This window comes from Helicoverpa zea, chromosome 21, assembly GCF_022581195.2.
Source record: "Helicoverpa zea isolate HzStark_Cry1AcR chromosome 21, ilHelZeax1.1, whole genome shotgun sequence".
In the NCBI taxonomy this organism is placed as follows: domain Eukaryota; kingdom Metazoa; phylum Arthropoda; class Insecta; order Lepidoptera; family Noctuidae; genus Helicoverpa; species Helicoverpa zea.
In genome coordinates, this window is record NC_061472.1 from 7772645 (window position 1) to 7916823 (window position 144179).

Genomic DNA, 144179 nt, shown 5'->3' on the forward strand with positions numbered 1-144179 from the left:
ATTTTGATTTTGATTTTTGGTTTCGTGGCCGGCTACGTGACACCAGTCAGCGAAACATGACGCCGACACATCGTGTGAATTAGTTTTAATTTTAAGAATATTTTTTATATATTTATAGTATGTTTAAGTTTTTATAGATGTATAGTATTGTATATACAGGAATGAATTTTATCCAGTGCACAAACTTTGTCAACTTATAGTTAAATAAGTTTTATAGATACGTATATTTTTATTATGTCGTGTTTTAGTACAAAAAAGAAAAGTTATTGATATCGAAAGATGTTTATTTTGTTACCGATTGTACGGCCACAGTCGTCATAGTAAGCAGGCCGGCAACGCGAAACCGGTTTACTGACGCGAGCGCTGCTCCAAGCGCGTAAGAATAGTTGGTATCCATATTTTGCTGATTTTAGGGAGGACAAAAGAATAAAAAAAAATGTTTACTAATGATGCAGATATGTTCTTTTAATGATTCTGGACCACCAGTTTTTTTTTGCGCACTGCTTAAAATTCATTCCTGTATTAATATGGAAAATTTTATGTATTAGTTTATAAGTATTGATATGTATGATGTATGTGTATTTGTATTTTTATGGGCCCTAGTTGCTTGAAATAAAGGAATAAAAAAAAATCTGTCTGTGTGTCATTTTTCACGCCAAAACTACAGTACCAATTTCAAATAACTTTGGTACTCAAAGAACCTGAGAAAAGACAGGCTATATCTAGGTGCCACGGGACACGGTTGGAACCGCTATTTTGAAATAAGATTTATTAACTGACTTCCCAAAAAGGGGGAAATTCTCATTTAACTATAGGAATAGGATCCTCGTCCGCATTTTTCTACCCCAACCCATCTAGTACAGGAACTATCCATGGTTATTTCAAAAGCTTTTGTTCCTTTTTCTTTTAAAGTCGGCACGTGTACACTGGGCTTCTATCGCACCAGCAACTGTGTGGTCACGTTCCGGCTTAAATCGAGTTATATTCCTTTCTGTGGGTCTTGATGAGTTAATTCTATCTCTATAGAACAGTTTAATGTAGTTTAGTTTCCTTATGGTTCGGTTATTCGACAACCTATTGTTGCTTGTTTTGGTACGACTGTAATTCAAATTTATTTAAAAAATGGCAAGTAACATTTTAAATAAATTAATAGTCAAAAAAGAAAATTATTTCAGTTCATAAAAATCAAAGTGCGGGGACACAGGTGTGAGCATATTTCATGCTCACTTTTTGCTCAAATATGAGTACCTACCTTATTCAGTTCAGTTCGTTCGACAGTGATACTAACAAATCAGCCAGTTATGAATCTATCCTTTCTTTTGATGCCAACATTATTATGAAATATACGAAACAGTCCTTTGAATAGGAAACTATAAAACCCTTATTGTAATTTGTCAGTCCCTTGTCGCCTCAACGAAATAAATAGTCGTTGGTATACAAGTTGTTTCATAAATCACTTGGGATACCCTACAGGTTGACTTTTGATGCCTGATTTTATATTTATTTGGGTTTCTAAGGTGGTAAATATGACAAATGTATTATCATAAACGTAATAAATCAAGGTGAGAAGAATTTGTAGGTACCTAAAATAAATCATGACATTCTTTTCATGTGAAAGGTGAAAGAGTTATGAAAGGGGAGTAGCTACTATAGTAAGTATATTGCTTTGCAAAGGTGACAGGTGTCACTATGAATAAAGCCTATGGATATTTTATTATGAAAAAACAATATGAGTATGATAACGTCTATTATGTTAGTAAAAACAATAAAATCATCTGTATTGTAATATGCATGCAAATAATAATATAGAGATGTGAAAAATAAAACTAAATTAATACGAATACCAGAGAGGCAGGCATAAAATAGAATTCATGATATTTCCAGCTTTTTTATCAAAAATTGATTTGTCAATTTCTAGGTAGTTACCGAATAATAGATACCGGTTTTAATAGAACTTTAGTTATGCTGATTATAATTATTTTATAACTATGTACGAGTACCTACTACAACGAGTATTACTACATGATTCAAAAGTAACTCCAAATGATTGATACAACCGACCCGTAGTGTCAATTAAACCGAGCTTCTCTTGAGAATGCCCAGTAAAGGGGACGCAAGGGGGTGGGGGAAACACGTGTCACGTATCGGTTGGTATTGCATATTGCATATTAGTCGACCAAGTATTCCCATTTGAGTATTGATGCACGTGCTTGTTGATTGGTACCTGATTTCTATTGGTACCGATTTTGTTGAATAGTTTTGGTGTCAAATCTGAAATTGTTTATTATTTATTTGATATAATTTTTTGCACAAACGCGAGCTTAATATGGAGTTGAGTTCTCTTACAGCAAACCTCAAAATGACAGAACAGTTATAAGTATTTGCGATTTAAAGCCTGGGCGTAAAATACCTCAAATCGCCAACTCACATTGAACAAGACTGTTTAGCGCTTGTTGAGAGAAATGAAAGGCTCAACTGAATACTGTAACAAATATTGTATATTAATAAAAGGCACTGTGCGTATGTCGAGCGGTAAGGCGCATGCCGCTGCGCTGCCTGTGGCCGAATGTTCTCGGCGCCGCCGTCCGTCGCTCGCGCTGGCCGCCGTGGTCCCCCCGCGCCCCGCTGTACTCGATGCGTTCCGTTGCACTGCGTTTGGGCGCGTTCATCCTCCGGGCCGTTGAATGTATTCAACCTTGGTGCACCGGTAAGGGGCACAATTTATTAATTGCCCTTTTGATTGTGCCGGTGGAAGTGTAGATATCCGCCACCCTGGAGATCCCGTCGCCTCCGGGGTAAAGTTTGGTGACGCGACCCATGCGCCAGTGGAGAGGCATTAAGTTGTCTTCCTTCAGGATGACGAGGTCCCCGACATCGATGGTTGAGGTGCCCCTTCTCCACTTCGCCCGGTTCTGAAGCTCCGCCATGTACTCCATCCGCCACCTCTCCCAAAAGGCCTGTCTCAGCTGCTCGAGGGCTTTGTATCTGTTGGTTTTACAGTTCTGGGCGGGCGCTGAAGGCACTGACATCAGCGGCCGTCCGATTAGAAAGTGCCCGGGGGTTAAAGGAGTGGTATCCATGGGATCTGATGACAGAGGGGAAAGGGGTCTGGAGTTAAGAATTGCCTCTATTTGGGTGAAGAGCGTCCCTAATTCTTCAAATGTGAGTGAGGCATTGCCTACAACACGTTTAAGATGAAATTTTGCGGATTTTACACCGGCCTCCCAAATCCCACCAAAATGTGGAGAGTATGCGGGTATAAATTTGAATTTAATTGCCTCGTTGGCTGCATAGTCTGATACCGCCTGAACGCTGGACTGTATAACCCTACCCAACTCATTGTCAGCGCCAACGAAGTTCTTTCCGTTGTCACAATGTATAGAATAAGGCTTGCCACGACGCGACACAAATCTACGCAGACATGATATGAAGGCTTCGGTTGTTAAATCACTCACAGCTTCTAAATGTATGGCTTTAGTTACTAAACATACAAATACACATAAATAAGCCTTACTGATACGGTTACCTCTACCCTTTTTGGAGGAAATCATAAAAGGTCCAGCAAAGTCAATTCCACAAGAATTAAATGGAAAGTCTGGGTTGACTCTAACACTTGGTAAGTCACCCATTAAAGGTTGTGCAGTTTGACCTTTCATTCTAGTGCAAACTACACACTGCCTAACTATAGTGCGGGCTAAGACCCTACCACCTAGTGGCCAAAATCTCTCACGTACTGATGCCAGGAGCAACTGTGGACCTGCATGCATAAGATGTAAATGCTCATATCTCATCAAAAGTTTAGTAAAGTGGTGTTTAGAGTCCAGTAAAATAGGGTGTTTTTTGTCATACTGACAATCAGACTGTCTTAGTCTGCCACCTACTCTAATTAAACCATTAGTATCTAAAATAGGATTTAAGGGTAACAACTTACTTTTGTGATGCAGTTTTATTCCCTCTTTAATGTGCTTTATGTCCTTTGCAAACGATTCTGATTGGCTAACCTTAAGTAATAGTGTTAAAGAGTTCTCCAGTTCATTAGCTTGTAAAGGTCCATTTAATTTTGACACTTTTTTACAATTATTAATAAAGCGTAAAACATATGCGTAAATTCTTTTAAGTCTACTGTAACTAGAATACCTTTCAAATTGTACTAAATTATTTTTAGTTATTTCTACATCTGAGACTAATACTTTGACCTCTGGTAAGTTTTGAATTATAGTGTTAGGTTGAATAGGCCAATAACCTTCTTCCTGCTTTAGGAATGAAGGACCTTCCCACCACAAAGATGATGACTGTAAATGCTGTGGGTCAATGCCCCTTGAAGCTAAATCTGCAGGGTTAAAGTTGGTTGGAACATGCTTCCATATAAACGCTTTGGTCATATCATTAATTCTATTGACTCTATTACGTACAAACGTTTGTAAGACTTTATTTTTAGTTTTAAGCCAACCAAGTACAACTGTGGAATCAGTCCACATATATTGTTTTGTAATATTACATGGTACATTTTGTAATACTTTCTCACTAAGTTGAGCACCTAAGAGAGCTGCACATAACTCTAACCGTGGGATAGTGAGTTCTTTAATTGGAGCAACTCTAGTTTTTGCACACAATAATTTAACTGTAATATTATGTTTACTATCTTGGGAACGTAAATAAACACATGCTCCATATGCTTGCTGACTTGCATCTACAAAGCAATGTAACTCCGCTGACTGGGTTTCCAGGTTTCCACCCAATACATACCGGGGTATTGTAATATTAGAAAAATGATGTAAATTTTGTATGAAATTAAACCAATTTTTTGCATAAGGCTCAGGTACGGGATCATCCCAATCTAATTTTGCAATCCACAATTGCTGGAGTAAAATTTTAGCTTTAATTACACAACAACTAACTAACCCCAGGGGATCAAAAACTTTACATGTGGTGGAAATAATCACACGTTTGGTAACCTTTGAAGCCAACTCAATATCATTAGGAAAATGCAGCTCATCAGCCATTGGTGACCATTTCAGACCTAAGACATTAGCGTTGTCATGAAAGTCAAGACAATTAGATGATGATTCTGATTTGTCACTAAGTATATGAGAGTTAGTTCTAAATTTTCGTAGAGGGAAACATGCTGAATTTAATATTTCAGTAACATTTGAATAAATATATTTTAATTCCTCTTCTGTAGAGGCCCCTGTATTTAAATCATCGATGTAGAAATCATTTTTAATGACATTTGCAATAATTTTATCCTGACATTTATCAGCCAGCTCAACTAAACACCTTGTAGCTAAGAAGGGGGCTGAAGCCATCCCATATGTTAAAGTGTTGAGCTGTAAAATTTTTAAAGGTTGATTGGTTTGGTCCCTCCACAAAATTAGCTGAAGGTGCCGCTGTGATTTATTCAAAATCACTTGACGGAACATTTTTTCGACATCTCCAGTTAAAACAAATTTATGTACCCTAAAACGAATAAGAATAGATATTAAGTCGTTCTGTACTGTTGGGCCAATAGCCTGTATATCGTTCAGAGATTTCCCTGAACTTGTTTTAACCGAAGCATCAAAGACTACTCTCAGTTTGGTGGTATCATGTTGTTCCCGAATTACACAATGATGCGGTAAGTAACAACCGAACTTAGGCCTTTCTATTTCGCTTAAATGCCCTACTGTATTCTTGTATAAATTCACTATATTGTTTCTTAAGCTTCTCATTTTTATTTAATTTCTTTTCTAGGTTCAAGAAACGTTTAACTGCTGTAGGAAATGAATTTCCAAGTGCCTGCTCCGGGGCTTCCGTAAGTGGCATCATTACAGAAAATCTGCCATCTGTTAAACGACAAGTGTTTTTATTAAAATGAGATTCACAATACTGTTCATCAACTGAATAATTATTATTAGAGTCTGTAGGCAATTCTTCTACCTCCCAGAACCCTTTAACTAAATTATGAAGGTCTTGAAGCGACCCTAATTTATTATTTTTAACTAAATTACAATGTACATTTTGGTTAAAATAAGTTGTACCTATGGGGCCAGCAACTAACCAACCTAGGCTACTCTCCTGCAATACAGGTTTGTTTAATCCTAACACTATTCTATTATTATTTACAATATCAAAAAAGTGGTCCGCACCAATTAATATATCAACTTCAGCTGGCACATAAAACAAAGGGTCTGCCAGTACTACCCCAATGGGCAACCCCAAGTGTTCAGCATCCACCTGAACACCAGGTAAGTTCCCTGTAATTTTAGGAATTACCAGACAATTAACACTTTTATTAAATGAACTAACCCTAGACTTAATTTTTATATTACAATATTCTTTAATTTTACAAGCTGCATTGTTTATCCCATTAACATTAAAAGAATTAATTTGTGTAGCTTGTAACCCTAACCTTTCCTTCAGGTTATTTGTTATAAATGATGACTGGCTACCAGTATCCAACAACACACGCACAAGCTGAGTATTATTGTTGTGTATATTAACTACTTCAACTTGTGCAGTACATAACAAAACATGGCCTGGTGAATGAGCTGACAAACTAACAGGAATAGTTGGTGGCTGAGTGGATTCTGTACTTTCTGTGGCTATGTTAGTAATTGTACTGTTGCTATGTAACAATGAATTATGTTTTTCATTACAAGACCGGCAAAAACTATTCAATTTACATTCTGAATTGTTGTGATCACTACGAAGACAGTTGATACACAGGTTATGCTTAGCCACTTCTAACAGCCTATCCTTTAAGCTCAAAGCCTTGAATTTATTACATTTATGTACATAATGCGCTTTATTACAGATAACACATGTTTTTGTTTTTGAATCAGGCAATGTAGTTGTTAATGATTTAATAGACTTATTATCCTTACTATGAGTAGAGTTTTTATTTTCATAATACCTACTACCATTAGCAGTCTCCAAGACATTTGCTCTATTATCTAAAAACTTTATAAATTCTTCAAGAGAAGGTAGGTGACTTAAATGACCTTTGTGTTCTTCCCATTTACTTTTAGTTCTAGGGTCTAACTTGGCTGACACCAAGAATATAACTAAAGGATCCCAACCAGTTGTAGATATGTCTAATATATTTAAAGAATGTAAATTTTTTTGAATTTGATCCATCACATATCTTAGCGCTTTAAAAGATTCCTTTTGGATTGGATTGATATTAGTTAATGCCTGTAAGTGATTATTTATAAGAATATTTTTGTTATTAAACCTATCACATAAAGACTTCCATGCAACTTGATAGTTTGCAGCGGTAAAGTCTATGGACCTAACTATATTACAAGCGCTACCGACTAATGAATTTCTTAAATAATGAAATTTATTTATTAATGGTATGGACTCATTATTATTTATTAAAGAATCAAATGTGTCTCTGTACTCTAACCACTTAGAATAGTTGCCATCAAATGTAGGCAAATTAATAGTTGGTAATTTGACAGAATTGTTCATTTTACTACAACTTGAATGAAATGACTCAGACTTATTTTCTTTACTACTTTCTGACTTTAAACTTATCAATTCTTGTGTAAAAGAAATCATGGAATAAAATTCACTTTCTGTAGAGTCTCGCTCTAACATTTGTTGATCTAAATTTTGATCAATTTCTTCTATTTGAGATTGAACACTATCAAATTTAGACAATAACTCTTGTAGCTGTGTGAGTCGCAAAGATAGCTCTCTCACTTCTAAAGGACTAAGGCTAGAGGCTTTACTACCAATTTGGTATTTATCAATAAACTGTTTGAATATAGTAAGTCTACTACGTATTCCACCACGTCTACGGACCAACAATTTCAAGTCTGTACTCTCCCCATAGGGAGAGGCAACCGTATCTTGCGCCATGATGAAATAAAAACACTAGTAAACTACGCACAAACAATGAGTTGAGTAACCCCGTAAAAATAGCCACTTAGTGAAATAAAATGTGCAATCCCACCGGTAACCAATCCAGCAGTCAGGCGGCACAAACCATGCAGCCGCCGCGAAGCCGTTGCCCGCTGCCGCTGAGCTCGCTAACACAGCACGTCGCAGCAACAGCAGCGCGCACCGGACGCAGCGAAGCACTGAAGCACGTGGTCACTTAGGTAGCACGTGGGTCGCACGCCAGGAACGCTGGAATGTTCGGCATAATGCTTTGAATTGCATGCAAAATACGGAATGTATTATTATTCCGAAGCATATAAGCTAACCTTTGTGGTCAGTAAATAGTTTTAGGTTATTAGAAACCAATGGTATGTTCTCGAACTTCCGAGAATTTCATGCGGCGAACATATAAATTTTAGCTTAAGCCGAGCATGGGAGGTACCTAAAATAAAGAGACACCCGCGGCGGCATAAACGCTAACGCCGAAAGAAACCCATGCACGTGCTAAGAAAATTGCATCTGGCCAATTACCGCAAATTGACACAACTGAATAATGAAAATGGAAATTACGTTTGGCCAAGCATTGCCGCAAATTGACACAAACGGAAAATGAAAAATGAAAATTACGTTTGGCCAAGCATTACCGCAAATTGACACAAACGGGAAAAAGAGAAATGAAAATTACGTTTGGCCAAGCATTACCGCAAATTGACACAAACAGAAAATAAGAAAAAACTTGACTCAAGGTTTAAAAGCTAAGACACCAAATAGAGACAAGGAAAATATTGGAATGGAAATATTGTAAGGAACGGGCTTACTTCCCATTTTCAACACGGCCACGTGCCCGCCGCTGCCATTGCGCCGACGCCGCCATTGAGCCGCCGTGCCGCCGATTCCTCGCTCGCAGTGTTATGAGGTGACGAACTCAGCCTTCTGCGTCTTGAATTTTCATTTTCTCATAGCCACGGTCGCCAGATGTTGAGAGAAATGAAAGGCTCAACTGAATACTGTAACAAATATTGTATATTAATAAAAGGCACTGTGCGTATGTCGAGCGGTAAGGCGCATGCCGCTGCGCTGCCTGTGGCCGAATGTTCTCGGCGCCGCCGTCCGTCGCTCGCGCTGGCCGCCGTGGTCCCCCCGCGCCCCGCTGTACTCGATGCGTTCCGTTGCACTGCGTTTGGGCGCGTTCAGCGCTCATTCCTTCTGCCATGTAGAAAATTACAGTACCTTATCGTGGGACGATAAAAGTAAATAATACCAGGCAGGAAGCTAAAACCTTAATTTGACGAAACAAAAGCTCGTAACTCAGAAATCAGAACAAGTCTGACATAAATAAAAAAAGAATAACCGCTGTAACCTTTTCATAACTTTGGTTAATGACCAATAACAGTAACGACAAACTATTTGAGGTCAATAAAAGTGTTAATGAGGTAATAAGTGAGTAATAAGTGTGCCCTGCGGAACCCACGTGGGCTCATAAAGGATAATGAAATTCTTTATTGACAACAATATACTGAGGTTAAGTGTATGATGAATGTGGTTCTGGCTTAGGTTGGGTCTTAGTACGTTTTTTTTTGTGTGTTGATTGGCAAAAAATGTGGTCAGTAGGTATGTTAAAAAATAATGATTTTCTAAAATATCCGAATCTAATATTTTGGTCTTTATTGAATGGATTTTGAAAATTATGTATTCATATTATTATTTCTCTATGAAAAAGAATATAGGCTCCAACTAAACCAATACCAACGATAGTAAGTATCAATTTGCTTATTGATAGGTATTGATTTCTACTCAGCAAATTAAAAAAAAATACCTATGCAACCTTTTTATTCACTTACTCAAATGAGGTCGTTGAAATTACACAGGAAACTATTTGATCGAGACAGTCTAAACACTGTAGTTAATTGGATAAAATACTTCTGGATAGTAAAGGTAGATACACACTAGCACTTTATGATTTCGTTAGCTACCTACCAACAGCATGTTCACACTGGCGGATTGCCTAAATGCACGCACGATACTTGGTGCCGAAGCTGTGTCATGCAGAATAACTGAGCAGAAAATCCGACAGTGTGAAAAGGCTGTAAAGGTGCTTAGCGACTAAAACAATTTTGTTATTCAAATATCACGCCCACTAATTAGAGTGAAGATAGTATATATAGTGGTTATTAAAAAACTTCCCAGCTCTACTTTGATGGAATCTGAGCCTGACTCTTTTGACAGTTAACAATACACCTAATTCGTTCCGAGGCTAGTTTTTTCAACTTTAATAAAAACGTAGCACTTTTAATCCATAGTGCGTACTTTCATAAGGAAATGAAGAAGTATTTTCAATTAACACTTTCATTTGTATTCCAATGAAGTTTTCATTGGAAGAGGAATGCGAACTAATTTCATAGGGTTGTATTTTATGTTTTTTAATCCATCGAGTTGTCAAGCTTTCAGATATTCATGCAGTTGGCTGAATTTTTTTATAATCATATCATCCTCCGAGCCTTTTCCCAATCATGTTGGGGTCGGCTTCCAGTCTAACCGGATTCAGCTGAGTACCAGTGCTTTACAAGAAGCGACTGCCTATCTGACCTCCTCAACCCAGTTACCCGGGCAACCCGATACCCCTTGGTTAGACTGGTGTCAGACTTACTGGCTTCTGACTACCCGTAACGACTGCCAAGGATGTTCAATGACAGCCGGGACCTACAGTTTAACGTGCCATCCGAAACACAGTCAATGGTGTCTAAGACATACTTAGAAAGTACATACAAACTTAGAAAAGTTGCATTGGTACTTGCCTGACCTGGGATCGAAACCGCGCCCTCATACTTGAGAGGTTGGTCCTTTACCCACTAGGCCACCACGACTTTACGATTTTTTTTATAATCATATAACAAGCTCAAATGTGTCGGGGTCGACTTCCAATGGGTACCTATAATTTTTTTTAATATAGTTCCGTTATTATTATCTTTAAGTCGCTGTCAGCGACATTCAACGTTGGTGTCAAATTATAAAAAGCTACCAATCAGTCAAAGCTTTTCCAATTAGGTATAAAAAAACTCTATCGCAATATGACTGTTGATTTTTAACTAGATATACAGTGACGGTATAACAAAGAATCACTTTTACTTTCGCATAAATAAATAGTAGAAAAATCCATTCATCTTAATACGAAACAAAGAAGTGTTCATAAGATGGATAAATCTATCTTTCAAAATATCGAACTTATAGCTTCCCCAGACTGTTGACTAAACTGTCGGCTGATAGGTGTCCCGACAGTTGTCTGACAGATTATTTCAAAGAATCTTGAATCCAATCAAAGTTTTTAGTCGGTTTGATACGGGCTGGATAGATCCCATAATTGTAATGTGCGCACGATACCATTCATCTTCATACTGATTTATGAGCCCGATCGAACAATTGGCCGATTAAAAGTTTGCAGTGTACTTATAATGTAGGCACTTATTCTTATTTTTGAAGTCGAAAGCATAAAAACCAACGTTTAGAACCCATTAGCATTTCAAAATATCAAGAAAAAAACACGCGAGTCACATTAGCGTCGTGTCAGGGTGTCACGTTGTTTGATTGATCTCGTTTCTACGGGCTTTGAGATTTTATAAAACGTAAATGTGTTTTTAGTGCAAGCAAGTGTATGTGTATTAGGTTGAGTGTCATACCAGACACATTCTCCCTAAAGAGTGCATGAAAATAAAATATTTACAAAGATAATTTGATATCTGTGATTTAATGCAATACTTGCTGTAAAGCAGCACAATTTCGATAACAATTTTATTTTATTTAAGAAATTTTATTGGGTATATATATTCAAACATTATCATAATACATACTATATAAAAACTTTTGATAACAATTTGGATTGATATCAATAAACTGACATGATGACATTTCCATGAGAAAATAAAATAAAGTAATCACCAAATTATCCACCTACATTCATAAAACGAATTGACTATACTTAAACTCTGTAAGACACCATTTCTTCCTCCATTTAGTACATTAGGGGAGTGAAAAACAATTTTTCTTTCTCAACGAAACTTTATTGTTAGTGGTAGTCAGTAAGTAGGCTCAATTGCCGGAGTTTAGCCGTGAAATATCGAGAAACCATCAATTTGCATAGCTATTTGCCTCAATGGGATAAACTTGGGTGTTTGAGGCCTGCCAACTAATTTGGAAACAAAAGGCTGCCTTGCCATTTACATTTGACGATCCCATTTGTATCGTTTCGTGTCGAAGGTTTCTGTCTGGTTTATAAAAATGTTTCAGTTGTACTTATTATTTCCATGTTTTTTTTTTCCGTGTTACTATAATGTCGGGACATAATGTCGGGACACATAATGTCGGGACACCTTTTCCACACACGGTCGGTTAGCCCCATGGTAAGTTATTTATTAACTTGTGTTATGGGTGCTAACACAACTGATAAACTACATATACAACATGTAACTTAATTAACGCACATCCTGAAATTAGTTTGTTCAAAATCGTTTACTGAATCGATTTATATCATTTTTAATACAGGTAATTTTTTATTCCAAAAATAATTAAAACTACGGAAATTATTGTCATATTAACCCTGTTCAGTCAAAACAAATTCAAATAGACCGTAACTCAAAGTAATAAGACTTCGTGTATTGTCGGCTTTTTCCGTAGTTTCGTTATGTTGTGACGAGTCGAGCGGCGCGCGGCGCGATATTTGCGTGCGTAGTAGTATGACCAAAAAGTTCTCCAAGAATTGGTATAACTAGTTTAGTAAATAACAATGCATATACATGTTAAATTAAAAATTCAGTGTATGTATTACGATTATAACATAATATTCTAATTAGGGTGTTTGAGGGTGTGCGTTAATTACGTTACATGTTGTATACATATTTATAAATACATATCATAACACCCAGACCAGGCCAATAAGCATGCTCATCACACAAATGTCGACCGAACCGGGAATCGAACCCGGGACTTCAGGTTCGGCGGTCCGGCATGATGACCATTGCGCCATCGAGGTCGTCGAACTATATGTATATACTTATGATATGGCGCCAAATAGAAGAGTATGGAACGAGAAAACATTGTAATAAGGGCAGGAGGTTAATGATGATGATTTATACTTTACCATCATTAAAAATAAACACTGAAATAATCAATGCAAATGGCCTATCCAAGATCAATGTTTTTATTGTAAGCCTAATATTTATTTAAATAAAACGAACCTCTGTTGTCTATCTGTTTAAGCAATCTTCATTACACACATAAAATACAATCTATGAGAATGAGACCAATGATATAAGCGTATGTCATACAGTTAAATAGTACACATCTCAAAAGCTCTTACAAAATCATGCTTAAAACTTGCAACGTAACAAAATACTCAATTTTAGTTATGCAAAATACTAACCTTGTTCATAATAAAAACAACATTGCAGTGTTTGCAGTACAAAATAAATTAATAAATTCCGAAATACTTGTTTCAGTATACTCTGATAGCTTTCCTCTAAAGAGCTGAAATTCTACGCTGAAAAATTTTAAACATTCATTAATTAGGCACAAAGTTTTCTTTATAAGACAGTGAAAGCGTAATTCCAAAATGAATTTTCAACTTTTTCTTCGTTTCGCAGACTAGGTTTTACTCCTTAGGAATATTTATATTGTTCCATAGGTTCTGAAACGGAAAAGAATTTCATTTAAAAATTTCCGACAAAATTATTGTTTAATCAGAGCTTGCTGTTTGTGATTGACATCTAATGGCCTAACTTTAGCTTTCAGTTACAGAATGCCTGCAATTGGCTTGTTAAGGTTATTGTCTCACCTTCACCGATCGTAATAATAATAAGCTGTTAGTTCAATACCATATGACAGCTTCATGTTATATTTTATTTCGATTTTTACACTTTCAGCGCTCTTTTAGGTTGACGGATTAAGCTACCTTCTGCCAACGGTATCGGTTCTACAGCTCTCATCGGATAACTTTGTCATTTTGAAATCAGCCGTTTGACCATTGTGGCCTATAACTGAAATATGCTACTATTAACTGCCACTATGAACAGCTATAAACTGTCGGAATAAACAAATAAAAGCAAACATGCAATCCGATATCCTCCAATCAGAAAAGCCTTTATTTTAAATCGATCCAGGAATTGGGAAAGTATCAACATAATCACTCGCTCGATTAACACCATTCATTCGATAACTTAACATTAATGGAAGATGAAACGAGATTTTAATTGGATAGGGTACAATGTGTGTTCGATTATTCGATGTTTCGATTAGTGGTCGGAATCATTATCGGTTTGCACGAATTTTATGTCGGTCCAGTTTAAAGTGAAATGCTTTGGAAATGTCGTTTATTATATGAAAGGTAGAATGGTAATAGGTGTGTCCATCTAAGTGTAACAGTTGTTAATTTTCTGGATTAACTGAATATAAATTCATTGTTTTTTAAGACATTATGCATCAGGCTATTTATACTCTTTTCTATGAATATCATCATCATCATCATCATGTCAGCCATAGGACGTCCGCTGCTGAACAAAGGCCTTCCCCTTAGATCTCTACAGATACCTGTTGGAGGCCACCTGCATCCAGCCTCTTCCGGCGACCTTAATAAGGTCGTCTGTCCACCTTGTTGGTGGACGTCTTACGCTGCGCTTGCTAGTCCGTATGAATATGCGTTAAAATAAATTAAAAGAGATTTGCGATACCGAAAATGTGTTTGATATAAGATTTACCTAAGTAAGAAAAGTTTACTTAGTTAAAAGAGACTTTGAAATAAGTTACATACTTATATTCGTTAACATTACAATTGTTTAAAGTTTAAACATCTAACGCAACTAATGACATCATTAAAAGAAACAAAAGAAACAAAGACAAATAGAAGTCTCATAAAAGTTGTTTGAGTAAAACGTTTGACTGTAGTCTCATGTGACTTAACCCGTAACCGCTGCGTTACAAATGCATGAGCACAAACAAAAACTCCCGGGGGCAAAACTTGCCACAAAATATTCTTCGAAAAACACAATCGCATGTTCAACTTGTTAAACCAACAAAGCCAAAATGAAACTCAAGACTAAACGTTAATAAAGACGGTATCTAACTTTTAATCTCGTCTACCGTTGCAAACATTGTATTATACGAACCGCAAGTTTTCTTCTTCATATAAAAATGCATTGCATATTCCAGGCTTTTATGTAAAACAGTTTCTGAACTAAGCCTTTTTACCGTCGGAGGAAAAAATGTTTCACGATTCTCGTTTTTACTTTATAGTGGGATTTGTTCGTTTCCTTGATTTCGTCTGTTCAGTGCAATAGTCGTTTTGGCGTAGAATTCTTGGCGAGCGTGGTTGGAGCCGGGTATAATGGTGCCCCGGTTGAATTTCAAGCAGTTCTAGCACTGCGAGTTTCTTGGCTGTGTTCTTAATGTTTTAAATTTATTTTTTGTGTTCTAATTTGGATGTGTGCTGTGGATAGATAATAAGACGGCTTTGTTTCTGTGTTTTTGCAACACAAAATTAAGTTAGGTATGAAGTTAGAAAATTAAGATAATTTCACAAATAGTTCATAGGCGCGGTTTAGTAGGTAACGCGATGTTTTTTGCTAAACAACAAAATAAATAAACCAACGATCCACGTATGCCCATTTATCTGATAAAATTAAAATAATCCTAGTGAAATAATGAATCCACTATCTAATCGTTAGTTGCAACCAATTCTTCAACCTAACACCACAATTTTGTGTTCCAAAAATTCTAGTTTCAAAAACGCTTCACGTAACACAACATACAAAGTGTATTTACCAATAAATTTCAAAAGGACAGACAGACAACAAGCTGCACTAGTCACCGGCACCCGTCGTCGCTTGAGTTACATCGCAACGTGCGGAACAACCAGATATCATCTTTTACTGCACCAATAAATGCTACTGTATTTATGTCACTTGAGATAAAACTGATGGTCAGTTTTGAAGGTGTGTGGGTTTTGGATTTCATACAGTCGCTGGATTTTTATTTTAAGAGACTTTTGAATGCGATTCACGTTATTTTCATTATGACAGGGTTTCATAAACTTTGGTATGTTTGTTATGTTTAATAGTTTCATATTCTGAGTAAAATTTTGGAGACAAATTATAGGTAGGTAGGTAGGCTAGGACCATTTTTATTAAAAGCAAAGGAAGACGAAGAAAAGATAGGTACCTCAATTAAATTGCGCTTGAAAACTTATACAAAAATCACGTAAAAGCCATGAAAACACAGCTTAACAGCAACAACACCTTAACTAAAGCAATTAAACGTGAGACGAATCTAAACTACCGATTAACATTTCAAAACATTACCTCAGTTTTAATTGCTACCGGTGCAATTTTACACTAAGTGGAGCGAAACACTGGGTATTCCCAAACAGTGGTTCAGGACACTGGGGGATACAGTTTAGCGCGAATTTTGCACTGTAGTGCTATAGTGCAGTGCTAATGATGTTTGTTCTCCGCTAATTAGTCCGGGACCGAACTGACCCGAACGAGTAGCCGACAATCACGTGTTCGGCACAAACTAATTTTGAACTTGTACGGTTTTAGAACTGAGATTGTGTAATGTACGCACAGCTGGTTTAGATGTTTTATCTCGTGAAAGTAAGTGAGGAATACTTGTGCTTGTTAGATATACGACGCCAGCTGCAGGTCAACTTATTCGAATCTGTCAAATTTTACCAATCGAACTTGAGCCTTTCACTATGGTAATGAGATGTGTACATACACATAGTCTTCGAATGCTTAAGCTTAGAAGCGGTTTATAGTGGTTGATTCATCATTCATCGAATTATAGGTACCACCAAGACAATGTGCGTCTGACATAGTTCTGATAGTAATTTTATGACTCAGAAAGTTAATGAAGACTGAAAACTTTATAATAAGGCCAGTAAGAAAAACGACTGATAATTGAACTGCCTGATTGATTACTAATTATATTTAAATAGTCACTTTGCAATTCTGTTTAAACGCTAATGAACCTCAAAAGTCATAATTAAAGTGACTAATACAATACTACATTCATAACAAAGCAGTCGTATGAATATTCAAAGGGCTTATTGCATGTCAATATGCAGTTGAGTGCAGCATTAATGACGTTAGTCGCCATGAATATATTACATTGCTAGCATAGAGGATACACTAACAATCCTGCAAGATAGGCGAAAGATACTTGAATATTCTTTAAAGGTTTACTGTCACTGTTATAGCCTTTTTATCGTCCCACTGTTGGGCACAGGCCTCCTCTCACGCGGAGAAGGATTGAGCATTAATCACCACGCTTGCTCAATGCGGGTTGGTGATTTCAGACTTAATAGTCCAGGTTTCCTCAAGATGTTTTCCTTCACCTTTTTATCAGCCATTGGTGTCCAAGATATACATAGAATAGAAAGTACATACAAACTTAGAAAAGTTGCATTGTTACCTGCCTGACCTGGAGTCGAACCCACACCCTCATACTCGAGACGTTGGTTTGCAATGTGGGGGTACCGAGTACTAATTCACGAATCCTGGCATGGTCGCCATGCAATGTGGGGAGTTATTGGTGATAAATGATAGAGACGTGTTGCTATGTCTAAGGCGTATATTGTACTGTCTTCATTAACCTAAGCTTAATACTAAGTACATGTATATAGATAGATCGGGAGTAAGGTCGGCTACACACTACACCTCCCCCGATAGTAAAAGAAAAAAAATGCATTTATGTTTTTTTTTTGAAAATATAAAAATTATACTCTAATCAAAATTGAGAAAAAAAATAATTGAACAAATTTTTAAAATATACTTACATATTTATTACAGCTAATCCTCATTTAATTTAAAAGAAATACACTTTTGACAATATTATGTGACTATATATTACTGAATTACATTTGTCAAATTTCAAGTAAATAATTATTAAAAAATATATATTAAAATAATAAAACTTCAGAATTCTTAAAAGTACATTATTATTATTACCTATATTAGTCATTTTATAACAAAAGAAATCTTTGTTCCTATACTATCATCATATATTTTCCGTACTGCAATTTATTTTTTTACAAATACATGGTTTTAATGTCTTTTCATTACAATAATTATCTTTATTCTCTTCTTAAAAAAAATATTACGTTATCTACTTTCAGTACTCTTTCATGTCATTCTTATCCATATCTTTATATTCTCTTTAATATAATAAGTACACACATTTATATTTGGACCTCAGCAGGTCTTCTCATTATTCATCTTTACTTTATAGAAGTACATTACACATTTTTATAATAAGTCGACTTTATTTTTCATATAAGGATCAGTGTTTAAAACTTTTTAGTTTCCAACAATTTTCACGGAGGGAAGCTCGTCCGACACCATGATCAAATGGAAGGATATGTCCTTATAGTACCTCTTAATTTTGTGTACCACATTTTCATAAACATTAACTTTCTAAACACAACATAATTATAACACGTACAAAATGAATAACTTGGTTTACAAGCCGGGCGCTCTCGGGTGATCAGTCCGATGACGTCAGCGCAGAGTCTTGCCTACCAAACGATTCCCAACTACTTTATGCAACCCATTAACATACCAAGCAATTTATAAACTTGTCTTCAAAACAATCCTATACCAATATTCAAAAATCTTTCGATAACACTCTTTTATATATATATTTTTTAACAGGCAAAGTACCTCCTTGCACTCTAAGGTGACAAGAGATTTTTCATACTTCCGGATAAGGCAATCAAACTAAATATTAACATCACACTTTTTCTAGACAATTTAAAAGATAATCATAGGTAAACAAAGATCTCAAATATATCCGAATACAAATAAATGGTCTTGCTTAAAACCTAATACATGTTTATATTAATATTAAAGAATGTTATTATCTATTCGGCAGAGCCATATCCGTTAGTTACACAGAAAGACACAGGATACCCAATGTAAAATATGCTTGTTGCCACACGTGAGCTACATGACATCATCATCAAAACTGCAGCGCGTGCATTATATGACACGGCGCACCTGAGAATGTTCTGGATACCATAATTATACTTATCAATTATTTTATTTTATTTATTCCTTTATTTCAGGCAACTAGGGCCCATAAAAATACAAATACACATATATCGCACATTACAATACTTATAAACTAATACATAAAAATTCACCATATCAATATATATATACAATACTATATCTATAAAAACTTAAACATACTATAAATACATAACAAATATTCTTAAAACTAATGCACACGATGTGTCGGCGTCGTGTTACGCTGACTGGTGTCACGTAGCCGGCCACGAAACCGGCGGTACAGAACACCCTTCGGCCAAAAATCTTCCTTGAGGACCTTCTCGAGACCTTGTGTCGGAACACGCACCACGAACGAGTTAAAATTTGTGTTGTGACGCGGTTCCAACCTCACGACCCTCAAGGTCCAGCTGGTCTTCACGCGCAGATATTCCACGACCTCCTCAACCTTCGTGGAATGGTGCAGCCTGGACACGTACAGCTGCGTCGTCGGAATAGCTGGACGCAGCAGCATATTGGGCCCCGCCAGCGCAGTACCGCACTGGTTCCGACAAGGAGGTTTCTTTTTCTTCCTCTTCTCGACCTTGACGAAACCATCCTTGTCGCACGTGTCGACCTTGGGACCCTGCCTTCTCAAAACCTGGTTTGGTTTCGATCGGCTCTTCTTACCCCCTTTTGTGGTATCCGCTATTTTAACCTGCGAGTTTTGTGACTCAACAGGCTTCTTAGCGGCTACAATTGCTGCGTAGGCTCGTTTGGGGGTTGACGAACCTACACGAGTCATCGTCTCTACCGATGTCGAGGCAGGGACGGCGGCGGCACACGTTGCAACGCATGCATTCTCGGCAGTAGGTGACGCATTCGAGCCCGCCGACTCGAAACTGCAGATGGAGGCATTTTGCGCCCCGCGACGCGTGTTCACATTTCTGTCGCCGTCGGTAGGTGACCTACTTGCAGAAATTGCATTGCGCAATGCTACTAATTCTGCCCGTAGATCACTGATGGTGTTGTTGGACACCTCCAGCTGATGCTGCATCTCGGCCTGGCTTTGCTTCAGGAGTGTAATGTCCTTCAGCAGCCTGGTGACATCTACGTGGTCGAACGTGACGGGAGGAAGCTTGTGCAGGTCCTTCGCCACGAAATCGGGCACGTCGTCCGGGTCGGTCTCCTTCAACAGCGTGACGATGTCTTGGAGACTCTTCTCTGTGCCATCCCTTCGACGAGACGGCATCTGGCTAACTTTGCCAAGCGTCGTGAAAAGCAGCAATTTAGCACTGCTAATTTCATCTTCCTTGAACGAGGTTTTGCAGATCTGCAAGATGCTAACCTCGTCCATGTAGTCGATGGCATGTTTAATAAATGCCAACACTTCGTTGGCTATGAGCGTTTGTGCACTCATAGCGAAAACCGGGCAGCGGCTATAGCCGCGCAATTCGCGAATTTAAAATTCATACAGTGCAGCGCAAACGCGTCCGTACTCGACCGCGTATGGCACTGGACTGGTATGTTATAAAATTCCTTTCCAATATGCTTTATTAACTATAACAAAATTATTTTATTTTATCCCTTTAAAAATAAAAACCCTTAAACGTACCTAATTATATTAAAAAAAATACCAAAAATGTCCGCGGCATTATAATAGGCTTTAAACCTTTGAAACACTCACATTATTCACTGACACTATTTTATCACTCACACTCACACCGTCTTCAAATCCTTCTCATCATTTGGGAGTCTGCCTGGTCATGTGAAAGATCACATAACGTATCTTCTGCTTGGTGACGAAGGTATTTCGGACCTTCTTCACAATATTCCTTCTGGTGGTTCATCAGCCTCAGTACACAAACCCTGGGGGTTTGAATGTGGATGGATTAAGAGCAGATCCATCCCGGATACTAGTTTTGCGTACTGCGTAGAAACTGCTCCCCGTCAGCGTTGACTTTGCGATTATTTCGCCTCACATTTTTTTTTTTGTTTTCACAAATCACAAAATTATTATCATGTTCCCAATGCGCAGCACTGCCACAAGGCAGCACTGGCAGGGTCGCCATGCAATGTGGGGGTACCGAGTACTAATTCACGAATCCTGGCATGGTCGCCATGCAATGTGGGGAGTTATTGGTGATAAATGATAGAGACGTGTTGCTATGTCTAAGGCGTATATTGTACTGTCTTCATTAACCTAAGCTTAATACTAAGTACATGTATATAGATAGATCGGGAGTAAGGTCGGCTACACACTACAGGTTCTTTACCCACTAGGCCACCACGACATTTAAAGGAAAATTGAATAAAATTGTAAATAATGTCTAGCATCTTAAAGTTGATTTTCCATTTTCAACACCTTCAAGCACAAATGACATTAGAAAAAAATCCTGAATTATTCTAAATGAGTACGTCTGAAGATTCCATAAAACGTCTTCAATCCCTCTTTTCTAGTATTACTCACATTAAATGAATTCTCTCTCCATCCCGGCTCGGCTCGAATAATCCTTCTTAACAAAATATCTTTATAAAATGTGGAAATGAGAGAATTACGCAGGATTCGCGGAACAAGAAAGTTGGCTTAGCTAAAAAACGTGTACCTACTTTAATTTTTATTTTATTTATTTATTATATATTTTATTTATTTATTATATATCACAAATGTAGCCTTATCTTATGTGCTAAGCCCCACAAAACCGTTGTATTGGTTTGACTGTGGGGTCAGTGAGTATCCTTAATAACAATTTTTACTTATAACTAAATACTATATAGATAATTTAACTTGCAATTACATATACATATAAATCTTAAATAATTTCTAAATAATATAATTTTAATTTACGCTTGAATCTTGTAGTATTAGTTTCACTCCTTATGTCTGCCGGCAGACTATTTAATAGATAAGGTATTCTCTTTTTTAATGTTCTGTCACCAAAGTAGTTGGTGACTCTGGGTACATTAAATCTACCAGCAGCCATAGATCGTGTATTATGGTTGTTCTTTACATAAGTTAAGTTATGCTCTTGGATACAGTGGTGGTTAACTAATAAAAGATATCTATGTTTAAGAGTAATCGGTAAGATTTTGCATATTTTAAATAATTTTCTATAGTCTCCTTTACAGCTGCTTTTAGTTTTTTTAGTAACAAGTAGTTTTAAAAATCTAATTTGAAGGGCTTCCAGTTTATCTAAGTTAGTTTTGAATGTTAAACCATAGCTGTCAAGAGCATAGCTCATAATGGAATCGACTAATGACATATAAATACATCTTAAAACATTAATAGGCACTTTAAAGCTTAGGTGGTACATTTTACTCAATAATATTCTTAGCTTATTAGAAATGTAGTCTACATGTTGTGACCAGGAAAATTTATCATCTATTCTCACGCCCAGGTAAGTAACACAATTAACTCTTTCAATAGGTTTACATTTACAGTCCAGTAAGTTATTATGGTGACATGTATAATCATGGGTAAATAAGGGTGGAGTCACACTATTAGATTGCAAATATGGTGAATGAATTAACATTAGTTTAGTTTTACTGGCATTTAATATAATGCCATTGTCATGCGACCATTTAACAACAGCGTCTATATCTTGTTGAACTAACTCACAGATATCGTCTATGTTAGCTCCAGAGCGAAGTATGCACAGGTCATCTGCGAACATATATGCAGAACAATGCTGCAGCACTCGGCATAGGCTGTTCACGTGCATAAGGTAACAAATCGGTCCACATCCAGAGCCCTGAGCCACCCCGCTCCGCACCTCGACTCTGTCGCTAAGAGTATCCTCCACCTTCACACGGTAGGAGCGCGCGGTGAGGTAATCACGAAACCATGGATTAAGTGGTTCTCTCACCCCACACTCCTCCATTGCATTTAGGATGGTATCAAACTGCAAAGTGTCGAATGCTTTTTTGTAGTCAAAAAATATTGTAATAACAATTTTTTTGTTTTCTAAGTAACTGTTTATTTCGTCAGTGAATTTTGCAAGCAATGTATTTGTACTTTTCCCTTTTAAAAAACCGTGTTGACACTCGTTAATAATATTATTTGTTTGTAGGTAGTTACTTAATTGATTAACTATGCACTTTTCAATGATTTTATCTATGCTAGATAAAATGGAAATAGGTCTATAGTTTGAGACATTTTTGCGATCACCCTTTTTATGAATTGGGCGGACTATTGCCTCTTTAAGCTTATTAGGAAATTTGTATTTTTTTACAGTTAGGTTTATAAGTTTGGCTAAAACGGGGCTTACTTTATCAATAATTATTTTAAGGTCGGACATTCGTACAAGGTCGCTTCCCGGTGACTTATTTACATTCATGTTGTTATAATTATGTTTTTGACGTATTTCGGGCTCACTGGTTGCCATCTCATGGACATGTCCGAGGTTTTTACATAAGTCTGCCTATCCAACCAAATGTCATGACACTTATGTTTTATTTCTTCTATTTCTCTATCGAAGGTAGACGCAAAATTATTACTTATGTCAATAATACTGTCTTGTCCGTTCATGTTTGATATAATCAAATCATCAACAGATTGCTTATTGTTTCCTAACATCGTATTTATCCTTTCCCATATTTTTTTAATGTTTTTATTACACTCTAATATACAATTTTTATCATATATATTTTTACTTTTTATAATAGCTTTTTGGCATTTGTTCCTAAATGTATAATTAAGTCTCTTTAACATATTCTTTGGTTCATTTGTCCATAACTCAAATAACCTATCTTTTTCTTTTATCATAAACTTTAATTTGTTGTCAATCCATTTTTTGTTATTCCTGTAACTGTTTGAAACACGTTTATTTACATAGCAGTCTTTATAAATATCCACGAATATTTGTTTAAATGCTTTATACAATGCAATAGGACATTCTAATGCCATAAGGCGGTCAAAATCAGTGCTTAACAATTTTTCTCGAACTTTGTTATTGTCGAGAACGCGCTTAGAGGTCACGCGTCGTGGCAGTGACGATTGAGCATCGCCCGTCGGCGATGCGCGTCTCCACTGCACATTAGCAGAAACGAAATAATGATCTGCTATTTTTTGTTTTATTACAGCTGAATGCATGACGGCGTTATTTGCTCGAATATAAATATGATCAAGACAAGACTGAACTGGTTTTCCTGAAACAATTTCCTTTCTAGTAATATCATTTATGCACTTTATGAATCCGTGTTCAGATAAGAGATTTTCGTAAGATATTACTAATTTATCATGGCAGTTTAACAAATTTATGTTTATGTCCCCGCAGAAAATTACTTTAGAATCTTTAGGTATCTTTTCAATAAGGCTTCGAAATTCATCTATAAATTGGTTTAATTTAGTCTGTTTATTAATTCGGGGTGGTCTGTATATTGCTAATAAATATATTGTTTCATTATTGTACTGGAGTGTAATGGAGACGCACTCCGCCGAACGCATGCCTGTGGACTGTGACAAGTCACACATACGCGCACTCAAACATTCTCGCGTGTACACCAATACACCTCCACCTCTTCGACCCGGTCGCGTAAACGTGTTTACATTATAGCCTTTTATTGAAAACTAGCTGTTGCCCGCAACTTCGTCTGCGTGGGCAATATAGAATAGTCAAAATACTACTTATCCCGTAGGTGCATTCTTTCACGTGACAGTATAATTAGGATAAGCACTTAGCAGTCGCATAGATTCATTGATCAAGGTTGTGTTGTGGATGTGACCATTTATCTAAACAAAAGAAGTAAAGTTTGTGACGTTGTGAATATCTCTGGATCCAGTCAGCCAATTTGGAAAATTATAACGTATGGTGCGTAAGTAATTTTCACAGGAAACAGTTATAATCTATGTCTATATGCTTTGAGTGTGACAAAGCTGTCATTTGTACATTTTCTGCAGCTGCTGCGACTAATCAGAAGCCAGAAAGTCTGTCAGTCTTACCATGGATATCGTCTTGTGTAGTTGACTGGATTGAAGGTAGCTAGATAGGTAGTCGCTCCAAGCAAAATATTGGTACTCAAACAGATTCGGTGACTGGAAGCCCAACACCAACATAGTTGGGGAATAGCTGGATGGATGATAAAATGAGTCATCATCATCAGCAGGCGCATAGGGTAGGATAGTTTCACTACTGGGAAGAAACACTTGTATGACGGGGATTTTCTGTGCACTTACTCACTATGGTAAGGCTGACCCCACATTAGGCGTGCGCGATCCTCGGGCGTGTGAGTAGCGCGGGCGTCGCGAGCGCGCTGCGTGAACGTCGCGTTTTGCTGCCCTGCGGCATGTGCACGCGAGCACGCGGCGCTCGAGTTGCGTTCTTACCCCTTCGCCCGCTATCCCCGCCGCCCGCTAAACGCCTTAGCAGTTAAACGTCAAGGAGAGCGGCGCGTGCGCGACGCGAGCGCGCTGTAGGTAAATGCCGCAGGGCAGCAAAACGCGACGCACGCGCGGCGCCCGCGCTACTCACACGCCCGAGTTCGTACTTGAAACCTGCAGTTTTGCCAAGGTTTTCAAAATGTACACTTGCAATTTGTCATTTCTTGGTGGAGCCAGCAAATCGAAAGAAACATACGGCCTCTGCCTCGAATTTTGCGGGCAGCGGGGCGGCGGCGGCGGCGGCGCGGGAGCGGCAGGATCTTACGCGTATAATCAAATGGACCGGCCCTCGAATACAGCGGCGCGGGAGCGGCGCGGCGGCGGGCAATGAGCGGTGCGCTCCATTCAAGCGGCGACCGCCGCGTCGGGCGTCTGCATTGTAGGCATAGTGTTATACATTTTTTTTGTGACTTATCAAAATGTCTTAGGACGTGCAAGAGCTAATTATTTCGGCCATCTTTGATAGGACACCCATATGGAACAGCAAACACAATAGAACACAACACTACACTGCTATAGTGCCGCGCGATCTGCCCGCTAGTTTCGAGAACAGGTATGCGTTGCCCGCCCCGCTCCCGCGCCGCCGCCGCTGCCGCCCCGCTGCCCGCAAAATTCGAGGCAGAGGCCTAAGTGTTGTATACTGTGCGTCACTACCGCACACACCGGGAAAATTTCGCTCTTGCGGATGACGTTTATATACCATATTTTGTGTCACACAGGACGACAGTATCCACCGAAACACTTTCAAAGATCTGATGAACGAACAAATCAGACCTGACTTGGTCACCTGGGACCAATCAGAGCTCTATGAAGCGCTCATATGCTTTGGCTCCTACTGTTATTGCGGTTTCTGAAAATTTATTCACCTCATTCAACGATGAATGTAATTCTGATGGTACTATTAAGAACACTTGCTTAGCGCAGAAGCTGACGTTGGCAGGTCGACTCTTTTGACTTCTCGAATAGGATACCATTAGTTTTTGTGCAATGCACACCTGTAATGCATGCTGGATTTGCAACAGAAAACAATTCTGTCTTTGTGATTGAATGACATCAAACGTAGTTTTATATAAAAGGTGTTTTTTTAGACTTGGCTCGGGTCCTACTGAGACTGTTCGTAATCGTGACCAGTGTATTTGCGATCAGAAGTTGAAAGTAAGCATGTCTCTGGTATGCGATGCGTAATTTGTACGTTTTCAGACGCATAAAGCATTTTACGTGAGTATGGTATTAAATCGAGAAAGCTCCCATTTCTTATCTGCACTTTGTATCTGGGCTTGTTCTTAAAGCTACAGAATCCTACATTACCTACCTACCTCACGCTTAGCAGGGCTTGCGAGAGACAGATCCTCATTTCTTCTAGGATTAAGTTTACATATTTTGCATCAGAAAAAATACTTAAGGTCTACTTAATACTACTCACTCAAAGTAATTTGTTTTAAGGCCACCACATTAGTGGAAGATAAGCTAAACTATGTTTATGAAAAAATCCTGATATGAACTCCATCTGTAACTTCAAATGATAATTAATTGTTATACTAAAGTCATCATTTTTGACATAATGTTCAAAAAATTATTTAGATGGCACCGTTTTAAATTTGGCTGAGAACTATTAATTTTCCTTTCATCAAGGTAATAATTGTAATTGGATTTTGATGTGGCACGGCAAACTGACAAACACTATTGAAATGTCTATCGAAAAATTACACTACGTGTTAAAATATGGTGAATTACGGAAAATAAACAACTCCATCTGTTGAAATAATAATCCTCTATAAAGAATGTATGGTAATTTATTGTCATTTACCACCTCGCTCCTTTGTCAAATTTTATGTATTTTATTTAACACAGATTACCACAGATGGAGCTACTTTAACCTTGGCTAAACAAAATTTTAATTTTTTTTTTCTTCCAAAGTTACTTATGAAGGTGTGATTTTCTGTGTAAAGATTAATAGGCCGATCAACTAATATAAGTACAACATTCAAATGTACAGTTTTGACAAACAGATTGCGTGTCGTAATATTTTACATCTTGAATTCACAAAATTAATCATATCTTTTGATAGAGTGAATCGATTTCGATGAAACAAAAACTAAGTAATACCCCAAGTTACGTAGAATTTTTGTATATAAGCATTGTCTGCATTGAATTCGTAGATTTTACGTGAATCCCGAACGAACAAACAGATAAACAGATAAACAGACAAACAGACAAACAGACAAACAGACAAAAATGACAAAAATGATGGAAATGGGTTCTGTTAGTTATCCTTTAACATGCTGGCTATTTTTTTTGTCAATTTCTTCAATGTACAAAAATTACTTTTCTACAGATTTATTATATGTATAGATAATGACACTAAGTCGTGACTAATATTAGGTTCAGTTAGAACTATAACATCTAGTTTATCTAAACAGTAATTTATAGTTAAAAGCAGTTCACTGAAGTTTTTTTTTAGGGAACGAATGTTAACATGTAAAATACATAGTCCTTTACTGTGTACAATTGAACATATCCAATTACTTAGGTCACTAGTACAGGTGTAGTTTACAATATCATCCAATATCATTAACATGGTTATTATACTTCTTTTGGGTTTGTGACCTTGTAATAAATACTCTCTTTAAAGATAAAGTTTTGTTACAAGAAATTGTTTAGTGTCATGTAAACCATTTTATTTGATATTATATATTTTAAGAAAGAACTGTAGCGCTAAAACCCCGATTCATCGAAATTTTGTATCTTTTTTACCCTCGTCTATCGCGATGGCTGCAAAAGCATGCACACTCCTAATTTGAAGATCTTTGACTGTCCTTACAGGACGTTGGAAACCCAAATATCTAAAGGAGTATTGTTTTACCTAGCAACTAGGTTGCGCATTCAGACAGACAGTAGCTTCGTGTAAAATACCAGTATTCAGTTGCAATGGCTTGGCTTGACCAATCCATGATTCATTGTGTGAGTGTTCGAAATAATTAGAACTAACTTTAGTCAACTGTCAAGAGTCATCTTTGGACCTCAACCATATCAAAAACAATTTTAATAGGTACTTCACTTTTCATTTTGAGCAAAGTCATCTTTTTATTTAGATATCGATAGTAATAAAACCAGCTAAAAAGACAAACGCCTCGTCTGTAAAAACTTGCCTAGCCTTTTCTCAGAAGCAAAAGCCTTTTTTATCTGAACAGTTCAGAACAAAACGGTTATGGCCAGCAAACGGACACCTGTGACTCCTAAAAAGTACCGTCTACGATGTAATTTGGGATTAAACCGGGATTTTCCACGTGTAAGTCGAAATGTCCGGGAAATTGAGGCCTTACGTGCTCTAACTGTATTTGTTTGTTAAGGATCTACATATAATATGTACACCTTAATCTATTTAGACCAGTTTTCACTTACCAACATCTGATTATGGAACTATTTTCCTCAATGACACGTTTATAATAAACTAGCTTTTGCCCGCGATTTCACCCGCGGCCCGTAGCCGGATGGTGACAAAACTATCCTAAAATCTTCTCCCGGGTCTAAGTTATCTCCCCTCTAATTTTCAGCCAAATCGGTCAAGCCGTTTTCATGTTATGTCGTGACAACGGAAAGCGGGTTTCATTTATATATATATAGATTAAGACCTACAATTCTTTAACATGGTTGAACAAAACACAAGATTCCAGAAAATTCCAGGTAAATAGTGAAAAAAGTTATAGTTTAATCAACCTTTTACGAAAACGTCTTGTCGGTGATATTACACAATTATTATAGGTATTTGACTGTCTGTTTGTTTGAACGCGCTAATCTAAGCAAATATGACTAGTCGTATTTTAAAAGAAACCCTCGAAATGTTATAGGCTACTTTTTATTGGACAGTGCAAATAATTCCACGAATTCATGTTACATACTTTTTCAAATAGAAATATCATGTTATCTGAAACAAACAAATCTCTATTTTCTCTCAAAGCAATTAACTAACAAAAACAAACGCTAGCTAAAAAAGTTTTGAATAAAAAACATCTGAAAATAAAAACCTCTACATGTTTTGCTACTACGCATTTCTTATAAAATATATTATGATTAATAGGTACTTCGAAATTCTTCTTTAAGTACTCATTGTGTGTATAAGAACTTCATTTAAAACTAGCTGTTACCCACGGTTTCACCCGGGCCAATTCTACTACACATAGTACTTTCCTACCTATGGGTGACAAAGGCAATATTTTATCCAGGTGCGGGAAATAGTTCCCTCGGGACGCAGGTGAAACCGCAGGCGTTACCTAGTCCTGTATAATATGAGATACTACCTACTTGAATTATATGACAAACACGTGGTCTTAGCATAAGGTATGTATGCCAAGGTCAAGAGAAGGTTCCTTCTCTTCAATTATGTGTGAAATGCTCCACATAGTTAGACAGCTTGGTTTATTGACCTATTTTGGTATTGAACGCAAGAATTTATTAACGTGGATAACCCATTTTGGATCATACTCTGTTATGTATATTTACATTAATTTTATAAAGCGCACTAAGTACCGCTGACAGTCGGGTTCCACAATGTAACGCAAAGGGTTACCGAATGTTTTGTGCAGTTGAAAGCTGTTTTCAAGGGAAAACACCGTTGTTTGTTTGACAGCGACTGTCAAATACACCAAAAAACGGCCGGATTATACCTTTCAAAATACGGAGACATAGACGAAGAATTATAAGACGTTCCCATCCACGGACCGACCGCGTGAAGCATTGCTTGCGTTGTGCTGTTGTTGTTTAAATCTATCGACTACTAGGGTTGTAACATAGCCACGAGCACCTTAATACCCTCTATTATAATATTAAATCTCCACTCTAATTGGAACTCCCCAGTGTCCTGGCCAAGTAAACTATGTCGCTACAAGGTGCGATGTTCATGCATTATGTATGCTAAGGTCAAGTACCTGCCGAATAATTGATGAAGCATTTACGGTTTAGCGCGAAATGTTGCCAGTATTCTCATGAATTTAATTCTAGTATTCTATCTGTGGATAATCTTGGATAGACCTGCTTTGTAAGTGTGAAGGTTTATTATTATAAGCTGTTTTCTGCGGTTAGACCCTTGTCAAGTGGCAACTCCTTTGTATTCCTAGATTAAAAGTAGTTTGTAGCGTTCCTCGATAAATGGGTTATGTAAGACTGAATTTATGAATTTATGACAGTGGACCAGTTCTTGAGTTTAGCATGTTAAAAGGTGCCTTAAAAAAAACATACTCTTCATCTTGAAATTACTTGGAAGAATTTATGTTAATTTTGTAGATTTGAGAATGCCTCAAACAAACACATGTAAACAAAAACTTTATTCACACTACAAAATTTGAATCTCAAAAGAAATTAAACCATTCTCCATCAACTAAACTAAATGAACATTAACCCTAAGATAACTAAAACAAGTTACCCTTATCCTATATTAAAAACCGTAGCTAAGTTCCTCGCAAGTTTATACCCAACTAAGACTGGTGTATAAACATGTCTTATCAACGAGAGTTAACAAGGAAACCGGACTACCTACTGTACTATATAACTATATACACTATAGTATATCTATATACTTGTTTGTATACTTAATGTATGTGAGTAACGAGGCAAAGCATGATGCTTCGTGTAGAACGGTTACAGGAAAATTAGTGTTATATTTTTCGTGGAAGGAAATAATTTTTATTTTTAAGATTTTTATATTGTGTCTATATTAGTGTGCTAAAGGAAAGACCTGTTTCTTTTTATTTTTGACAGGACTTAGCTAGTAGTAACGTGGGTTAGACACTAACTCTATCCCAATATCCACGTAGTAGATAAAGAAAGAATATTCTGAGGTCGTATTTTTTATATCGATGTGTAAAATCCGTAAGAGTTGAAGTACGTACTATCAGTTTTATGGTATTCAAAATATTTATGACGGTATTAATTAATCATCATCATCTTTCGAGCCTTTTCCCCACTATGTTGGGGTCGGCTTCCAGTCTAACGGGAAGTAGCTGAGTACCAGTGTTTTACAAAGAGCGACTGACCTATCTGACCTCTTATGACGGTTTTTAATGTTTTTGGTTAAGTAGATACAACTGAAATAGGTATTTATTTAAGGTGTTTAACGTATAACATCTACATTGGACATTGAGGTCAACTTCCCAAACAAACTAGATAAGTTTGTCGATGCTCCTAACTTTGTCCTTTGTAGTGAATACACACGGACATACTACGAAAACTCGATATGTTTTCATTGTTGATAATAACTTTTTTACCGGTTTTACCCGGGACCCAGGGAACTTCTTTCAGTATCCGGACAAAATACTGGTACTCGGGGATAGTCTAGCTTCCCAATAGTGAAATTTTCAACTCAATACAGTAAAACCGGAGCTTTCAGGGTATACAAAACGAACAAACAAACAAAAAGTCTGGTGTATTATATTAGTATACAAGGTTAATTGTATACTTATTTTAATATTGACCGTTTTCTCATCGGCCCCTTTAGTGATTAAAACGGCACCGCGCACTGCTCCGGTTGGCGGTGAAACGGATCTCACGCCGCATTCGCTTCTCTAAATCCGATAATGCCTAACATACGCCTAAACCCGTTAAATCCGTCAAAGCCAGCTTTACCCCCACCCTTAGGGGCGGTGCGGTGCCATGTGATAATCACCTTTTTTTTTTTTTTTTTTTTTTTTATCGACGTAAAATCATCAAATGACCCCTCCCGCTGTGGGTTAGCAGCGGTGAGGGAGTGTCAGACTCTTACTGACTAAAATCGTCGTGTTCCGTCATAGGCCTTTTATGTACCAGGGCCGCGGTATCTCTTTCGAACAACCCGCAGCCCCGGCAGGCCTTGGCCCTGCTGGGCCCCGCTGGGGTTGCTGACGTCTCTTTGAGGAGCGCGTGGAACAACGCGCGCCGTCGACACGGGTCTGTCGTCTAGGAAGACAGAGGGACGATGAGCCACCCGAACTCACCGCCCACAGACCCACGCCTACGGTGGCCGGGAGTCATCTCGCGACACCCGGCGCCCATGGTGTCTACCTGGTCCAGCGCGGCGGCCGGGATGAGAGGTGCGGACTCTCTGGCGTTCCGCCTCCTCCTTCTCGAGCATGACCGCTTCGCAGAAGGAGGCGACGGCATCCCATTCCCTCTCGCCCCGGACCATGGCCTGAACCAGGGCCGGACGCGAGAGGTCGCCGCCGCCCAAAGCCTCGACGAGGACCCGGCGGTGCCCCTCCCATGCGGGGCACACCTGGACTGTGTGGTCCACCGTGTCCTCGGGGCTGTCCGCACAATGGTGACACCCGGGCGCCTCCTCACGACCGATGCGGTGCAGGTACCTCCCGAAACAACCGTGTCCGGTGAGGACCTGCGTCATGCGGTACGTGAGGGCGCCGTGACTCCTCCCGAGCCACTCCTCAAAGAGGGGACTTACCGCCACGATGGTGGCGTGCCCTATGTGATAATCACCTTAATCGTTATTTCGAAACAAGAATTATTTTCGCATAATAGAACAAATAAATTCAACTATTACAAATTATGTTCTACAACAAAAACTTTCACAAATAAAACACTCATTATAAGTTTTCACATTTTCATTTTCACTCATTGCGTTAACGAAATAAAGAGCGAAACTTTAAGAGCAACTTATTTTGTTAATTGTATCAGTTATCAAAAGTTTTGTATGAACAATCAAATAATCGTAACATGATGCAATCTTCTATCATTTTTGTAGAATAAACAAAAGAAATATAAGTAACTGGTAACCAAATTCCATTTTCAAAATCCATCAATCGGATTTCGAACACAGATATAATTTATACTAGAACCGAGATTTACACTTACCCGACCAGAATAATTGGAAGTCGGAATAATTCGATAATAGAAGCGGTAACTGTTCGGAGCCAGGTTCCGTGGACCAATTAACAGTGTCTATTCCAGCCGGACGTAGGTACGTGGTCGCTCAAACCTCCTTTGAATGGCTGCGGTTGATTAGTTGCGGGGTCAGGTACACTGAGCAAACATTTAGACTAGGCTCTAAAGGAGTAAGGCTAAAGGAGTTTTTTAAGCTTTGTAAGAATCTGTTGGAAGTAGGGGGCATAATTGGAAAAAAGTAATGGTCATACTTATTTATATTAAGTACCACTATCTATTTGTTTACACTTAAACATTTATCTATTGGTGACCTTTAAAACTCAGTGTGGTTGGAGGAGTTTAAAAGGGTTTCCTATTTTTTTTCTGATTAACTGTCGAAGCCTTTAAATACTAAAATGGGTGAGGAAAACCAGTTATTTCCTGTGAATACAAAAACCAAAAAAAGTCATTTTCTGAACTCACATTCGTAAACCAATAGTAACCACCACATAGTATGAAAGGCAGAAAATGCTCTCTGCTCTCAGGTACTCGACTAGCTATCTAATGAGCTTAACTTCACACGATCTGGACCTTGTTCCTATACAGTATTAACACCTGATAGCTTTGTGACCATCGCTGAAAGATCTCGGTTTGTAGATGTGAAGGTTTTTTGTTACTAAGAGAAGACTGGAAGTGAATTCACAGCCTCATCATTCGTTTTGGTATGATTGTACAGCGTTTTTTAATTTAACACAAAGTAAAAAGTTCCCGGCTGTCTGAGGTTAAAAAGTCAAATGTTCCTGTCAAGGCACCAATCATGTGTTTCCTCATGACTGTTCTGAGTATAATATTTATTTTTAATGGATCAACTTCTTGTTACGAACAGGTAATGCCTTTGGGCAGCGCAAGTAGTAGCTGAGGTAAGACATATGTTTACCCACCCGTAACGTTTAACTGCGTGAATGCCGCTGATTATAAAACAATAGAAAATCAATTGTGTACCCTATATCAGAACTCCGGCATACAAAGGGTTAAACAACAGTCATTGACACCTTCAAACAAAAGATCCCTCAAACACGAACCAAAAAATTACGGACTATTTTCAAAAGCACGTCCGCTCGTCCGGTGAGGTTATGCGGTATCGCAACGGCATGCGCTCCGCACATCGGCCGTAACGACTGGACCGGCACGTGTGTATGTCGTACGTGAGCCGGACGGCATTATGCTTAAAAACTTTTTGTATTTTTACTCCTTTATTTCTGGTTGATGTTGTTCTGTTGTTTTTTTGACGGATTTTTTTTTTGGCTGGAAAATTTGAATGGTGGTCGGATTATGGTCACGGTTTTTGTATTTTTGGTAATTTTTAAGCTTTTGACGTCGGGTGCAAGAAGATTTTGAAATCGGTTTAAAATATTTCAATTAAGAATGTATGTGACAGTATACATGTGCCCCAGTTTTAGATGAATCAAATATTATTTTATACTCTTCGAATAAGTGCTATTTGAAGCTTAATTCTACAGAATAGATAACGCCAAAAATCCAATAAACATCTTAGCCCGCATCTACGGTTATCAGCCAACGTTCAATATTTCAGCGTTCACAATCTTTCCAATAATTTACCTTGAAAGAATTGCCTTAATCAAGCACTTCTTTGAATGCGCCTTTAATCTAAAACCACCATTTAAATTGCCGAGCGCACGTTAATTTGCTAACCTTTGACTAAAATGCGACACATGGTTAATCCGCTTCTGATTTTTATAATAGTTTCCTTAGTGAAGCTTTGCAAGCAAATAGTGGTTTTATTTAATTTAATTTGTGTATCTCATAGAATACTTAAATACCCAGAAGTCTCAGGAAATAAAACATGTAAATAAAATACACCCAACAATGATCCCTGTTAATATTATAAATGCGAAAGTAACTCTGTCTTTCTGTCTGTTACGCTTTCACGTTTAACCACTGAATTGGTATTAATAAAATTTGTTCAAGACATAGCGATATAACCGAACGAGACGCGGGCGGAAGCTGGCATGAAATAATACTTCTATACTCATATTATAAAGCTGAAGAGTTTGTTTGTTTGTTTGAACGCGCTAATCTCAGGAACTACTGGTCCGATTTGAAAATTTCTTTCAGTGTTATATAGCCCATTTATCGAGGAAGGCTATAGGCTACTTTTTATCCCGGTACGCGAAGTAGTTCCCACGGGATGCGGGTGAAACCGCTGGCAGAAGCTAGTCGAAGATATTTTTAGACTTGGTCAAATTACATAATGAACTAAGATGCATCAACTTTATCACCCCTTATCCCATTATTATGTCCTTATCCCAATTTCATTTGGGCTTGGCACAGAATGTTTTCCTTCTACTATTTGAGTATGCAAATATTGTTAAAAAAATCTTCGCTTAATAGTTAGTTAGTCTGTAAGTAAACATCCGAGAAGTCCGTATATCACGCTACAAACGAGCTAGATACGGCGTAAGCTTAGCGCATCGATTTGCCGCTCGATTGAACCTAGTTTCAGCACTGAAATAACTATTTTCAGGCACGACAGCAAACATCTCGGAATAAACTTCTGTGTAAAACTTACTCGATGTTGAAGTGTTAACAACTCGATTTGAAGGAGTTCATTAATATAGGAATGATACTAAAGCTGTAAGGCTAAAGCCGTATTAGCCAAATTTTGTCAATAATACATAGTTTTTGGATCGTCGGATTCTAAAAAAAGTTCTTCGTTGTTCGTCTTTTGGTCAGTTCGCTGTCAAAACTATTTTTCTCGGGAACGAGTGCAGGTATAAACTTGAAATTAATACGAACTGAAATTGAAGTCTGCGGAACCTAGGACCAGCAAAATAAATTATTAAGTACGTATGTCTAGTTGTATTGTTGAATATCTAAGCCATGTTACTGTCGAGGCTCATCAAAATCTATTGAGTATTTTTTTTTGAGTCACTATATGTAGGTATTCAAAGATATTGCTGAGTTGTGGAAGTCAGATAGGCAGTCGCTCCATCCTCCGCAATCATCTGCAGGCTACACTGGAAGCTGACTCCGACATAAATCGTTGGCGAAAAGCTAACAAGATGATACGTAGATTCGTTTGTATTTTCTACAGCTGGTCAGTTTACATAATAAAATTGATACATAAAATACAAAAGTTAAACGAAAATATCTTGGAAGTCGGTGGCGCTAGGACAACTAAAACATTCGATTGGAAAAGTTGCTGCCACCGATTCGAACTATCCTTTTATTTGGAAACAGCCTTGCAAGACCGTCTGACTTGGAAACTAGGCTAGAGTTACACTTTGTTTATTCTTAAAATAAATTCTCATAAAACAACATCGTTACTTCATATACCTATAAAAATATACTTATGTCAATTAACTTACTGCGGAATTTATGACGTATCGATCCTTTTTTTTTGCAATGAGAGATTGAAAGAATAATAATAATCTATATGAAACTAAGGTCAAAAGTCATCTCTAACTAGCAAATAAATGGATGTAAATCCAATAAATATATGGCACAGAAATCTACCGATAGATGATAACTTATAAAAACCAGATTAATAAATATACCTAGACGGTTCTTGTCATTTAAATCTTACCCACCTCCATAGGTTAGGAACATGAATTATTGCCCAGCCCCTTTCAATTCCATCCCTTACCCGATTCATTCTGTACGGGATTAAGTTAGTTACCTGTCGAATGGGACCGTAAACGTGTTAGTTTTAAACCTTAATTGGTTCCCACTAACACCGAGCTTAGGATTACGCTGATATTAATGCGGTAGGAAATTATTTTGGAGGTTCATGAAACACATAGATTCGTGTCACCATACCTAGCGGGTAGTCCGAAGCTGGACATTACATCACTTTCACACGTCATTTTAAGAACGCCGGGGTTGGCATTCCCTAACTGACTGATCCCTGAGAAGAAACGCCGAAACAAACTCAAGAGTCTCTTTTAAATGAACGTAACGAAGGTACGATAGATAAACTCTTTTTCGTATGACTTCAGAATACATATGTAGGTATCGCGTGAATAAGCTATGATTGAGTTCATTATAAGGTATTGTATTTAAAAGTTCGGTGTTCACAATATATTTTTGACCTTGGTAGACCTTTTCATTTTAAAATGCAAGGGGCATAAAATTAAGTTGCAAGCCAATCGTGCTTATAATTAAGTTTCGGCGGCGGCATTCGTGACGAGAAAAATGATAAGTAACTAGAATTTTTTTTACAAGTTTTCAAAAGCTCATTTAAAGTATTTATGGAATAAATTGAGTTGGATTATTTGTAAGAATAATTAATTTTCGAAAAATGCATTTTTAATAGATGCCAGAAAATCTTAGAACATGTCCTATCAAGGGGTATCATCCGATAAGACTAGAAGCCAACACTAACTTAGTTGAGAAAAAGCTAGGAAAATGATGATTGATGCATGATGAAACAGATTAAACAGAGAGAAATAGTTCATTTTAGACTTCGTTTTCGAGCACAGGCACGCAATTAAACACACTTTCTTTCTTTCAAGTTGATTTTTTGCGATTAATTTATGAAGCAATGATAATTTATACAGTTACCACAAAAATATTTCATCACATATTTTCATCCGCGTTATATTTCATAAGGACTACACTAAACCGCGACCTTTTGCTTAAAGTACTATACAAATATTGCTTTTGAGAGAGTACTGTGTGATATTAAATCTGTCTGGGCTGTAGTCCACCTACGCTAGTAGTTAAGCTTTGTGTTTGCATTTGCTGTTGGGTATATAAGGCCTGTTTTATACAGAAAACGAAAAGCTAGGCAGGTTATGAAAAATAAATATGACTGTAACATAAGGATGGTCTTAAACCTTTAAAATCAGATGGTTTGTCTATGTCTAAGTTGGAAAAAAGATTAGTACCTATTAGATTTACCTACTTGTCTGCGTCAGGACCGCCGTCACAACTCATCGATCCTCTTGAAATACATATAGAGAGTTGCTACCTAATTGCTACCAGCTACCATTAGTTGCTACCAATTGCTACCCTCGTGGTTTTGAACATATTCAGCATCCAAAGGTGACAGCCATTCTGATATCACTATGGCTGTCACTTTTCCCAGTGTGTAAAGTATCGTGTTTTTTTTTCACCCAGAGTTGCTACCTAATTGCTACCCTGCAGAATTAAATTTTGGACCACATCGATTAAGTGGATAAAAAGATATTAAAAAAATGAGTTTTTGCGCCTACTTTCAGATAATTTGTTTTTAATTAAACGGGTAAAATTACTTTCAATTAATTGTTAATGTAAACAAACGCCCAGTATTCTCTCTTCTTTCTATAAAATAATTTTACATACTTACGTATTTACGTATAGGAGAGCCATAATTATTTGTTTGTTACACCTCAATACAGTGCACGACTGTTTACATAAATATTTCATTCGCCCCTCTTTCTGTACGTTTCAAAATATAAAAGCAAAAGGCTTATTTCAGAAATAGTTCGAGTAGCGTGGGTCGGTAAGCTGCCAGGAATAAGCTGTAGCCGTATAAATAAAATAGGCATGAATAGGTGTTTGTTATTTACAATATTGTCTGAGAGATTGCTTACTCTCTTTAAAGACTAGATGTGTCGAAAGTATCATTTTTTACAGTTTCATTCTATAAGAAGAACGCCAGATTTTAGTGTAAATAATGAATATTAGAGTAGGTACTTACTTAGAATATGTTGAATATGTTGAGAGATCGCGTTATTAGTTAATTAAAAATGTAGAATTTGAACCATAGGCACTTAAATCAACGTTTTAGGTAGGTTTTGTTTGGTATGATGAATAGCTATTTATCATCTGACACTTCAGAAAAAAAAAACTTTAAGAGGCGTTTAAAGCTTAATTTAATTGTCAATTAAAATCTTAATGTTAGTATTAAACCATCAAATTAGGGTTCAGTTAATGAAAATGAAGAAAATTACGCAATATTACTTGATGCCCCCCATAATCCGAGGGTTCCGTACAAACATTTAAATTTTAATCATGTGTGTTTAGGCTGTCGTTTCTTATTCAGTAGAAAATATACCAGACTTTGTTTGCTGTAATAATAACAATCTGTTAATTAATTGAACGATAAGCTTTATTAAATATGCTTCAGTTTTATGATGCTTAACCTTATTTTGGTGTTTTTAAACCAGCTGATTCATATAAGTGCCATGTTGCAAACGTCGATTGATAGGCTATAATATTTGATTGGGTTCATAAATGAAATTGAGATAAATAGCTGAACCCACATTACAATAATCAGATATCCGGCCGTAATAAGTGATTTGATGCATGATAACTTAAAATTAACAGTCAACTAATCATCGGGCCAACTATCATCCGATAGTTTAGTCAGTTCGTTTTTCCGTCAATTCAGGGGTCACGCAGATTTACAAAGCCATATCTAAAGAGAATAACTTAAAGCCCATTTAAATAACAATGTTTATGCCGGGTGGGAGCGAATCGGCGATAAATGTGCAATTTGACATTAGTCTAGTTTTTACTAATTCAAGTAGGTGTGTATGAGGATACATAATACCTATATTTACGTTCCTTCGTATCAGTTTTTTCAGATCATGAAATACGGAGCAAGGCCTATTGCAATAAACCAAGCACATTTTCCGATGCGGACAGTCGCAATAAAAACGGGACCTAAGATCCGCACATAGTGATCACATACGTTCTGAGCCATAAAAGTACGGATATCCAATAATCCCAAACAGCATTTTTTGCAAACACACCCTATTATATTAAATTATATTCATACATGGTTAAGAATTCTACATATATTAGTTTCATTATCGTTGGATCAGCATCGACTGAACTCATTTCCTTATATGATGTGAAATGGAATTTCTAAGTCTGCTGCCACGCAAAAAATTGTGAACCTATTCGGATGAACCATGGCATGGAGTTAGGTATCACTCTGAAGACAGAGATGAGCTGGTTTTTATCTGGATGCACAAAGTTAGTTTCCTTAGGCCTCGCATAAAACTACGAGGAACAGCTGGTTCGTTACACAAACGATGCAACAAAACTGAATTCCTCCCACATCTTGCAAAACAGCAAAACTTCAAAAAAGCAAAACTCAGCAAAGGAAACATTTAGAACCGCACTCCGTAATTAGCTGGCGGTTTTATCCTAAAATAACGCATGACTTGGTCTATATCAGCAATAAGCCGGGATTAGCCACTCGAACTAGTTCGTATCTTAACGCGAACCACTTGGCTGGCAGCCAGGTTCCGACTTTTGAGGCTCTGCATCGAAAGATATGAAGCTTGCACTGGAAGGTCAATTTTGTTAAATTAATGGACCGCTAGATGCGAGGTTTTAGGTTCTGTTTTCTTTGTAATCTGGAGTTTTTGTAACTGTACATGGATTATATTTGGGTCATTCATTGAAAAACTACTCGTTGTTGGTATTATATTTTTTTTCTAGGTAAAGATTTGTAACAATAATTTTTAATTCAACAACAACTCTGTTTGTTTACTAAATAGTTTGACAAGTACCTAGAATCCGAATGAACAACAGAAACAAATAAACTATTTTCACCTGTACAGGCACAAACAACAGGAATTACTGCTCCATTTTGTAAGAGGATTGATGACTGAGCTACAAACACGAGGATCCATAAGCTTTATGCTGGACAATGACGTTATCACACTAAACAAGCTCAAAGCACGAGCTCATTCAAACTACTTACTTCAATGCACCCTCAGTCACAAAGCAAATAAGGTTGAAAATCGCTTGCGCAGCGCACTCACCGTCAAACATTTTGGCTCGCTCGTTAAACCACGTGAATAGCTAGTACGTGTCAATAGTAGTACATTGCAAACGCCGGCTTTTCGGTCACAAAATTTGCGGTTAAACAGAGCCTTAATTAAAGCCGCATAGCACTATATTTACGTACTTGGAAGCTAGGAAATGAATTAAGGTGTGAGTTGAATACTTACTTTATGAGCTTCGTTACGAAAAATATGAGGCCATGGGACGCTTGCTGATGTGAGCACACACACATGGAAGCTGCTAATAGCACATGCATGCACTACTAACACAGCGATAGTATGAATGCGTCTGGCCGTGTACTGTCACGGCTTTAAACTGAATTTATTTTTAGTTGACACAATAGACGTTCTCGATTTAATGGTTTTTTTTTTTAGTTTTGGGTGTAGAGTTTTGGACTTGAGCATACTGGTACACAAAGGGCTCAAAAAGGAACATGGTGGTAGAAAGCCCGTTTATAGAGAAATGCAAATATCCGGATGCACAGATTAGTTCCAAGTCAAATCGCTGACGGAAGCTACGTAATTACATTTATTTGCATGACCATCGTCACGTTAGATTACAATTTTTTATCTAAGATAATAATTATCGCATCTCAATGCAAATCATTTCCTAAAATAATACCTATCGTTTTTATCTGATCAAGTCTGTTGATTAAACGCAAATGACTTTTTGAACATTTCAAATGTGTGTTGAAAGTGTGTCAGACCTATGTCCTGTTAGTCAAAATGTTTAGATTATTAGTTTTATCATTTTCCTTAATAGTGTTCAGTGCTAAGACTTCGTTTGGATATGATCTGAATATTCTGCATTATAATGATTTTCATGCGAGGTATGTATTTCTATTTTGTGTTACTAACTGTTATTCGCATTTCCACTCGCGTCTGAGGAATCTACCTATACCGCACCGGGATTTAAAGTAGATGTCTCTTCTCGGATTCTACACGGTAGTAGTTCAGGCGTGAAAAACTTTTTTACAAAAAAATTAAACCGACTTCCCAAAACACTAAAAAGCAAAAAAAAAACTATTTTTAGGTGCATCGGCCTAGAAGTCGGTGTCTAATGGATGTTACTAAGTTAATTTTGCCACCGACTTCTAGGTCGATGCACCTAAAAATAGTTTTTTTTTTTGCTTTTTAGTGTTTTGGGAAGTCGGTTTAATTTTTTTGTAAAAAAGTTTTTTATTTAAAGCTTTTCAGTGATACGAATAGTTGTCACTATCCATACAAGTGAGAAGTTCTCATCAATACAAAGAATATAAGTCCAAATACGAGGTATTTTACATATTCAGTTGTCGAGTTCCCTCGACTTACTTTCTCTGGTCTCCATCATCAGGTCAGCTCCAAACCTTCACTGTTGCAAAGGTCTTGTCAATACAAATAATTTAAGCCCAAACACGAGGTAGTTTACATATTCAGTTGTCGAGTTCCCTCGACCCTCTCTGGTTTCCATCATCAGATCAGCTCCAAATCTTCACAGTTGAATAGTGCTTTTAGGCGTACACCTGAGTGTCAAGTTTTTACCCTATGTATGCCTACAACTTTCGAAGGTTGCCCTCGATTTCTCAGGGTTTCCATCATCAGATCCTGACCTGATGACTATGGGACCAACTGGCAGCTATTCCGAGTCGAACAAAAAAAGAATCACGTAAATTGGTCTATAAACCTCGGAGTAATCGATGTACATACATAGAAAAAAAAAAAAAAAAAAACATACCGGCCGAATTGATAACCTCCTCCTTTTTGGGAAGTCGGTTAAAAACCAGAAAGTCATAGTTACCTTCATATCTATAACATTATTACCTAAATACTATGTAATAGTGCAGTGTCTAGAACGAAACATATAGACGCTAAAATTAATCGAAAAGACTAATGACGTACTTAATTACGATAAAGAAAATATTTCTTACACTCATTCCAAGGATTTCTTGTACAATGCTATGTAAAATGTAAACTAATGTAAAATGCTTATACACAAAAGTGATTATACTTCATTTTATACTAATGATGTTTAATCATCAAGAAGACGACAATTTTTTTGTATTCAATACATTCGAAGCTTTTCAGGACTAAATTGGTAAATAAGAGTTTTCGTGTTATTAATAACTGAAGGGTTTTCAGTACTCCAACGACAAACGTTTGAACCAAAGATTTGACAGCAGAATTCGACAAATCCGACGGTGCGTTCGACAGCTGAGTAGTTAGGAACTTGGATTAATTGCGAATTTCCAACTTTGAATACGACTTCGATTCTTTGACAAGTCACATCCGTAGTGACAGTTTCTTGAATGGTTATAGTGGTGACGGAAATTAATGCCCATTTTCACCAAGAAATACCTAAATTAAGGGATCCCCTAAGAGCATTTACGGAACACTTAATAAGAATTTCGTTTTCACCAAAGTTTAGGTATCCCTTATCCATAGTTATTTATGTCAAAATTGGGAGAGCCCTTATTCTAAGTGGCACTTAGATAAAGAGATTGTTGGTGAAAATGGGCATCAGTGTTTAAGTAATCAATGTTGTGGAACAAACATTTAAATATTTTAAATAGAAACATAGTAACATCTTGGCTTAAACGATTAACGGAATAAATCATTAAGCAATAGAAAATGTATTATTAAATTGTCTGGCATTGATTGTTTGTCACTACGGAATGTGTGACGAACACTAGACGGATGTAGAAGTAAGTACAAACAAAGGAAAGTGATATGGGTTGGGGATTTTTAAAGGAACATATAAGAAAAATAATCAGCATTACGGCCTGATCATGATGGAGGTATCGTTAAGAAAAACACATACAGACTCACTTAGAAAAACAATATAACATAACAACAGTTAAATCCTATTTATACACCATTCACAATCTTGTGTCGACTTCCAAAACACTTAGGGTCAATTCCCACTGAAAGAGCAGCGGCCGGCAGCGGCCGGCAGCGGCCGTAATTGCAAGGGATTGAGCGCGAGCGCGGCGGGCCGCGCGGCGCCGCACCGCGCCGCGCTCTTACATTTTCCGTGCTCTTACGGCCGCTGCCGGCCGCTGCTCTTTCAGTGGGAATTGACCCTTATTGATGCTATTTACGATGTTTTCCAGATTCGTCGAGACCAGTCCATCAGGAACTACCTGCAATCCTGCAAACAATCCATGTATCGGTGGCTTCGCTCGTCTCGCGACGATGGTTCGCGAGCGTTTGAGAGAAGAACCTGATTCCCTGCTCCTCAACGCCGGTGACAGCTTCCAAGGAACCATTTGGTACAATATTTTTCGATGGGAAGTCACCAAAGACTTTATGAATATGCTGCCACATGATGCTCACGTAAGTACAAAATAATTGGTTTCATGTTTTTAACTACCAAATAGCTGAGACTGCATTTAGTGGAGTCGGTTAAAAAGACAGTTATTTAGGTTGCACATTACCACATTGCAGTAGAGTGTAGATTACTAGACAATTCCAATTACACTAAATATGCTTGTGTCAAATTATGTGGGAATCAAATTCACAACCTATTGATTGCCAAGCCGACACCTTAGTAATCAGTTTGCTTTGATTATGGTCTTATCTCTTGCAAGTGTTAGGACCATAATATAGTCTAGGATGATAAGATTATTAAAATGTGTCCGTGACCACCAGTGAATATCGGTGTATCGGTCAATGTGGATAAGTGGAAAAAGCCTCGGTTATGTAAAGTTTATCCAATTATCCGTTAAAAATCAAAGTTACTTCGTTCATTATTCAGTTCATGTTTATCATTACAGGTACTTGGGAACCATGAATTTGATAATGGAATTGAAGGAGTGGTGCCATACTTGCAAAAATTAGAATCACCAGTAGTTACTGCAAATATTGTTGATGATGATGAACCTACCATACAAGGTTTATATGAAAAGAGCATCGTTGTAGAAAGGAAAGGCAGGAAAATTGGAATAATTGGTGTACTTATTGCTACAACTAACGTAAGTAACAAATAGATATCATTAAATCCAAAGAACGAAATTGACGACAACTTACATATACTTAATACATGTCGGACTTGGGAACTAGCATTTGAAAACACATTAATGGAAAGACTAGAGACCAAATTATAGCCATTGAATTTTATAATCTCGACATTATTTGAAATTTTCAGATCTTAGCCTCAACGGGTAATCTGAGATTTACAGATGAAATAGAAGCTGTAAGACAAGAAGCTGAAAAACTGAATGAACAAGGCGTCGATATCATAGTAGTGTTGTCACATTGCGGTGTGGACGTAGATAAGTAAATACTTTTTAAAATATTTATAGCTTATTTATCATTCGCATTTATACAAGCTGTTGATTTGCATCTGTGCCATATTCAAGGAGGTAATTATGCTAATGATTCTCGACCCAAATCAATAAAAAAATTGGTACGTAATTTTTTTTCTTTAATTTTTTTCGGAATTCCCTCAATGTCATCTAGCCTTATTTAAACTTGGCGCGTATGTTACGGGCGTTAAAACCGTGCTGCACCCTCACACAAACGCAAACACAAAACATACGCAACGATCACTCATAAACATTCATAAAATTGGATTACTTCGGAAATACCACAACATTACAATGACAAAAAAAGCAGTGCATATTAGTTATTTCCCATCTACTGTAATTCCAATCGATTATTTACGTACTGTATGTCCTCCTCCTGAACTATGGCACAAATGCAAATCAACACCTTGTACATGTGTTGATTATTATTAAAACCTAACTCTTAGGTAGAAGTTTTACTCCAACTTATTTTGAGATAAACTTTGCTCTGTAAATTTTTCTTCACCCTTTTTTTCCCTCATTAGCCCTTTTTGTTGTACCACATATATGTTTTTAGAGAAATTGCGCGCCATGCTGGACCTCATGTCGACATCATCGTTGGTGGACACAGTCATACATTGTTGTATAATGGGGATGCTCCTGAGGCCAGTGGCTTTACCCCGTTGGGACCTTACCCAGTGGTAGTAGAACAAGAAACCAGAAAGGTAAGCTAGAGCTATTAACAATAGAACTTCAAACTTTACCTAAATAAGCACCTGTCCAATATTTTGCGAACCTCGTAAGAACTCATTCGAATTTATTATCATCATCATCATTTTCCTGTAGATAATCCAATATTATTTAGATTTGCTTTTATGTTTTTTGAATGTATAAAAAATAAACAAAGATATTTTTTTAAGGTTCTAATAGTGCAAGCAGCAGCCCATACACAGTATTTGGGTGAGATCAAGCTCACGTTTGATGACGACGGCCATCTTGTCAGTTGGGCTGGTAACCCTCACTACATTGGAAATGATATTGTACAAGGTAAGAGCAATGAGGTACAAAATAATGAAAATTATATAGCTGAGAGTTTATCGTTTGTCAGAAAGCGACATTGCCGAAGCAGCAATGTCGCTTTCCAGTCTTTGACATCAATCTAATGATTATTTTTATTTTCAGCGCCTGATGTTTTGGAAAAGATAAACTACTATTTACCACTGATCGAAGAGAGGGAGTCTGAAGAAATTGGAACATCAATGGTGGATCTGTCAGCAGATTGCTCGTGCTCCGAATGTAACCTTGGCAATTTTATATGTGATGCTTTTATGCACGCTGTGAGTAATTATTTTTAGTGTTTTTTGAGGTTATTTTTAATTAAATAGAGCACAGCTATGCAATTATAGGAAGTCATTTGGGCAAGGTGATTAACCTTTAGCAAAAAAAGCTCAATTCCTAACAGTAGGTACAGAGGGGTGAGTGAGTAGATGATTAGTGATGCCTTATCAGCTGTAAAAGATTTGATCCAACTATTAGGCTTTATACATAATTATGTATATCATGGATGGTACTGACTTAACTATTGCTTCTATTTTGTTTCAGGCTTTATCAAGAGCTCAAGGGAACAACTGGAACTACGCGCATTTTTGCTTTAACAACCGAGGTGTTATCAGAGCACCTATTGACAAAGGAGGTAAGAGGGAAGATCAGAACCATTCGATAGACCTCTTAGCATCTGTATATCTGTGTTAGTTTGAGTAGATGTGAATTTCTTAGATAATGATTTACGAACTACAATGACATCCAAATAAATATGGAGCTTATTGGCTGTAAACAGAGGTTGAGTGATATAAAGATGAAGCAAAAGACCTTGAAGGAGAAGTACATAATCTACGTCTAAAAGTAATTGGAGGAATTAATAAGAAACCTTTTTTTTTCAGTAATTACGTTTGGATCAGTGATATTGTCTACACCTTTTGAAAACAACGTTGAAGTTTTTGACCTAAAAGGAGAACATATTATGGAAATGTTGGAGTATTCTGTAAATGGCCAACCTACTCCTGGCAGACATATGTTACAAGTAGCAGGTAATATTAAAAATATTCTTAAGTTTACTATTAATTAGCACGAGAATCCCAAAATTAATATTTTTTTCGAAAAACCTGTGATTTTATTTGAACTTATTTGCCTATTCCAACGAGTATTTTTACATTATTATGCTTAGATTCATAAAATAATTGCATACGTCGATCATTCGCAGGCTTGCGTGCAGTATTTGACGGCTCTCAACCAGTAAACTCAAGGGTACTGAACGTGACAGTCAGATGTATCGAATGTGACGTGCCTAGGTACGAACCTCTGGAGCTTGACAAATACTACAAGGTCGTCTCCCAGAACTTCCTCGGAGAAGGCGGTGATGGATTCACTGTAAGTGACATGTTTTGCCCTTTATATTTTCACCTCTCAGAATCAGCATCTGAATAGCTTCACTGATTTGGATCCAGTAATCTAACATCCAAATGTTATTTATCTTTAACGATTATTAAATATCAACTAAAAATCTGAAATGTGGTCCAAATTTTTGCGTGCTCGAAAATTAATGAGGTTGAAATATCATTATTAGCATACATCATTTTGATTTCTCTCAAGTAGGTATTATCATGTTGCTCGGTTCATTTCATTATCAGGCTGCATCATATTGGCTTCCCTCAAGTAATATCTTGCAGCTAGGTTCTTTTCACATGTAAAGCTAAAATCACGTACGTAACGTTAAACTGTAGGTCCCGGCTGTCATTGAACATCCTTGGCAGTCGTTACGGGTAGTCAGAAGCCAGTAAGTCTGACACCAGTCTAACCAAGGGGAATCGGGTTGCCCGAGTAACTGGGTTGAGGAGGTCAGATAGGCAGTCGCTTCTTGTAAAGCACTGGTACTCAGCTGAATCCGGTTAGACTGGAAGCCGACCCCAACATGATTGGGAAAAGGCTCGGAGGATGAGGATGAGGATGAAAGCTAAAATCAAAAAATATTTTTAAACGTTTCAGATGATCGCTGAAAACCGAAAGAACATAGAAGTACTCGGAATCGATTATGACATTCTACTGGACTACATACGTCTGCACTCCCCGGTGTTTGCTGAAAACGATGGGCGTATGACGGTGCATAATCCTTGCTTGCCATGAGCCGAAGAAGACCAGGAAATCTTCAAACGTCAGTCAAGAATCTTTAACTTCATGCTATCACTGCCAAAACATAGAACATTATGCATTTTTTAAGTATTGCGCTGCTGAAAAATACCATGAATTATTAATACCTGCAACATTAAATTATTATCTTGTAATTACTATATTTTTATTTTTATTTCCTCAACTCGATTTTGACATTCATAATTATCTTGCTCGAATAATTTCTTAGCGATGACTAACCTTAGTTCGACCAATTTCGATTCTAACGTAGATAAGTCTTCTATTACATCCCTATTGACACCATTTTCAATTAGAACATTCCGCTATCTTAATTCCTTATGCATATTAAAATGTACTTTAGCTGGTTTATCAACCTTTATCTTATCATTCCAAACTATACGTACAAGTAGATCCGTTCGATTAGTTCCAATATTTTATATCATTTTGCCTAATGTGTACAAGTGCCTACTGATGTTTTAGCTAAAATGCATAGATTATTATCGTTATTTTCATATGCTCTAGCTTTAAGTGTTCTAAGTGCATCAGGATATGAGCTGAATATTCTGCATTATAATGACTTCCATGCGAGGTGAGTACTTTGACACTTTTGCTTTCGTGCATTTTCGAAACGCCGCCGCATTCAATTTCAGAAATATATTATCTATATGCGTTTTTTAAGCTAGATAAAACTCCACCAAAGACAAACTAAAGGACATTAAAAAAAAAACAATATATAATCGTTCTTCAAATATAACAATACTAGCTTCCGCCAGCGGCTTCGCCCGCGTGGTGTGTTGATAAAAAGTAGCCTATGTGTTCATCCAGGGTATCACCTATCTACATACCAAATTTCAATCAAATCGGTCCAGCCGTTTTTGCGTGATCGAATAACAAACATACATCCATACATTCTCACAAACTTTCACATCTATACATATAATAAATCTGTAAAAAAACTGTGTCTGTACATTGAATATATTAAAAAAATAATAATTGGGTGGGGTTTAGAAACAGTAATGGAGCACAAATCCAAAAAAAAAAATCTGTCTGTATGTCTGTTTGTTTGTACACGCTAATCTTCCGAACTACTGAACGGATTTCAATGATTTTTTCTTTGTTGTATTAGTATTAAGCCTGGTCAACATATAGGCTATAATTTATCTTCGAAACTTGAAGACCTGATGCAGAACTCCAACAGACCAATAAAACTATAAGAGATACAAATATGGTGCCGTGGCAAAAATTGTTTCATTTGATGAGCATTTTCAGCTGAGACAATAAATTTTAAGATCTGGAACACCTGATGTGGAACCCCAAGAGCCCAGCTTCTCTGTACCATATACAGGTATGACGTTTTAGCAAAAGTTGTTCAATTTGATAACACTTTGCACTTTCTATTGACTTATACAAATTGAAGATCTAAAACATCTGATGTGGAACTCCAGGGCCCAGCCAGACTATAGCATATAGAGGCATGACGTTTTAGCAAAAGTTGTTCAATCTGATAAGCACTCTCTGTTGACTTATAAAAATTGAAGATGTAAAACACCTGATGTGGAACTCCAGGAGCCCTGCTAGACTATATGAAGCATATGAAGATATGACGTTTTAGCAAAAGTGGTTCAATCTGTTAAGCACTCTCTATTGACGCATTTTTCTTTTCTCTCTCACACAAACAAATAATCACGAAGATACAACAACGCTTGATTTTCGGGTTAAGTCACTGCTTAGTACAAATTTTACATACCTAGACGTGGCGTCACGAGCCCCCACTCTCTAACTTTGTTGCATTATATCTCATTATTATTTTGTATGTCTCTTCCAGACCTCGGGACTACAGAGTTCCGAATTTTTGGGAGGCAAACGTGGGGCCGAAGCCAACACGCTGAAGTCCTTTTGAGACAACTTTAATGAAATGGTGACACAAAACCGACGATTATCCCTTTATACACTATAGAAATGAATCCAAGGACAATCCCCTGTGGACGTCGTTAAAAAAAAGACAATCCCCGGTTCTGTGCTAAACTATTGCTAACTATGGAGGAAAACTACTTGGGCTATTGTGATGGGATGTTAGTGGATGACAATGTATTAGGTACATGTAAAAACGGCAGGTGGAGACTCGCCACCTCAGTTACTGGGCCCCCGGGAACCAGTCACTGAATAGCAACAAGAGGGCAACAGGGACATGAGCGGCTGAAGGGTGAGAATACCTCGGCGGACTTTAAACGCAGATTAGGCGCTCCCTGTGCTTACCATGAGGCACCTATCCTCCGAGCAGGGCTACTAGTCCTGCTTTAGCGACTCCACTCTGGACGGCCAAGCCAAGCCAGAGGCGTGAGACCTACCCCCGTCATGGTTCACTCCGACCGGCCGGAGATGGGGGACAGTATACACTCCCTGGAGAACTCAGTATATATAGCCCCGCGGGGTCGCTACTCCCCGTCATCAGCCTCAGATGTCCTGCGGTGCCTATATCTCATTATTATTGTCGTTATTATCTCAAAAGCCTTTGTCCCAATTATGTTAGGGTCGACTTCCAGTCACGATGCAACTGAGTACCAGTGTTTTACAAGGAGCGACTGCCTATCTGACCTCCACAACCCGGTTACCCGCTCAACCCAACACCCCTTGGTAAGACTTACTGGCTTCTGACTACCCATAACGACTGCCAAGAATGGAATGTTCAATGACAGTCGGAACCTACAGTTTAACATCCCCTCCAAATAACGGTCGTTGGTATCCAAAATATACGTAGAAAGTACATACGAACTTAGAAAAGTTGCATTGGCAGGCACTTGCCAGACCTGGAATTAAAGACGCACGCTCATACTTAAGAGATTGGTTCTCTACCCACTAAACCACCACGAATTCCACTAAGTCACCACGACTTTGTCATCTATTTAATGTTTTTTTACGTAATATTTTTGCCACACACAACTTAAATGCGGACTAATTAGAATCACTACTTTTATCCCTATGTTCACGTCTATTGCGACTATTCAGATCTTTGATTTTGCTGACCCCGTAGTCGCTGGCATAAGGGACAGGATCCGCGTACGAAGTCGCGGGCAGAAGCTTGTTTATAATATAAGTAGGATTTGTCTGCAATCAATGGTATCCTTTTATTGACACCATATATCTATACTGAGATTAGGGTAACCTACAACTAAGCATAAGCATTTTGGTTCAGTCACATTGATGAAAATTGGTCTCTCTGTAAGAGAGTGTAGAATTTGTGATTGGACTGATCCAATTTCTGTTAGTATGTACTCTAGGATTGAACAAAAATGTAGTCCAGTGACGCCTCTAACATTTAATCACTTTGCATTAAATTTAAATCCAAGCTTTGCCTACAAGGCACGTTAAGACGGGCCCCCGTCATTGAAATAATTATCTCTTTGATGAACAATTATTATCTACAGTTTTTACGTAGGATTGCGATATCTAATGAATGTGTATCTTAGGCAATAACTGATATTGTTTATTAGTGGTTTCCTAATTCTTTGTGCGATATTGCGTTAGATTATGTAGTGATAAAAGTGATATCACCCAGTGTGCACGTTTTCGTTTGTGACAATTTTTATCAACAAACAGCGTTGTACAAATACCTATATTTTTTGATTTACAAAAGTAAAGAATTTTAATCACCTGAAACGGGGTAAACGTCAATGAATATAAAATAAAATTGTTACAATTGATAAGAAATATACGTAGATGAAAGTATTTAAGAGTTACAATAAAATTTTACACATAAAAAATATATTTGAAGGTGGAATAAAAATGAGGCTTACTCTTAAAACACCTACTATTGATATAACTTACGATGTTTTTCAGATTCGTAGAGACTAGCCCAATAGGAACAGTTTGTAACCCATCAGTCGCTCCATGTATTGGTGGCTTCGCTCGCCTCGCGACTCTGGTCCGCGAGCGCTTGAAAGATGAACCTGAGTCCTTGCTCCTCAATGCAGGTGACAGCTTCCAAGGGACCATTTGGTACAATATTCTGAGATGGAACGTTACTCAAGATTTTATGAATTTGCTGCCTCATGATGCTCATGTTAGTAAATATTTCTTTACTAATTTTGACCTTTTTTTCTTTTATTGTTTTTTTTTTTGCCTCCAATAAAACATTTATTCATAAACAAATGTACACATATTTACAGAATACTTAAGATAAACATATTATATACTATCTAAAAGTAATGTACCCAAAAAGCTGGCAAAGACTTTTATTGTTGAATAATCCTCTTAATGTTGTACTTTCCAGGTATTAGGAAATCATGAGTTTGACAACGGCATCGAGGGTGTTGTTCCTTACTTAGAATATTTAGACTCAACAGTAGTCACAGCTAACATCATTGATGACTTAGAACCGACTATGCAAGGGAAGTACGAAAAAAGTACAATTGTAGTAAAAAATGGCAGAAGAATTGGTATCATTGGTGTTATTATTGCTACCACTGATGTAAGTATAAAGTTATTTTTTTTAAATACTTCGTTATCATATTCCCTGAAAAAAAGAAACTTCTGAATGATTTCTTGTTGATATCCGGGACTCGTTTCCACCCTTAATTGAAAATGTTACTGCAAGTGCACTAGAGAGTAACAAAAAATAATGAAAACAAAATTTTCAGATCTTAGCTTCAACGGGTAATCTCAAATTCACAGATGAAGTTGAGACTGTAAAGGAAGAAGCTGAGAAACTGAATGCACAAGGTGTTGATATAATTGTAGTTTTGTCTCACTGTGGTCTTGACATTGACAGGTAAACCAATATCTACAACTACTAACCTAATGAAGATAAAAACTCTGTATCAAATGATTGAAATTCTAATGATATTAAAATCTTCATCATTGTCAACAGAGAAATTGCACTTCACGCAGGTCCCCATATTGACATCATTGTTGGAGGCCATAGTCATACTTTGCTATTCAATGGAGATGTTCCTGAGAACAGTGGTTTTATTCCATTAGGACCTTACCCGGTGGTAGTAGAACAAGCAACTAGAAAAGTAAGACATTAAAAAAATATCAATTAAAATGATGATAATAATTTTAGAAAAGATAATAATGATAATCTTTTGTAGGTTTTAATAGTACAAGCAGCAGCGCATACACAATATTTGGGTGAAATAAAGTTGACATTCGATGATAGTGGCCATCTCTTGAGTTGGGCTGGTAATCCTCATTACATTGGAAATGAAATCGAGCAAGGTAAGCATTATAATAATATACACGAACTAAGTAATGTGGGAAATATTTAATGTAGCTGGTGAAAAAATAAATAGACAATAGACAGGAAGATTTTATTACCACGGTGTGCGCAAAGAAAATACCTTCAAAATAAATGTCTTGATCCAATTTTATTAAATTTATTTAGATAGCGGTACATAATTTGATAGAGTATCAATTAACCATAATATTATGAAAAACTTAGAAACACATAATTTATTCATCTTCTTGTTTCAGCACCAGATGTTTTAGAAAAAGTTAATCAATACCTACCTCTGGTTGATGAGTTGGCTTCCCAGGAGATCGGAGAATCCATGGTGCAACTATCAGCCAACTGCGCCTGCTCCGAGTGCAATCTCGGTAGCTTAATCTGTGATGCTTTTATGCATGCCGTAAGTTTTCTTGTATCTTATATCTAGTAAAATCCGGTTTCAGGGTAAAGTTTTAAATCATTTTTATCGATGTTTTTATGTCTGGCTGTATTATTTAGATTACTTTTTTGATCAAAGAGACTTTTGTCTACTTTTGGTTCAAAGGTTAAAAATACGAAGGCAAAACGTTTGTAGAGAAATAATAAATCATTTTTACCGTTTCAGGCGCTACAAAGAGCTGGAAGTGACAGGTGGAACTACGCACACTTTTGTGTCATCAATCAGGGTGGAATTAGAACGGATATAGATAGAGGAGGTAAGGTTAAATCGAGAAAAGATTCGCTCAAATTCTTAAGAAGTTACAGACGTTGTAGATTAATCATAGAAGCTTTACCAAGTGGCCCTGCTGTTGTAATCATCGAGATCCCCAGAAAACGGTGTCACTGTCTTTTGGTCGTAATTATCACAAGCAAAACTCTATCACACGACGATGTAAGATTACAACTTGATGATACGTTTATTTCTAGTCTTGTTTCGAACCATTTTCAGAAAGATGATGAATAGAAACCCACTGGCAGGGCTAGAAAAAATGCACGCTTTAATTTTATCCATATTCTGCACTTCTAATAGCTTCATAGCCACAGTTTAGTGTAATTATTATTGACGGCACTCGTGATGTCGCTGCCATTAGTGTAACTGCTTGTGTAATTGTTCAGCGGCGATGTTTATTTCAATTTTGATCACCGATCCGATAAATTGGTGGCACCGTAGTTATTTGATGGCGGTGTCCGAACCAATTTGTATACAATAATTGGATTAGTACCGTTTTGTATGTTGTTTCATGCCGTAATTTTAATTTTAATCTAAACATTGTATTGTTATTGTATGCAAAAATGTTTGATATTCATTTGTTTTGATATGATGCCTGCATGCCAATGGCTGACAGAAATAATATGTCTAGTGTAAATTATGTTGTCAAATTAAGTTTTGATATGTTACAGAAAAAATAAGAGGTATTCTTTCAAATAAAACTAGCGACAGACTAGCGAAATAACTTCTTTCAGAACTATTCTTACAAAAAAATACCATTAAAAGTATCCTTTGCATCATCAAAATAATAAATTAGTTCCAGACGTTGATTCGTTTCCAAAGTTTTCTAGAATAAAATATTTTAAAATTCATATTTCAGTGGTTACTTACGAGTCGGTGATACAGTCCACTCCCTTTGAGAACAACGTTGAAGTTTTCGATTTAAAAGGCGAACATATTATGGAAATGTTGGAGTTTTCTGTGGCCAACGACCCTTATTTGGGCGCGAGGATGTTACAAGTGTCAGGTAATTAATTTTAAATATAAGTATCTTAAATATGTAAAAGTATATATGATTCACATGCTTCGGTTTTACATGCCTAGGTAATCATGCAGCGTGAAAAATGGTAGCAGTAATTTTGCATATTTTTTTATTAAACTTGACCGTGTAATAGTTTATAGAATAATAATCAAGACAGCTTAGTAGAGCACGGGTGAAACCGTAAGAAGTAGCTAGTGATATTATCATTATTAGAATATTTCTGAAAATAGCTCCTTCGCAGTCTATTAAGTGAAATGACGCTTTATTTAAAATAGAAAGAACAGAAAACTAGTTTGAAACTTTGGGCGTTTTTACATTAAATTGGAATGAAAGTTCTGCCACTGTAATGCATCTTTAGAATGTTCTCATTTTCTTTTGTGGTGAAGGTAATTCTGGTGTTACTGCAAGTTTCTAACAAATGAAGCTACTCAATATTACTGTTATTTTAATATTTGAAAATAATAAGAGTTTATTTCTAAAAAATATTTTTCAGAAGAGATGGGTTAGCAATCATCTTTCGATAAGTAAACGTTTTGAAATATCTGAAATTTTCAAGATTTATCTGTTTAATTAAAATAGAAAAATACATTATAAGCGTCAGTACTTTAATAGAAAAAAAAGATATAAACGTTAGTACAATAACAGCTTCTATAAAGTTTTCAAATATTTGGACACTTATTAATCAGCCGTTTTAAATCGTGGACCAATATTATTCCGAAAACGAAAAACTTTATCGAACCGAAAGTTTAATTTACTCTTTTAAGGATTGTAAACAATTACTGTTGTACGAAACAATTTAAATAGGTCTGAAACGTTCTCTGTAATTCGTACGCAAATAAACTTTGAAAACTGGGCGAATATTTGTTCATATTAATCATTTATGAATTCAAGTAAATATTAATTATTTTGCTGAAGCGTATTCCAAATTTTAATATGTTTTCAAGAATGGCTGAGTCATAGAAAATATATGTTCAGTAAATTATTGAGGTAAATTGACCTCAAATTGCCCAATCAGTATTGAGAGGATTCGCAGTAATTAATTCAAGACTTGGCCCAATATTGAATTTATATTAGGCTTTTAGGACCATTTTATCTTAACAATCAGATATTTGATTTATTGAGCAAGCAAAAAGTTTGATTTGAATGTATGAGCTGAGATTTTAAAGTATTTTTCATTAACGGACTTGCAAACAAATCAATAGCATTTTAACAATATTTGGTGCAACAAAAGTCTATATTTTTTTAACCGATTTCAAAAGAGGAAATATTCTCATTTATTTTCTATTAAAAATAAGTTCTTTAAAACCATTGGGCACAATATATAGTACAATATTGTATTTAAATAACCACAGGATTGCAAGCAACATTTGACGGCTTGCGGCCAGTAAACTCGAGGGTGCTCAACGCTACCGTCAGGTGTATACAGTGCGATGTGCCCAGATATGAACCGCTACAGCTCGACAAATACTACAAGGTCGTCTCGCAGTCTTTCATTGGGAACGGCGGCGATGGTTTCAGTGTGAGTGCTCAGATTTATTAAGTAAAAAGGAGTTTTAATTCGAAAGGAAGAGTCCTATAGTTCTAATATCTCGGATTGTTGTTATGCTTGAAGTAACACCAGTAAAAAATGATCACCCTGTATGTAATGGCCTTTGCCCATCAGTGGAACAGTATCGGCTAACAAAAAAACAAGTGCTTTATATCTTTCTCTTTTGAGAAGCCCATTTGAAATATAAATAGTCTAGATTTTAAAAAGGCAGATATTATGTTTAAACAAACTAACAATTAAACTAAAACAAAATTACAGCCATATATTATTCATTTTATAATCTATAAGAAAGTATATTGCAGCATTTATTCAAAAGAAAACTTCATTATTGTGATCGCGTGTTCCTAACAAAAACTGATCTTTAGCGATTTTTCAATTCTTTTTCAATTAATGTTAAGATTTTTAAGGCTATCGTAATTCATCGCAGAGGAAAAATACCCCATTGTTTTACCAACCAATAAAAAAAGTTATCAAATATAGTACCTTCACTATACAAGATTTTCAGTCTAATATCAATAGGCTACAACTCTCACCTACAAGTTAGTATTAGCATAATATTGCCTACATAATGTATATCGAAGTTTAATCTGCCGGGAAATTGGAATATTTTCATAAGAGCTTGTTTTATGAAGAAAATGTGGTAGGCACTTTAAACGGGTAGGCCAAGTTTTTTTCTTTATACCTTCATAATTCAAGAACAACATTAATTTAAAGAACACTATCTTTGGATAAAATAAAATTGCCGAGTACAGTGCCTATTTTTGTGAGAGAAAGCAAAAGTATTTTTTTACTAAAATATTATTAAACAAAAACATCTATTATTATTTTTCATCGACATGATGCGTGATACATAAAACCGACTTAGAAGGTTGCTAACCCATCGACTCTTTGTATGAAGTTAAAAAAAAAACTTTGACATTAGAAGACGTTATGGTCTGTTCGAAAATTGAATAATGCCTTTCACTATTTTTAACCACGGAGAATGGAAAGACAGTCATTTTGTTCTCTATTGATAACCCTTTGTATTCATTATATTGAGGGCAGACACAATTGATTTTCTATCGTTTTATAATTAGCGGCATACAAACAGTCAAACTATCTTACAGGAATGAGGGCAGTTTTTGATGGAGCCCGTCCAGTAGGGAATCGAGTGCTCAATGTAACCATTCGATGCATAGAATGCGATGTACCAAAATATGAGCCTTTGTTACTCGAAAAATATTACAAAGTTGTATCAACCGACTTCATAGGCAATGGCGGGGGCAATTACAATGTGAGTCCAAAAAAATGACCAAAAATATATTTTAATCTCAATATAATTTTTGCGTTTTAAAATTGCCTACGTGAAAATTTTAACAATTACAATGATACAATTTTGATGTGTCACATACAGAATATATTTGAATAAAGATATAATATGTTTTGAAGTTGTTTTTGATGACTGCAAAGATTAATCTCACTTGTAATGCGTTTGATGTGATGTGATTTTTTAAACATATCTGCCTTTTTTAATGCGCACAGTTTATTTTAAAGCTACTTATTTTATGGTACAGTAAATAATACTTCTATATTTTTGTTTTGCAGATGATAAGTGAAAATCGTAAGAATGTAGAAGTTCTGGGAGTCGACTACGATGTTCTAATGGACTACATACGTCATCAATCGCCAGTTTTTGCCGAAACAGATGGCCGAATGACGATTAGCAATCCTTGTACTGAGAACTAATTGAAAAATAGGTGGTCATTTTTTATGACACAATGTACTTACGTTTTTATGATTACTGATTTGACTTGACTTATTTTACTGATTTCATTTACTGAAATATTTCTAGAATACCTTATACGTGAGTACTTGAAATATTAGGTATTCAAATGAGAAAACAAACTTATCATAATAAATTCAACTAGATTAAGTTCCAAAGATATAACTTTTATCTCAATCTAAAAAAGAATCAAAGAAATGTTGCAAGCATTAAAAATATTCGCCTTCACAAGATTTATATACTGCAAAAGCGAATTGTCGAGAATATAAAAAGTTTCACAAATTAATTGCCATAATAAATTATTCAGAGAAATGATCACTAGCACGAATTGGTCCTGAAAAAATCTAGTTAGTCACGGACCCAGAATCGTTATTCATCTTATTGAAAAACTTATTTTAATGGAGTATGAATGATTCTTATATTCTCGGGTATCTGTAAAATGAATGGATTTATTGAGGAAGCTTTTCAGTACATAATGTAGAAAGGATTTTTACATGATATTGGAGATTTTAGGATCCTTTAATGTGCTTCTCGAGAAATGACACGTCGACTTTTGTTCATCTTCACCATAACATATTACTATTTATAGTTTTTGAAATCAGTTTTAGGCACTCACTTAATAAATAAATACTCAATTGAAAAGTAACTGAAATTCAAATATACATCCATCAAATGTAAACAGAAAACTTATCAAGTTGGGATGCAGCTTTTGCATTCATTTTAAAAGTCGTCGCAGTTTTAATGAAAAATATTTGAGGAGGCAAGTTTCGCCGACTGAAAGACAATTAAAAACAGTTTTCTTTTCAACACTGGTGCCGGGAAGTATTTTTCTTCGGCCAGTTTCTTCGAATTAAACTGGAATTTATAAGTAAAAGCGACCTCTGTCGGAGTAAATATTGTACTTTTATTAATGGGAGAGAAACTTTGTTTTTAACTTCTTGCTTTTGCTTCTTTTTCTGAAGCGAGGTAAAGTAAATTTTCTATAATTTTTATTATTGCTGAATAAGAATGTTTTAACCTATTATTGAACTACCTTTCGGATTTGCCAGCATTCATCAGTGGACGACAATAGGCTGATGTGATGATGATGATTATGATTTTTATGATTATGAAAGAAGTTTATTGGCTAACCTCAAACCTATGGGAAGAACAATCAATATAAGGTGGAAAAAGCAGAAAAAAACTGGAACGTCGGAATTCACAAATATTTTGTGAACAATCTCATCGAAATCTTCATAGACATGTAAACTAAAGTAGCTAACCATTAAACTGTAGCAAGTAAAAAGGCTTTGCACTAGTTACCGGAAGCAATGGCCCGTGAAATTGCAACAAGCTGCACTTTGAAAACTCTGTGTGTGTACTCAGCTTTATACGTTGTTCTTCGTCTGAATGGTAAATAGAAGGTACCTATCCTTTATTTTTGTTGAAGCTGTAGTGTATCTGAGATTTTTATCCGATAATTGAATGGGTTTAAAATCAACTGCCAATTTCAGAAAGCGTAATTAAAATTATGTCAATGAAGCCGGCAGTTCGAGCAATACTTACGAGAGTAAAAACCTTATTATTTATTATTCGAATGTTTATTTTTTTACATTGGAAAATACAGTGCATCAAAAGTTGGCTAAAAATTGTATTGGTATTATGGCGAAACATCTAAAACTTATTCATTCAGTTATATAGGGTGTGTCGTACCTAATCACATTTATTATTAATATAACTGCGATCAAATCCGTAAAAGTACCTAGTATTAAAAGTGAGTATTGGTCTAGTGATGTCTAGGTCTAGTTATGATTATAATGAATAATCGCGCAGTGACTGTTTGCTGTAGTTGCTTGCTAAGTTGTTATACAAGAAATTAAGAATATTACATCGCGTTTATGAATTCTTACGATAAAATGGAACAGTAAAAAACCAATGAACTTTCCTTCATACTTTTCAGTAGTTTTCAGGCTTAGGACTGTCTTTAATTGATTTTACGCTATAAATTAATAATTTGTAAATATAAATTTCGGGCGTAAGTGTTTTTATGAAATAAACTAGGTATGTTATGAACAGCAATTATAGGCGTATTTAAAAGTTCATTGATTGTATGCACAAAAATCAACTATTTAGCGCGAGCGACCGATAGCAAACGTAAAGCATGCGACGACTGGCCGCCTCGCCCACCGCCGCGCCGTGTCTGCTACTCTGCTAGTCTATGCTATTGTGCTATTGCTGCGATTGCGATTCATGCATGATTTGAGTTGTGACGCGCGACTGACAGAGACAGCACGCGTGTGATATTTTATTAGCAAGTTAGCAACTTAGCAAGTAGCAACAACTGTGAGCCACGATAGCATTTGCTATATGCTATGTAAAAAAAGCACGGTGCTCTATTTTGCTATATGATATATTATCCACCACTAATTGAGATGTTAGTTTTTGAGTTTGATTCGCCAGCATATTGTTGCGATGCGACGTTGCCGCTCTTATTACACAGATCAGTGAATTATTCAATGTACTTATTAAAATGTTGTTCTAATTCTCGCACATTTTTATTCTATTGACTTTGTTCGAAAAATTTATTGTTTTATTTTAGCGTATTTTATTTTTTTCTTTGTGTTAATCGTCATATATTAACCAGTATATTGTCGTATTTTATTTAATTTGATCAGGTATGACACACTTTACTTGTATAAAAAGTAACGCTGCAATCGTATCAACATATACACAATTTTAAGTGGAAACAACATATTTTATTCCTCTGCAAGTAACTTAGATTTACGTATTACTACAAAATTCAGCATACATTTGGTTTGAGTAGAAAATCGGTTCTTTCCGAAGCGATCAACGAGGGATCCTGCAGAGCGGTATGTTTTCAATTCAGTAGCAACATTATGCTTTAACGGCTATACAAAGATGTATTGCTGATACTCGTCGGAAACTGGATACGTGATCTACTACATAGCACTTAAATGTAAAATTATTTACTTAACTGTTCATAGACTTAAATAATGTCTAGAAACGACAGCTTTATTATAAGTTAACTATTATACAATGAATCTGGAATTGGTGACAATGTTGATTTGTATATCTAACTTACGCCATTACTAAATACTTAATTTCAGGCCTACTTTCGCCTGAAACTAGGAATAATGGTGTAGGCTTACACAGACCTTCTGCTTATTCGTGGACGCTTACTAGGGCATGCAATTTCGGTAAAACAAAAATTACCGGTAAAAATTCGGTAATAAAAATATTTTTACCGGTAAACCGGTAAAACGGTAATTTTTGTAATTTTTTTAAAATGTGATATTATAACAATAAGATTGGGTAGTCTTAAAGCAAAAACTAAATAAATATGCAAAGTATAAGGTGGTAAACGTTTTTTGTGTCGTGGGCCGTAACAAAAAACATGTCAGTAAAATCCGTACGCGATGTCGCCGACAAAATGCAAGAAAAACGGCTGCGATGGTACGGACATGTAAAAGGGAGTGACACCTGAGGACATCGGCAGTGTGAATGTGATACTCACATACTCACTACAGGCCGAAACCGTGGTGGTTGAGTGTCGTAATGAATGACATGAAAATCTGCGAACTCGAAGAGAAAGATGTCTATTCAGGAGGATAGAGCGAAGTGGAAGAAGGAAGATACGGAAAGCCAACCCCGTCACAAGACGGGATAAACGCTAAGAATTACCGTAAAAAATATATTTTTCATTGAAGGGAAAGCCCTTTTTTATGGTAAATCATCAAATGACAGACTCTTTCTGTCTAAAACCCATGTTTTTTAGTAGGTGTTTTATGGACCAGGGTAGCGGTAACTCTTTCGAACAATCCCGCGGCCCCGGCAGGCCTTGGCCCTGCTGGGCCCCACTGGGTTTGCTGACATCTCCCTGAGGAGCCTGTGGAACAACGCGCGCTGCTGACACGGGTCTGTTGTCTATGCAGACGGTGGAACGATGAGCCACCCGAACTCACCGCCCACAGACCGACGCCTACGATGGCCGGGAGTCGTCTCTCGACCCTTGGCGCCCGTGGTGTCTTCCTGGTCCACTACTCCGCCGTCTCCTTCTCGAGCATGACTGCTTCGCAGAAGGGGCGACGGCTTCCCATTCCCTCTAGCTCCGGACCATAGCTTGAACCAGGGAAGGACGCGAATGGTCGCCGCTGCCTATTGCCTCGACGACAACACCGCGGTACCCTTCCCAGGCAGTGCACACCTGGACTGTGTGCTCCACCGTGTCCTCAGAGCTGTCCGCATGGTGGTGAAGTAAAAGCCCTTGCTCAGTAAGGTCATAGAGTAGGTAAAATAAGCAATAAGCATTTGTACCTTGTATGAGCTGACAGCTATGAGGAAAAACAGAATAACCGAATGAATACAATTTGTTTAGATTTTATAAATTAAGATGAGAAAGAAGATTTGTATCTAACCTAGAGATAGTTAAGGACACACACGTTTACTTTTCTAAAAAACAGCAACTTTAACACTCTTACAATACGTAATGTATGCAACATTACATTATATTCAGGCTACATAACAAAGATTTGACGTTAAATGAACAATTGCTATATTTTATCAGAAAAACGTAAAAACCGGTAAATTACCGGTTTCATATTATTTTTACCGGTAATTTAAAATTCGCAAAAATGGGCGATTTACCGGTAAAAACGAAACCGGTTAACCGGTATTGCATGCCCTAACGCTTACCCCCACCTGTTAGACCTTACCCCTTCATTAACCCCATAATAAATTAGCTTTTTATAGTACAAAATTCACCAAATTCCAAACAATGATAATAATATTACCAACACTTCTACAGTACACTTTTCACACAGACTTCCTGCCTCACCGTCAAAACTTGTGCCGTATCTAGCTCCAATCCATCACTGATAGTTGGTTATCCGTCGGAAAGTTCTATCCACATTCCTCGTAGAAGTACTCTTAGCATATTCAACCGCGGTTAAAATTTCCCTGTTATCTGTTTCGCGTACTTTGGTAGAAAGTTTAACAGCGAGGAAACCTCTGTCAATGTTTTCATTGCGATATCAAACGTAGGGAGGTGAAAAAGTTGGATTGAAACTGTCTGTCGGGGAGATAAGTGACCGTCGTTCATATTGGACTTCTTAAAGGATTGATATATCGATTATTGGTTTGATTTGAATTTAATCGAGTTATAGGGCTTACGATTTTTGCTGCTTCAGTTGTAGTCGTAATATTTTGGATGCTATGTAGGATTTTTTTGGTATAATTTAGTACAGATCGCGCTTAATATCTTTGCGTCTGTGAAGTTAGCCATTTACCTAAAGCCTCTCGCTTTTGTTAGTGTTATGTTCATAAATAGCTTAATATTGTATTTTTCATTGTTCATACAATAGAACTAGTATTGTATAACAAGCAAAGAGTTATACTCACGTGTTTTATGAAAATATCGTAAGGCCGGTTAGGCGGTTTCTCGCATGGTTACCTATTATGTTTTGATACTTTTTTTAGTCAAATGTAATGTAATGTTTTGTTATTCGTGTGATAATATAAGATAACAAAGTACATTTTTGTCTTTGTTAGCCGATGTTTCAGGCTTTAACAAATATTTCTGACACCAGAAACCTTTCAGCAGTTTGTTGATAAATGAAAGTAAGTAGGTACTTCATTTTCACGCCATGAGACATTTTCATTTAAAAAAGCAGAATCTAGAAAAAAAGAAAAACAAAAGGATAATTCAGAAATTGGAAATACAACTTACTATAAGAACGTAGAACCCAAATAGAACTGAGCCTTAAATGAACAATAATAAGGATTTGTGGCCTATATACAGGATGGGGTCGTAAACTCGTCTGACAAATACGACTGGGCCTTCATAGCGTTGATAACGAGATATCTTAACACCCCCTTTATTAGAAGCGATAAAATCTCGGCCTTTACTTCATACACGATCATTATCGTCCTTGGAAGATAAGAATTCTATAGACTTAGTTAAGATTTCAGTTATATTTTATAGCTCGCAGCGGACTTCTACATCTGAAATATGCCAAATATGCTCCTAAAAAAATAACATCACTTTATGAAAGACACTTATTGCCAACATAGGTAAAGGTAGAATTCTGTGCATTGCGACTATACTATATATGACAATAGTCAACCTATGAAAATGTATGGCACCGCTGCTGCCGAGGCCCGTGTCAGACGCGCGCGGCCGACGACAGTCGCGATGCACGGAATTCTACCTTTATGAAACAATTGAACAACTGCCCGTACCGGTACAAAAGATAGCCTATGCTTTTGGGAAGAGCGTAGCTTTCCAACAGTGAAATAATTTTTCAAATAGGTTCCGGAGTTTCAGAGCCTTTTTTTTTTTTTTTTTTATCGACGTAAAATCATCAAATGACCCCTCCCGCTGTGGGTTAGCAGCGGTGAGGGAGTGTCAGACTCTTACTGACTAAAATCGTCGTGTTCCGTCATAGGCCTTTTATGTACCAGGGCCGCGGTATCTCTTTCGAACAACCCGCAGCCCCGGCAGGCCTTGGCCCTGCTGGGCCCCGCTGGGGTTGCTGACGTCTCTTTGAGGAGCGCGTGGAACAACGCGCGCCGTCGACACGGGTCTGTCGTCTAGGAAGACAGAGGGACGATGAGCCACCCGAACTCACCGCCCACAGACCCACGCCTACGGTGGCCGGGAGTCATCTCGCGACACCCGGCGCCCATGGTGTCTACCTGGTCCAGCGCGGCGGCCGGGATGAGAGGTGCGAACTCTCTGGCGTTCCGCCTCCTCCTTCTCGAGCATGACCGCTTCGCAGAAGGAGGCGACGGCATCCCATTCCCTCTCGCCCCGGACCATGGCCTGAACCAGGGCCGGACGCGAGAGGTCGCCGCCGCCCAAAGCCTCGACGAGGACCCGGCGGTGCCCTTCCCATGCGGGGCACACCTGGACTGTGTGGTCCACCGTGTCCTCGGGGCTGTCCGCACAATGGTGACACCCGGGCGCCTCCTCACGACCGATGCGGTGCAGGTACCTCCCGAAACAACCGTGTCCGGTGAGGACCTGCGTCATGCGGTACGTGAGGGCGCCGTGACTCCTCCCGAGCCACTCCTCAAAGAGGGGACTTACCGCCACGATGGTGGCGTGCCCTGCACTGGGTTGCGATAGTCGCTCCCTCCAGGCCACCATGAGATCGCGCCGGAGCTCCGCCCGCTGCGCGACAACTTGCCGCGGCAACGGGGTTTCTCCCCGGCGCTGAGCCTCCTCGCGCCAGTCGTACAGGCGAGTTTCAGAGCCTTTATTAGTATTGTCACAAACAAACAAAAATATTGTTTCCTGTTTATTAATTAGTGTAGATGTATAAAGTATTTAGTTCGATGGCATATAATATAGACTCGAATGTTTTCTGATAGGTTTCATAATAATCTAATATCATGTACTAATTAAATCAGTTTAGGCAGTACTTGTAATAAGTATACAATATAGCGTCTGTTTACATAGGACCTTCTTGAGGCTGTTTCTCTTGTTTATTACAGAAAATATTTAATACAACAAAATATAATAATAAGATTATTCTGTTCGTTACACGAGTTCATTATGAGAATGTAGTACAATTAGTAATGAGTAGACATACTTATAAGAGAAATTCTGGACGAGATATTGACAGCTTATATTGTGTAATAGCGAATATTATATTAGCCAGTAAGTCTGACACCAGTCTAACCAAAGGGTATTGGGTTGCCCGGGTGGGTTGAGGCGGTCAGATAGGCAGTCGCTCCTTGTAAAACACTGGTGCTTAGCTGCATGCGGTTAGACTGGAAGCCGACCCCAACATAGTTTGGAAAAGATTTGGAAGATGATGATGTACGAGCCAACTGATTAAAAATAGTGCCCTCTCCCTCTAGCTCAATAAATTAATTATGAATGGATCAAATAATTTGTTTTGGTTACATTTATTAAACACCTAGTTTGTAAACAAAAGTAAGTATACGCAAATAAATAGGAATATTTGTTTTCTAATTTACCTGTAGGAAAGATTCCAAAATACTCGGAAACATACCACAGGTTTGGGTTGGGCAACACAATATTAAGTACTGTTTGGGTATTTTGCGGTTGTTTGATTGCTTCCCACAAAGTTTTATTAGTGAAATTGTTGTTATTTCTATTCACATTTGTGGTATATATTTGATGGTTAAATAATATACTGATGTTATTACCCAACTTGAAGGATTGTTTTAAAATAGTTGTTCAACCCACGTCTAATTAAAACTTCTGCGAATACCAAAATAAAATATAAGTAGTCTTCGAGCTTCTAAACAATAGTTTTTTCGTAAATAAGAACACAGAAAAACATGATCAAAATGTTCTTACTCATAATCTGCTAACTACAGTCGAAAATATAACATCAATTAAGTTGAAGTAAGTCATGAAATTATTATTCAGGTCTAGTAATTTTATTGGCAATGCAAACAAAAAATGTAATAAAGGCTATGAAACGTAATAAAATGCAGAATCGCTAAAGTCAATTTTAGTGTGTGTGCTTTATTTCATATTATTTTAGGCAATAATAGCAGCCACTGAATAAGTATTGAAATAAATCTAAAATAACGTTATTGAAAAAACAGTAATCGGCATTTAAGTGCTCAAATATAACTCCTAAAAGAAATAGTGAAGTTTTTCTTATACTGTATTCAGTTCGCAAATTGATTGTAAAGAACTGAAAAGACTCAGAAAGGATCCCTTTGAAAATTTATAGTAAAAGCCGTGAGTCTGAAGATATTGAATTGCAACGGCATTTTACTTGACACTGATAAAGCTTTTGCAATACGAAGTTTGTGAAATTACGGCAAAAGAATACAATTTATTAAGTGTTTCTACCTTTTCGTGATTTTACCTGCAGTCGCGCTCCTTAGTACATGGTTAGATACTCACTTACATAAGATGTTGGGGATGAATTCATCCGTATGCATTTTCATAACTTGGCCTGTTATGGCCCAAGGAAAACTATTGAGAGTCAAGTTATCCCGTAAGGTAAATTACCCGTACTTTGACCTGTCACCATATCAAATAGTGCAGTCATTGAAGCATTATTGCTACGATTTTTTTTACTGTGAACCGATTTGCATGAAATTTTGGAATTAGGTTCATCTTACCCTTAACTTCAAAAGTGAATATGATTTGAACTCCGCCACCCCCCCCCTGGGGGTGGTTGACACCCCTTCTTTGGGGTGAATATTTTTTTTGCAAAATAACCTCGGATATCGATAGAAGACCTAATTTTAAGCTAAAGTTGTCTTTAAAGTTTAAAAAAAAATTCAATACTTTTCAAGTTATTGACAATTGAAAATTCGCAATTTTTTCACGTTTTTCATCGGTTTTTTGCAAATATCTCCAAAAATATAGGTTTTATCGAAAATTTATAAAGAACAAAATTGTAGCAGGTAAAACAACGAACAATTTGTTTTTTTACAAAAGGTCCTAAGTGCAATATTAAGCTAGATATTAAAGATCAAAGCCGTTTTTTATTTTGTCTGAAATTTAATCGTTGTGGTCAATGCCATGTAGCGGCGAGTAGATGCATTTTATGCATTCGAATACAAATGGGTTTTGTAGTGCTTGAAATAAGCTTTAAGATGAGTACTATTAAAAGTCTTTTGCACGTAAAATAAGTGAGCTGTATTGCAAATAAGGGGAGCATCTTATATTTTTTCTTTTAAATCAATGGGTTTCATAAGTGCCATTTCCACCAAAATTAAAATTAATCGTATTCCGCCTAGGATTAACTTTATTATGAAGAGTTTGATAGATAGTATCAGTTTGGCTGCTTCAGGACAGATATTTTTCAAAAAAGTCACGATTAACGAAAAGAACAAAATTTCAAATTAAAGAAAAACCCACTTGTTTTTCATAATATCTCAAAAATTGCGACAGATACGTATAAAAGTGTACTGATAAAAAAATTAGGTATTTTTCTGACAAACAATTTGGTTTATTTGTTTTTTCTGTCGAACAAAAATTGACGGAGATATGATTGTTTAAAGAGCGCGTGGCAGCGCAATCACAGCCTCTCTTAAGCACTTTAACCCTTCACCGTTTTAGAAAAAAGTTCTTTACTATATATTGCAATGATGGATGTTGTAGCTCTCTTAATTACTTTTACAGTGGTTTTTTATAAATTGTGATAGCATGAAAATTGAAGGAGTTACGGTCCAAAAACTTGTCATATTTTTTTCTACTTGGTAACTGAAAACTTCGGAGTGTCAATATTTGGAGCAATGTGAAAGTAGGCAGTATAATAAAGAGTCACAACTATTGTAATGTGTATATATGTCACCGGAAAATAATAAAACTGGTAAATTGATCAACTTACTAAAATAATAGATGGCATAAACTACGTCGATTAAATTTCAGACAAAATAAAAAACGGCTTTGATCTTTAATATCTAGCTTAGTATTGCACTTAGGACCTTTTATAAAAAAACAAATTGTTCGTTGTTTTACCTGCTACAATTTTGTTCTTTATAAATTTTCGATAAAACCTATACTTTTGGAGATATTTGCAAAAAACCGATGAAAAACGTGAAAAATTGGGAATTTTCAATTGCCAATAACTTGAAAAGTATTGGATTTTTTTTTAAACTTTAAAGACAACTTTAGCTTAAAATTAGGTCTTCTATCGATATCCGAGATTATTTTGCAAAAAAAATATTCACCCCAAAGAAGAGGTGTCAACCGCCCCCAGGGGGGGTGGCGGAGTTCAAATCATATTCACTTTTGAAGTCAAGGGTAAGATGAACCTAATACCAAAATTTCATGCAAATCGGTTCACAGTAAAAAAATTCGGAGGTTAGACCGTATTTTTCGCTTCAATGACTGCACTAAAAGTAAATAAACACACTAAAGCTTTTTCAACGTACTTTGGTGTCGCTAAAATACTTCTTGAATTTACGAGCAATTATGATATAGTTGCTTACCCTTGAAAAATAATAAAAAAGGACGAAGCCACTAGTTGGCAATAAGTTTTGATTTATCCCTTCATTACTAGCAAGAAACGACAGTATTTTGCCGTTATAAAAATATTTTTCTACCAACTAAACTTAATGAACACAAAATATAATTATGTTTCATAGATTAGTTTGGTCTCAGATATTAACCATTAGTTCTCAAGGGAAATCTGCGACAGAAAACTTTGAAGCTTCGACTTTTACGTTTCAGATAAAGTGTGGACAAATAATAAAATATTAATTTTGTTTGTAAACCGGGAAAACATGGAGAGCTCGAAGGCAATTAGTATTCAAAGTTATGGTCGTATCAAATAATGAATTTTGAGATTTTTCTAGAATAAAAATATAGTGGTGTTGTTAAAATAATGTCATTTACTGGCATATTGGGGAAATGTTGCTTTCAATAATAGAAAGCACTAGAGTCGGTACAAATTACAACAGCTTTTTAAAATAAGCACGAGGCCTTAGTCGGTACTGCAGTTCAAGAGATGAAGAAATACGTACATACATACATTTTCCCAGACGATTATTTTTTGCCACTAATTTTCATTATCAATAAAATATGTCGATTAGTTGCTAAAATACAAAGCTTTCAATCACCTAGTAATGATATGGTTCTTCTGCTAAAAGCCACCAAGCTGGCATATAAGCTAGCTATTAAGAAAGAAAGAAAGTCAAACAATATAATGATTGATACTGAATAGGTAATAGTATTATGATTCTCATAGTTATTCGTAATAGTGGTTCGTTAGTGGTAATATTGGAATATTAAAGATTATTTTGTGATGTGATTTTCTGCTGATAAAGGCTATTTGCTGAATAGAAAAGCCACTAAGACTTTCTTTATCGCATCATGACCATTTGTCTTGATGGCGTATTTACCAAACCAAGCAAAGGTCACATTATTTTCATTACACCATCATCATAGGTACATATTATGTTTGTCCAAGGACATGCCCGCGTCCTTCCCTCGAAGGGGTGAAGAGTGGAAGGGGTTGCGTCGCAGCACGGTTCGGGGAGATAGTCGTCGTGGGGGTGTACTTCTCCCCGAGCCGAACTCTCGCCGAGTTCCACAACTCCCTCCTGGAGTTGTCCGTCGTCGTCGGAAGTTATTCCCTCCCGTGATAGTGTTAGGGGACTTCAACGCCAAGAACTTGGCCTGGGGTTCCCGACGCACAGATGCACGGGGTAGGATGGTGGAGGACTGGGCGCTGGAAGCAGGCCTGGTCGTCCTCAATCGGGGTTCTGTCCCCACGTGTGTACGGATGCGGGGCGAGTCAGTAGTGGACATCTCGTTCGCCAGCCCCGCTCTGCTGCCGCGTGTCTTTGACTGGCGCGTGGAGGAGAGGGTGGAGACCTACTCCGATCACCGGTACATCCGGTTTGACGTCTCCGCCCAGAACCCTAGCGCGCCGGTCCTGCAGACCCCGAGTGGTCCACGTTGGGCGCTGAGGCATCTTGACCGGGAGCTTCTCCTGGAAGCCTCAGTCGTGCAGGCCTGGGTGTCATCACCGGACAGGCCCGCCGACATCAACAACGAGGCGGAGTGGTTCCGGGAGACCATGTCCGATATTTGTGACGTGGCCATGCCCCGAGCCCCGCCAGGACGCGCCCGACGCCAGGTGTACTGGTGGTCTTGCGAGATCGTCGCCCTTCGAGAGGCGTGCGTCGCTGCGAGGCACCTGTACACCAGACACCGCAGGCTGCGCATCCGCCCTCCGGATGCAGAAGCCAGGGAAGCAGAGCTGTACGAGGGATACAGAGCTGCGAAGACCGCCCTCCAATTGGCCATCACCCAGGCCAAGGAGGTGGCCAATGCAGAGTTGCTGGGGTCTCTGGACAGGGACCCGTGGGGGCGCCCGTACAAAATGGTGCGGGGCAAGCTCCGCCCATGGGCCCCCCCGCTGACCCAGAGCCTTCGGCCTCAGCTGGTGGAGGAGGTGGTGAGCGCTCTGTTCCCTTCGCGCGGGGAACACTCTCCCCCGCCCATGTCTCTGCAACCCGCGGTGTCAAGTACGGACCACGCTTCCGACGACGACGATGTCCCCGAGGTGACTGGGGTGGACCTGAGAGTGGCGGTGGCTAGGCTGAAAGCCAAAAACACCGCCCAGGGCCTGATGGCCTGCCTGGCAAGGCCTGGGTCCTGGCCCTTGAGGCTCTCGGGCCTCGACTTAGGGGGCTTCTCAGTGCATGTTTGGAGAGGGGCCAGTTCCCACTTCGTTGGAAGACAGGGAAACTGGTCCTCATACGGAAGCCGGGGCGCCCTGCGGACTCTCCGTCCGCATACCGGCCTATCGTGTTGCTCGACGAGGTGGGCAAGCTCTTTGAGCGAGTTGTCGCACACCGCCTCGTCGCGCACCTTGGGGGGATAGGGCCGGACCTTGCGGACCACCAGTTCGGTTTCCGCAAGGGGCGCTCAACGGTGGACGCCATCATGCGCGTGAGAGCTCTCACGACGGGGGATGCTGTGTCCCGGGGGGGGGGGTCGTCTTGGCGGTGTCTCTTGACATCGCCAACGCCTTCAACACCCTTCCCTGGAGTTGCATTAGGGAGGCACTCCGGTATCACCGGGTGCCGACCTACCTTCGTCGCGTGGTCGAGGCCTATCTGTCGGATAGGTCCATCATTTACCCTGGTCACAACGGGGAATGGAACCGGCGAGAAATGTCGTGCGGTGTTCCGCAGGGGTCGGTACTGGGGCCGCTCTTGTGGAACATCGGCTACGACTGGGTGCTGCGCGCCGACCTCCCTAGCGGCGTCAGCGTGGTCTGCTACGCTGACGACACGCTGGTTCTGGCACAAGGGAGGTCGCACCAGGAGGCGGCCGACATAATGACGCGCGGGGTTGCGACAGTCATCGAGAGGATCCAGCTGCTGGGCCTGGAGGTGGCCTTGCACAAATCCGAGGCCATGTGCTTTCATGGGCTTCGGAACGCGCCACCTTCAGGCTCCCAAGTCACGGTGGGGGGGGTTACCATCGGCGTCGAGAGGGCGATGAAATACCTGGGACTCGTCCTCGACGGCCGGTGGAACTTCGTCGAGCATTTCCGACGTTTGGGCCCCAAACTGGAGAAGGCAGGTGCTGCATTCAAGCGGCTCCTGCCCAACCTGGGAGGCCCGAACGCCCCCTGCCGTAAACTCTACGCAGGGGTCATGCGGTCCATGGCCCTTTACGGGGCCCCGGTATGGGCACGTTCGGTACGGCCGCGGGCTACACACTACCTGAACGTGCCCCAAAGGGTGATAGCCATTAGGCTAATCCGGGGGTACCGCACGATCTCCCGCGAAGCAGCTGGCCTACTTGCTGGACTGCCACCGTGGGATCTGGAGGCGAGGGTCTTCTTGCGCCTGTACGACTGGCGCGAGGAGGCTCAGCGCCGGGGAGAAACCCCGTTGTCGCGGCAAGTTGTCGCGCAGCGGGCAGAGCTCCGGCGCGATCTCATGGTGGCCTGGAGGGAGCGACTGTCGCAACCCAGTGCAGGGCACGCTACCATCGTGGCGGTAAGTCCCCTCTTTGAGGAGTGGCTCGGGAGGAGTCACGGCGCCCTCACGTACCGCATGACGCAGGTTCTCACCGGACACGGTTGTTTCGGGAGGTACCTGCACCGCATCGGTCGTGAGGAGGCACCCGGGTGTCACCATTGTGCGGACAGCCCCGAGGACACGGTGGACCACACAGTCCAGGTGTGCCCCGCATGGGAAGGGCACCGCCGGGTCCTCGTCGAGGCTTTGGGCGGCGGCGACCTCTCGCGTCCGGCCCTGGTTCAGGCCATGGTCCGGGGCGAGAGGGAATGGGATGCCGTCGCCTCCTTCTGCGAAGCGGTCATGCTCGAGAAGGAGGAGGCGGAACGCCAGAGAGTTCGCACCTCTCATCCCGGCCGCCGCGCTGGACCAGGTAGACACCATGGGCGCCGGGTGTCGCGAGATGACTCCCGGCCACCGTAGGCGTGGGTCTGTGGGCGGTGAGTTCGGGTGGCTCATCGTCCCTCTGTCTGCTTAGACGACAGACCCGTGTCGATGGCGCGCGTTGTTCCACGCGCTCCTCAAAGAGATGTCAGCAACCCCAGCGGGGCCCAGCAGGGCCAAGGCCTGCCGGGGCTGCGGGTTGTTCGAAAGAGATACCGCGGCCCTGGTACATAAAAGGCCTATGACGGAACACGACGGTTTTTAGTCAGTAAGAGTCTGACACTCCCTCACCGCTGCTAACCCACAGCGGGAGGGGTCATTTGATGATTTTTGACGTCGGAAAAAAAAAAAAAAAAAAAAGGACATGCCCGCGCATACCTACGTAATAATTAACAAATTATAAAAATATTTTTTAAATAGCATAAAAATGATCAAAATAAATATCATCTTTGCTGTCAACGTGGACCGTACCCAGAAGGCATAAACATTAAAAAGAAAGTTGTTGTAGAATAGACGAGTATTTAAAACCTAAGTTGTTGTAGTATAAAATCAGCCTTGCATCTTTTTTAATACCTTCTCCAATATATTTAAAACCTAAATAAAACTTGATTAAAACCAGTTTAATAACAATGTTGTTTACTGAAACACATTCCACAGTTCCAGAACTATAATAAAGCCATCTTAGATAAGATGCTCACGGACTTCATTAAAGCTTAGTGCATACTATACTTAATACTCGGACTTAACTAAAGACTCTTTGATGGTCCAAGGAGTATTCATTAAGTGTGTCCTCGTCATTATTACAGTATGTACATTGTGTGAGAATGTCATATGTTCTTGTTTTTAATACCACTTAGTATGGATATACGTATAAGGATGTAGTAGATGGCATTTTCAAAATGAAGTCGACATGTAGTTTAACCTCCCACTCATAGACATTTAATGATTACTTAAGTCACTCCTTAGTGACGGAATGTCATACAAATCCTTCACTAAGGAATGGCAGTAACCATAAAAGCTTGTGGCACATTATAGCAGCGCCGCAACAGCACGGCTCCACACCAGCATTTAAGTTGTCATTGAATTTAGAGCATTAAATCGTGTATATCCAAACTAATATTATAAATGCGAAAGTAACTCTGTCTGTCTGTCTGTCTGTCTTTCTGTCTTTCTGTCTGTCTGTCTGTCTTTTCTTCACGCCTAAACTACTGAACCGATTTGTGTGAAATTTGGTACAGACATAGTTTGAAACTTGAGAAAGGACATAGGATAGTTTTTATTACAAAAAAAAATAAAAATAAAATTATTCCGGACATATAGCGCCATCTATTGGTCAAATCAAAAATCTGCTGGTAGTCACTATTCCACGCGAACGAAGTTGCGGGCAAAAGCTAGTTATAATATATTTCGTAATGTCAATATGAAAAAGCCAACGGCGAGCAGTCAGCGTGCTTGTCGCTTCCACACAACTCGACTCGCCGCCCGCGTGCTGACCTCATGCGTACAGCGCGCCAACGGCGTGCTAATTGCGCGCCGACTCCGAGCCGGCAGCGAAACAACGTCATTACGTCGTGTTCAATCATAACATCAATCATAATCGTCTTAAAATAATATTGAGTTTGCTGTGAAAGCAAGCTTACACCTCGCGGCCGGCGCGCGGCCGGCGCGCCGACCGCCGTAGTCTTAATTCGAGGCGACGCCGTGCTGCAGCCGTGCTGTTGCGGTGCTGCTATAATGTGCTACAAGCTTTAAATGTCTCTGAGTTGGGACGTAACTTTTTAACTTGGTAGCCAATAGTACATATTAGTTCATTAGAAATAGAGTGTGTTATGTGCCATTTTATGACCGAGTATTTGACCTGTGTGTATCTTTAGAGACATATACTTATTTGCACGTGTTTATTTCACGTTTGGCTCAACACATTATTATGCGGTTTTCAGTACCTATTCCTAATATTTGTCAGACTTAGGAGAAGGTTTAAGGTATTATTATACAGTTTTATTGTTTTGGTAATAAAAATAATATTTTTGGATTCCCACTTCATTCCTGAAGAATTTGTTTTATCAGCTTCATATCCACATATCCTAGATTGCTTTGCGGAGGAAGTTACCTCACGAGTGTGCCTGCAATTTTACGATGCACATAAGGGGTTAAAATATCCATTTACACCCACTTTAGAGCTCACGTTTACAACCAAAATATATATTTTACAGTGCAATCGTAAATAAAGGCTGTTAAACAAAAAGCGATTGTCGCCTTTACGAGTCCTTTTGTATAAAAATACATCGTAATTACATAATAAAAAAAAAGAGTTTTTTTTTGGCAGCATATACCTTAGTGAGAGACCACGTTTCGGTGCCGTAAGTCATCACTGGTAACACACATTGGTTGAAGACTTTCGTCTTGAGGCACTGAGGTATGTCGGACGAAAAGACATTGCGTAGTTTCCCGAACGCTGCCCAGCCGAGTTGGATCGGAAGACGCTGGATGCAGGTCGCTTCCAACAGGTATCTGTGGAGATCAAAGGGGGAGGCCTATGTTCAGCAGTGGACGTCCTATGGCTGAGATGATGATGATGATGATGATATACCTTAGTTATCTGGTATTGAAATAATTTTCAGAAGTGATAAAATTGTGAGATCATTCTTTAAAGAGAATCGAATGTATGTAAAATTGAGAAGTATGCTACGGAGTTAGCTACAGCTATTAAACAAATTTTGCGGACAGAGAAGAAAATATGATGAACTGCATATGATACTTTTTTAACCTTATGGAAGTCCAAAGATTATTTATTTATTTATTTATTTACACAACCTTACATCTACCCTATTAGGTCAATATAATTTAAAATAGATGTAAAATAAGTTCAAAAATATTTTTTTCAACTCCTGTCAATCAAAAATCAACGATTCTGAACAGCAAGACATAGTTATTCCGCACAAAACCACATCCATAAATCATAATAATAAACCCTTAAGTTCCCACACACTGCAAACTTTTAGTCGGCCGACATTATTTTTTTTTTTTGAGAAAACCTTGGTTTCAATCTTTTCAGACAGGTTGATACCGACCTATTGTGATACCTGATTTTGGATATATTCGTACTACCATTCATCTGCATACTGATTTATGAGCCCAAACAAATAATCGGCCGACTAAAAGTTTGCAGTGTGCTAACTCTTACCCTTCATAACTTCATACAAATAAGGTTTATCATCATTCAAGTCGCGAACAACTGAATAAGTGATAACTAAAATAAAACATCTGAACCCATCGAGTGGCCGGCTTTCGGCATTCGGCTTTCGGCTCTCGGCCTGAATTATTGAACGCCAGTTGGACTATGAATTATGCATCTAGTCTAGTTCTGGGAACACTAACTGAATGTAATCATGCTTCATTGCATTTTGATGGCGAATGGGTTGGTCATTTTAATAGCGTACTATACTTTTGGTGTCGTTCTCATATTTTTCTGGTTTTGTATAAATGTTTTTGGACGTAAATTGCATTTTTTGACAGTTATAAAATTTGAAAATGGGTTGTTGATGTAGATTTATTGCTGAAAAATAATGATTTTGTTAAAAATATGTGTAAATTGTGTATTAAAAATTTGGTTTGTTTGTTCTGTACTTTAAATAAATTGTGATGTCAACGAATAATATTGTTTTTTATTAACTATGATAACATGTCATGGATTTTGACAGGCTTTGTTTTATAGTGAAACGGTAAAGGTATGTAGTAAAATGAGTAGTCAATTTGTTTGATTTTTTTCATTGTAAGCATAATCTGAAAGTATGCGGTGATCGTGGTCATTTGTTTTTTAACGTAACGAAATGAGGATTACTTTATATCCCACCTATAGGTAACAAACCAGACATTTTTATAATTTTTATACTTAATCCCTTTAAACCTATAAAACTGAATAATTCATATACTTATCCATATAATGTCCACAGCTGGAATCGGCTCTGAGTCACGCTTGCATTGATTGAAACAAATAATTGGTGGCGAGTGGAAGCTCTTAATCTATCAGACTATGCGATCCACACGTAGCTCGGAGAATGTTTAACCTTGCGAGAACTATCGTATGGCGGGCTTGTAGCAATTGGCAATTAAGTATTATTTATCACACTATTATCACTTCATATTCTAAACTTGAAAGTTGAGTTCTGTGAATGTGTTTTGCTCTTTGACGCAAAAACTGCTTAACACGAATACTACGAAATAATTATTTACATCAGAATGGTCTAAAGGTTTTTTTGTAAGGTTTTTTTGTAAAGTAGGTGCTGTAGATACCCTTAGGCCGGGGGTAAAACCGCAGGGAATTATAAACATTAAAGTTTGTTTCGTGTCGTAGACACTGACACTATACCTACAGTTTTCAATAGATAGAGAAGCAACTTTCATCAGAATGCAACAGCTTGCCCTTGGTATGTACAACCGTGGTGAACTGTGCTAGCTATATAAATTCATCAATGAATTTTGTCATTCACATCAAATTGAAAGATTAGTTTATCAACAGCCTATCTATGTCCCTAAATTATTTTGTCAAAAAACTGCGACCAATTTGTCATTCAATGGAGATTTATTTCTAGTTTCGGCAGATTTTATTATTTGTAACGGGTTTTATAGAGCACCAGCTTGTAAAACAATGAATATCGAATGCTATGCATGTCATTTAGAGCCAGATTAAATGGAGACTAAAAAGTCGTTTGTTGCAAATCCCGTCACGTGCAATGTTGTAATGGGATTTTGTTAGTTTAAGTTTTATTTTAACTAACGTGGTTTTCTGACTATTAGTACTAGTGATATTAAAATTAGTTCTTGCCTTAATAAAGCTAAAGATGGTTTAACATCTTTTGAAATAATGTGGATTATTATTTTAATAAATTCTATAAAAATATAGCCATATTACCAATTTTCGTACATTTTGATAATATTTTCGGGCTTCAAAAGTTACAGTTCCATAACAGCTCGTCGTATTTTAACTTTTTGAATAGAAGTGCACTAGAAGTCTAATTATACTTAAATAAAGTAATTACTGTAGTAAGCAACAAATATTAAAATACAACAAAAGAACAATCATCTACTTTAACCATCGATTCAAAATGCTTTTCAATATATAGATGAAATGATGAATGTACACAAAATGTCTTTCAACGGTTTGAAGGATTGAGAACGATATTAATATAATTCTTCTTCAGTTTTTGCCTTCATAAGAACAATACGACTCTTCAGATTTCCATCTTAATTTCGCAACGAATGTTTAATATCCCCGAAATGAAGTTTTCTATTCATTTCGACGTAATATCTCTTACTGTTTATGTCTACTCAGATAAAAATGAAGGCTTTATTATAGAAAAGTAATATTAATGACAGACTTTACTTCGAAGATTATAGAATAAGGATTTCGAATATTTGGGATTAGTCCTTTATCAAGACCCTGGAATTATTTGGTTCATTAACAATATAGGTATCAATTTTTGTGATGAGTAACTGAATAGAATACCTACCTACTTACGTGGTAATCATATAACACTTTTAGCTCGGCAAGATACCTATGAAATGCTAATAGATAAAGATAAAAAGTCATTTATTCAAAGTAGCTTTTAAATGTGTGAAAGGTAGTATGGTTTAGAATGACTGAACCTTTTTACCAATTTCAAGAGGCTTTTTATAAACTTGACAAGCAGGGAAAAATAAATGACCGCAACAGGAGGCTAGAGACGAATCTCCATTTAACTTAATCAACACACCATCGCATCAAAATACACAAAGTAACTTTTTCAACATTCACAAATTATGTGTTACGTAGTTATAAAGCAACATTACATACAAAATCGCCGGCTGTGACTAAAAGCCACGTGCATTGGTCGCTGCAATAAATCTAGTGCACACGCGTTTTGCCGCGTACCCGCATGGTAACCCGACAGAATGTGATATACGAAGCTTTCTAGTAAATGCTACGTTTTATTGGAATTTGCCAGAGTCTAGACTTCTTGAATCTGTGTTTGTAGGCTTATGTTGTAGTCGTCGCTTTATTCAAGGACGTTTTTTGACTGTACCATTCTTGGCATGGTTTGCAAGACACGTGAAATTGTGGCTATTGTAAGTTTTTTGAATTTATTTTGTCCATCTCGGGGTCTGTGTGTACTTAGAAATTAAACACATGCTCCTGTATTCTTTGGTAGAGATGTAAAGTTAGTGTACTTAATACAAAAGGATTAAAGTGCCTCATGCATAATCACAAACATTTATGAATGAATTTCTGAATTACCTTACCTGGTCAATATTTCTTCATAGTACATTTTACTGACGTGTATTAAAGTTCAAAGGTACCTATCTATACGGATTAAATTAGAAAGTATACTTAATCAAATTAAGGCCATTTTGCACTCAAATCAAATTTTACTTCCTAAACTATGTTCGAAACTATTTTGAAATTAGATTTAAGCCTATTAGCATAGCTTAAAGTTTTGGGTCTAAAATATTCTAGATATTCCAGATTATACAGATTAGTGGGCCATAAAATGTAACTAAATTGAGTTTAAATAAACGTAATTTGTTTTTAAGATTGATTACAAATTGTTTTAGCCACTAAGATTTAGCTTAGGTTCAGCGAAATGTTGATTTAATATGAAAATGTAGATTTATTTATATATATGTAGGTAAGTATGTTTCTGCCCAACCTTACTGGTAAGATAGGCGTGGTAAAATAACATCCACTGAAATCACGTCATTTTTGAGATAGTCTTTGCTTACACAGTATTTGCTTATGCTGAAAAAAATTGCCTTCAGACATTCAAAAGAATGATAGGTCCGAGTAAAATATATACTCGACTTTTTAACGGGACTTTACAAAATAATAATTAATAAATAATTTGGCCAGTAACCAAACTCTCAAAAATACTTAGAGCCCCGAAAACATTTTCACTATCAACCTGTGCCAGCAATAATTTAACTTCATGAAAATTGCCTGTCTCCAAAATCGATGATACTTTATTCCAAAAATTGTGCGGCAGACAGATACTTATTCAAATTTCCCCAATATAATGCATGTTGTGGCAACTTCTCGTGGAAACTGGCCGCTTATGTTGGCTCGAGTCCAGAAGGACACATAGTACAGGCTAGATTAATTGTTACTTCTTTTGCCAAATGCACTCTAAGCCTTAGATTTACGGTCGACATTTACTAGGGTTTTTGCAAATATTGTGTACATCATTTGTTTTTGGATAGGGTTGTCTCGTATGAAGTGTTTGCGTTTTGAAAACATTATATAGAAATAAGAAAGAGTAAAAGTGTTTTGTTTTCGCCCTTGTTCTACGAGAGATTTTTTTAGTCCATATTACATTCTTAAACAGTAAAAGAAGGCAATAATAATATACATTTTATTATTCTTACATAAGTGGTACATTTCCCGTGTATTCAGGCTCCACCGGAGTCGGAATTGCCGCTATAATTTTTCTTAAGTGCTGTCACAGTATGTTGGGCTGGTCGGTGAGAAATACTTTTTAATTTGTTAAATGAGCGAAAAATGGCCAATAAAAGGAATTGCAATGACTTCTAGCAACGAGGCTTTGAGAATAAAAAGTTTTGTGGCTCGTAGTGTACAAAAACTACCCGAAAGATAGGTATATAGTTGTTAACATGTATATGTAGATAGCTCATAAAGATCTTACTTAAAATAACCCGAGGGAAACTAATTCAAGATTGCTTACATTTACAATCTTACATAATTATTTATTTTTAAATATATTGGAAAAAGTATTTACGCCAATAACTTCTCATTGTAATAAACATCTCTCGAAAGTATTTCAGTGCATAGTAACAACTAAGATTTTTCTCAGTTAAAAATGCAAAATAATATTCTAACACGTTTGGAAAAAATATATACACAAAAACTACATCTGTAACTCCTTTTCTTAAAGGAAAACAGAACAAATTATACTTGGTCAACAAATAATTGTTTTGCAAGTGCAGCTGAACCCTAGTGGACAGGTGTGCGATTTATTCAAAAACTTTCCCTGTTCAACAATATTGGATTAGTTGTACAAAGTATTTTCAGTACAAGCCATTTAAATTGCAAGTAGCCAGATGCTGGAAATATGGAAAACACTTCGGTGTTTTATCCTGTGTCCATTATTTTATTACAATGGTTTTTTTAACGTCCAATTTTTTGTTTAGAAAAATAAAATTTCGCAGCTATCAAAAATAGTAAAACATTTTTTTTTCCAATAGTGGAATTCGGTTTAGTTAAAAGCTACCTACTTCGTGTGAATTTTAAAGTAGGTACGTTTAGAATATTTTGAATACTTCTGATAAACGACGAACACATATTTTTTCCTTTTTTTTTGTAGAAAAAGTAACTTCCAAGTCACAAAAATGATTCTGTAAAGTCTATATGAATATTTTCATTATACATAAGTATCACACCTTTAAAGCCATGGTTTAAAAATATTTCGGCAAACTCTATACTAGAGTTGTTTTAGTTTTTAGAAGGCTTTTACGGGCGTTCATTTTGTTTGCAAAATTATGGATACTTTTAGTCGTACAGTACTGTTTAAGTACCTGGAGTACTTAGTGTAAAAGCCGTGAGCACTCGTAATGTACGCGTTATTATTTAGATAATATGAAGTCCAAGGATTTACAGTATAAATTGTGACACTGTACGTAGTTACCGCGGGTTTGTCTGCACTCTATTTTGTGCCTATCAGCATGGTACTATTATGCAAGTCAAGAGTCCAGTTCTATATTTAAAAAATATAAATACAAAATTAAGTAACAAAATATTTAATAAACTTCGTTTTGAAATTCATAAAAATTGGAATGCTACAGTGACCACTCTAGGAAAAAGTCGCATGTCAAGTGCGAGTCGGATTTGAGTTTCGCGTTCTGTAGTTTATTTTCACACCCTTCTGAGTATCAATTTGTTGCTACGGCTAATTCAAAGCGATTATCTATTGCATTTTATAAGGTCTGAGATTCAATCTATACTCGGTACTAACTTTAAACACATCTATAGATGAAATCTATTGTTGCGCTTTATAGATAAACGACTAAAATTATCTTAATGATACTTTCCAGCCAGGCAGATGAAACCTTGAAGATGTTTATAGCCTTTTTTATAATCGACTACATCTAAATTAAAAAACTCAGCAAAAATATGAGGTTTTCCTTATTTGTCTTCTGACCAAGGATCCCTAAAACGTAAAATAAATTCTGTTCCCAACACAAAGTGTCACAAACTATGAAATATTAACTCTGCAGTCAACAGAATGCAGAGTGTCTAAGTAATTGAATAAAAATCTTGGTGACTAAATTATGACGGTACAAAGTTGTATAGTTAAGTGGTCACGGAATGTAACACGAATGGAGTATTTGTTGTTAATATTTAGTTATTCTTTTACATGGATTATCATTGTTAAAACAATATTCACGTGAACTCGTTTCATTAAATCTTAGTTTTATCACGTTACATGTCACCACCAATGAAGGCTTAGTACATCTGAATGACCATTAACTTAGACCAGGTTGACGAGTCCTGGCTTACCTCGAGGCGACTGACATTTCACAGAACGTAATATACGACTTTTGGAGTGTTTTACTGGCAAAGTACTAATTATAATTTTATCTAAGTATCACTATTTCTATCGAATTTGACAGAAACAAAAAAAACTAATATATTTTGTCTAGTTACTTAATGTAAATCACAAAATTTAACACCTAAACATTATTGGAACACTGTTCCTCCATTTTTTCAATACTCAGTGTATCTGGACAATGTCTAGGGACATGGCATGCAATTTGTATGTACGTGCATTGTTTACAACTGATGAAATGACTGCTTCACTTCAGAGCTGGCTGGGAGGACCAAAATGAAATACGAGTACATGTGAGAGATGAGATTTTAGAAAATTTTGAGAGATTGCCTTCCTTAAAAGGCGATATAATAATAATTTATCCAAGTATTTTAAGATATCTATGATACTTCTGACAATAAAAGAAAATAATTATTTGCTTGCTACCAATTATTATGAAAACTGGATATCAAAGTCTACCTACGCTCTGGCCTGTCGGCTGCAAGCTCTCCTCGGATAATTTCCCGTCGACTTTTACAACTTGTGTGGGACGAAACACAGCTGCACTGGCAAGTTCACCCAGACCAGATATTTCAATACATCCCTCGAACATATCCCCCGTTTTATTGCTCTTAACAAACTATATTTTCCTTTTACTGAAATTAGATCCTTCGCAAGTTGCTTCCGTAGTTTCTTACTTTACGAGATATTTTAGGAGTCAAACAAGTTTCCCCCTGTACAAAGTTCAGTCTAGTAATATTACCCAACGGGTTCAAACTCACGACCTCATTTCCCTTCTAGTTTAATGTGTATGAGCTGAGCTAGACTTCGCTGTTGTGTAAACAATGTTCCCGACTATAAAATTAAGGTGTTCCTAGGTTTGTTTTTGGAGCAATTAACTATGATTGTTCGTAATGTAGTGCTTGCGTTAGTGGAAGAACTAACGAGGCGCAGAATTAAGTGCAGACGGATTTGACTGTATTTGACTGGTGTAGAGACTTTATTTTAAAATTTATGTCGTCATTTTAAAGAAATAATCACAATTTTTTTTTGTACATGTGTAGAAAATATTAACAACTTTTAAAAATATAGTTCCACATCTACCGAGTCCAAAGCTGTTTCTATATTTGCGCTCCGCCAAAACAAACAAAAGCCAAATCTGTGTCATTACATTGCTTGTTATCCTCATTTTTTCTGGCCTTTCGCCTAATTACTCTGCAGTAAACCAGCAATGGACTTCAAAATGATTTTTGTCCCCATTCCGTTCGACTAGTGATCCCGAGACGGCCGTTAAGGCTCGATTGTCATCGTAACATGGTTTCATACTATCTATCAATTTGACGTATAAAATTTACGAGTGTGGGACGTATTGGGGTCGCTATTAAAGTACCAACCATTGCTGTTAATCTCCTAGGAATAGTTAAAGGTGATGTGGCAACATATTTAACGATTTCGGTTTAAGGGATTATTTTGGATAGCTATGATCTTAGTCTATTCTTGGCTTTATAGTTTATTGTCCCCTTTTACCGCAAACGTCCTTTTGTCTGTGTTCTAAGATTACCTACCGCAGACTTTAGACTTTTAGTCGGCTTCGTTTATAGTCTGAGTGGTTTCTGAATCAATATGACGATATATTGCATGAACTTTTAACTCTTTATTGATTGAAAACGTGCATAATTATGTAATAAATTATACCCACGTGTGCCGAGCATAACATGAGCATATCGATGAAACTCTCACCTAAGTTAAAGGTTTTCTCTATGGACCACATTCGAAAACCAAATTATAAATTCTCTCAGAACTTTCGGCGTACTCAGATACAATCAAGATTTACACACATAAAACAAAACTGATTACACAAGCTGTCTTATAAATTTTCCCGAATTTAGAGTCGAAACGAAGGTGGCAGATAAGCTGAAGGAATAGGAAGCGTACATTAGCTTAAGATTCGAAACACCCAAGACGACAACATTTCACGCTAACAAAGTCTGAGAGTTAAAATATTTCCGACTTGTTTAACTGGAATGATAGTCTAAACGGCCCCGAATAAAAGTCGCCACAAAATTGTCGTTTTAAGCTGTTTTTTGCACTTTAAGAGTACCCGCCGAGTGCAATGCAGTTTTTAAGAAAATCGTGTATTCGTTCAAAGTTTCTAAATACCTGATCGTTGATATGTCCTTAATTAATACCTATTATTAATTTCCGCACTGATTTGTGAACCTATCGATCTGCCAGCCTAAATTAAAATCTTAAATCAAATCAAATACAGTCAAAAAAGTGTGCTCTTACTTTTTGATTTGCTCTTTGCTAAAAAGTAATATATCATCGTTTATTGTCTAGTTGAACGGTTTAAGCTTTGAAATACTATTATTTTTCGGAATAATGCTTGCATGTTTAATTTCATCATATTGCAAGAATTTAATTAAATTGCTTTATGGTCACAATCTAAATTGGCGACAATATTAAAAAATGACTGACAGATGATTTATGCTTGAATATAAATTAAAGAAAGGTTTATTTCATAAAAATAGAAAATAAATACATTTCAGTCAGTCATAGCCCCAGGCGTAATTTTACATCATAGAAAAAGAAAATGAGCAATAAGAAAAAAATAAAAAAATTGTACATTACTTACATTATTTGGTCGAGACCCTAGTGAACACCCTTCAATTTCCTATATTTTTGTATCCTGACACAGCGCATTTCGCACAGTTCTAGGTTATTACACAGGTTGGAAAAAAAGAGAGTGAGAGATACAAAGAATAGTTTCGAAGAAGCATCTCGTCTAAATAACGTAGGTAGACAAAGTGCATACTCCCAACGCTTGGGGTTTAATTCACCTCTGACTCTCACCTGTGGGACCATTATTTTTCATTTAAAATGTGAGTCGGACATCTTATTTTTATGGCTTCCTACTGTGGCTTGTACTTGGACTTACATTTCTAATGGTACATTTATGATGCAATAAATTTATAGACTGTAGTACTTGATATTTGAAACATGAGGGACAAACTTTAAGTGGTATTCTGGCTATCTAGTTGTATTAGGAAAAGGTAAGAAAAAGAGAATCAGAAATGTTATATTTTTATATGTATTCAATAGAGAGCATTTGCACTGATTATTTCTGAAGGAAAGCAACAACAGCCCAGAATCATTATCAAAGTTGCCACGTAGGTAACTCATCATCTCAATTTTCTCAACCGAGTTACCTATGTATAATTTCTGGCTTATGACTGTCAAATACGTTCAAATGACAAAAAGGCCAATTTTACGTACCTTCCAAACCACATAAAACTTGTCATGACGAAATAGTCATCCATCCACGGACCGACGGTGCTGCTTAATTGCTCCTTAATTATAATGCTTTTAGTCTTATGTATTTGTATATTTTCTCAATGTCCCCAAACAGTCTAACACACCAATTTAAAAGGCTCTGAAATAAACATATCCTCGTTGCAGTATGAACAGTTACAAATCCGATTCAGTCAGCGTACATTTTTTAAATTCTGAGCTTAGCCCGGCCACGGCTTACCGCTAGATGAATTCTGACGTTTGACGTCTGTCGGTGTGGATCGTGTGTCATACCTTTTTGTAAATAATAAACTGCAAACAACGTAATCAGCTTAAATACTAACTTTATTGCGTACACAGTGCAAAGCTAAGTGACATACATTGAAGTCGGCAGTAAGTTTAGTGCATAAGGGCTTCATTTCAACAAAAACTGTACAGCCAGTGACTAGACGTATTTAATTTCTACCCTCTATCTAAAAAGTGTTGTTGACATCGGGGATATTCTCGTCACTCCAAACTTCACTTTGACAGGAGGAAGATATTTTCGTTATCGCTATCGATCGATATCGGGCCAGTGGCGCCATCTAGCGATCCTGCACTGAACTTTTACTCTTCGCCTACTGCTATGCCGGGTGTCCAGTGCGCAGCTTGCAAGCTCTTCGCATCGGCGATAGAGGGCGCCAAGTGTGGTAGCAGTAAGTGTCGGCGACTATACCATCGAGGATGCGTTGGCCTTAAATCGGATGCAGCTGTCCCAGCATCCTGGCGCTGCCCCGAATGTAAGAAGAACGTGGTCAGGGATAACAGAGCAGATACACCGGTCAGGGGTTCGGCTGGCTTGGCAGGGGGGCCTGCAAGCCAGACTTGCTCAGTGGCTCGTATCACTGGTGAGTTGGATCCCAGCTGCTCCAGCCTAGCTCCAGTGGTCTGCGAACAACAACACACTAGCCCGTCGTCTGCTTCTTCGCCGCTACATAGGGGCGCCTCCATAGCTGACTCCGCGGCACGGGAAATTTCTCCCATCGCAGGCTCTGACTTGGGTCTGCTCATGGATGAGTTGAGGGCGATGCGTGCGGAGATACAAGAGTTCCGCAAGGAGATGGAGCTGGAGATGGCGCAGCTTGTATCAGCAATGAGTAACTGCAATGGGCGCATCGATGGCCTCGAAGCCAGAATAAGCGCAATGGAACAACGGGCTGCTACGGGTCGTTCGTCGGCGGATGAGGTTGTGGAGGAGTTGAGGCGCGAGCTAAATGATAGGGATCAGGACCTATTGGCAAATGATGTGGAGATAACCAACATTCCGGAGGCTGCTTCTGATCACCCTATCCACATTGCAAAAGCTGTAGGCCTTAAGTTAGGGGTGCAACTAGAGGAGCGCGACATCATCAGCGCGGAGCGGGTCGGCGGCAAGCAGCTTAACGCCACTAGCTCCGCTGGTCCGGCGGTAACGCGGCCGCGCGCCGTGGTGGTGCGCCTGGCGCGCCGCGAGCTGCGCGACGCGCTGCTGGCGAGCGCGCGCGTGCGGCGCGGGGCGACCACCGCCGACCTCGACATGCCCGGCCCGCCACAGCGCTTCTTCATCAACGAGCGCCTCACCAAGACAAATCGCCGGTTGTTTCGGATGGCCCGGGATGCTGCTCGCCTCCACAATTGGAGATTTGTGTGGACTAAGCGCGGGCGCATACTTGTCAGGCGGAGTCCGGATGACTCCACTCATAGAATCCGCACTGATGAAGACATTGCACGGATCGTTGGTTCTGTCAATAATGAAACAAGTTGATCACTCTTCTTATTTTGTATTATTGTTTGTTTATTGTAGGAGCCCTAACGGGACTTCATAAATAAAACGTTATGCGGACTGTATTACATAGGCTTTTAATGCCGTTAAAATTACAATATCAACAAGAATACAGGTGTGCCCGTGGTCAAGCGCGTCGCGGAGAGAAGTGAAGGGAGCGCGGCCGCGGGCTCGCCAGCCGGGGCAGCCCCCGCCCCGGCCTCCGCAGCACTCCCTTCGGTCGCCATCGCGGTTGCTCGCTGAGGTGCGCCGACATACTCCCCGGGTTGAAGGATGCTCTTCAAAAGTCTTCGATAGGGAGCGGGCAGATGCAGTTGAAGGCACGACGAATGGTGCCCCTCCTCGTCTTCAGCTCAGCCACCCGCGTGACTCCGTCGACGCCGGGATAGGTCTTAGTGACCCGACCCAGGGACCAGAGCAGCGGTGGCGTCGTCTTGTCCTTGATCAGGACTAAGGACCCTGGTGTCACTTCGCCTCTGGAATTTAACCACTTTGACTTGGCCTGCAGCAGAGAAGTGTACTCATTATGGAAGCGTCCCCAGAAGTGCTGTCTGATGTACTGGATCCTCTTCCAGCGATCCAGGCTCGTGATGTTGGCATCAGTCACCTGAGAGCATGGTACAGATAAGAGCGGTCGTCCAATTAGGAAATGAGATGGTGTGAGTGCTGAATAATCGTTAGGGTCCGAAGAAAGAGGTGTAAGAGGGCGTGAATTCAACACTGCCTCTATGTGAGTGAGACAAGTCGACAGTTCCTCAAAAGTGAAGTGTGTAAGACTAAGCAATCTTTTCAGGTGGTGCTTACAAGATTTAACAGCAGCTTCAGCAAGTGAATTAAAATGAGGGCTGTATGCAGGCGTGAAAATAAATTCGATTCCCTCCTGCGCCATTTCCGATGCAACATTTGATGCGTTAAGAAATTTGGTCATTTCATTAGACGCGCCTACGAAGTTAGTCCCGTTATCGGACGTGATGCTTCGGGGCTTGCCTCGACGCGCCACGAAACGATTTAGAGCGGCCATGTAAGCCTCCGTGGTGAGGTCTGTGACGAGCTCCAAATGTACTGCTTTTACTGCCGAACAAACAAAGATGCACATGTAGGCCTTTGTTAGTTTGCAACCACGTCCTTTGCGGTCGGCTATCAATACAGGCCCGGCATAGTCAACATAAGAATTTAAAAAAGGAAACTCAAAATTAGTTCTAGATGATGGTAGTTGACCCATCACAGGCTGCACATTTTGAGCTTTATGCCTGTAACATTTAAGACATTTACTCACAATAAATCTAGACAAGCTTCTACCACCTAGCGGCCAATAAGATTGTCGAATGTGCGACAGTAACAGCTGTGGACCAGCATGAGCAAGCTTTAAATGTTGCATTTGAAAAATAAGTTTGGTAAGAATGTGCTTACTGCATAAAAGAATGGGGTGCCTCACGTTGAAGTCATAGGGGGAGTTATCAAGCCTCCCGCCTACGCGAATAAGTCCGTGATTATCAATGAAAGGCGTCAAAGGAAGTAATCTACTTTTGCGTGGCAATTTTTGTTTGATTTTTAAAAGTTTATATTCTTCAGGGAACATTTGTTGCTGTGAGAATTTAATAATTGCATTTAATGAATTTTCTAGTTCTAACAATGAAAGATTGCCACACAACTTATTGTTTTTGTGTTTTAAATTGTAAATAAACCTTTGTATATATGTAAATATTCTTTGAATTTTAGTTAGGCTAGAATACTTTAATAGCAAGTTATGAATGAAAGATGAATGAGAGGTTACGTCTGTGTGATGAACATTATGTGAATGATCGTTACTATTAATATTAAAATGAGTCACTACTTCCGGCAAATCATGCTTCTCAGTGTTTGGCATTGTGGGCCATTCACTTTCATTATGTAATAAAAAAGAAGGTCCGGACCACCACAGAGGTGTTTCCTTAATAATATCGGCCCGGAGACCACGAGAAACAAGATCAGCCGGGTTGTCCTTCGACGGTACGTAGCTCCAGGTATGACCACATGTGCTCTCTTGTATCTCATTTACTCTATTTCTAACAAAAGGTTTTAACTGGTTAGAAGGAGTAGAGAGCCAACCCAAAACTATAGTGGAGTCACACCAGAATCTACACTTGGAAATGGGGATGGTGAGAGATTCCTGAACCCTAGTACACAGCCTTGCACCCAACAACGCTCCACAAAGTTCAAGCCTCGGGATGGTAGTAGGTTTAATGGGCGCAACACGGTTTCTGGAAACTAGAAGTTGTACACCTGTGGCTCCAACACTATTACATGACCGAATGTACACACAAGCGCCGTATGCCTTTTCGGATGCGTCGGTAAAAACATGTACTTCGTGTGCAATGGAGTCTTCATGCAAAACGCAACGAGGAATCTTTAAATAATTTAACGCCGTTATTGTGCTCTCAAACAAAGACCAAGCGTCCCTTACCTCGAGCGATACTGCATCATCCCAGTCGTATTTATTCAGCCAAAGACGCTGCATTAGTATTTTCGCCTCGACAACGCACGGACCTACGAGGCCCAGTGGGTCGAAAATCTGACTGATAACAGAGAGGATGTGACGTTTAGTGACTTTATTAGCAGACGTTATATTTATTGTGTAAGTGAGTGAATCAGAGTCACAAACCCAATTAAGCCCTAGGGTTTTAGATTGAGCTGGGTTGAGACCATGCTCAGAAAATTGAAGAGTGTTATTATCATTGTTATTTACTACTTCTGAATTAATTTGTTTTAAAATTTCTACGTTATTTGAACGCCATTTGCGTAAGTTAAATGTAGCCGATGAAAGAACTGATCTTACTGCTTTTGTTATATCTACAGTGTCAGATATGGTGCTCCCGCCACTTAAATAATCGTCGACGTAGAAGTCGCGCTGTATGGCTCTCTTTACCCGATTATCCTCAGTGTTATCGGCCAAACTTACCAAACATTTGGTGGCTAAATAAGGAGCAGACGCAGTACCGTAGGTCACTGTATTTAATGTGTAAGATCTGAGAGGTTCTGATGGATCAAAACGAAAAACAATTTTTTGAAGAGAGCGCTGGTCTGGACTGAGCTGGATACCTCTATACATCTTCTCTACGTCACCTGAGACCACGTACTTGTGCTGACGAAAACGTGTTAAAATGGAAAACAGATCGTCTTGCACTACCGGACCGACCATCTGAATGTCGTTAAGCGACACTCCCGTACTTGTAGGGGCTGATGCGTCGAAGACTACGCGTAGTTTAGTAGTGGTGCTAGAATCCCTAATGACTCCATGATGTGGAATGAAATATTTTGTCTTGGAATTTTCAGGTGAAGGAGTACAGCCCGTGTCTAATGTCATATGACCTAAGCGCTCGTACTCACGCAAGAAATCATTATATTTACTGTGAAAGGAAGGATCATGCTTAAATCGCCGCTCAAGGGAAAGGAAACGATTCCTAGCATTAACATAAGAATGTCCTAGCGAGCTTGGATCTTCCTTAAAAGGCATTTTAACAACAAACGCGCCATCACTATTACGGACGGTAGTTTCTGCAAAATGTTGTTCACACATTCTCTCTTCAAGAGAGAGCGAATGCTTAGATGAGACTTGGTCAAGCTCCCAAAATTGAGTTAAGTCGGGAGTGACGCTGGAATGATGGCAAAAGTGAGTAGACGCAGAGGAAAGAAAACTAGATTGATGCGAAATACTACCAGATACAAGCCATCCAAATTTAGTTTCGCACAATTTAGGTAGATTTTTTCCTAAGTCTATCGTGTTTGACCCTATGACATTCCAAAATACTTCAGCCCCTACTAGAATGTCGACAGCCGACGGAACGTTAAAGTTCGGGTCTGCCAATGTAAGGCCTGAAGGTATGGATAAATGTTTAACATTTACAAACGAAGATGGTAGGACCTTTGTGATCTCAGGTAGAACGTGGCAATCGATGTCTACAGTAAAGGCACAGCATAAAGACTCTATAGAAAGGTGACAAGACTGTGTACTGGTGGAAACATGATTGTTAATACCCGTTACCTTGGTGCTCATACCGCGTTGTGACAAACCCAGTTGCTCCGCTAAACTCTGCGTGATAAAGTTGGCCGTACTGCCGTTGTCCAGCAGTAGGCGCGCAGTAAACTTCTTACCCGTCGCACTGGTCACTTTCGCCAAAGCTGTGGACAGGAAAACATGCGAAGAAGTAGCAAGCTGCATAGAATTAGCTGAAAGCGCAACATCTGAAGTAGTTGGCGATACAGAAAGAAGTGCAGAAGGCAGAGGATTAGAAAGTGGTTTGGGTTCACTAGCTTCTAAATGCAAAAGCGTATTGTGCTTAAGTTTGCAGTATCTGCAATTTGAAAACTTACAGTTATTAGCAGAATGCCCAATACGTAAGCAATTGAGACAAACAGTTAAGTCTTTTGCCTTTTGTATGCGATTTTCTATAGATAAGCTTCTAAAAGATTCACATTTATATAAAGTATGTACTTGGGAGCAAAGTGGACATTTATTATTGTTTTTATGAGAATTATTATTTGATTTATTTGAGTGTTTTTGTTTAGATGAATTTGTTTATCTTTTATTTATTTTCAAGCATATAATTTACATTTTTAAATATTAAATATAAAAATAAAAAACATTTAAAAATATAAAAAATAGGTTGCCACCGATATCGGGCACAGGGTCCAAGGTACCGGTGGTTAGGGTCCCAGAGACAGAAACCTCCTCACAATACGTGCCGTATCAAGGAGTACTGCCTTCTGAATCAGTCCCTTGATCCAGCCGCCCAACGAGAGCCTCCTGAGGTGTTCGTCGAGGCTCTTGGCTATTAAACCATTGGCCGTAACGACAATCGGCACAACAACAGCCGTGTCGACACTCCACATGGCGACAACCTCGTGCGCTAAGTCGAGATACTTTATTTGTTTCTCTTTCTCAGCTTTCACAAGGTTCTCATCATGCGGAACGGCGACATCGACTATCATCGCGCGGCGCGCTGATCGATCTATCACCACAATATCAGGCTTATTGGCTACAATAGTCCTGTCAGTGATGATAGATCGATCCCAGTACAACGTGATATGGTCCTTTTCGAGAACTGGGTCGGGCGCATACTTGTAGTACGGTACCTCAAGGTCTACAAGGTTATATTGCAGAGCAAGCTGCTGGTGGATAATCTTGGCCACTTGGTTATGTCTGTGCAAATATTCACCATTAGCCAAACGAGAACAACCAGATATAATATGTCTGATAGACTCACCCGGATGGTGACATGCCCGACATATGTCAACCGTCCCGTCTTTCACGATATATCTCCGGTAGTTATTCGTAAGGATAACTTCGTCCATAATTGCACATACAAACCCTTCGGTTTCTCCAAACAAGTCACCGAAGCGTAGCCAAGATACGGACGCATTGAAGTCTACATCGGGGCCATGAAGAGCCCCGAAGAAGCGTCCGTGTAGCTGTTTGCTCTGCCATACCTCCTTGCGATCATGGGTAGTTAGTACCACAGGTCTGCGCCAGTTCTCATTTGCCAACGATAGCGGGGTGAGTCCTTTGTCCACTGCTACCATATCACGATGCATACCCACGTCGCTTTTGAGAAGATATTCTCTGAGACTGCACACCTCACGGTTGTGGAGCGTCTTTGCATTTAAAAAGCCTCGGCCTCCACATTTCCGTGGGATGTACAGTCTCATCACCGACGATCGTGGGTGATGCATTCGTTCTGCGGTCAGCAGTGTGCGGACTCTCCTATCCAAGGCATCCAATTCAGTTTGAGTCCATTTGAGTATGCCGAAGGAGTACATCAGGACTGGCATGACCCAACCATTATAGGCGCGAACCTTGTTGCCGCCTGATAAGGAACTTTTTAGGACCTTATTCAGGCGGCCAAAGAAACGCTCCCGTAATGACTGTTTCATGACAGCCACATTGATGCCTAACCCCTCCGCCATACCCAAGTATTTATATGTATCGTTTGCGGAGAGTGATCTCAGGTTTATGGAATCTGAGAGTTGTACTCCCTCAGATTCCACAATTCCCCCTCGCTTTACATGCATGACTGCACATTTGTCCACACCGAACTCCATCCTGATGCAACTACTGAAATTTTCAGTGATCTTCAGTAGCTTCATCAGCTGCAGTTCTGTAGTGGCAAACAGTTTCAGATCATCCATATAAAGCAAATGGGATATAACCTGACCCCCTCTCCGCAAAGGATAGCCCAGCCCCGAACCCTCTAGCAATGTGCTCAAAGGGTTCAAGGCCAGGCAAAACCAAAGTGGACTCAAACTGTCACCCTGGAATATTCCCCGCTCGATCTTAATAGGATCGCCGGTCCCTTCAATTTGTCTACATCCTGGATAGTGAAGAACCGTTCTCCATTGCTCCATACATGACGCAAGAAAGGCGCGTAGAGTTGTATTTATTTTATACAACTCCAGTACCCTCCTAAGCCATGCATGGGGGACCGAGTCGTAGGCCTTCTTATAGTCTATCCAACATGTCGACAAATTCTTTCGGGATCGTCGAACCTGTTGGCTGATGACCATATCAGTGAGGAGCAGCTCCTTAGTAGCACGGGACCCCTTCTTACATCCATTTTGAGAAACTGACATAATTGAATATTTTTCAATATGTTGGTTTATTTTTAATCTCAAAATAGATGTAAGAAGTTTATAGACCGTCGGTAAACAAGTGATCGGTCTATAATTTTTGGGTTCCGCGGTACTGCCTGATTTATGGAGCAGATGGGTAACTCCTGTTGTTAGAAACTGTGGGAGCGACCCGGCTTCTAAGGATGACTGAAACTGTGATGCTAAACAGGGGTGTGAACTTTGCAGCCACTTTAACCAGAAATTGTGCAGTCCATCCGGTCCTGGTGATTTCCAGTTTTGCATCGGACGAACTGCACAGGCTACGTCGGAGGAGGTAATATTGACCTCCTCCATTTCTGGTATTTGTTCACACTTCCGTTCAACATCACGTGTCCAGTCACCCTCCTCGTGAAATACGGGCGTCGACCAGAGGTTGCGCCAAAACGTGTTTGTGGCACCATCATCCGGCCGGCTCCCGTCCATCACGTATTGCTCAGGTCGCTCCCAAGTTCTATATACCCATCTTTGATCACTCTGGAACATACGATTCTGGGTGTAACGTTAGATGAATTATTATTATGTTTATTTAAATTAGTGTTACTATTCAAGGCCACAATATTACTATCCTGAAAGTTACATTCCACAGATTCCAACCAGTCTGCTTTCCTGTTTAGAAAAGAACAAAATTGAGTAGTTGTTGGATAACCTACTATGTTGTTATTCCTGTATTCCTCCCATTCACGACTTGTGATTAAATCTAGCTTTTTGACCATGACAAAAATGATGATGTCATCCCAATGCTGAGTAGGCCTTTTTAAATTTGCTAGTGCCCGAATATTTTTATTAATGACGTCAACAAGATTTCTAATGGAAACACTAGACTCCTTATTTATTGACTTAACATCAAAGAATAAAGCTTGCAAATGATTGGCCACAAGCAGGTACTCATTGTTATACCGCTCACACAACAAGTCCCAAGCAATCTTATAATGATCACTACTAAATTCTATATTTTTAATTAAAGAGGCTGCAGTACCTTGTAAAGAAGCACGCAAGTAATGGAACTTATTTATGTTGCTTATGCTAGCGTTATTGTGAATCAATGACGTAAACGTGTCCCGGAACTCGAGCCAGCATTGGTAGTTCCCGTCAAAGTGAGGCAAATCAATTTTTGGCAAACGAACGAAGCTATTAGAAACATGTGCACCTGAGTCAGCATCTTTGAAGCCCGCCTCAGAACCAGCACCGTTGACCGAAGAACCGAGCAGGCTGCGCGTGAGTGCCACCAGATTGAAGAACTGGCGGTCAAACTCCTCACGCTCCACGAACGCTGTCTCAGCATCATCGGCAAGCATTTCGATTTCTGTCTGCAATTCATCAAATTGGCTATGTAAGGAATCGAACTTATTAAAACGTTCCTGCAGGTCTAATCGTTGCATCTCAGATATATGTGCACTACTTTTAACTAAATTTAGATAGTTGCTGTAAATCGTAAGCTTTGATTTTAATGAACTACGTTTTCTAAGTAAAGTCTTTAAAGCGTCTGCCATTTTGAAGTGCAATTAACAAAGCAAAAAACCACGTGTTTAACTGCAGTAAGGCGATAGATACCACTAATGAGCTTCTTATAGAAAAAACAGCTGCGCGCAAACAAAAGGGACCGGTTCTAATTACTGAGATCGGTCAAGGTTACGTTAACACCTGTGTGGCGTGAGTGGCGTGCGCGCACAAGTGTTACTACAAATTATGCAATTATGAAGAAGCGTCGAAATAAACACTGCGTTAAAGCACTATTGACAATAAATCACTTGTGAAGGGGGAAATGTACTTGCTCAACGAAATAAATGGGAAAAAACGACTCATATCAGTAACTTTTTGTCTCATATCAGTGGAAGGGAAAATATGCGTCTAAACTATACATATCGGGGGTTTTACACGTTGGCTGGCGCGCATGTTAAGTCGCAATTGACACTTATTTATATATCAATTTACATCCTACACATTATTACTACATACACGAACTATATACAAAACATTTACATTTTTCCACGCTTCCCATATAAATTACCATACCTTACTCAATGTATTTGTCCACACTCATTACATACAACATCACTTTATATAAACAATATTTACATTATAAAACAACAATACAATACTACAACTCACTACATACAACTTTACACAAATAATATTTACATTATATACAACATTTTTCAAATTTTATTTACATTTACAACTACAATACTACAACATTGTTACTATTTGATTACAAATGATTACAAATAAACGTATTAGGTTTGGTCTATTGAATGCAGGCTCCCTGGGGACTAACCAGGACGAGTTTTTGGTCGCAATGGGCAATCATTCAGTGGACATAATGGCTGTCAACGAAACCTGGTTGCGCAAAGGTGAAGATGACCGGGCGCCTAGTGTACCTGGTTATAAACTCAAGCACATCCCGCGACCATTGTCTATACGCGGGGGACGCGGCGGAGGGGTCGCCTTTTATATCAGAAATGGAATACCTGCACGTGTCAGAGCACACCCTGAACACCCTAATGTCGAACAGCTATGGTTAACTCTCACCGTAAATAAAAACAAACTTCTCATTGGCACGGCATATCGCCCACCATGGTTGGAGCTGGAGACTTTTCTCGACGGACTGACATCAAGCATTGGTAGTCTGGCCCCTTTCGATAATCTAATACTATTAGGAGACTTCAATGTCAATATGTTGGACGTTAGTAACTCGAAATCCAGACAACTTGCAGATTTTCTCAGTTATCTCAACTTGACTCAAGTGGTCACAACTCCCACGCACTTAATAGGCAATAGTAGCTCGCTCATTGACGTAATCTGCACTGATGCTCCAATCCGCAATGTTGAGGTGAATCATATAAGTGAGCTTAGCCATCATGCATTTATCACTTGCGAGTCGGTCTTCAAGAAACCTAAATGCCGACCTAGATCAGTGGTTTATCGCCCTCTCAAGGACATTCTGCAGGATTACTTCGACAGCGATTTAAAAAGTATACCTTGGTCTACAGTGAGTGACATGAAAGATGTTGATTCAATGGTGCAAACTTTCAACTCATTTGTTATTCAATTGTTCGACCTCCATGCTCCCACTATATGTAGAACTTTTAGATCCCGTCCCACTCCATGGATCACTGATAACATCAGATTAATATCGAAGCTGAGAGATGAGGCCAGGGACAAATTTCGTAATTCAAAGCTACCTGAACATAGGACTAATTACCTGGACCTTAAGCATCTAGCCATCACGGCACTGGCTAACGAGAAGACCGCTTATTTCGCTAGTAGCATTAATAATAATATCAGGGACCCTAAATTGTTATGGCGCAATTTAAAAGCAGATGTGTTGCCTGACCACAAACATAGACTTCTACCGGAATACTTTGATAACCCGGACGAAATCAATGCGGCGTTTCTAGATGTTCCCGGTGATTGTAGTCTTAATGATTCGCAGTCATATTTCTTTGAGTCGCATAGGTTCAGCGATGCTACTTTCACCTTGACAGCAACCACTTCCGAAGCAATCCTCAAGATAATTAGAAGCCTAGGGTCTAACGCACAGGGAGTTGATGGCATCAGTCTCGACATGATAAACCTCACATTACCAACTACCTTGCAAGCCATCACAGATATCATAAATTGTTCAATCATTACACACACATTCCCTGAACTCTGGCGATGCGCTATTGTGCGACCGATCCCTAAAATTAACAACCCAAATAACACAAAGGACCTAAGGCCAATCAGTATACTGCCCTGCCTTTCTAAGATACTGGAACGCGTAGTGCACTCGCAGGTCATTGAGTACCTTGAAGCTAATAAAATTCTTCCGGACCTACAATCGGGCTTTAGGCAGGGCAGAGGTACTGCAACGGCTCTGGCCGACGTAGTGGGGAATATTCTTGAGGCACGTGACAGGGGGGAGGGTACAATTTTGGCTCTGTTAGATTTTTCCCGCGCTTTTGATGCAATTAACACCGCTCTACTTCTGTCAAAGTTAGCTTTCTATGGTTTCGATAAGAATACGGTGGAGTGGTTTAAAAGCTATCTTTCGGGCCGATTTCAATTTGTAGAGATGCAAAGAGAGGATGGGTCCAGAGTATCATCCTCCCCCCTAAGCGTGTCCAGGGGCGTTCCCCAGGGATCGATTTTGGGGCCCTTGCTTTACATCTTATACAGTGCGGATATTGTAAAGTCTTTCACCCATTGCAAATATCACATGTACGCTGACGATATACAGCTGTACTTGTCGTTCAAGGTCGATGAAACATCGGAGGCGGTGCAGAAAATCAATGAGGATTTGCATAGGGTGGTTGTATGGTCGGAGATGAACTCACTGGTCCTTAACCCGCTCAAATCTAAATTTATGATTCTGGGTTCCAGAAACCAAGTTCTAGCTATTCAGTCAGCTAACCCTGAGATAGTGATCATGGGAGAGAGAATCGAGAGGGTTGAGCAAGCATGCAATCTGGGCCTGACTATGGACCCGGAGCTACGCTTCGAGTCACACATAACAAGAATCCTAGGAAGTTGTTTTTATAGGCTAAAGGTATTATATGGTATACGGAAATATTTGAGCATTCCTTTGCGCAAACAACTTGTTGACAGCCTCGTCCTATCGAAGTTAAACTATTGTGATATAGTGTATGGTCCATGTCTTCTCTCTAGAACCGAGCGCGTTATCCAACGTATTCAAAATGCCTGTGTTCGTTATTGTATAAATATTCCACGTAGAAGTCATGTTACCCCATACATTAATGAACTAAAACTATTAAAGATGGCTGCCAGGAGAAAACTTCATTTGGCCAATCTGTTGTTTGGTACTGTTAGGGCTCAAACACCAGAATATCTTTTCAAAAAGCTGACCTGGAAACAAAGCCAGATAAAGCATGGTCTTCGCTCCATAGTGTGTCCGCTGACCGTTCCCACGCATCGCACTACGGCTTTCAGAGGATGCTTCAAGTTTGCAGCCACGCGCTGCTGGAATGATCTCCCTCCCCCATTTCGATGCCTGAAAACAAAACATTCTTTTAAAACAAAGCTCAAAAATCTGTTATTACAAGAACAAATTAGTTTTAATCCATAATATTATTCCATACCTCAGGTTTCATGGCACACATGCTTTGGTTTGGGGATCACTTCCTGCGGTGTGGGCTGCTTTTGAATCATTCTCTTCGGTATGGAGGAGCATCTGCTCTGGTCAAACTTTTTTCCTCATCTCTCTGTCATTTCCTCTATTTTTGTCTGCAATTTTAATTCAAAGTTTATTTCAATTCTTTAATTTTGTAATCACAATTTATATTCAATTCAATGGTAAGTATGTCAATTTCTAGATTAGTATTTGTGTCAGTCCTATTTTATAACTTTATATGTACAAATATTCATTTATAATTCAAGGAAGTGGCGTGCCTAGGCATAAAAAAGAAAAATATACAATAATTGTCACTTACCTACGCCATCCTGGTAGCAGGATTACGATCGACCTGCATACTCGTTCACACTTAATACGTTATTTTATTTTATTTTTCTTTCATAACACCATTTCAGACACTCATTTCCACAATTTGAACACAATGATGCCTTGCATAATAATTGTTGATAAGCACTCGTCGCCATTACGTAATTCGTAAATAGTTTGCATTGTGTGTGTATGGTCATTGGTGAACGGCTTTGACCATAGCTAATTATAGAATTTTGTGAAGCACGTCAAGTGTCACTTCCATTCACATTTGTTCAGAATGTTGTTATGTTAGTTAGTTTTTTCTATTTATATTTAGTATGTTTTTATAGCAGTATATTATATTTTATAAATATATATTACACACTTAGTATGTATATACTTAGTTAAGGTTACACACCGATTGACGTCACATGTTAGTGTTGGCCATCGCTGAAAACCAGCGCCGCAACTCTGTCTCGCATAGGGTCGCTGCATATGCTGAGCGAGGGCCATTTCGCGTGATCGTGACGCATATTTTCCTTTTCCCATTCTCTTTTTTTTTTTCTTTTTCATTCCTGTTTTGTTTTATTTTTGTGAGCTTTTATATGTATTCGTTTTTGTGTGTGCGTCACGAACGCGAATAAACGTTTTGATTTGATTTGATTTGATTTGATTTGAAATAATGTGAGCTAAAAAAGGTTAAAGGATTTTGAGGCAAGTGCTGTAAAATGGTTTACTGGAATATCATATTATTTTAAATGTAGTCAAAGTGTTGGCGATTTTCGTAGTTTATTTGGATTCCTGTTTTAGTGAATATTATAAGTTTAATAATGATGAGTTTTTCAGGAAGCACATAGAAATGTGTTGTGTTTGTAAGTTGTATTTTAGTTAGTTGGCATACATTCTGGGGAAACGGGAGATAAAGCCAACTGTGGTATATAGTACTTGTGGTTTCGCCAAAATACCTCTTAAATATTACTGCTAGTTTGAAAATCAATACTAATAAATATTCCGTCAATACGAATCCGCATCGAGAACTACGGTAAAGTTTAAGCAACAATATTATTCCTTAAGTTGGACTAAGTAAAGCGTTACTTAGAGCCAAGTTATTAAAGAGGGAGGCAGTCAAAGCGAAACTGATCGCTATAATAACGTGTCAGTACTAAAGATAGATAGGACTTATTAAGTAGAGAGGTCTTTATTTTTATCTATATCTATACATATAATAAATCTGTAAAAAAACTGTGTCTGTACATTGAATATATTAAAGAAATAATAATTGGGTGGGGTTTAGAAACAGTAATGGAGCACAAATCCAAAAAAAAAATTCTGTCTGTATGTCTGTATGTCTGTTTGCTTGTACACGCTAATCTTACGAACTACTGAATGGATTTCAATGATTTTTTCTTTGTTGTGTCAGTATTAAGCCTGGTCAATATATAGGCTATAATTTATCTTCGAAACTTGAAGACCTGATGCAGAACACCAACAGACCAACAAAACTATAAGAGATACAAAAATGGTGTCATGGCAAAAATTGTTTCATGTGATGAGCATTTTCAGCTGAGATAATAAATTTGAAGATCTGGAACACCTGATGTGGAACCCCAAGAGCCCAGCTTCTCTGTACCATATACAGGCATGCCGTTTTAGCAAAAGTTGTTCAATTTGATAAGCACTTTCTATTGACTTATACAAATTGAAGATCTAAAACACCTCATGTGGAACTCCAGGGGCCCAGCTAGACTATAGCATATAGAGGTATGACGTTTTAGCAAAAGTTGTTCAATCTGATAAGCACTCTCTGTTGACTTATAAAAATTGAAGATGTAAAACACCTGATGTGGAAACCCAGGAGCCCAGCTAGACTATAGCTTATAAAGATATGACGTTCTAGCAAAAGTGGTTCAATCTGATAAGCACTCTCTATTTTGACGTATAAACATCGAAGATCTGGAACACCTGATGTGGAACTTCAAGAGCAATACTACACTGGAAATGTATAGAAATGAATGTTATGAAATAGGTATGGTGAATCAAAAAAAGTAATTAGTCCGTCTTTTAGATAACCCTAAAATAATGGACACGTATTTTTTCTTTTCTCCTTCTCACAAACAAATAATAACGAAGATATAACACGCTTGAATTTTGTGTTAAGTCACTGCTTAGTACAAATTTTACATACCTAGACGTGGCGTCACGAGCCCCCACTCTCCGAATTTTTTGCGTTATATATATCTCATTATTATTTTGTATGTCTCTTCCAGACCTCGGGACTACAGAGTTCCGAATTTTTGGGAGGCAAACGTGAGGCCAAAGCCAACACGGTGAAGCCCTTTTGAGACAACTTTAATGAAATGGTGACACAAAACCGACAATTATCCCTTTATACACTATAGAAATGAACCCAAGGACAATCCCCGGTGAACGTCGTTAAAAAAAAGACAATCTGTGCTATACCATTGCAAACTGTGGATGAATACTACTTGGGCTATTGTGATGGGATGCTAATGGACTAGGAATGGGGAAACTACGGGAACTATAGCTCCTGCCGATGACAATTTATTAGATACATGTAAAAATGGCAGGTGGAGACTCGCCAGCTCACTTACTGGGCCCCCGGGAATCTGTCACTGAATAGCAACAAAAGGGCAACAGGGACATGAGCGGCTGAAGTGTGAGGATACCTCGGCGGATTTTAAACGCAGATTACGCGCTCCCTGTGGGTCACTTACCACGAGGCACCTATCCTCCGAGCAGGGCTACTAACCCTGCTCAAGCGACTCCACTCTGGATGGTCAAGCCAAGCCAGAGGCGTGAGACCTACCCCCGTCATGGTTCACTCCGACCGGCCGGAGATGGGGGACAGTATACTCTCCCTGGAGAACTCAGTATATATGCCCCGCGGGGTCGCTACTCCCCGTCATCAGCCTCAGATATCCTGCGATGCTTATATCTCATTATTATTGTCGTTATTATCTCAAGAGCCTTTGTCCCAATTATGTTAGGGTCGACTTCCAGTCACGATGCAACTGAGTACCAGTGTTTTAAAAGGAGCGACTGCCTATTTGACCTCCACAACCCGGTTAACCGCTCAACCCCCAACACCCCTCGGTAAAACTGGTCGGACTTACTGGGTTCTGACTATCCATAACGACTGCCAAGAATGTTCAATGACAGCCGGAACCTACAGTTTAACATCCCCTCCAAATAACGGTCATTGGTATCCAAAATATACGTAGAAAGTACATACGAACTTAGAAAAGTTGCATTGGCAGGTACTTGCCAGACCTGGAATTAAAGACGCACGCTCATACTTGAGAGATTGGTTCTCTACCCACTAAACCACCACGACTTCCACTAAGTCATCACGACTTTGTCATCTCAGTAACATTTAATGTTTTTTTACGTAATAATACGTGTAATATTTTTGCCACACACAACTTAAATGCGGACTAATTAGAATCACTACTTTTATCCCTATGGGCACGTCTATTGCGGTTCAGTTCTCAGCGTTTTGTTTAGTCTGCTGTGCTTTTGCCGTTAAAGTACAAAAATTAAATATATGGAACATTTCTAATGGCTATGCGTATTCCGTTGTTTTCAAGTCAACGGGCCCTTAAAATTCAATATCAGACGATTCAGATCTTTGATTTTGCTGACCCCGTAGTCGCTGGCATAAGGGACAGGAACCGCGTACGAAGTCGCGGGCAGAAGCTAGTATTTAATAAGTATATACTGGCTGTTCTCCGCGGTTCCACCCGTATCTTTTAGCATCATCTGCTCTTTCCTAGCCTTTTACCAACTATATTTTAGTTGGCTTCCAGTATAACCGGATGCAGGACCTACCAGAGTTGTACGTGGAGTGACTGCCTGTTTGACTTCCTCAACCCAGTTACCCGGACAACCTGACTCCCTGTGGACATACTGCCGACGATAGTAGCGACTGCCAAAAATGTTTAAATGACAACCAGTTTATCGATGTTGTTTATTAGCACAGGATAATAATCATCCTACCTATGTAGTAAACCGAGTCAATTTAACTTAAATTGCTCCTGTGAAAGACAGACGGAGTAACTTTGACATTTATAACATTAAGTTCAGATTAAGAATATTTAATATTTGAAAATAACTTTCTATCTACCAAATTGAATATGCGTGCGGGACTAACCAAAATTCGACATGATAAAAATTTATGGATTTCTGTCTGTTATCATTAATTTTGTTGATGCTGACGAATTAGCCGTGATAGATTGTAATTTGAATAATGGTTTAATGCTATGCATACTAATCTAAAATTAGGAGTGACCTAGACTACTGAAAAAGAATAAATAATAGTTTTAAAAAACTAAAAACGCGCTTTTTATAGAAAACCGAACTAAAAAATAGAAAATAAATTTCAATGAATATAAATTAATAAAAGTGTGAATAAAAAAAAATATTTTATGTAAAAAAAGCGTGGGGTGCTTTTTAAGACATTATCGAAATGATAATCACTCTACTCATATCTGTCAATAAAATATTTATAACTATTGACACCATGCACCCCACGCTTTTTTTACAAAAAATATTTTTTTTATTCACACTATGATTAATTTATATTCATTGAAATTTATTTTCTATTTTTTAGTTCGGTTTTCTATAAAAAGCGTGTTTTTTAGTTTTTTTAAACTATTATTTATTTTCTACTTTTTAGTTTGGATTATTTATAATAGCTTGTTTTTTTTTAATTTTAAACTATTGCACGACTCATGATGCGAAGCATCAGAGTGCTTAACGATCGTTAAAGGAATCAAGATATTTTGCATACTATTGTCGAGATAATTTAACGGAGATTAATTCTATACTTGCTAAAAATTAATTTAGTGCAATAGAAACGGAAAAAAAATATCAAAATAGGTCAAAAAAAAATCCTCTCCGTCATGTATGAAACTCCGGAAACACTGTAACTTATGAAAAAAACAATTATTTGAGTAAGATTTTTTTTTAATTCTAATCGACAATTGTAGATCATCGAATGCGAATGGATAATTAATTAAGTGTCGTTTAATTATAATTAATAAAAAACGACAACGATATATGTGTCATTTCATGACAAAAGGTACCTTATGGACTTTGGCGCTTAAGTCATTTGGAGATACAAATTCTACAATCTTGCTTAGACTAAAAAAACATAATGTCATAAGTTCCAACACCCATAAGGTACCTTTTACCGCGAACTGACACATATATCCATGTAAAATTAACATGGATGGTGATATAACTATATCTATAAATATTATGGAAAATTATATAAATAACAAAAATCATATTTTGCAAATTGAAAAATGGAATAATTTTATCAATTAGTGTATTGTCATCGGTCCTCAATAAATCTACAAAGTTTGAACAAAATCTGGCCGTTTAAAGTGGGTCAAAATCGCGCCCAAAGAAGTCGGTTACAAACAAACATAGAAACATACAAACATGATGTCCTCCTAGCCGATTATCGGCTACGGCGGCTGTTCTCATGTAAGGAGATTATCCAACTGCGCAGGACATATTATAGTGCACAAGCATTTGCGCAGACACAGGTGCACTCCCTATTCCTTCACTCTCATAGCCCGATGGGACGGCAATCCGACACGACCGGAAAGAGATCAGGCGCAGGACCGACATTTTCGTGCTCTCCGATGCACGGGTGAATCAATCACCAACTTCCAGGCTTCGGGCTGCTTTGTGAAAGTCTTCTAAAACCCACAAAGCGATTTCGGCCCGACTCGGGAATCGAACCCGAGACCTCGTGCTCAGCAGCCACACTTGCGACAACTAGACCAACGAGGCAGTTTTTACAGGTGAAGCTAATAATATAAGTTAACAGTAAAAGTTTTAGTGTAAAATGTTTATTTTTTTCTTTTTAGGGCATTTAAATAAAAGCTTGTTTTTAAAAAGGTTTTTTTTCTTTAATTTTATTTTTAACTTTTTAGTACCTCTATTTTTAATTCGAGATTTACTACGACGTAGTTCGCAGCGCGTAGCAGCGTTATTCCGTTATGAAGTCCGTAGTTCGTTCACATGATATGTAATAGCTAATGCGCCATCTTGGATGTTCGCCATGTTGGATTTTGATTACGTGACTATCATAAATAGCCCGTCCGCCATCTTGGACGTCCGCCATATTGGATTTCAGTCACCTGACAATTTTTTTCGTATTCCTGGCAGCAAACCCTTTAATGCGATACCCATATGATGGGGGTTCATTTTGAATAGTTAATCCGTCATCTTGCATGACCGCCATGTTGGATTTTGGTTACGTGACTATTATTTTCGTATTCTAGACAGCAAACCGTTTCATTTGATACCCATATCAAGGGGGTGCATTTTGAATAGCCCGTCCGCCATCTTGGAGTCCGCCATATTGGAATTAAGTCACGTGACTATTTTTTTCGTATTCCTGGCAGCAAACCCTTTCATTTGATACCCATATCATGGGGGTGGATTCCAAACAGCCAGTCCGCCATCTTGTGGAGGCCGCCATATTGAATTTGCGATGCCGTTTTTTAGCTAGTCATGCATTGTCACCGGTTCTTGAGACGTATGTAAAGTTTCAAATTGATCAGACGTTTAGAAACCGGTGAAAATCAAGCTCAAAGATTCCGTTACATACATACAGCCCAAGCTTATAAAAGCGTGTTAAAAATAATGTATTTAAAAGAATGGGAGGCTGTGACCCTACAAAAACAGCAGTTAAGTAGGGACTTTATTTGTCCACAGAGAACATTTCAATAGTAATCTTATCTTCTAACCTGTATGAAGTCTTAACAAGGTAAGAGTAATTTTGAAACAATGTCAAACTATAAAGTAAGTAAACTTCGCCTACAAACACATAGCCATGTATATTTAATGAAATCACTGGCCAGAATATAATCCGTGGATAGATAGTAAAACGCAGACACTTCTAAGCGACCCTACCCATTAAAACGTAAACCTTTAGCATCTACAGGTAACATTATTAGTCCCTTACGCGGAGTAAGGAAAGATGAGCGGAGATGCCGTAATGCAGGTAGGTCATGCGCCTTCTTCTAGGTCAAGTACTCACGGTGGGCATGACCGAAACGGTTGACTAAGACGATCCAGTTACGAGTGAACTAACCAAGAATTCAGGTTCTTTGACACATCGGTGAATGATTTTTGGTACACCAAAAAATGGGCTGGTCCAAAGAAGGTATGTAAGGGCGTAAAAAGTAACGTTTGTAACCCGCATTTGGGCGCGCTACTTTCTTTGATGATTTTTGAATAATAGCATCTCCGCTAGTCATTTTGTTCGTTCTCCATGGTCCCTTTACTTACTGTGAAATCTATTAGAATTTGTGTTTGTTTAACGAAGATATTTTAAGCCGACCTATTTCTGAGATGTTTAAATATGACGGCATCACTGAATAAGTTGGTTTAGTTTTGATTTGTGGGATATTCATTTTAAGTCAAAGGATTTCTTGAACTAAATTTGGAATAGATTTATGTGACTGCTGAAATTGTATAATCAATATCAGAAATTCTGTTTGGGCAAAACTTCTGTAGTGTTATCTAAAACTAGCTTTCCGCCCGCGGCTTCGCCCGCGTGGAATTCGGTTCACCCCTCCCGCTGTGGGTTAGCAGCGGTGAGGGAGTGTCAGACTCTTACTGACTAAAATCGTCGTGTTCCGTCCTAGGCCTTTTATATACCAGGGCCGCGGTACCTCTTTCGAACAACCCGCAGCCGCGGCTGGCCCTGGCGCTACTGGGCCCCACTGATTTCAATACAGACTAATTCGCGGCGAACCTTAACACCACGATACAGAAAAGCACAACGCCATCTATCGAGCTATCGGGAAGCTCGCGATTGAACAATGAGCTACAGGTTAAAGCGCGAGATATCATTGCACTTCTTACGTATCTTAAAAAAAACAACGTCACCACGTTTTAAAAAGCTATCATTCCACTTCTTATGTATTTTAAAAACACATCGTTACCACGTTTTAAAAACACCCAGCGCCATCTATCGCATACCTCAAGAACGAAATAACTTAACTAATACTTATACCAATTAGTAATTCGTTGAATTATAGTTAATTCAGGATAAGTAGATGTAAAAAAAACAGTTAAGACGATAAAACAAATCGTACGTCATCCCTCGGGAATTCCTCATTTTCGAGGATTCATTATCGTATCATTTAGCTTCTAAATTTATATGTTCATATTCGTTTGCAATATATAAGTAGATGTAAAAAAAACAGTTTAGACGATTAAACAAATTGTACATCATCCCTCGGGAATTCCTCATTTTCGGGGATTCATTATCGTATCATTTAGCTTCTAAAGGACATTGTTCCGGCTCCATACATGTTCTGCCTAAGAACCGTTTGAATGGAAAGTGACTTCTATAAACTCTTAAAATTATATGGAATCCTATGAAATAAGTTTTCACGAACGGACACTTCAGGAAACTAAAATAATTACGAAAAAAGTTAATATTTTGAGGTTATAAATAAAAAATAACCAAGCTTGCGTGAAATATCAGAGTAGTGTTATCAAACTACACTATACAAAATATCAACAATACTATGTACAGCTCTATATGTTCTCTTCTAGATCTAGGAAAAGACTACTCTACTAGATACTAGGAAAAGAGATAGTAAATAGTCAAGTTTAAGATAATTCTTTGACAATGATCATTTTATAAAGTTGCATTTTCTGTCTGTCCCTATGAATGCTTTAGATCTTTAAAACTACGCGATGGATTTGGGTGCGATTTTTTTTTAATAGATAGAGTAGGTCAAGAGGAAGGTTAACACCAAGGTTTTATATTGCCACCGTGCGAAGACGGGGCGTGTGACTAGTTTTCATAAATGCTTAGAATTTTTATGAAAAACAACTACCTAAACGCTTTTGCTTTCAACGTTACGTTTCTTAATATATAGTGAATCCACTTTGGATTTGTGATAAAACGTATCCAAAATGGAAGAGTTCCATTCACCACAATTCATAAAATATCGATATTATTACGATAGAGAATTATTTATTTAAATGATTGATACTACTTTTATATTAGACAGTTACCTAGCTATCTACATGCTATAAGGCGGGAATCGAACCCGCGGTCTATTACCAAGAAGGTACAGACCATACTAAAAATGTCATTACCACACAAAATAATTTAACAGTTAAAGTAAGGTTTACCAATAACAATGAAAGAGGTTTTCGAGGATGTGCAATAAAAACAATATTTATATTCAATTAAAGGTTTTTAATCATCAATATTTCTCAATAATATATTATCTAAGAACTGAGCAGGGGGTTTAATTGAGTTTTGGTATCTCGCCCAGCTTAAATACCAGATAATAGTCATTATGTGGGCACAACAGCCCACTGTTCTACGCCCAAAGATACAATTGCAACAGTATGCCTGATGGTAGGAGCTTCTTACAAAGTACACAATTGCGTCCAACAGTGCATTGCATCTTATTATGCTCGACTGCTTGAGACCAACACGTCGTACATATAAGGTCATGAGCTTCAACCTGTAGTAATAAATACAAAAAACATTAGTAAATATCAAGTAACTTGCAATTGTGGCAATTGATTTGAAAACCGAGAAATTGTGTGCTTATGAAAACATAAGTAGGTAGTAACATTCTTATCAAAATTAGAAAAACACTTTCGTAGACCACTTACCATACGGGGAACGGTCCATTGTTGTATGCAACGAAGTATATCTTCGTTTTCTAATACCAAAGAACCTCCAGCAGATCCACAATTTATACAATATACTATATTCTGCATCCATTGTTGTAATTATAATATAACTAAATTCGATCACAGACAGAGCAATATCCGAAAATGCTAGTAAAATCCAGTTCTTCACACAAAGCCGAGTCTACCAAGTACGCAATCTAATCGGAGTCCGTAATCAAGCCAAAGTTGTTAGAATAAAACCATGAAACGCATAGAAAATCACAAAAGAAACGATAGTCGCAAAGCTATCAAACTGACTTCTAGCAAACTGACTGAAGTACACCAGTGTTGCCAATTACGATTACGATTTTCGGAAAGGAGGTTCTCAATTCGATCCGTATTTACCGAAATCCCGAAAACTTCCGAAACTGGCAGCACTGGCCGACGGAAACATTTTATAAGGCATCAATAATTGTGACCCTACTTTTTATTTGGAATTTTTTTATTTGAAGTGTCCGTGGAATACTAAAATATGTTTCAAACAATATAAAAATAAATAAAAATTATAGTATAATTTATATTCACATCGGTTCTTAGGCCAAAATTGAACAATGTCCTTTACATGTTTATATTCGTTTGCAATATATTACCTTGTTTTAAACGACACACAGCGCCATCTACAATCCATCCATCAAGCAAACAATATTTTTGTTTTCCCTCGGGAATATCTATTTTTTTCGGGATAAAAAGTACCCTATTATTTAATCCGGACTTCTAACTTTACGTCTGCAAAATTTCAAAGCAATCGGTTCAGTAGTTACGGCGTGAAAGCGGAACAAACAAACAAACAAACAAACAAACTCACTTTCCGATTTATAATATTAGTAAGGATGTACTAAATGACTGGGGATCTTCAGGATATTTCAATTAAAACATTAAATAGAACTTTAACTTTCCGTTTATCGACTGATGGCAGAGAAGTGACAACTTCAGTATAAAAAAACTATTCTATTTACATCTAATATTTTTAAATAATTGTCCGGCCAATAACACAATACAATGAATAAAAACTTACGACTAAAGAGTTCTAACTAAGTACTCTACAGTACCTACACTTATAGTTTGCTTTCCTTCCTATTTAGTTCTCAGAATTGATTTAATTGACTTGTCAGCATAAATCAAAGTAACAATATCTCAATAATTACTAAGAACAATCAGTAAAGCAAATACACAATCAACAATGTTCCAAGCACAGCCACAAGGTAACGCGAGTCTACCGCAACTTATTAATTACTTTAGATACACAATATAGGAGGTATGGGAAGAGCTAAGCTGGAAACTTTGATTATAACCTTGGACTTGCCTCCGAAGTGTTCTAGATATGTACGTGTGATAGCGATGTTCTTAGATAGTTTGAGTATTGTGTACCTTCGAAGTAGTTTGTAGTGATTATGACAAAAAAGGTGCCGTTTATAAGTCTTACTTATGTGATATGAGGAAACTAATTGACACATTTACATCAAAATATAGAAGAGTTATGCATTACATAATATGATTGTCTTACGAAATATTGAATTCAAACGAAACTAGGGACATGAAATAAAAATATATTTCAGACAAAAAAACCCAAACCACTACACTAAACTATTCACAAACTGAAAGGTTTTGCCGAAACCCCTAATACCGGACGCCGATAAATCTATCAACACCATATCTCGAATGACGTGGCTAAGACAACTTTGAGGCTGGAAACTTAATAAATTATTGCAATTTTGAGTTACGCACTGCCACTAGATCCTAAGGTATAAGTTATAGCCGGTCGGGCCGGGGTTAAAAGACAAGATAATAACGGCTATTCCCCAGATAGGGTTGTCTAGGTTTAACGCAAAGGTTTGGCAGGTTTCTGCTTCACTGAAAGGGATAATGATTATAAGTGAAGAGGATTTTCTTTTTGGTCTTTTATCTGGATTATTTGATCTTGATATAGAGATCAGTGAATTCTTGAGGTAGAAATTGTAGGTGTTTAATTTCTGACGTGATGTTTATTACGATTGAAATTTTGAGATCAGGCCTAATTGACCTTTTCAATAGCCCTCTGTCAATTATAAGTTCGATTTGTCGTAATTTGATTAGTCGAATCTAAATTCAACCAGTGCCATCCTTAATCAGGTTCTAGAACACAGACCTTTGTCTGCAGACTAAATCGAAATTAGCATCTAACAAGAACAGAAACTGCATGTACATAATTTGAATTTCAATTAGATGGACACTAATTTCTTAATCTCAGACATTCGCTCCGACACACCCCTAGTATGCGTTGTACCTCTTTAGCATATAAATAATGCCCCAAAAAGGGTCAGAACCTGTGAATTGTTGACGCCCGGGTATATTATTGAACGCCTTTTCACCACTAAACTGCTACGTTTTATTTTATTCATGTTTATTAGGGTTCTCGGTCACGGGGGATTATTTGCTTTAACTTATAAGCTGTTGGGAATTCGTTCGGATTGGACTTGCAAATGATTGTGCGTTAAATCGTGTGTTGGTCCTGTGTAAGCAATGAGTGTTTTGGTGACCTGTTTTGACCTTTATTCGGGGTTGTTTTGAATAAATCTAAGTTTTGCTTGTTTGTTGTGAAATTGGATATCTAGTATGAAATATTTGCTGTGGTAAGGTTTGTACTTATTAAATGGGTTACTGTTTTTGAGAGCTTAGGGAAACATTGGAACAATGTAACTCCTGCAATCTTTATACCAAGACTTATAGTAAAAGATATAGTGAAAAATTGTAGTTCACGTAATTATAGTATGCAAAAACAAAATTGCAAAACCATCGCAGAATATTCTTCGAAACACTTCATTTTCAAAGAAGCGAGCGTTTGTTTTCCGGCACAAAATAATCTTCCTCGCTAGGCGGTATTGTAACTCATACGAGTACATTATAACCGCAATATCCTATGTTTACTTTGCCAACAGTAAACTCTATGGATGTAAGGTGAAAAAATTGTTCCGCAGTATAAGAATGAAGAGAATATCGGAGAAATTTGAATGTGTAACAAGGTGTATGTAAAGCAAATGTTTTGTAATATTTGTTTGAAAAGGGTGTTGATATTGCCTACATATGTATGTGATACAAGATTATTTTGGTGAAGGTTACGAAGGTAGGATAAAAGAAGGGAATTTCTGGGACACATATTGGGTGACAAGTTCGAGCATTCTGTTCTTAGTAAAGTTATTATAATCTTTTAATGGTTTCATTAACAATCTACAGAGTACGTTGCAAAAAGTGTTCCCTGTGAGATGACGTCAGATAGGAAAGTATGAAAGGAAAAGACGTGCTGCGCTGACCCATTATCATAAATTGGGTAGGAGCGAGAATGATGATGATGATGACTTGTGAAACTCTTGTGCGTGTCAATTGACATCGTCATATTTCTTGATGTTTATTTATCAAAGTGAATCATCGTTAGTCTTAGACCCTCTTACATTAAACCTTTAACGCTATACACAAATCCATCTTGATTTAGACAAATCGATGATCGATGAACATGTTAAGGACAAATCCAAGATTGAACCGCTTTAGATCTTAATCTGATAATTCGATTCGAATGCATTGCAGTTCATATGATCTGTGTAGGTACTTAGAATAGTTTAAATGGTTACATTACATAGCCAACAGTGCATAAGTAATGATAACATTGCCTACAAGCTCCATTAAGTGATTAGTAGCTAATTGTGTTAAACGTATTTAGGCAGTTGCTAGTTTGTGTATTAGAAGTACTAATTCTAGAGAATTTGCAGTGCAAATATGCAGTATGTGGGAGTTAACTTGGAACGCACTTTGTTGAATGGGTTGTACGTTGTACTATAGTTCGGCCATTCAGAGAATGCGTTCCTGACACGTCGCGATTGAACTGACGACGTAATAACATTCATTGATTATTGATATAATAATGTTGTTTTAATGCTCCTCAATTGTTAAAACGGTAAACAACCAGCAAAAATATTTTTATCGTAACTGCAACGCCATTGCAAAGTTACGTCGTCAGTTCAATCGCGACGTGTCAGGAACGCATTCTCTGAATGGCCGAACTATATGTAGTTACTTAGCTGTATTTATTACTGTTAAATGATCATGCTTTATCAACACACAGTGCCACTGGTTTGCGGAATCATAGCAAGTTTTCAGCTTTCTTTGATTCTTCCATTATACATACCTATTTACATTCTGTACAAGATCTGTGCCATAGGCTGAGGGAAAGTTCATAACTGACGGAATATGCGTCAAGCATATCTTAATGTATGATCGACACACTAACGCATCATCGCTTAGCAATTTTGTCAGATAAAAATCTTCATATATATTCTATAAAGTATGTAGATTTTGTTAAAAAGGTTACAATATTTTGCGCCGTCACAAAGTTTTGAGCAATTAGAAATTCCAATTGGAAAGGTAATGAGTAACCATTGGTATGCCAGTCCATGAACAAATCCATGGCAATTATGGCCACCGCTGGACACTAAAACTCTCGTTCACGCGAAACTTAAAGCTATTTGCCAAACGACCGCCATCCAGCCAAAAATTGGACCAATTATAGTCACACGCGCAAAGAATTTTGAGTGCTGGAAGTGACGTGGCATATTCTTTGCTTAGAGTGCAACGGAGGTTTAAAATGGTGCAATTAGGCACGTATATTTGGAGCGTGCTTGTGTAACTATGGGTGTGTGCTCTTGAATATAGTTTTTATTGTTTATTTTTGTACGTTTATACTCGTACTTAATTAAATTATTAAATGTGTGTAAAAGTATAAAAAATAGGACCTGATACTTTTTCTTGCTGCACTAACCCCAAATAAAAATAGGATAAGGGCAGAGAGATGATGACTTTTCCTTCAGGGTCTCAGACTTTACTAGTATTTAAGTTTACTTTCATTGTATTTGATTGACATTATGATCCCACCCAAAACAAAAATGTGAAAGGCTGCCAAGTTCGATAATATGGGAATGCTTCGCCTATAAAAGAAGTGAGATCTGAATAAGTACCAAGTTCCATACACATACCTCAGTTAAAAATAGTTACTTTTTAATGATTTTACTTGGCAAGTTTTCACACACCTTGTTATAAACCTACTAAACGCAATCAAGTATAAAATATTCTATTAAAACTTGCCAAGTAACATCATTAAAAAGTAACTATTTTTAACTGAGGTATGTGTATGGAACTTGGTACTTATTCAGATCTCACTTCTTTTATAGGCGAAGCATTCCCATATTATCGAACTTGGCAGCCTTTCACATTTTTGTTTTGGGTGGGATTTATTTTATTTTTTTCTTATGATTAAGTTAGTTAAGGAAATGTCTAATTTATATTATCTTTCAGATTTTTGAATGTGCACTATGCTTCTTACAAAGAAATGAACTAGATTAACTAAATGGACTAGATTTACCAACTGACTGACATGACATGTTATCATATATTATGTTCGTGGATCAAAGTTACACATTCGTTATTTTCGAAAGTGACTCACACTTGGCCGTTTTCAGATTTTTACTTTACTTTGACTAAATACAAACCTTTGTAACGAATTTCAGATCGGTACAACCATTCGAAGATATATTATATAAATATAGATAAATTTAGTTCGTTTTAGTTCCTTAAGGGTATAAATTTACACCTTCATTATTTTGAAACTGACTCATACTTGGCCATTTTCAGATTTTCCCCTTTACCTTAACATAAAGACCTACCTCCATGCCAAATTTCAAGTTAATACAACCATTGGAAGTGGTCTAGGTTTTTGATGAGTGAGTCAGTCAGTCAGTCAGTGAGTGTATAGTAAAAATAGCGATTTTCTGACGTCAATATCTCAAGACCTACAATAGGTATATTAATGAAATTTTGTATTTTAGATAAGTGAGGGGGTCTCAACAGATACTAGAACTTTGATATGCGTAAATAAAATAGATTTTGAGTTATAGGGGGGTCGAATTTGGCCGGAAATGGTTCGTGTAATATAACCCACGGCCGGTGTGTCGCTTTTTTTTGCTCGAACTTGGCGACACACTGCCGTGTGACTATATCTTAACATAATATAACCTACTTTTTTACTTGTTTGCAGACTTATATTTGGCTGATTTTGGGCCATTACATTTTGCCACATCCAGTACTATCACTATAACTAATTCTGCGAACTTACGTGGTGGTTATATTAGCCAAGTGCGAGCGTACACGCCAAATAGCCATTGTCGTTTAATAGAACAAATGAACCTATTAGTTTTATTAATCTGTTCAGTTGCGAATAACTTACGCGGTTTTTCTATTACAGTTTATCGTTATCTGCGGGATTTAACTGTTGTTCAATGATTTTGGGATTTTCGCATTTTCATTGTTTTGTTAGTGAATATCAATAGTGCATTTGGACTTTGGTCTAGTAACATCGTCGTTACAGCTTTTTATCGTTCCACTGCTGGGGACGGGATTCCTTTCACACGGAAAAGGATTAAGCGTTTATCATCAAGCTAGTCTAACTTTCAATCAGCCATTGGTCTTCAAGATATACTTAGAAAATACTTGCCTGGCCTAGAATCGAACCCACAAGCTCATAGATAAGAGTTTAGTCCTTTACCCACTACGCGACCACAGGTTCCAGTTACACAAACTAATTTAAATAAAATATTTTCTACGACAATGACAAATAGTATGAAGTATAAAATTCAAGAACCAGCTGGAACTAAAGCCATTTATTTAATTGAATAATTAATTCGGTGAAGTTCACGAATTTTAAGAGAAACTTTCATAAAATTACTTTCAACTTTAAAAGTCAAACAAGCAACAAAGTTTAAGTTGAGAAATCGAGTTCTAATTTCAATGTTTTAGTTAAAAATACTTACTGTTTGGTTATATAATTATTTTATAAATTACTATGTAACGAAGGAATGTTAAGTTTAATTCGCTCTCAATTTCAGAATAATTATGTAAATATAATACATGTACCTATCATAAAGGGTTAAATTCAGTTTAATTTTGTACCGAACTTATCGTTGTACTATCGTGCCCACCGTTAAACAGAAGTATACAATAAAAAATAAATCATCTAAGTATAAATCTATCTTTATGTCCAAATGAAAAATATTAAGTTACTCCAATTATATAAAAAACAATGTTACAACAATCTTAATAATAACGATATCTTACCGTTACACCGTTAACACTTTTAAATTACATCTCAAGACCCTACTCCTACAATCACAACTGTCGGTACAATGATTTTGTTGAGTACACAATACAAAATAAGTTGCTTACCTTGCGTTTTTTGACTCAAATACTACTCCTTGGTTTTGGATCCCCAGCAGTGCTGTGTGGTACATCCCTGTCTGATGACTTTATTGCTGTTATCAAACACTTATATCCTCCTGCTTTGATAATGGACCTGGTCAATGACATAATTTATATTAATAATTATCTTATCTGTTAAAATACTAATTCTATACAATTCTTTATTACTTATACAATTCCTTTTTTACTTTTTACAATATTTTTGACATTATACCTGTATCATCTGATATACAACACTGTAAAGTATTAACGTTCCATCTGGTCGCATTTCTCAATTAGTCGCCACTCGCAAATATTTATATTTATATTTATTGATCTCTGACTCTTACCTTGGGTGTAGCCCTTGAAAATATTGCGTTCTTAATAAGTTTAAGAACACACTTAAGCACATAAATTCTTAATACACTCCACATACTCGCATTTCCTAACACACACAACATAAACAACACTCATTACATAACGCATAATATTCAATTACGTAATATTAGACGTTGAGCGCCGCCATGATTTTGGTTCATTCTTTACATCATAACCTCAACCAACGATTTTGACAACAGCGCATAGACAAGGAACGAATGAGCCAAATGAATGTTGCCAATGTTATCACTACTTAACTTATTTATTTATTTCAATTCATAATTTATTGTATTTATTTTAATAATATTATTGTTTTATTTTTAATATATATTATTTAAATTGCCGGCGGACGTTAACACGTCAGCTTTCGGCTTTTGCTGAAAACCAGCGCTGAGACTCTGTCCAACAGAGTGACAGCAACATGCTGAGCAAGGGCCTTTTCGCGTGGATGTGACGCATATTTCCCCCACTATTGTGTATTGTCTTCTGTAGTTCTATGTTATTATTAATTCGTTTTTGTTTGTATTATTGTTTGTATTTGTCTATGCGTTATGTCCATGTGAATAAATGTATTTTCTTTCTTCTTTCTTTCTTTCTTCATATCTGTTTCAGAGCCTTCAACTTTTTAAAATTCATGACAATACCTGCAAGTGATCTTGAACTCTGCAGCTTGCGAGATAAAAGCTATTTTCTCATAAAAAGTTTTTATTACAGTCATTCCAATAAAATTGGTTAAAAAAGAGGTTGAGAATAATGATAGGATGATAGATGGTTTCTTTTTTTTGTTAATTGTACGGACAAGATTTTGATTGGTTAGTCTTATCGAGGGGTATTGGGTTGCATGGGTAAGTGGGGTGAAGAGGTCAGATAGGCAGTCGCTCTTTGTAAAACTCTCAGCTGTCTCTGGTAAGACTGGAATCTGCCCCAACGTAGTTGGGTAAAAGGCTAGGTAGATGATGAAGATTTTGATTGGATTGTAAGAAATTATATCAGAGTTATTTTTAGAGCATCATTTTGTAAAAAAAGATACCTTGCAAGAAATAAAGCGTCAATTTTCGACCCCAGGAAGTCCATTAAGTCCTAATATAGACTTCACTTCTATATAGGTGCATTTATTTCCATGAATTGGGCATAGCAAATATTCTGGGTAGATATCTACTGAGAAATCGGTGATGAAAAAATCCAATTATTCTTTGTCCATCCTAGATATGGAAACTTCATTGTTGAACATTCACCTTTGAGCCTCACCTTTGCAATGCATCATGTGAGCGCCTACCAACACTTGCATTATCCATCATCCTGCCTGTTTTAAAACCGAGGCCTTATCTTTATTTAAAATTAAATGTTTAAATAGCAAATAATTATTCAAAGTTAAATGCGCACGTATTTAATGAATAATTGCTTTATTCTAGTAAACAATGAAACACTCGTGAATTTAATCTCGGCTTCAAATGTAATTAATTAATTTATTTACATCTTAGTTTTAATGTTTGAAATATAACTTATAAGTAAATAGAATAATGAGATGTTTCATGCTTGTATTCCATGACAGGATGCGTACACATAGATAAATGAAAACTACAGCTATGTACCTAATATTCTAAAATCAGCACTTGAATACCAAAATATGTTTTTGACCGACTTAAAAAGAAGATCTCAGTGCGATCCGTATCTGTGTATGTTTGTCCGCGATAATCTCACGTTAGGCCGAGTAGATTTTGATGCGGTTATCACCAGATAATTTTTCAGACTTTTAATTTTTTTTTTTGACAGGAGAAAGTTTAATTTTTTTCTTAAAAGTTTTATATTAATACATAATGTTCTGCATAACGTAAATATGAATTTTCACACTGATTTAAAATCAAATATTTGTTTACTAGAAAACAATTGTTCTGGTATTAATAACACGTGCAAAACAAGTAATAAGAACCAGTCGACTTAATTAATTTGTTTTCTTTCCACGATACAAATGTCTCGGCTCAATGAACTGTCTAATTAATTCATTTTCCACTTCATTTGTAATTTGTTAATTGGTGCCAAAAGGTAATTGATATTAATTATTATTTTCGAATGATTATTAATACTATACTATCCTATATCGCAATAAAAAAAAGTAATAATATCATATTATTTACACAATATACAATTATATGTTGTTGTATAATTATGCCTCGTAATTAATTTTATACAATGATAGGGAAAGTTTGTGAATGGTTATTTCGATGCAATTAATGTTTAATTATTTTACAATTAAACTCTATAATGGATCTCTCTTTCCTGTATAATGGATCTACATACTACGGAATTTCATTTTAAATATAGTTGTCATCAATTCTGACTATAAAAGTAAACCTTTATAATAATACTAGCTGGTGCCCGCGACTTCGTCTGCGCAGGTTTAGTATTTCGAACAATATGTTTACAAATCGTAGCCTATGTGTTATTCTGATGTATAAGCTATATTATTGTAAAGTTTCATTAAAATCCATTCAGTAGTTTTTGCGTGAAAGAGTAACAAACATCCATACATCCATACATACAAACTTTCGCGTTTATAATATTAGTAGGATAATAGAGAGAAATAATTTGTTTTGTTCATTTGTTTATATCCGAAAAAGCCTCCGAAACTACTAAACGGATTTGAAAAATTCTTTCAGTGTTGGAAAGCTGCACCCTACCCGGTTTTATTTCGGGCAATAGTTCCCACGGTACACGGGTGAGACCGCAGTAAAACAGCTAGTCATTAGATATAACATACATACTTTGATGCTTTGGACCTTTAACTCTTTAATAATTTTGACTTGTTAGTAAGTCAGGTGACCTAAGTCATTGAAAGGTTTGAAACCGAGATGAAGTATGATGCGGTCTCAAAATACACAATAGCCAAAGAAAAAATTGTGTGCTTTTAAAATCTCAGTGGATACTGTAATCCATCTTCTGTCTACAAAAGAAATTCAAAAATGTACTTTTAGAATTTAATCTTTTATGCAGGTACCAAAAAATATTTCGTTTATTTTTATTTTACAAAAACATTGTGCAAAATTCAAGTAAATAACTTTTCATTCAAATGTTGGGTTAAGTCCCTCGGCTCAGTACGTTGTTCTGTGATATTGTGGAATTTTCTAGAATGACACGTACCAATCACCATGAAAATTTATATTTACACTCGTAACTTAACTGATCTCCCGACGGGAGACAAAAATAATTTTCTGTCATTGAAATATTATTGTAGAGATTTTTTTTTCTTTTATTTCAAAAAACAAGTGTTCTAGTAATTTAATATAGTCATTGGAATTTACATATCTTATACAGTATTAGAGTTTTTTCAGAAATACGTTTGCATATTTTTTTCATCGTTGACGTGTGTAGAGCAAAAATATTTGTTATTGTATCACAATATTACATTGTGACCTTCTGTAAAGGCGACTTATCTGTTGATATTAAATGGCCTATTTAAAGGTAAAAAAAGATATTTCTAAAGAAATGTCATATCTGATATTTTTTGAGGCGAAACAGTTTGGGATTGACCTGTTATTAAAGTGTCAGTGGTTTTGAACCCTTCATAAAGTTCATTGAACTAACATTGTTGTGAACTTTTGGGATTTCTTGAAACGAATATCGCAAAAGTAAACGAATTAGTTGATTCAATATCACGTTATTAGATGTATATCATTCAGCAATAAATGTTAATTTTTATTCTTAAAAGAAAATAGCTTTGCCATAGGCAATAGGGCCGAATATTTTAACGATGGTCTGAAACACGAAACATCCGTTCTATGACTTACTAGAAGACTAGAATACCGTACACTGCAGACTAAACAGTCGTACGACAGTAACCCTTATGTTTGTCATTTTTTTTTTAAAGAAAATCTTAATTTCTGTCAAAGTTTTCAGTTGGTTTAATAGCTTCTAAATAAAAAGATAAAAAGTCATTTATTCAAAGTAGGCTAAAAATCTTTTAGAAGGTCAAATATACAAAAGACAGCCCCCAAAACGCCCGCTCTTCACCAGTTCCTATGTGATTTTGGTGAGAATAAGTGGTTAAACAAACTTCCCAGCTATACTATTCATGTCTATACTGATTTATGCGTTCGAACAATCTATCGGCTAACTAAAAGTTTCCAGTGTACGAGTACCCTATGGTACATGTACCATGGTACATATGGAACATGTACCAAGCCACGAGCCCCCTGCTATCTATGAATCCATTAAGATAAGGCTGTATATTTTGCGTTAAAACAAGGAGAGATAACGGCCGTGTCTCAAATTTCCACGTGTGTTTGCAAAGGTGTCGGTGACGTCATAAAGGTAAAGTAATGGCGCTATTTTCTTTAATAAACTCTTCGTTAGCACGAAGGAGGTTTATCTTTGCTTTATAATAATTTGTAGTTAGCGCTGAAGGTGCTTGTTATAATGATGTTTTTTTAAGGTGACGTTTTTAGGTCTTGTTTAAGTATGTTTTTGTTTTTAGGTACAGTCCATAGCGTGTGTAGTGGTTTATCTTGTTTGTGTTAATAAAAATATACTTACCTATGTATTACTTTATTTTACCTATGTATTATTTTATTTATTGTATTACTATCCTACTAACTACTACTACTACCTAACTACCGACTACTTTTCTTACTTATGCTATATCTATACTCCGATTATATCTATCTAATCTTTGATTTTCATACTAACGTACTTAATATTAACCTCCTAATACTACTTATATAACTTAACATATATAATACTAATATATTACCTATACTACACACACATACATATATAATACTAATATATTAATTTTATTGTTATTGTAAACTTAACTTAATAGAACCTATAGTAATTCAATAGTTTAGAAATCTGATCCAACAGATAAACTGTGTATACAGTTTTGTTGGACATTTTATACCTTTTATAATATAAAATGTACCTTCTAAGCAATAAATAAATAAATAAATAATAATAATGTAATTTGCAGTATTGCCCGTTACTGGAAGAAAATGGATGAAAATATCAATGTTTAGTATAAAACAGATATTCTTCGTTCTTTTTTCTTTCAGTCATCGTCATCCTCCAAGCCTTTTTTCCAATCATGTTGGGGTCGGCTTCCAGTCTAACCGGATTCAGCTGAGTACCAGTGCTTTACAAGAAGCGACTGCCTATCTGACCTCCTCAACCCAGTTACCCAGGCAACCTGATACCCCTTGGTTAGACTTGTGTCAGACTTACTGGCTTCTGACTACCCGAAACGACTGCCAAGGATGTTCAATGACAGCCGGGACCTACAGCTTAACGTGCCATCCGAAACACAGCCAATGGTGTCTAAGATATATTTAGAAAGTACATACAAACTTAGAAAAGTTGCATTGGTACGTGCCTGACCTGGGATCGAACCCGCGCCCTCATACTTGAGAGGTTGGTCCTTTACCCACTAGGCCAACACGACTTTTTTTCTTTCGACGTTCTTTTTTCTTTCAGTATCAGTCCAAAAAGAAAATGTTGCTGTAAATATAATAAAAAACTCAACAAAAGCTTTGTTACCGAGCATCTTTTAAATAAGCAATTTTCTTCCTAATGAAGGCCGATTTTTTTGTGTTCGTTTACAAAAATTCTAATAAAATGTTTAAGTACGGCTTTTTGGAAATTATACCACGGAATTATACTTTTTCATAGCAGTTACGGAGAATAAATTTTGATTAGTTTAAATCATATCTGACAATCTATCGTGAAAGTTGGACAGACAGAGTTATTTTCTTATTAACAATATTAGTAAGAATTAGTATCATTTTATTTGAATATCTAGATCTACTTAGAATACTAACATACATACAAACATCCATAGCGTATTCACTATGCAACCGTAACCGTAGCCTCGTAGCAAATTCCGTGCTACGCCGTAGCAAGTGGCGTAGCGTTATGTGAGGAGCGTGCTACGATTGCAGTGTATTTAGAACTACATGCAGTTCTAATATAATTAGTATCTACTAATATTATAGAGAGGTAACATTTGTGAATTTATGTATGTATGTAGTAAGGGTAATTTCTGGATTTACTGAACATATTTTGAGTCTTTCATATTTAGAAATCACCGTCATATTTTGTAAGAGTAGTTAATCCCGGATGCGGATGATACCACGCGAAACAGTTAGTATGATTATTATTTAACGATGCTATGTAAGCACTTTTTGTGGCGAGGCCTTAGCTCAGCTGACGGTGACAAACAGATTATAATTAAATACTGTGTCACTTATAATGTATTCGGCAATATTCTTGTTGTTAAAAAAAAGTTTACCCGATACAGAAAATATGCATCGCATACAGTGAAAAAAACAATTCAGTTTAAAGAACAAAAAATTGATATATAACTAAAATATAAAACTGTTTATAAACTAACCATCATAATCAGACCTCAAAGATAACGCTGCAAGTATTCAAATGTTTCGTTAATTGGACTTATAAAAATATCTGCGCCAAATTGTAGTCATTTGGCCGACTGCCAGGAGGCTGGCACGCCAGATGTGAATGCTAATTTTTATTCAAAGTAACCTCCCCTGATTACACACGTCGTCTAGACTGAGCAAATGTTGTGGACGCGGTGTGTTTCTTAAGTTAAACGAAAATATAGGACGAGGTGTTTTTTTCTAGCAAGTTTTTTACACATTACTGGGCAGGTTTTATTAGTCTATGAGCGTTAATTTATTTATTAGTTAATTATTATTGTAGGCTGTCATTTGACAACCTACAATAAACGTGAACAATAAACATGAAGCGTGGTGATTAGCGCTCAATCCTTGTCTGTGTGAGAGGAGGCCTGTGCCCAGCAGTGGGACGATAAAAAGGCTGTAACAGTAACAGTCATTTAAACATCTTTAGCAGTCTTTAAGGATATTCAGAAGCCAGTAACTCTGACAACCAATCTTACCAAGGGGTTATTGGGTTAATGAGGTCAGATAGGCAGTCGCTTCTTATAAAACACTGGTACTCAGCTGTATCTGGTTAGACTGGAAGCCGACCCAAACATAGATGGAAAAAGACATCATCTACCTGATGATGATGATGAGTTCACGTTCCCACATAATCTTTTATTTCACCAAGTTCCCTAACTAATGATATTTTTTTCGCTAATGATAATTTTTTAAAAGTATATAATTATAACTTTTATTTACATTGGTTCTACCTAAATTCTGAGCGACACCTGCCTTGATAACTGTCTATTTATTTATTTATTTAATAGTTCATGTACACAGATACACACACAGAATACAGAAAAGAAGAAAGATAGAACACATAGTGCTGTGCCTATCACAGCTTATTTCAAGAGAAATAGTTGCCTTGATAACTCAGATGTCACGATTATTTATTTCAAGTTTTACAAAATTCACACATTTAGTTTGGTAGCTGCATGGTAACTGCGTGTTCCATCGACCGTGTAATTTATGAAGCTGTAGCACTAATGTGGCTAAAATGTGTAAATGGCATAGTGTTGAATAATGTGAAATTATGTTGGTACAGAGATTTACTCACTCACAGACTTCATTTACGCTTCATAACAGTTATTAGCAATCATGAATTAATGTAATAACGATCAGTTGTCATGACGTTTATAATTCGACATCGACATATATGGTCTTACTACAAAAACTTTAAACCCTGTTTTACAGTTGTCTAATAAAATTTTGGCTGCAAAATGAACCATATGTCAACGTCATAATTTGACATTTTTTTAGACAAGGCATAAACTGACGTTTAAAAGTTTTTGTGGTAAGACGGATAGTGTTATCTACTTTCTATAGTTATTATTCACGTACATATAATAAATCCTGTAGAATTCACCTGCACAAAGTGCTGTTTCATTCTACTTTGAATAAACTACCCTTTATCTAATTTTGTCTTTGCAAAAAGTAGCAAGATACTTATTGCCTATCCAATAATTTTTCAAACGTTGCGATAAAAACATATACTAGAACCAATTGCCTCGAAATACCTATATTTTTTATATTTCATTTTTCCAGATGATGAATGGATCGCATGTTTCTGCCATTCACATTAGTGCACAAGTGTGCACTTTCAAACGAACGCGAGACGAGACTTAGGTTTCCCTCAGAAAGATACCCAACGGGTCTAGATTTTATAATAAGAATTTCTCGAGTAAAATTAGTTACAATGTAGGTTAAAAGAGCAGATGGGAAATGTTACAATGCTGGTTGCTTGGCCGAAAATAAATGGGTTACTTTAACTTTCAGTTTAGAAATAAACATGTAGACAACAACGTGTAGACTTTAAATCACTGTAATTGTCATTTAGTCAGCAATTTTTGATTATTTTGTTTAGTATAAATAACTGGATTGTGCACGTAATGTAGACTTTCTAATATAAATTTTCATCCGCAATCATTTTATTATGTTTTATTTGTTAAGTACCTATTTGTTAAGTAGTTATTTACTTCTATTTTTCGGTTTTGTTATCGTACGGAACAGCATCATAAAACAAAATTTAATATGCGTGAACGAATCCATTTTATGTTCCGCTTTTTTCTAAATTGATTTCATTATAGGCAAAGTATTGTGTCTGTGAAAATTTCCGGAAAATGAAGCAATCCGAAGAGAATTTTATTTTTAATTTTACCTTCATTCCCCGAATCCAATTTAGCTTTGGACTCGAAAATGCCAAGATTTCCACCTATACTTTCATATTTACTTTTTGCTTTTACAAAGTCGTTCTTTCATTTCTTGGAACTCAAGAAATCCAGTTATGAAACGGGCGCTAATCGAACTGCATACCTCGTCCGATCCTCAGGTTAAAAGATCTGGAGAAACGCCTGACCTACATCGTTGACCCAGTGGTATACCACGGATGGGTATTTATAATACCTAGTTTTATTGGTGAATAAAAATGTTCATATATCAGGCTATAAATCTAACGTTAGTTTCGTCTTATCGCATCTGTACTGGGATTCTATAAAACTCGATCAACAACTCGTACCTATTATACCATGCTTCCTACACTACGAAATCCACAGCCACCAAAAATTGACACAATTTTTTTTATGAGAAGGAAGATAAATATTTGCATGAAATCCTTAACTAATTTTGATGAATTTTGTTAAAGAAATTATTTGTGTATGTATGCCTCAGGTAGCCATTGTGAGAGAATACGGCCGTGTAGAGTATCTAATATATAAAATGTATAACTTCGTAATAGATCCAAAAGTTTATAAAAATTGGTATTTTCTTACCCTTTTTCACTCATCAGATTGTTCTAGAACCAAAGAAAAAACAAAACACTAACCCGCAATAAATGAGTAAACAGTAAAAAGGCTTTCAGATAAACACGAGGCTGTGTTTAATTTATCAGCCTTGTTTTAGTGCCATAAAAGTGAATTACCTTGGAGGAATCACAGCTTTTCGCAAGACTTGACGCGAATTCTTAACTCCTGCTTGGTAAATGTATGTTCTAAATAGAAATAAATAAAATGTAAAATGAGGTAGTGAAGCCAGTAAATGGGAAAAAGTGAGCAGAAAAAATATTTCAGTAAAGGTTTGAAATAAATAATACTAGTATTATTTTTTTACTGTTTCAACCCAGACAAACGGTTCAATCGTTTTGTTGTCAAAGTGTAACAAACTGACTTTCACAAATATTAGTATAACGATATTATTGGTAATCGGTAACCTCATTATTTTGTAGCTTGTTGCTACGTGTTTAGGTTGTGGGGATAATTTCTTAGGCCTTCCCTCATGCCTCGTGTACCAGTCTACTTTGTAGCGTCTTTTATGTACATGAATACATCATAGGCATAGAATCATTATACAATACTTGACGTTTTTCACGGCTTCAGTTGCTTCCTGGGATTTTTTTCCTGTAACTGAATAATTAGCCTAAATCACGCGGATATAGTGTACCTTTAAAAGTGAAAGGAATTTTCAAATCAGTTCTATAGGTTCAGTGGCTAAATAAACTATCAAATCCTCTTGAAAATATTAGTCTAGATTAGCTAACGAAACGTGGGCATACTTAAGCTAACTACTTAAAAATTCCTACAACTTGCCCTTTCCCCCTTTTTTATTCCTACCCTTTGAAGAAAATAGGCGATTAGTTACGTTTATTATCTCATTTCGGTTTTTATATTCCAGATACTCATAATCCAATATTTTCTTACCTTCCCACGCGCGTTTAGTGTTTTTCACTGGAGGCCATAAAAACTTTAATTATCTCAGAAAATGTTGCTGTTGCTTATCTATTTTTACCACAAAGTCAAATAGAGAACATTTTTCTAAGCTAAGCCTACACTGGTTAAATCCTTGCGGATAAGGGCGTGTTTACACGAACCGTGTTCGGGATAAATACGATTTCTAGGCTTGAAGGACAAAGAGCTTAGACGATCAACAGTTTGAGAAGGTTGTATGGCGGTTTATAAGGCTTATTCGCGAGATTTGAGACTTTGTGTTTCTGAAGGTATTTGTGAAGGAAATGTCGAAAGAGAAAAACGCATTTTATAAGCACAGCTGTGTATTTTTGTAAACAGGAAATAATATGTTTTTGTTTATTTGTAAACTCAAAAACAGCTGGACCGATTTAAAAAAATCTTTCACGTTTAGGAAGCTGCATTATCTGAGCCCAGAATAACATAGGCTATATTTTATCCCGGTACGTTACGCTATTAATACATAGGTATAAGTAAAGATTGACGAATAACAAAATTAAGGCATCACAATATTTTACATTCTATTTTAATTCCAAAAATACTCAACTTTTCTTCCATTTATCTAATCCGATTCTTAATTCAAAAAAGTACTACCCATGTGTACCTTTCTTAACTGAGTCCAAAGCTCGTTAGGGATCACTTTAGATAGCCCCAACGATTACCAGACGATTCGCCAACTTCCAAGCAGTTCGTAAATAAAAAATTCAGGCCTTAATACGACCGCCTCAAAACTCGACCAAGGAGTATTAGAGGGTACTTGCGATGTTTTTTTTACGTGTTAGTAGGGTTACCAAGTAGTTATCTTTTTGAAAAAAGAATAGGTGTGAAATGTGAGGAGGTTATTTTGAAAAAGATTTCTTTTGGAGTATCATGACATGGTAGGTATGACTTTAAACGGTAAATTTTGAATGAAAAATAAAATATATAAAGATCTTTCTTCAAATTAACCAGCTTTCCAGAGAAAAATTATTAAAAAAGTTCGGTAAATATTGGACATTGATTGGTTTGTAATTCTTCAATACCATTGAATAGCTTTGATGGATGAATAATGCCAATATGATATTAGACATAAATCTCTTGAAATTGAAGTAGTTCGAGGAATTTTCGGCTGAAATTCTTTTACATTCAAACCGATTAAATATTAGAATTTTCTAATAATAATAGTTTAAAAAAAAACTAAAAAACACGCTTTTTATAGAAAAACGAACTAAAAATTAGAAAATAAATTTTAATGGATTTAAATTAAGAAAACAGTGTTAAAAATTTCAATGAATATAAATTAATAATAGTGTGAATACAAAAAAAATATTTAAAAAAGCGTGGGGTGCTTTTAAGATATTATCGAAATGAAAATCACTGTACTCATATCTGTCAATAAAATATTTAGATAATATATATAATAAGCTACAGAATTCTGACGTTTGACGTCTGTCGGTGTGGACCGTGTGTCGTACTTTTTATAAACAATAAATTGAAAACTACGTTATCAGCTTAAATACTTACTTTATTGTGAACATAGTGCAAAGCTTAGTGACATACATTGAAGTCGGCAGTAAGTTTAGTGCATAAGGGCTTCAATTAAGCAAAACTGTATAGCCAGTGACTAGGCGCATTTAATTTCTACCCTCTATTTAAAAAGTGTTGTTGACATCGGGGATATTCACGTCACTCCAAACTTGACATTGACAGGAGGAAGATATTCTCGGTATTGCTATCGATCGATATTGGGCCAGTGGCGCCATCTAGCGATCCTGCACTGAGTTATCGGAGACGCCATCTAGCGATTTTGCAAGGAACTCTCTGTCTACTATAATGCCGGGTATCCAGTGCGCAGCTTGCAAGCTCTTTGCATCGGCGATAGAGGGCGTCAAGTGTGGTAGTAGCAAGTGTCGGCGACTATACCACCGAGGATGCGTTAATTTTAAGCCAGACGTAGCTATCCCACCTTCCTGGCGCTGCCCTGAATGTAAAAAGAACCTGGTCAGGGATAACAGGGCAGATACTCCAATCAGAGGTTCGGCTGGCTCCGCGGGAGGTCCTGCAAGCCAAACTAGCTCAGTGGCCCGCACGACTGGTGAGTTGGATGCCAGCTGCTCTAGCCCAGCACCCGTGGTCTGCGAGCAACAACGCGCTAGCCCGTCGTCTGCTTCTACGCCGCTACATAGGAGCGCCTCCACAGCTGTCACTGCGGCACGGGAAATCTCTCCTGTCGTAGGCTCTGGTTTGGGTTTGCTCATGGATGAGTTGAGAGCGATGCGTGCGGAGATTCAAGAGTTTCGCAAGGAGATGGAGTTGGAGATGGCGCAGCTGGTATCTGCAATGAGTCACTGCAATGGGCGCATCGATGGCCTCGAGGCCAGAATAAGCGCTTTGGAACAACAGGCTGCTACGGGTCGTTCATCGGCAGATGAGGTCGTGGAAGAGTTGAGGCGCGAGCTGAACGATAGGGATCAGGACCTATTGGCAAATGATGTGGAGATAACTAATATACCGGAGGCTCCTTCTGATCACCCTATCCACATCGCTAAAGTTGTAGGCCTTAAGTTAGGGGTACAGTTGGAGGAGCGCGACATCATCAGCGCGGAGCGGGTCGGCGGCAAGCAGCTCAACGCCACTAGCTCTGCCGGGCCGGCGGTGACGCGGCCGCGTGCCATAGTCGTGCGCCTGGCGCGCCGCGAGCTGCGCGACGAGCTGCTGGCGAGCGCGCGCGTGCGGCGCGGGGCGACCACCGCCGACCTCGACCTGCCCGGCCCGCCACAGCGCTTCTTCATCAACGAGCGCCTCACGAAGACAAATCGCCGGTTGTTTCGGATGGCCCGAGATGCTGCTCGCCTCCACAATTGGAGATTTGTGTGGACCAAGCGCGGGCGCATACTTGCCAGGAGGAGTCCGGGTGATTCCACTCAAAGAATCCGCACTGATGAGGATATTGTTAAGTTTTTTGGACCTGTTAATAATGAAACAACTTGATTATTCTTCTTTTTTTATATTATTGTTTGTTTGTAACTATTTACCTTGTATCAGTGGAAGGGAAAATATGCGTCTAAACTATAAATATCGGGGGATTTACACGCTGGCTGGCACGCATGTTAAGTCGCAATCGACACTTATTTATACATATTACATTCTACACAGTATTACTACATACACGAACTATATACCAAATAATTACATAATCAATTATTTTTTATTTTATTTTTTCATGCTTCCCACATCAATCACAGTACCTTACACAATGTATTTGTCTACACTCATTACATACAACATCACACATTTTATACAAATAATATTCACATTATACACTTCAACTATTACATTATATACTACATTCTATAAATTACATTTACATCTTATACAACATTGTAACTTATTGACTACAAATGAATACAAGTAAACTTATTAGGTTTGGGCTATTGAATGCGGGCTCCCTGGGGACTAACCAGGACGAGTTTTTGGTCGCAATGGGCAATCATTCAGTGGACATAATGGCTGTCAACGAAACCTGGTTGCGCAAGGGTGAAGATGACCGGGCGCCTAGCGTACCTGGTTATAAACTCAAGCACATCCCGCGTCCATTGTCTATACGTGGGGGGCGAGGCGGAGGGGTCGCCTTCTACATCAGAAATGGAATACCTGCACGTGTCAGAGCCCACCCTGAACACCCTAATGTCGAACAGCTTTGGTTAACCCTTACCGTGAATAAAATCAAACTACTCATTGGCACTGCATATCGCCCACCATGGTTGGAACTGGAGACTTTCCTCGACGGACTGACATCAAGCATAGGTAGCCTGGCCCCCTTCGATAATCTAATACTGTTAGGGGACTTCAATGTCAACATGGTGGACGTTAACAACTCGAAATCCAGACAACTTGCAGATTTTGTCAGCTATCTCAACTTGACTCAAGTGGTCACAACTCCCACGCACTTTATAGGTAATAGTAGCTCGCTCATTGACGTAATCTGCACTGATGCTCCAATCCGCAATGTTGAGGTGAATCATATTAGTGAGCTTAGCCATCACGCATTTATCACCTGCGAGACGGTCTTCAAGAAACCTAAATGCCAACCTAGGTCAGTGGTATATCGCCCTCTCAAAGACATTCTGGAGGATTACTTCGACAGGGATTTAAAAAGTATACCTTGGTCTATGGTGGGTGACATGAATGATGTTGATTCAATGGTGCAAACATTCAACTCATTTGTTATCCAATTGTTCGACCTCCACGCTCCCATTAGATGTAAAACTTTTAGATCCCGTCCCACTCCATGGATCACTGATAACATCAGACTAATATCGAAACTGAGAGATGAGGCCAGGGACAAATTTCGTAAATCTAAGCTACCAGAACATAAGAGTAATTACCTAGACCTTAAGCATCTAGCCACCACGGCACTGGCTAATGAGAAGGCCGCTTATTTCGCTAGTAGTATTAATAATAACATCAGGGACCCTAAATTATTATGGCGCAATTTAAAAGCAGATGTTTTGCCTGACCACAAACAAAGACTTCTACCGGAACACTTTGATAACCCTGACGAAATCAATGCGGCTTTCCTAGACGTTCCCGGTGATTGTAGTCATAATGATTCGCAGTCATCTTTCTTTGAGTCGCACAGGTTTAGCGATGCTACTTTCACTCTGACAACAACCAATTCCGAAGTAATCCTCAAGATAATTAGAAGCCTAGAGTCTAACGCACAGGGTGTCGATGGCATCAGTCTCGACATGATAAACCTCACTTTACCAACTACCTTGCAAGCCATCACAGACATCATAAATTGTTCAATAATCACACATACATTCCCTGAACTCTGGCGATGCGCTATTGTGCGACCGATCCCTAAAATTAACAGTCCAACTAACACAAAGGACCTAAGGCCAATCAGTATACTGCCCTGCCTATCAAAGATCTTGGAACGCGTAGTGCACTCGCAGGTCATTGAATACCTTGAAGCAAATAACATTCTTCCTGACCTACAATCGGGCTTTAGGCAGGGCAGAGGTACTGCAACGGCTTTGGCCGACGTAGTGGGGAATATTCTTGAGGCACGGGACAGGGGGGAGGGCACAATTTTGGCTCTGCTAGATTTCTCCCGCGCTTTTGATGCAATTAACACCACTCTACTTCTGTCAAAGTTAGCTTTTTATGGTTTTGATAAGAACACGGTAAAGTGGTTTAAAAGCTATCTTTCGGGCCGATCTCAATTTGTAGAGATGCAAAGAGAGGATGGGTCAAGAGTGTTATCCTCCCCCCTCAGCGTGTCCAGGGGCGTTCCCCAGGGATCGATTTTGGGGCCCTTGCTTTATATCCTATATAGCGCGGATATTGTAAAGTCTTTCGCCCATTGTAAATATCATATGTATGCTGACGACATCCAGCTGTATTTGTCGTTCAAGGTCAATGAAACATCTGAGGCAGTGCAGAAAATCAATGAGGATTTGCATAGGGTGGTTGTTTGGTCAGATTTGAATTCACTGGTCCTTAACCCGCTCAAATCGAAATTTATGGTTCTGGGTTCTAGAAACCAAGTACAAACTATTGAGTCAGCTAACCCTGAGATAGTGATCATGGGAGAGAAAATCGAGAGGGTTAAGCAAGCATGCAATCTGGGCCTAATTATGGACCCGGAGCTGCGATTTGAGGCACATATAACTAGAATGTTAGGAAATTGTTTCTATAGGCTAAAGGTATTATACGGAATACGGAAATATCTGAGCATTCCTTTGCGCAAACAACTTGTCGACAGCCTCATCCTATCAAAGTTAAACTATTGTGATGTAGTGTATGGACCATGCCTTCTCTCTAGAACCGAGCGCGTTATCCAACGTATACAAAATGCCTGTGTCCGCTTTTGTGTAAATATTCCACGTAGAAGTCATGTTACACCATACATAAATGAACTAAAACTATTAAAGATGGCTGCCAGGAGAAAGCTTCATTTAGCTAATTTGTTGTTTGGCACTGTTAGGACACAAACACCGGAATATCTTTTCAAAAAGCTGACCTGGAAACAAAGCCAGATAAAGCATGGTCTTCGCTCCATAGTGTGTCCGCTGACCGTTCCCATGCATCGCACTACGGCATTCAGAGGATGCTTCAAGTTTGCAGCCACGCGCTGCTGGAATGATCTCCCTCCCCCACTTCGATGCCTGAAAACAAAACATACATTTAAAACAAAACTTAAAAAGCTACTGTTACATGAACAAATTAGCCTTAATTTGTAATATTGCTTCATACCTCAGGGGTCATGGCACACATGCTCTGGTTTGGGGATCACTTCCTGCAGTGTGGGCTGCTTTTGAATCATCCTCCTCGGCACGGTGGAGCATCTGCTTCGGTCAACCCTTCTTCTTCATCTCTCTGTCATTTGTCCCATATTGTCGTCTGTAATTTAATTCAATCCTTTAATTTTCTAATTACAATTTATATTTAATTCATCTATGTGCAATGCTCAATGGTAAGTCAATTTCTAAGTTAGTAATTAGGTATGTCTCAGTCCGACTTCAACTTATCAAATAATTAATATCTATATATATTTATAATTCCAGTAGTGACGTTCACAGGTATAAAAAATAAAATAATAATATCACTTACCGACGCCATCCTGGTAGCAGGAATACGATCGACCTACATACTCACATTTAATACATCCTTTACACAAATTCATGTTCGATTTTTCTTTTCTCAACACTATACACATTTATACACTCGTCTACATGATATCTACATGAGGCATTGCATAATAATTCTTGGTATGCCTCCGTCGCCATTACCTAATTCTCACACAAATTGTTTGTATATTGACTATTTGTGTTTGTGTAATGGTCGGCGGCATAGACCACAGATAAAATATAATTTTGCGAAGCGCGAGTGTCACTTCCAGTCGCATTCGTTCGGAATGCTGCGTAACTAGGTAGTTATTTTTCTCTATTTATATTTAGTTTGTTTTTATAGTAGTATTTTATATCCATAAATATATATAACACTTTTTATATTTTATATATTTAGTTTAGCTTAAATGCACCGATTGACGTCACATGTTAGTGCTGGCCATCGCTGAAAACCAGCGCAGCGACTCTGTCTCGCATAGGGTCGCTGCATAATGCTGAGCGAGGGCCATTTCGCGTGCTTGTGACGCATATTCTTATTATTCTTGTGTTTTCTTTTTATTGATGTTTTTATTTTATTTTTGTGTTTTTTTTTTTTTTTATGATTATGTATGCTACTGTTTGTGTTCGATATGCGTCATGAACGCGAATAAATGCTTTGATTTGATTTAATAAAAAGCGTGTAAAAATCATGATCTTGAAATAAAGTTTCGTTACCCGTCCAATCAAATCTTCAAGTACGTAGAACTAAAACCTTAGTATCTAATTCTACCTTTTCAAAATCATTCAGATTTTTCATTAACAAAGAATTTCCTGAAACTGGATAGCCGGAGGCATTCCGTCCTGGAATACCCATTTCTGGAATGTCCAATAGACATCTGGAATTTGCAAAAATATGGTGACCCTATACAGGAAAGGTTTTTACTGCGGCGCCAGTTGTCTCTTGGTTTCTTGGCTAATATGTTTTATATCTCGCAACGAGGTTGGGTAATAAAATCTTGGTTACTTTAGACTTGCTTGGATTTTTTTGTACGACAAAATGCGGTGGGGTGTTGTGGGTCTCAGGTGACGTGGAATAGGCTGAGTTTAAAATCTGTGTTGGTTTTATAGTTGGACAAAAATATGTAGTATTTTTTTTTTATCCTCGAAGTTTTAATTTTAGATGGCAAAAACGTTTCAATAAATCTCCAAAGTTAATACCACAAAGGAAAATCATATTGTCTATCGTTGAAAACACGAACTAAAACTGATCTTTTCAAGATATGCGTTATTTTAATAAAAAAAGAACCTTAAGGATTATAAGATTTCCCACAAGAAATACCGTATCAATAACGAATGTTCAAATAAAATCCGACGCGAATTTGTTTTAAGCTGATTATTTCGCCGCCGAAGCAAACGCCTAAGCCCCGAAATAAAGTATTAATAGCTACGCAATATGTAGTTTTCTGCGTAGCCAGGAATGTGTTTGTAATTACAACCTCTTTTATTGTGGATAGTATCGTAATTGTTTCTTTTTCCCTTTGTGTTTTGTTTTCCATTACACGCTGGTATAATGAGTATTTTGCTACTGTTTTCTGTTTTGGAATATGTTCTGGCCTAATTTATTGGTCTAGTGGTTGGAAATAACACTGGAATTAGGTAACGGTTTTATCACGAATGGAACTTATTTAAACAAAACTGGTGACATAATGATGTGATGGATCTATGCCATCGCCGATAGTTTTAACACCCAGCACAAAAAGGTTTGTGTATCTGCAGCACCATATCTCGGATGAACCGATTTGATGACCTGTGGTTTTATATAAAAAATATTATTTTGAAGAGCAGCTCTTCATTTGATAGCATAGGTACATCACAGGAGATGCCATTAGCAGGAGCTATATGCATAGTAAGCCATAAAGCGTAACAATTATAAGTCAAGTTAATCCAGAATAAGGGAGATAAACCGTATCTGGCAATGCGTATCGCGAAATACGACGACATTACCGGCTTCAAAACAGAGGCAACGGATTAAAACTTTTAAGTGATTTAATCTCGCTAAGGGCGCAAGATTTGCCAAAATTTCCCCTTCAAATGAAATGGAAATTTGGATTTCGAAGTCAATACTTAAATGGTACGATTTCGTAGTTAGTAAAGAGTATTATTTAGCTTTTGAGGTCAAGTTGAAGTACTTACCTCTTGTTTGAAAGCTGTTATTAATTACTTCAGGGCTCTCTAAAACCCACGCAGAAAGTTGTAAATTAGCCAAAACCTTGGCAGTAACTAGATACAAAGGTCCGTCTACTGAATCGAACCTTTTCTAATGACAAAATAACACTTTGCCTGACCTTTTCTGAGTATTTCTGCTCGCTAGACTATTGAAACAGCTCTTAAGGAATAGGTACATTCATACAGTTTTAATTTAAGCAAAAACAAATTAATTTCCATTTCAATAATTTTATTAATATACAAAATTGTAGTGCCTGAAAACTAAGTGACCTGGAATCTGGAATACTCAACCTTAAAATTTTTACGCAACGTTGGTTTTTATAAAACAGTTCTCATGGAAAGAGTTCTTTTAATCACGAAATTAAACAAGAGAAGAAAGGAGCACTAATATTTTTGCTGATCTGAAGTTGGTTTCTGATTACTCCAAACGACTGCCAAAGACGTTCAAATGACAACGTTCAAATGACAACCTACCTATTTAACATGCCTTCCAAAACATAGACTGGACTAACTCGTCATTAAACCATCATCATAAGATCAGCTTACCGACCGCACCAAGCGTTGCTTAACCTTATGATCGATAGACTATAGATACTGAGCCACGAGCTCATCTCATTCATGATAATAAATCTGGAAGATGATAAGCAGATAACCGTCTAATACTTCCAAAACAAACTTAACAATCTGAGTCACATTATGAATCGTATTTTCTAAAATATCATCGCTTATTTCATTTAACACCTCCAACAATTCAGGGATCAAAGTATCATAGTCCTTTGTGACTGTTGGCATCACAAAAACTTTTGTAGGCGTCTTGCCGTCTTTAGGCTAAGAAAAGCGCCCCTTTTGAATCTCCCGTTTTTCTTAGTCTACGCGCACACTAAAGAGTAAACAGTCGGGCGACTCCTGGCCCAGTGGTATTCAATCAAAGTTTTTAGTCGGTCTGATACCGGACAAATACCTGATCGTTATTACGTTTTTTTATCGTCATATTGATTTACGAGCCCACATCAACTATCGACCGACTAAAAATTTTTAGTGTGCGGATACTCTTAGTGCGAACTTCAATGGTTCTATTTAATGTAATTTTTTTCTCATTTCTTGTTTAGAAATTTGTTTTTTTAGGTCTGGTCTGGATAGTATACAAACTTTTTAGGCTTTGTTTTCGCGTTCTCGTTATATCCAATTTACAGACTTTGTTTTATTTCAAACAAGAGTTAGGACAATTAGTGCTTTGTATTTAACTTCAAAATGAGTTGTCTCATTTAAACTCATTTTCTATTTTGGATGAGAATTTTAACTATTAAACTAAATGTCCTTTTAAATTCAGAGGATGATTCCCGCATCCCATGGAAAACTATGGAGTCCCCGCGCACCCGGATGGAAAAAAAATAAAGTCATTTTCGATAAAGCACCTATCAAACACAGTCTTTGAGATTAGCGGGCTCACGCAAATAAACACTCTTCATTCAAGGTACTAAAACACCAGCCAAACGATGTACCAAACAGCTTACCAAAACCCAGTCGCTTATCCCAAACGCTACCTAACCCCACAAGACTACGATTTCCTACGTTCGAATACACTCGACCTCCAGCGTTGTACATTGATGCATAACGTCACTCCTAACGTCACTACCGTCACTCCAAATATCCATGGTTGACTGCGCTGAATGACGTAAAGCAACGAAAATTGCGTGCAGCCTGTTAGATTAACAAGCATTCATCGTGATTCGTAATTTTATGGCTGTAATCTATCAAAGGAGATTTATGTTACAGATTTTGCGAGTAGTTACGGAAATTGGATGTTTTGGTGTAAGGTTGTTTTTTTGACCTTTGAATGTAAGGTCACTTTTTGTACTACAATTAGTAGTAGGTATTCAACCTAGTCGGATAAAATTTTATGCAGCTGACTATATTTTTTTCATAACCGTATTGTAAAGAACACAGACGTATTTAATTCTTATTACTTTAGCCCATGTTGGTCAACTGCTGAGCAAAGGTCTTCCCTAAATTCTTCTATTTTTCTCTAACTGAACCATGACCAATCAGCGAGTGGCAGTATAACAAGTAGGTACATTATATAATGGCTAAAAATATTAAACGGTTTTCTTGAAAATTCTTTTTACCATTTCAGATATTTTAAAGTAAATAATGTCAAAGCAACAGCATCATTTCAGTGAGCATTCAAATTGATGACAACAGGGAGCCTATATGATAAACTGAGTACTGTTTACCCATAGATGTTGTGTTTATTGCCATTGCTGGCTTAAATGACCCATAAACACGGCGATTATCCAGATAATGTAATTCATAGACAGTTCAAATCGGGATTGGTTGGAAATTCTCGTTTAAGTGTTCATATTTCTGTGACCGATATAGTAATTGCTGTAGGTTTTGAGTCTCTGGGAAGGGTTTTGCTGTTTATTACTATGAGAATACTAATCACGGTAAACTAGCCATAAGTGGTTATAAGTGCAAGCCGCTTATAAGTGTGCCTGGGTGTGATCATAAATTGTGATCCACTCATAACTTGGATACCGAGCTAAAATATCAAAAGGAGATGGCCAAAAAAAACCCAGAGTCGACAGAAACTTCATATGTATGGTTGGATTCAGTATAATGTGTAGATTACAAAATGTATTTCATATCATCTAAAAACCATGGGGTTCTCTTTTTACAAGGTTTTTTCGATGAAGATTTTAGTACTAAAAAAGCATAACTTTTCTATTTGCTGTTCATTAGAAGTTGTGCATAAGATAAAACTTTACACTCTGGTGTATTTCTGTTAGCACTATACACGAGTGAAGGTTTAGAGCTGACCTGATGATGGAGAATAGAGAAGGTCAAGGAAACTCGGCAATGGTAAATATTAACTACCTCGTGTTTGGGCTTATATTATTCGCATTGACGAGAACTTTTCACTAATGCGAATAAAAAGCTAAAAATACAAAAAAAAACTTCTAGGTTTTTTTTTTAACTTCTAAGTTTTTTTTTTTTACTTTTAATTTTTATTTTTAAATTAATCTTTGCCAGTTCAGAAGTTTACACATAATAGGGAAACCTCTTCAAGCAGGTAAGGAAGGGTACTTAATCGTATCTGGAGTGGTTCATGTCAATAGTGCAACGGGAGGGGGTCAAACTCAAGACCTTTTAATTACCAGGCAAACTCTGTAACTATGGGGATATTACTATTCGCATATATAATGTTAGTATACCTTGTTTTTTATGGTCCTTTATGTAAATAATCTTTAAAATCAACATAAATTCAACATAACCTATTTTTGTGAAAATATGATATAGCTCCTATACCCCATGGATTTCAGGCTGGACTTTTTGGCACCATCAAAGGTCTATCCTAATGAACCCATTGGTACCCATTTCGTTGCTGTCGATTCTGGGTTATTTTACTATGAAGATTTGGCCATCTCCTTTTGTCGAGGGTGTCACTATTTTTTCAGTCGGAAGAACTCTATATTCATTTAATAAATTGCATTTTTAATACCAAATAATAAAAAAAAAGCAGTAAAAATATACGAATAACCCGTACCCCGCATAGGTATAATGAACGTCTTTCTAACTTCCTAAAATATCAAAATAATGGATAAAACTACATACGTGTTAGTTTCCTATACGATTCTAAGCCACATGAATGAAAGCCTCGGCAACTAGGTCCCACAAAATATATCGCTTATCAGTGTTACAGTTGGTATTCGCGCAGACAGTGTTATGAACATTCATTTTGTCACGTCAGGTATATTCTCACGCATATGTGGGGCTGGTAGAATAGCGGGTGAAATACGCATGGTTTAATTATTTAGAAATCTCAAAACTCAAAAACGTTTATTCAAATAAAATTAGGCTAATAAATCAGCACTTTTCGAACGTCAAAAAAATAAAAAATAAAAGACGGCCCCCAAAACACCCACCCTTCACCACTACCTATGTGTTTTTTTTGGGAAGAAGAAGTGGCGTAACGAACTCCCCAGCAACACATACATATGTTTTGAGAATAAACATACATACATGGTATGAAATCAATTCCCTTCAATACATATACAATTATGATGAAATGATGACCTTTACATATAAAAGAAAAAAATTGCTTCTAAATTGTCTTGGAATTCTAGTATTCACACGTTTGATTTTCAATCTATACATATAATAAATCTGTAGAAAAGTAATTTTTGTACATTGAAGAAATTGACAAAAAAAATAGCCAGCATTTTAAAGGATAACTAACAGAACCCATTTCCATCATTTTTGTCATTTTTGTCTGTTTATCTGTTTGTTTGTTCGCGATTCACGTAAAATCTACGAATTAAATGCAGACAATGCTTATACACAAAAATTCTACGTAACTTGGGGTATTACTTAGTTTTTGTTTCATCGAAATCGATTCACTCTATCAAAAGATATGATTAATTTTGTGAATTCAAGATGTAAAATATTACGACACGCAATCTATTTGTCAAAACTGTACATTTGAATGTTGTACTTATATTAGTTGATCGGCCTATTATTAATCTTTACACAGAAAATCACAACTTTATAAGTAACTTCGGAAGAAAAAAAAATATGAACATTTTGTTTAGCCAAGGTTAAAGTAGCTCCATCTGTGGTAAATAAAATACATCAAATTTGTCAAAGGAGCGAGGTGGTAAATGACAATATTCCATACGTTCTTTATAGAGGATTATTATTTCAACAGATGGAGTTGTGTATTTTCCGTAATTCACCATATTTTAACACGTAGTGTAATTTTTCGATAGACATTTCAATAGTGTTTGTCAGTTTGCCGTGCCACATCAAAATCCAACTATAATTATTACCTTGATGAAAAGAAAATTAATAGTTCTCAGCCAAATTTAAAACGGTGCCATCTAAATTATTTTTTGAACATTATGTCAAAAATGATGACTTTAGTGGAACAATTAATTATCATTTAAAGTTACAGATGGATTTCATATCAGGATGATTTCATAAACATAGTTTAGCTTATTTTCCACTAATGTGGTGACCTTAAAACAAATTACTTTGAGTATTAAGTAGACCTTAATTATTTTTTCTGATGCAAAATATGTAAAATTAATCCTAGAAGAAATGAGGATCTATCTCTCGCAAGCGCTGCTAAGCGTGAGGTAGGTAATGTAGGATTCTGTAGCTTTAAAAACAAGCCCAGATACAAAGTGCAGATAAGAAATGGGAGCTTTCTCTGTTTAATACGATACACACGTAAAATGCTTTATGCGTCTGAAAACGTACAAATTACGCGCCGCATACCAGAGATATGCTTACTTTCAACTTCTGATCGCAAATACACTGTTCACGATTACGAACAGTCTCAGTAAGAGCCGAGCCAAGTCTAAAAACCCTAAAAAACACCTTTTATATACAACTACGTTTGATGTCATTTAATCACAAAGACAGAATTGTTCTCTGTTGCAAATCCTATCCACCTACATCCTATCCTAATCCAGAATGCATTGCTGGTGTGCATTGCACAAAAACCAATGGTATCCTATTCGAGAAGTCAAAAGAGTTGACCCGCCTACGTCAACTTCTGCGCTAAGCAAGTGTTCTTAATAGTACCATCAGAATTACATTCATCGAATGAGGTGAATAAATTTTCAGAAACCACAATAACAGTAGGAGCCAAAGCGTATTATCGCTTCATAGAGCTCTGATTGGCCCCAGGTGACCAAGTCAGGTCTGATTTGTTCGTTCATCAGATCTTTGAAAGTGTTTCAGTGGATACTTACTGTCGTCCTGTTTACATGTGGCACAAAATATGGTATATAAACGTCCTCCGCAAGAGCGAAATTTTCCCGGTGTGCGTTAGTGACGCACAGTATACAACACTTATGTTTCTTTTGACTTGCTAGCTCCACCAAAAAATGACAAATTGCGAGCGTACATTCTGAAAATCTTGGCAAAACTGCAGGTTTCAAGTACGAACACATGAAGTGGACTCTCACAGATACGTAGGTACATTTTGCCTATTCGTGAACTAATGCAAACATTTCGGTGGAGTCCCGGCTTAGGCCTCCCCCACATTAGGCGTGCGCGATCCTCGGGCGTGTGAGTAGCGCGGGCGCCGCGCGTGCGTCGCGAGCGCGCTGCGTGAGCGTCGCGTTTTGCTGCCCTGCGGCATTTGCAGCGCGCTCGCGGCGCGCACGCGCCGCTCTCCTTGACGTTTAACTGCTAAGGCGTTTAGCGGGCGGCGGGGATAGTGGGCGAAGGGGTAAGAACGCAACTCGAGCGCCGCGTGCTCCCCGCGAGCGCGTCGCTTGCACTCTTCACACATGCCGCAGGGCAGCAAAACGCGACGTTCACGCAGCGCGCTCGCGACGCCCGCGCTACTCACACGCCCGAGGATCGCGCACGCCTAATGTGGGGTCAGCCTTACCATAGTGAGTAAGTGAAACTATCCTACCCTATGCGCCTGCTGATGATGATGACTCATTTTATCATCCATCCAGCTATTCCCCAACTATGTTGGTATTGGCTTTCAGTCACCGAATCTGTTTGAGTACCAATATTTTGCTTGGAGCGACTACCTATCTACCTATCTTCAATCCAGTCAACTACACAAGACGATATCCATGGTAAGTCTGACAGACTTTCTGGCTTCTGATTAGTCGCAGCAGCTGCAGAAAATGTACAAATGACAGCTTTGTCAGACTCAAAGCATGTAGACATAGATTATAGCTGATTCCTGTGAAAATTACTTACGCACCATACGTAATAATTTTCCAAATTGGCTGAACAACGTCACAAACTTTACTTCTTTTGTTTAGATAAATGGTCACATCCACAACACAACCTTGATCAATGAATCTATGGGACTGCTAAGTGCTAATCCTAATTATACTGTCACGTGAAAGAATGCACCTACGGGATAAGTAGTATTTTGACGATTCTATATTGCCCACGCAGACGAAGTTGCGGGCAACAGCTAGTAATATTATAAAGAGGAAAACTTTGTTTGTTTGGTTGTAATGGATAAACTCAAAAACTACTGGACCGATTCTAAATATTCTTTCACCATTAGAAAGCTATATTATCTGCGAGTAACATAGGCTATATTTGATCCCGGTGCGGGCAGTAGCTCCCACGGGACGCGGGTGAAACCGCGGGAAAACGGCTAGTTACATAATATAAGAAATTTAGTAGAATAGACATTAAGTTATTCATCACCATTAATCAAGTAGTAATTATACAGAAAATGTTTCATTTTTAATCCAAATCATTTCTTCCCGTTTTCAAGTTTTGCATACCTTAAATAAAAATCGTGTGTTTAATAGCTCCAACAAGTCAGAATATATTACTCCACCGCGGGAATGTAAACCAAGTTGTTAGTAACTGGAAACTTATGGCTTTAATAATGCATGCTTTATTATTCATAGTTATTTTTCCTGTAACTGACTTCTATAGGAAGTGAGATATATTATCATTTTATTCATGGCGATTTTTTACTCCAAAATCTTTAGAAATCTTTAGTTATGGAGAACTTTAGTTTTAAAACGATCGGTATCCTCCAGATCAT

At 37.7% G+C, this 144179-nt stretch overlaps 9 protein-coding genes and 3 long non-coding RNA genes across 18 annotated transcripts; 5 read left to right on the top strand and 7 right to left on the bottom strand.

Moving 5' to 3' along the window:
* Nucleotides 1-2476: 2476 nt before the first annotated feature.
* On the bottom strand, nucleotides 2477-7929 carry LOC124640687. The gene is made up of 2 exons (XM_047178578.1): nucleotides 5972-7929; nucleotides 2477-4224 (listed from the first exon to the last, which is right to left on the bottom strand). The coding sequence occupies exons 1-2, from the start codon at nucleotides 7843-7845 to the stop codon at nucleotides 2691-2693; spliced, it is 3408 nt and encodes a 1135-aa protein (XP_047034534.1). The 5' UTR covers nucleotides 7846-7929; the 3' UTR covers nucleotides 2477-2690.
* A 9534-nt stretch (nucleotides 7930-17463) lies between these two features.
* LOC124640964 lies at nucleotides 17464-21048 on the bottom strand. The gene has a single exon (XM_047178947.1). It carries the CDS (start codon nucleotides 20314-20316, stop codon nucleotides 19129-19131), a length of 1188 nt encoding a protein of 395 aa, XP_047034903.1. The 5' UTR covers nucleotides 20317-21048; the 3' UTR covers nucleotides 17464-19128.
* On the bottom strand, nucleotides 20721-22777 carry LOC124641044. Its single transcript, XM_047179052.1, has 2 exons — nucleotides 22190-22777; nucleotides 20721-20765 (listed from the first exon to the last, which is right to left on the bottom strand). The coding sequence occupies exons 1-2, from the start codon at nucleotides 22775-22777 to the stop codon at nucleotides 20721-20723; spliced, it is 633 nt and encodes a 210-aa protein (XP_047035008.1).
* Nucleotides 22778-41584: 18807 nt separating this feature from the next.
* LOC124640769 (apyrase-like) lies at nucleotides 41585-48525 on the top strand. The gene is made up of 11 exons (XM_047178692.1): nucleotides 41585-41755; nucleotides 44015-44237; nucleotides 44678-44875; nucleotides 45049-45179; nucleotides 45765-45912; nucleotides 46108-46234; nucleotides 46370-46524; nucleotides 46790-46880; nucleotides 47128-47274; nucleotides 47448-47614; nucleotides 48230-48525. Exons 1-11 carry the CDS (start codon nucleotides 41652-41654, stop codon nucleotides 48365-48367), a joined length of 1629 nt encoding a protein of 542 aa, XP_047034648.1. The 5' UTR covers nucleotides 41585-41651; the 3' UTR covers nucleotides 48368-48525.
* Nucleotides 48526-48787: 262 nt separating this feature from the next.
* LOC124640767 (apyrase-like) lies at nucleotides 48788-59532 on the top strand. Of its 3 annotated transcripts, none has more exons than XM_047178690.1 (11): nucleotides 48788-48959; nucleotides 52208-52430; nucleotides 52641-52838; nucleotides 53008-53138; nucleotides 53238-53385; nucleotides 53461-53587; nucleotides 53843-53997; nucleotides 54202-54292; nucleotides 55166-55312; nucleotides 57983-58149; nucleotides 58461-59532. In XM_047178690.1, the coding sequence occupies exons 1-11, from the start codon at nucleotides 48856-48858 to the stop codon at nucleotides 58599-58601; spliced, it is 1632 nt and encodes a 543-aa protein (XP_047034646.1). In that variant the 5' UTR covers nucleotides 48788-48855; the 3' UTR covers nucleotides 58602-59532. The 3 variants fall into 3 exon arrangements, with proteins under 3 accessions (XP_047034646.1, XP_047034647.1, XP_047034645.1); XM_047178689.1 differs by lacking the exon at nucleotides 57983-58149 and adding an exon at nucleotides 56680-56846 and having other exon boundaries at nucleotides 48790-48959; XM_047178691.1 differs by lacking the exon at nucleotides 57983-58149 and having other exon boundaries at nucleotides 48789-48959; nucleotides 58461-58676.
* A 27101-nt stretch (nucleotides 59533-86633) lies between these two features.
* On the top strand, nucleotides 86634-88167 carry LOC124640680. Its single transcript, XM_047178566.1, has one exon. The coding sequence runs from the start codon at nucleotides 86998-87000 to the stop codon at nucleotides 88153-88155; it is 1158 nt and encodes a 385-aa protein (XP_047034522.1). The 5' UTR covers nucleotides 86634-86997; the 3' UTR covers nucleotides 88156-88167.
* Nucleotides 88168-88295: 128 nt separating this feature from the next.
* Nucleotides 88296-96610, bottom strand: LOC124640679 (putative histone-lysine N-methyltransferase 1). 5 transcript variants are annotated; one of them, XM_047178563.1, is made up of 3 exons: nucleotides 95330-96610; nucleotides 92224-92724; nucleotides 88296-88780 (listed from the first exon to the last, which is right to left on the bottom strand). In XM_047178563.1, exons 1-3 carry the CDS (start codon nucleotides 96306-96308, stop codon nucleotides 88773-88775), a joined length of 1488 nt encoding a protein of 495 aa, XP_047034519.1. In that variant the 5' UTR covers nucleotides 96309-96610; the 3' UTR covers nucleotides 88296-88772. The 5 variants fall into 5 exon arrangements, with proteins under 5 accessions (XP_047034519.1, XP_047034517.1, XP_047034518.1 ...); XM_047178561.1 differs by having other exon boundaries at nucleotides 88296-88675; nucleotides 92209-92724; XM_047178562.1 differs by having other exon boundaries at nucleotides 92209-92724.
* Nucleotides 96611-97114: 504 nt separating this feature from the next.
* Nucleotides 97115-98915, top strand: LOC124641046. Its single transcript, XM_047179053.1, has 2 exons — nucleotides 97115-98593; nucleotides 98871-98915. The coding sequence occupies exons 1-2, from the start codon at nucleotides 97115-97117 to the stop codon at nucleotides 98913-98915; spliced, it is 1524 nt and encodes a 507-aa protein (XP_047035009.1).
* A 79-nt stretch (nucleotides 98916-98994) lies between these two features.
* LOC124640682 lies at nucleotides 98995-100515 on the bottom strand. Its single transcript, XR_006985580.1, has 3 exons — nucleotides 100248-100515; nucleotides 99897-100041; nucleotides 98995-99808 (listed from the first exon to the last, which is right to left on the bottom strand). It is a non-coding gene; the product is annotated as an uncharacterized LOC124640682 (long non-coding RNA).
* A 5608-nt stretch (nucleotides 100516-106123) lies between these two features.
* Nucleotides 106124-119484, bottom strand: LOC124640776. Its single transcript, XR_006985593.1, has 3 exons — nucleotides 119469-119484; nucleotides 110712-110713; nucleotides 106124-106305 (listed from the first exon to the last, which is right to left on the bottom strand). It is a non-coding gene; the product is annotated as an uncharacterized LOC124640776 (long non-coding RNA).
* Nucleotides 119485-129231: 9747 nt separating this feature from the next.
* LOC124640734 lies at nucleotides 129232-130994 on the top strand. Its single transcript, XM_047178640.1, has one exon. The coding sequence runs from the start codon at nucleotides 129624-129626 to the stop codon at nucleotides 130779-130781; it is 1158 nt and encodes a 385-aa protein (XP_047034596.1). The 5' UTR covers nucleotides 129232-129623; the 3' UTR covers nucleotides 130782-130994.
* Nucleotides 130995-133818: 2824 nt separating this feature from the next.
* On the bottom strand, nucleotides 133819-135094 carry LOC124640735. Its single transcript, XR_006985588.1, has 2 exons — nucleotides 134055-135094; nucleotides 133819-133966 (listed from the first exon to the last, which is right to left on the bottom strand). It is a non-coding gene; the product is annotated as an uncharacterized LOC124640735 (long non-coding RNA).
* Nucleotides 135095-144179: the final 9085 nt, after the last annotated feature.

Excerpts from the sequence above, each read along its gene's own strand:
- LOC124640687 (XM_047178578.1), bottom strand. The coding sequence starts at position 7,845 with ATGGCGCAAGATACGGTTGCCTCTCCCTATGGGGAGAGTACAGACTTG. Across the intron at positions 4,225-5,971 it reads CATTGTAATTTAGTTAAAAA|TAACACTATAATTCAAAACT; the intron begins TAATAAATTAGG and ends GCCTATTCAACC.
- LOC124640964 (XM_047178947.1), bottom strand. The coding sequence starts at position 20,316 with ATGAGTGCACAAACGCTCATAGCCAACGAAGTGTTGGCATTTATTAAA.
- LOC124641044 (XM_047179052.1), bottom strand. The coding sequence starts at position 22,777 with ATGGAGGAGTGTGGGGTGAGAGAACCACTTAATCCATGGTTTCGTGAT. Across the intron at positions 20,766-22,189 it reads TGTACCACCTAAGCTTTAAA|GGTTTGTGTACTGAGGCTGA; the intron begins GTGCCTATTAAT and ends TCAAACCCCCAG.
- LOC124640769 (XM_047178692.1), top strand. The coding sequence starts at position 41,652 with ATGTTTAGATTATTAGTTTTATCATTTTCCTTAATAGTGTTCAGTGCT. Across the intron at positions 41,756-44,014 it reads TATAATGATTTTCATGCGAG|ATTCGTCGAGACCAGTCCAT; the intron begins GTATGTATTTCT and ends GATGTTTTCCAG. Across the intron at positions 44,238-44,677 it reads TGCTGCCACATGATGCTCAC|GTACTTGGGAACCATGAATT; the intron begins GTAAGTACAAAA and ends TTATCATTACAG.
- LOC124640767 (XM_047178690.1), top strand. The coding sequence starts at position 48,856 with ATGCATAGATTATTATCGTTATTTTCATATGCTCTAGCTTTAAGTGTT. Across the intron at positions 54,293-55,165 it reads AACGGATATAGATAGAGGAG|TGGTTACTTACGAGTCGGTG; the intron begins GTAAGGTTAAAT and ends TTCATATTTCAG. Across the intron at positions 55,313-57,982 it reads GAGGATGTTACAAGTGTCAG|GAATGAGGGCAGTTTTTGAT; the intron begins GTAATTAATTTT and ends ACTATCTTACAG.
- LOC124640680 (XM_047178566.1), top strand. The coding sequence starts at position 86,998 with ATGCCGGGTGTCCAGTGCGCAGCTTGCAAGCTCTTCGCATCGGCGATA.
- LOC124640679 (XM_047178561.1), bottom strand. The coding sequence starts at position 96,308 with ATGGCAGACGCTTTAAAGACTTTACTTAGAAAACGTAGTTCATTAAAA. Across the intron at positions 92,725-95,329 it reads TTTAAATAAACATAATAATA|ATTCATCTAAACAAAAACAC; the intron begins ATTCATCTAACG and ends AAAGATAAACAA. Across the intron at positions 88,676-92,208 it reads ACTGGGTTTGTCACAACGCG|GCCAAGTCAAAGTGGTTAAA; the intron begins GTATGAGCACCA and ends TCTCTGCTGCAG.
- LOC124641046 (XM_047179053.1), top strand. The coding sequence starts at position 97,115 with ATGGGCAATCATTCAGTGGACATAATGGCTGTCAACGAAACCTGGTTG. Across the intron at positions 98,594-98,870 it reads AACGCGTAGTGCACTCGCAG|AGATGCAAAGAGAGGATGGG; the intron begins GTCATTGAGTAC and ends TTCAATTTGTAG.
- LOC124640734 (XM_047178640.1), top strand. The coding sequence starts at position 129,624 with ATGCCGGGTATCCAGTGCGCAGCTTGCAAGCTCTTTGCATCGGCGATA.